General features: G+C 35.7%; 2 long non-coding RNA genes across 2 annotated transcripts in view; both read right to left on the reverse strand.

Moving 5' to 3' along the window:
* Positions 1–4935, reverse strand: part of LOC116511843 — a 6003-nt gene extending 1068 nt beyond the window's left edge. The window contains exons 1-2 of the long non-coding RNA XR_004255778.1: positions 4722–4935; positions 4423–4612 (exon numbers count right to left, since the gene is read on the reverse strand). This is a non-coding gene — a long non-coding RNA (uncharacterized LOC116511843). The remainder of the gene's footprint in view (positions 1–4422; positions 4613–4721) is intronic.
* Positions 4936–34768: 29833 nt separating this feature from the next.
* On the reverse strand, positions 34769–94219 carry LOC116511058. The gene is made up of 5 exons (XR_004255713.1): positions 94131–94219; positions 86903–87002; positions 57968–58105; positions 56831–56981; positions 34769–34875 (listed from the first exon to the last, which is right to left on the reverse strand). It is a non-coding gene; the product is annotated as an uncharacterized LOC116511058 (long non-coding RNA).
* Between the last annotated feature and the right edge of the window lie 49960 nt (positions 94220–144179).

Raw genomic sequence — 144179 nt, forward strand, 5'->3', positions numbered from 1 at the left:
TAATATAATCAGTATATAATCCTGATTACTATCATCATCAACAACAACAACAACACACACACAAACACACACACCAAGATCCTGCAATACAGTGGCACATTGGGTCAACTCTATGCTGTTATATATAAAGAATGCAAATGTAAATATATACATATATTCAGACTCCCATTTTGAATGTCCTAACTAAGGAGTAGGTCTCATTGAAATCAAGCTGACATGTATCTCTCAGAAAATATTATGTTAATAATTACAAAATTTGATTCTAAATTGTTTTGTGTTATGCAATACAAAATATATTTTAATTCAAGATATTCAAGTCATCTAAATAATCGACTGTGGAAAGACATGTGGAAATAAATTGGTGAGTTTTTTAATTGTGGGTAGCAATAGGAGACAGAGATGCTTTTCAAATTCAGTCCTATAGCGTCGGTAGATGTGACAAAAAGTAGATGTCAAAAAGGTGGAGAGATGGATTCTATACTTGTAAAAAGACAGATTACTGTATATAACTGTATCCTAGTCAGTACATAGAAACAGAATCCCATATATCACACATATGAAGATATCATTTGCACTAAGCATATGATAAAGAACATGTAAGATATCCTCTTTTAATAATCTGTCCAAGCATGATTTCAGCAATGTTGGAGAAATTGTGGAAATGGTTATTTCAAATGTCATTCAAATCATGTATTCAAAGAAGTGAATGAAGTAGCTACACTTGACTTCCTATGCAATTGTTCTACTGTTCCCAAACCACTACCTCCCAGAATAAATATAATGTCAGAAAGAGTAGAATATGAATTTTGGGGGAAATCATGTCAATACACCATGCTGGAATTGTTGCTTCACTTCAGGATCATTTCCGGAGTTTGGGAGTAAAGAAACCTGGACCTGATAAATACCATTAATGGCTTATTTGATCAACAGAATACATAATTCAGTGTTTCATGCACAGTGTTCATTTTAATAACCAAAATTAAATATGTATTAAAATATGAAACGTTGATGCTGACTTAAAAATGAATTATTTTATTACAAACTATTTCCCTATCTTTCCAACTCTAGGAATGAAGCAATGGAGAAATAGTGCAAACATAAAAGGCAACAAAACAAATACTCAATTTTCCAATAATTGTTAGCAGTTCTAGTCCTATAATGATTCTATTCTGATGGCTCATCTTAGTTGATGATTTTTCACAATGTATTTCATGGCTTCCATCCCTACATGAGACTTTATTACTATCACATAGGAATAAAAAGCCATAAAACACTAGAGTGAATTTATCTTGATCAGATGCCATACTGATTTTCTTCACATGATTTCACAATCATTTCCAAACTAACTGAGAATTTCATGCTACATTATTCAACATTTGAAAACTATATTGCAGTTGTTTAAAAAGCGCTCTGTCACAAATTAACAGCAATTTAGGCTTCAGAGAGATTGCTAACTGAACAGATAGGGGACAGTCACCACACACAACAACTGAATTCACTGAATAGACAGGACACCACAAAAAATAGCACTAGAACAGACATACAAAAGACAAAACAACTACAAACATATCCTTGGGAACTTGTAAGCATCCTCAACTCTTTCTTGTTTAGTTTCCTTAAATGGACACTGCAAACAACTCAAACATTTGAGTCAGAGGGTGCTACTCAGACAACAGTCCTATAGATACACTAAAGAGGCTTTACTAAATGTGGAACTCTACAAATGTCTTTTGTCTATGATTTCCAAATTGTCAAGTCAGTATAACCAATGGTCTTGCTGGCTCAAATTTCACACACTTGGAATCAAAAAAGCTAAATTAAAGCACTTCTGATTTACAGAGAGGTGAAAATGCTGAGATGAAAATATATTACTTTCAAACATACCACATGGCACCTTCATCTATATCCAAATCCATGAAAATTCTACCAATTCTACCTACCTATCCTGCTGGACAATAAAGAAATAAAGCATTGTTTTCAAAATCAAGCTATGACTTCATAAATTCTGAAATAAAGTACTTCAAAGAATCAATTACTATGTGTTTTTCCTGCTAATAGTCCAATGACATAGGTATGTATGTTCATTGAAAAGGTCTTACGTTCAATATCTTTGGAAATAATTTTCTTTCTACCTTTCTATACAGCATGTGCTAAAGAATATCAAAAATGCTTCAAAGAGTCTGTAATACTTTAAGTAAAATAACTGATACTAACCTTAGCAAAGAAATTATCTTGTTACTTGTTGTTAATAATCACAATGGAAAATCTACTCCATTTATTGTTTTCTTACTCTTCTCTGGCTGCCTATCAAATCTATTTCTTGTCTAGCCCAATATGGTTAATACAAGTGAGAACAGGAAATTTATAAATGAAAGGTAGTGCATAAATAAATTAAATTATCATGCATAAAACATGCAAATGATTTAAAGACTGCATATGAAACCTTATTTCGTTTTCATTCAATTGCATTTTGGCAGGACAAATAGTCACTGATTAGGTCCAGATTAATGCACTCCCAAATATGTTCAATATGTTTTAAAGATGGACAAATACTTCATCTTTCTGCATATGTTTTAATTTTGTTTGGGATTCTAAACTACAAACTTACTGCACAAACTTACTGCACTAACTGCTAGATGCTCTCCAAGGTTCCTGCCATTTTGCTCTCCAAAATCCTACTGTTTTACAATTCTATGATGTTTTAAAAGCAGAAGTTCTTTAGCAACTGCTGAATTACCTAATTCAGTAGAGCAATGGCATTAGATACAAGGAACTACTGTACACAAGGGAAGGTCCATAATTTTTTCATCCTTGTTTTATAGGATAAAGGTTAAAAAAGATAAAGGTTTCACCTGTCTAGTTATGTCTTACTCTAGGAGACAGTATTCATCTCCGTTTCTTAGGTGAGGGAGCCAGTGTTGTCTGAGGATGCTTCTGTGGTCATATGGCCAACATGACTATACCCTAAGGCACATGGAAGGCTGTTACCTTCCCACCAAAATGGTACTTATTCATCTAGTTGCATTTGCATGCTTTCCAAACTGCTAGATGGACAGAAGCTGAATGAGGAACATGTATTCCTGATAAGCCAATTATTTATAATATTGGATTATATTATGGTTGTTCTTGTAATGTTCTAAAATATTGTTTTTATTTCATTTTAGCACTTTATGCAGTTTATGAAAGTTAACCCACTGTTAGATCTATGTTAGTGGTACTATTTTTAAAAATTATCAATCAGATTATACAATATAATGACATAAGATTCATAAAAAATCTCAGGAAGCAAATCTAATTCAAGTATTTCTAAATTCATGAACTTCAATAAAGAGACTTAGCTCATTTTAAAACATTTTCATGGAAATCAGCAGGAAAAGAACTCAGTGTTCTCATTCCAGCTTGGGCTTCCTTCTTCTAAAGATTAATCCTAGGTTGCATGGTGATATTACATGGCTTAGATAGATTCAAGAAACTTTTTTTTTTTTAACTTCAGCAAGAGAAGGAAAAGAGGTAACTTTTGTGGGTTTTTGTACTTCAGTTCAGCCAAACAAAATCCGATTCCAAAATTGGATTTTAGCCAATTCAATTGTTTTATTCTTGGGGTCAACTTGAGAAATATAGTCCCTGGGTTAAAGTTTTATTTCAATACTTTTACGTTGCAATATCAGGCTTTTATAAGGGTAGGAAGGAAATTAATTACCTCAACTGCAGCCTGAAATGAAAAGGACACAAAGACTTATAGGACACTAAACATAAAAAGTAGCTTTATTTATTTATTAAGGAGGAATAGGCTGCATATTTTACACACACACAAAAATCTTCCAAATAGGATGTCAAAAAGCTTGCTCTGGTTATCTGGACAAAAATAAATCATTTGTTTGTGTGTTTGGGGGGTGGGGGAGAGAATCAGTGAAATTTTCTGGCTTCACTGAAAACTGATTTAATATATTGCCAGGTATGTCATTTACATGTCCTTACTACACATGTATTGAAAATTAAAATTCAGTCTCAAAACTCAACTTTTATGCACTTGTGTATTTCACTTGTTTTAGGGAAACTTGAAACTGGAATATATCTCTAAGCCTCCTTTTGAAAAATGTAGTCTGTAAATGACACAAACATTACCACAAAGAAGCAAAGACATGTACAAAGAGACATACATACATTCACATAGGCACAGACATTTATTAAGTCTCTCACTCTTTGAGCCTTCTGAGGGCTACTTGTGCACATTTGCATATATTAAATTAGTTGCCATAAAACAGCATAAGGATGATATCTCCCTGTCAACACAGTGACAAATGTTCTGACAGCCTTTTAGACTAGAAATATGCTGGTGTAAATATGCTTAAATTCGTAGCTCCTAAAAGAGAAAGCTATTGTCAGATTTCAATTCCACAAGTAACCTCTAAGAATATTCACCTTGTGAGATCATTTCTGAAACAGATCTTTGGTACTTTACAGAAGTATCCACAGTATCTATGTGCCTTTTCTCATTTTCTCCTTTGTGAGTAATTCTCTCATACATGAGCCTGGCAATTTCCTTAAAACTTCTTTTTAGGTGTGGCAGAGTCTGGAGTGGATCTTTTGTTTCAGGAAAATATCGCTGAAGCTGTGAGAGAGAGAGAGAAAAAAATCTGTGATAAAGTGAACTTTCTAAGTCTGTATGTAAACATATTTTAGACCGCTATATATTGCTGATGGATGGAAACACTGTTTACCTTGGAAATAATAGTCTTTTCTTCTTCAAATCATCATTCAGACCTGAATGTCATCCAGAAGTGATTTCTGCCTTCTTCAACTTATCCAGCATCTGGGGCCATGAGATAACTTTCATGGCACTGGCTCTTTTACTCACTCCTTCATTATTAGCCTCCTAGTGAGCAAGACAGAATACAATGAATGTAATAACCAATATTTCACACAACAGGCCCTCTCTCGCTTTTAAATTGAAAATCTCCTTATTACAAAACAAGGGGTGTTCTTTTTCTTCTATCTTCAGATAGGTCTGCCACATTCAAAGGATTTTACAAAACGCAGCTGCTTTTTAAACTAGAGAGAAATTGCATCCACTAGACAGTAATTCTTCTTAGTCTGAATTGTATTGTTTTCTAAGTAGTTGGTCAGGGATTTTCTCTGCTAATGTATGTGTACCGGTGTGTGGAAAAAAACAGAAATATACACATATGCAGCATATCAATGGATTTGGCTATCCTTGTGCTTTACATAGTAAATGGCTGGAAATTGAAACGATATCAGAAACTGCAAATAATTAATAATTCTTCAAAATTTTTGAGGGTTTTAAAAATCTTTCTCTCTCTCTCTGTATATTCAGATTATAAATACTACAAGGACACTTCAAATGATGAATGCATTTCTTACCTGGAACGTGTATTATTTAATTATCATAATGAATACAAGAACTGGAGCAAAACTAGTCTCCTTGCTATAGCAGCAACGTAAAATATTTTATTAACTGAAATTCAGACTATTGTTTGTCTTTATGCTTGTTCTAATGAGAGCAAGCTGTATGTTACAATGGGTTTCTTGCCTGCATGCTTTTCAGTGCATTATTGTAAAGAGATACAAAGCAAAATACAATAAGATGCAATACTGATGTAACTATAGATATTACTTAGAAAAAGCTTGATTTTTTAAAAGAAAATTCTCAGAATATTATTTGTAAACAGTATGCCTCTTTAGGTTCTATGTGCTAATATTAGGTCTCTAATATCCCTTTCTAGCTGAAAGTATGTATTCACTGTAATAACAGTGCTAATAGGATGCTGCAGTAGGATGGTTTATTTTTCTGACTGCAAGATGTTGTAGAGGAGTATATCATAAATACTAATTCCATACGGAGCTTCTTCATCACATCATACTTGGAGGAATGGCAAAATGTTTGACTTTACATATTTGCAAATTGTACGTACACAAAACCTTATGCCACTGTCTGAAGGAATGACATTGTTTTCTACTGAGGTGGCAAAAAATAGAATTCATTTTTTACAATCCTGGTTTATAAGATTATAATGTGAATCTAGTTAAATGTAGCTTATTTAATAAAGCATGGTTTAAGTTATTTTGTACTGTAGAACAATGGCTCAGAAGTTTAAAACATTAAGCTTATCATCTGGAAAGCTGACAGCTCAGGATTCAAGACTTGAGCCCCAGCTCACCTAGCAGCTTGAAAGCATGCAAATGCGAATAGAAAATAGGTACCATTTTGGTGGGAAGGAAACAGGATTCAATGCGTATCAGCATATAGTTATGCTGGCCACATGACCACAGAAGTGTTTTCAGACAATACTGGCTCCCTTGGCTAAGAAATGGAGATAAGCATTGCCCCTTAGAGTCAGACAAGGGAAACCTTTACCTAAGATGTATCACATATTTTATCTCTAAAATATTTCTTCTTTTTTCGTTAGGGTTGCTGTGGACTGTATAGCACTTTTTAAAAATTTAGTGTAACACTCAAAATGACACCATTGTTATAAATAAACTCTGATAACTTGTACAGATGTCTCTGTAGTCCTGAAATTTTTAAATAGAATTGCAAAGGACTGAACCCTGGAATCTGTATGAACTATGTTTTCTACAATTGAACAATAGATGTTCTCCAAATATGATGGTACAAAACTATGATTATCATTCTAACTCATGATAAAACAGAAATCACTAGGTTTAAGGAAGAAGTTTTTCTCATACTATTTCTTAAGATATTATTTAACATACGGGAGATGACTGGTTACTTCTGAAGGCAAAATCTGGGTTTGAAGTCCTCAAAAAGAGCCCATGAGTTTCAATGAACCCAGCAGCCCCATCTTGGTTCTCTGTGGGACCCCAACACTGTCTTGCTTTTGTTTTTCAAAAATACTTTTAATTAAAATAAATAGGAAGCTAGAATAATGTAAAGAAAAGTCATATCTCAAGTATAATATTTATTTCCAAGTATGCCCCTGGGCCAAAAATTGTGAATGTTGTAGCCTGGTCTTTCAGCATTAAGTCCATTTTAGTCTAAATGAGTCTATTTTAAGTCTAAATTCCAAGATCTGTACAGACTCCAGACACTGGGCTACGACTTCAACAGTGTCTGTCACTTGGCAGCCCAAGGTCAAGATGTTTACTGATGATGCCTGACTCCAAATTGAGGAATGATCTCATCCAGAATTTTCATGTAGACGTTAAGAAGGAGAAAGAGTATGGAATCTTGCAGCATCCCACAAGCAAGGAGCCACAGCTGCAATTTCTCCCCACTGTCAACACTATTGAAACTGGCCACAGATTAAGACCACCACCACAAAGTGGGACCTCCTATTTCCAACCTCTGAAACTGGTCTAAAGTTACTGTGGCTGTCAGTATTGAAATCAACTGAAAAATGAATGCCCAGGATGAATGTATCATTACAGTACCATCTAATTCCAGCTTATTACAGATCATGAACAAGCATGGTCAATGCTGTCCTCCATACTAAATCCTGGTCTGAAATCCAGATAAATCTTTTAACTAAGATATCTGCCTCATAAAGGGATTTTTGGAGCTAAAGCCTGACTATCTTCTTTATAATTCCCTAATAAGGGAAATCTGGAGTTTTGGACAATAATGTCAGGCCATTGGGTACATGAATGGTTTCTTGAGGAAACTAAATATCACAGCCTCTCTGAAAACCAAAAGGATCACTTTATCACTTAAGGAAACCAACCCCCACCACACAGACCCAATCATAGGTCATCCCCCAGGTGGCTTTAATCACCAGGATAAGGCTGATCTAACAGGCTCCTGGGCCAACAGGCTGGAGAGGCCTAGCCACTTCGTTAGGAGTCAAAATTAAAGTTCTCAGATAATCTCCAAATCTTACTTCAGGTCTCTTATTAGACTTGAAAAGTCATAATTCAATTGCAGACAAATATGAGTAACCGTCATCTCACAAATAGTAAGAATATTCCTCACAGAAAATCCTGCTACCTGTCTGTTTCCAACAGAATTTGGGTTACTTTTAATATTGCCAGAATCTGTTGGCAGGTGTAATACAGCCATAACATTAAACACAGTAACATTGTTACTGTGATGTAATACCTAATATTGGTTCTTATTTGTACTCAGTTGGATTAATTTTTCATCTTTCTTCAACAGTACTCCAGGTGTCTCTTCCTACACCTAAACCTCCCAGAGGTTTCAGAAATTCAAGATGTTTGCTGGGATTGATGGAGAAGGATCAATCTGCATGGGGCAATCCAATTAAAGGTCATTTCTGTCTATTACAGGTTGTATCTAAGGCCTCAGCTGAAATGTCCACTGGACCCTTTGGATAACTCCATGTTTCTTCTGGAATGCAGGCAGGTTCACGTTTATCTGGGTTGGCCCAGATAAATGCTAAACCAAAAACAATTGGAAAGCGATATGTCCATAGCAAAGGATTGATACAAATGCTCTCCAAAACCAGATCGTTTCGCAATTGTCTTAGAAATAAAACAGGACTAATTTTGAACTCCCCAATATGCATTGGGCCAACAATGACTTGGGACAGGCCCATAATTGCCATGGAGGCCACAAATCATAGTACTTTTATGATACCGATTTGTTATTATCATTTGCAAATTGTCACAGATTGGCTTGCTAGAAGGGGGAAGGTATAAACTTGACAATTCTAAAAAGAAAAAAGTATCACCATGTATTTTATCTATAGATATCTGTATTGTAATTGAATAAAACACTTCCTGTTTATTTTTGAAAACTATTAATATTCAGTAGGAAGTCTTAAAGGTTATTTATACAAGGAAAGTTTGCTTTTTTGCAGGGCAAGAGAATAATAACCTCAATTAAAATGGTGACATTTGCACCCTCAGTACTCAAAATGTGAACGGCATTGCCTATTGGAAAAGTCATGAAAAATGCTATTATCTTACCTGATACGATCATACTTATCTTATTAATATAACAAACAAAGTTGTACAATGAATTTACACTATGAGCCCATCATTGGGAACATGATGTCTGTCTTTCTGAATTCCTAAATTTGGATCAAGTTTTCTATCAATGCAGTAACTATATGTAAAAACTATACAGCTGAAGGAAGATCCCGTTTGCATTAAACAATGCAAATATGTTGTTATCCCAGCACAAAATCTGCAAGCACACAGACATTATGCTCTGAATATCAACAATCTCACAAGATGCCCTCATCAGCAAGAATTTCAGACCACATGCCTGGGAAGACAACTTCTTTTTCTGAATCCTTTAGCTGGACTAGTTAATATCAAGCTATCTTATCAATAGGTTCACTGGTAACTGCATATGAACATAATAAGTGGCAGAGGTCATGCCAGAACAGAAATGATGGCTTATTATTTTAATAGGCTACAACTGTTGGACAAATCCTGTATCACACTTGCATACAGATTTCAGCAACTAAGCAATCTTGGTATTAGTGAGGCTAGACTTATTTTGCGTTTATCTCTGCATAATCTATATATAGCAGAGTTTCAGCCTATCAATAATCCATTTTCCTCCAAAATTACAAATGTCACAAATGCAGTTATACTGATACTGTTTCTTTGTTATGCATTTTTCATGATTTACAGTTTAATGAAACACTGAATGAAATTTACATTTTAAGAGAATCCTGGATTTCTCATTCCAATCCTTTGAGAACAGGTGTTCTACTGGACAACAGTATATGAAATGATGTCTGGCTTGGGTTATGATTTCATAGCTAGTACTGCAATAGCACAATGAAGTTGGAATTGCAAACGTTATGAATGAAGAGATACACTGAATTCAAATCTTTGAAATGCTGACAGGATTGTAACCATATTTATGGCCAATATATTATTGGTGCTTCAATTTCAAAGATAAGGATGGAAAGTTCATTGTTCTGCTTTGTCTGACTTATTTTGCCAACTACAAAATCCGCCGCATTGTGTCCTGCGTCTGTTTGAAATATTCTGCAAGATCACAGAAATATCTACATTTATTTTCTGCACTTTTTCCATAATAAAATGCATTTACCTATATAATGTGCACATTATTATCTGCATTCGTATAACGTGCATTTTCATGTTTATTATGTTCTGTGTTTAAAAATTCAAAAAGTGAATATTTGGCAATGAATTTGTACTTTAGTTTCTCATGCAAAGCCCAAAATAATTCCTTCAAAGCGATTCATATCTTATCCATTCCCAGACAGAATTAAACTGATGTGATTGAAAATAAAACAGTGCTAATGAGAGGTGTCCTATTAACTATGAGAAATAGGTTGAATTCTAGTTTCATAAAATATAAATTAATACAAAACAATTCTAAAGTCGTATGAGTCATTTCATTTATACTGTATGTTTGATACATATTGAAATTGCCTTTAGTTTCCTAGAATGTACCTTTTTCTCATTAAAAAAACAGTGCTTCTGAAAGTTTGAGAAATGAAGATTCTGGCATTTCTTTCATATTAGATGAAGCACATATGCAGATACATGATTTCCAAAAATATAAACATGGATTCCAAGAGTCCAGATTAAGTTATAGTTGTGGACAACTGAAAGCCACATATTACATGTACAATAAGTATCATCTAATTCAGAAGATTCAAGAAAATTTGTGCCAGCCAGCACTGAATTGGATAAGCACCCAAACAGGCATTGGTTATATACATGGATGAATATCTAAAGAGTTCTTTTTTTCATTGATCTCTTTTCCTAAACTGAGATTCAAAAATATTTACTATGTAAAATACAAAGAACGGCATTGTCTTTTAAGTCTACGCTGAATTACTGTAGTTCTATTTAGATGAGCCGTCTCCCCATCGTGGCCCCATAGCAGTTGGTGTAGAAATATAGGGTTATCCTCCTTGGCATCAAACGATATCAGGAGCCTGGCATTTCTGTGGGGTCACTATCAGAGGAACAATGCCCATCTGAAATGTATCTTGCCCCCAGGAAAATCCATGTAGACGTAAAATTGACTCGCAGCATGTCTCCCTCTGCTCACAAGATCTTCAACAGAAAGTCACTTTCTCACTCCCACCTCCACTTGTTTTTAACCGATGGGAGGGGAATCTGACCACTGGAAGCTTCCCAAGGCCATTCCACCCACCTCGACTTCCCGTTTGGCTTTCAAAACAATCCAATATGGGAATTTGTGTTTACTTTTGCAATATCTCTTTGAAGGACCAGACCTCAGGAATAAATTACTGGATCCTAATCAAGAAGTTCCATTACAGCCCCTGACTGGTATGTTCCTAGTATGTTCCTATAAGTCTGGACTAATGGAAGGAACCTCTGAGCCCATGCCTTCTCCATGAACATCAGTGTATGTGTAGGAGAAAATGGAGGTTTCTTTCTATGTGGGAGAAATGCATATCTATGTTTACCCACCAATTGGACTGGTACATGGACTCTAATACACCTCCTCCCTAAATGGGCGGTAAGTAGGGAACAGTCCTTCCCTGTACCCCTAATGGGACATGTCCATAAAGGAGGTTCTGCTCCTAATTCCACTATTAGCAATCTTGAGAATAGGGACTGCAGTTGGAACGGGTGTAGGTGCAATGACCCACTCATTATACAGTTCAGGCAGCTGTCGGAAGAATTCCAAGAAAGCCTGAATCAAATTGTTGAACTCTGCGTGCCATAGATCTTCTTAACTGCTGAAAAAGGTGGGCTATGTGTATTCCTGGGAGAAGATTGCTGTTTCTATATGAATAGTCAGAAGCAGTCCGGGGGTGGTGGTTCAAGAACTACGAGGATTGAGCTTCCTCTATTGGTCAAAAAATACAAGGAACAGATGTGTGGTTCTCTTGGGTACCGGGAAAGGTTGGATTAAGCAAATGCTATTTCTTTGATTATGTGGAATCGCAAGTTTAGCATTCCTCCCTTGCATAATACCCTTGCTTAACAGCTTGTTATGAGGTCTGTAAAAGAGATACTGGCTAAAAGGATGTTAATGATAATGGAAAGCCTAATCCCACATACCCTCAAGGAAGATGAAGCTTCAGATACTAGCTCCCCTATTCAAATTGCACTCTTAGAAATATGAGAAAGTGATTTCTGGAAGCATAAGCCCTGAGATGTGTATTGCTGGTATCTGTGCTTTTTCGCTATTCTGTATTCTGCATGCTTATATATTTAATCTAACAGGCTAGACTCAATTGTGGGTCTTATAGAGTCTAGAAGGGGGGATAAAGTAGGACGTAAAGTGAGATTTGGATATTAAGTGTGAAACCTACTGGGTCAGGTTGGACAGCCTCTCGGGGCCCCTTTACTTCTATATTAAAAAGCCACATAGACAGAGTTGCAGCTTGCAAAGAACAGAAAGCAATGTGCCTAACCACAAGATGTTCTAGCCAACATCCCTAGGTCAAAACCTATGTCAAAAGTCCAAACCACAAGTTCAATTAAAATTCACTTAATGACACGTCATCCATACCTGAAACAAAAGGAGAAGTAAGACCCTATCTCCTTATAAGGCCTTCTCCTCAAGGTAACCACTAAGAAATGAGTTAAGTGTTTCCGTGTTATGCTGCCTTTGAGAATGTATAAGAAGTGTGCTTCGATAATGAAGGTTGTTCAGAACTTGCAATGCTAGCCATGGGCTAGCTTTCTGAACATGGCTGCCAAATAAACTTTTCCTGTATCCTGAGAAGTCTAAGCCTGTCATTTTCTGCAAACAGTATAAAATAAAAGAAAGCAAGTGAAGAATAATTCATGCAGGCTAGTGAAAGCTGTGATATAAGGTGAAGATGAAATCTAAAAGCATTTAGATTCAACAAACGTCTCTGCACCCCCCCAAACAAAAGCATACCAGCATAATTTTCCATGCTAAAATCACTTTTAGGGGAGTGGAATAAAAAGTGGAAGTTTCGTAATTGCAGCTTTTAGGCCAGCAAAATTTGAAAGGCTTAAAGAAACAAAAACAGAAGACACACACCAAAATTAGATTGCATGGATTGCAATATAAAAAGGGCACCAAGGTTATGATAAGGAAAAGAAAAAAAAAGATTTCCAATGAGCTAAAAATTGAGGCCTACCCAGCAGGAGAAAAAGATTAAACTGTATTACCTCTAGTCACTGAGAAGTTCCCCAGACAGTTTGGATGTAATTTTAAAAGATTGGGTGGGGGGGGGGACCCTTTTTCTGCATTATGGCTATATGGTATAAGGGTGTGCATTCTGAGGTGGCAGCTCCTAATCACTTTTATTCACTTGCTATTGAAAGATAGAGATGAGTCATGGCAGAAAGATAAATACCTCATGCCATATTTTTTCAGATGTTTCCTAATTTCCTTGAAAATACTGTGAATATTAAACATTGTTTTAAAATACAAATGACATATACCCAATGATATAAGTTTAAGATTAAGATATAGTAAAATTCACGTGCATAACTGTTTCTCTGTATGAAATTTTAAAATAAATGGGCTGGATCTTTGAATTTTAAAATAAAACCTGGCATTTTCTGATTCATTTACATATGTCACTGTTTTTTAACATAGCCACTTTCATTAATATATTCTATGTAATAAATATACTTGACCTTTTTAAAGGAAAAGTATTTTAATTTATACACGATTCTAGTTCAATAAATCTAGTGATATATAATCAATACAGAAGTATTATGTTTACATATAATTTAAATGAAGTAAGATTTAGTACACATAAATTGCATTACCCACATAAGCCTTGATGAAGATTAATTAATATAAGGTTTTCTTTCATTAAGAAGGACATTTGTCTTGCCATTGTAACACAAATCAGTATTCACTGTTTAATTGTTCCAAGATATTTTAAGACTTATAAAGTGTGTTCTGATTTCATCGACTGTATTGTTATGAAATGTGACTAAAAGATCAGTAATCATATTTCATCTGAATATGGAAAATATTCATGTTTTTCAGATTTCATGTCTTAAATTTTAAATAAAACATAACAATAATGAAAAAGAATTAGAGACTTGCTTTCAAAACAATACACTGTACGTACGCATACATGTATTTATATTCATTTTATAATACTGAAAATTTAAACAAGCGTCCCATCCAGCTTGTCCAACAAAATATCACATTATGTATATGTTATATCCATAGTAAATTTTTATGCAGATTTCATCATCCACGTTATTGCCTCTAGCTATTGTTTTCAGATAACATACTCAATGAAGTTTATTGGGAATGTGTTTTATAGCATATTATGGATCCATCACATGATTTACCAGGAACCACTGTTTATTTAAAATTTATTTTGTTGTTGTCAAATCACCTGTCAAGAGCATTAATTTGATGCTGTCCTAGTCTTGAGAGGACATGAGAACCATACAATAAACCTTACCTAAGCCAGTGGTTTCTCTTGATAAGCTCTACAGAGCTACAGGGAGGAGTAACAACAGGCAAATATGGACATGACTGTTGAGTCATCCTTTAATTTAAAACTCACATTTAATTTGAGTATGCAATGCAGTTTACATAAGGGTGCCCCACAGGGGTGGTTTCACTTACCTTTCTACTGGTTCGTAAATGTGAGCATGTGTGCGCACCCTCACCTTGCTCCTACGTGCCACCTCCATGCATACGTTCAGCCTGTCCGAACATGTTACAAAAGGTCCTAAAGGGAATGCCATAGATTTCCACTACCAGTTCGGACAAACCGGTCTGAACCGGTTAGACTATCACCTTTTGGTGTCCCCACTTAATCACCATAACAGCAAATCCTGTGTGGGACAGACTGGAGGTAGGAAATTGGAATAACCTAGATCAGGGGTGTCAACACTCAAGGCCCAGGGGCCGGATCCGGCCATGGGGTGCTTAGATCTGACCTGCAAGGCCAATCTGGAAACAGCCAATTTTCGCAAATCGAGTTTGGACATTCCTGGCCTAGATCATCCAGGAGTTCTGTAGTTCAACATGAATCTACCTCATCAGAATTTAGCACTTTAATTACTGTGTCCAAATGCTCAATTGCTTTAATATATTCTTTACTACTGCATCCACATGGTCAGGAAAAATAGCAAATCATCAGGTCTCTAAATCTTCTAGAAACTACCAAGAGAATACTATCCTAATTAATGCCTGAATCAATACTTATGTTATACTCCTAACATACTTGCTATTTAAGATCCAGAGATGAATGCCAGATTCTTTTCCTTGTCCCTCCTCACCCTCCCCCAAAAGTAATTCAATAAAAATGAGATTTTTCAGGCTTGCAGAACCTAGGTAGGAAAGCTTCCTGTGACAAGTCAGTGTCAGTCAGCTATTCCTCCAGGCCATTAGCCCAAGTTTTAGCATTTCCAGAGGAAGTGCAGTGGGATAATGCTGAGAAGTATTGTAAATATGGACAAACGACGAGCTTTTAGTATAGGAGAGCTGTTGGTTAGAAAGGGGACTGCTTTTAATGAGAGCTTACAGTGAAGTGAAGGAGCGCTGGAAAATTGGGAAACGGAAAGAATGGAAAAGACGAGAGAAATTAGAAATTTAAAGAACAGTCCATTAAGCGCTAGGGTGGTTGTGGAGGAACCAGGACCTGGAAAACAACTGAGTGAAATCAATAAGGGAATGGGATAAGTCTGGCAAAAAGAAAAAAAAAGTTGCTGCATTCTCCCAGAGGAAAATGTCCTCCCAGAGGCGATTGGGAGAAGGAAGAAGGCTGAAACAGCAAAATGGTGTCCTGTCAACAGAAGATGAGGGACTGCTGGGCCTACTGAGACACACTGACCTCAAGTTCAGACTCTTGTTGAGAAAGTAAAGCAAGTGGCTTTGGGGAAAGAAATAGGAGAGAGAAGGAGGGGATATAATAAATGTCTTTAGATTGAAGCTATAGGGCAATAAATGAAACAAGAAGGTGTTAACAGACATAAATAATGCAGGAGAGCAACACTAAGCACTACAGCTTAGTGTTCAGGCAGATAACCCTGTATAGTTTGTACATAAATATGTAATAAAGCCCTTCCTGTAATAAAAGTCTGATCTCCCCTGAGTTGCCATTATCCCTTATAAAACAACCTAAGACACTTAACCAAGAGGCTTCTGTTACTCCCTTAATATCTCTCAGGCACCAAGGGAAAGCTTCTTTATTCAGCCAAACATTTTGATATTTCCATGATGCATGTTTGCTATTTTTATTTCTGTTTTATATAGCTGGAAAATTGGAAGTTGCTTTCTACCAAGATGATTCGTACCTTAAATTACAATATCCTAAACTGATAGCTCTTCCCTCCCCCCGCCCCTCTTCCACTCTTTTGTGAAGTTAGAGGGAGAGAGAATAAAAGTGGGCAAGAAAAAAAGGATAAAATTCACAGAGACAGAGAAACATAGGTCTGGCTATTTTTTCTTTTCTTTTCTCCATTTAAATTATAAGGGGCCTGTTTCCTTCTTTAACAAAAGAAACGAAACAGAGAAGGATAGAAATTGAGATGGTCACTTTGAAAATGAAATATGACTGCAAGAATCTGGTTAACCACTAGATGACATGACAAGGCTTCCTCTTCTTTGGTATATATAATGGGCCTCCAGTTTTCTGTGCCTTATTTTTAATAACTAAAAAAAAAAGAATACAGCAATGTTTGTTTTAAATAGAAAAAAAGGTACATAGAAAAAAAGTAGGAAAAGTGACCGTGTTTGTAGGGAAATAATTAATCCATAACTTTCAGGAGCATTATTTATACTACCTTTGAAATAAACACTAATCCAGGCCTGTTTGATGATTTAATGTTATGCATATTATTTTTATATTAATTATATTATATTAAATTATAAGGATGCTGTGGCTCAGTGTTTAAGATGCTGAGCTTGTCGATCAGGAGGTCGGCAGTTCAGTGGTTCAAATCCATAGTGCTGCATAATGGAGTTAACTCCCATTACTTGTCCCAGCTTCTGCCAATCTAGCAGTTCGAAAGCATGTAAAAATGCAAGTAGCAAAATAGGGACCACGTTTGGTGGGAAGGTAACAATGTTCCGTGCACCTTTGGTGTTTAGTCAGGCTGGCCACATGACCACGGAGACGTCTCCAGACAGCACTGGCTCTTTGGCTTTGAAATGGAGAGGATACCACTCCCAAGAGTCAGGAACGACTAGCACATATGTGCGAAGGGACCCTTTACATTACCTTTATATTATTTTTGTTTACTCTTTTCACTGTATACTTTGGTAAACCACTGAGTATCATCAAAGGAGTGAGTATCACATTAATGTAATAAATATGTACTTTTAAATAATTACCTTGAAACAGATAGTAAAAATAAAGATGTACAAAAAAGTGACAAGAATATTTTTTTAAAAATACAAACTGCATCATCCTTGAGAGAGGGCTAATAATGGATCAAGTTAGAAAATAATTTAACACTTTGCCCTTTGCCTGTAATATTGAAGAAAAAATAGCTTCTAAAAGTAGCACTTATATTTCATATACTTTTGGGATAAATTGCTGTTTTATAGCACTTAAGATTTCGGCTGTACTTAATCCTTTAAGGGTGTCTTTAAATATCACTTCATATATAGGTTAGTTTCCACCTTTTCTTCTTCTATTATAATAAAGGGACAGTTGCAAATGAGAATAAGAATAGATATTGTATTAACAAAAGTGAAAGTATTTGTATTGGATCTGCTTGTCAATGCAGTATATTATATAAACTCATGAAGAACCGGCTCTTCTGAAGTAAAGGAACACAGCAGGAATAGAAAAGTTTTAACAATGTGTAATAGTGTGCTTTGAGGAAAGAAAAAGGTCAGGCATTAATGGTTAGTACCTGAATAAAGTGGACTGCAAACAATGTTGGAGGACATGTTGACATTTCCTATAGAAATCTTCCTAACAGGTGACTTGACTATCTTCTTTGCCAGATTGGGTTATGCTTGTTCCAGAAGCACTTGAAATATTCCATGGCAATGGGAGGATCTTTGGTTTCTGATTGGAAGTTATCCTAAAACTGTATTACAGCTGAATAATGCTTTGATATGCCAAGCTAGCTTTTCTAGTCTTAGCATATGAATAGCTGATCAACTGAATAATAAATTGTTGATCTGTAATTAAAATGATAATTGAATATATTTTGCGGGAGATTCCTGCAGCGATATACATTACCATCAATATTTCCAGATTTAATTATTTAGCAAAAATCTTCATTAAATAATTCAGAAACTATTGGGAGCTTGAAGAAAATGTATGATTTCCTAACAGATTGCATGTTATATATTTTAGCATCAATTTTCCAACTAAAAAAACCCAGATATTTGAAACCAGTTAATACAAAGTCTTGCAAAACAGTTGCGTAAATCTTTTCATTTCATCAAAAAATTTCATTTTCATACACAAATCTTTTGTGATTTAGATGCAGACCATTTGTATCAGGTAAATAGGTTTTTAGAAACCATATTTTGGTGACATTTTCTGTGCCACAAAATTTATTAATATTTAATTTATCTTGAAAGAGAAAATATAATTATTTTGCCACTCACCAATTAGTTGGTATATTAACATTTCATTCAAAATATCAATGCTTGCCATCTATGCCACAATTATAAATCTTTCAAGTAAACTATTCCAGTTTTGAGAAGAATGAATACAGTACATTTAATATTATTTCTTGACATTTTTCTAAATATTCAATGGCAATTGAATATAATTCAAACAACAAACACTAGAAGACTGAAACTGCCAGAATGTATTATTTTCATAGCGAAACATAAAGATTTAGCATAGATCACAGTTATTTGTAGCTATCTATTGATCGACTGATTGAGAACTCACCAACCTATCTATTTTTAAGCAATTAAAAAAACGTCAGAGACAAGACTGACACAGCTATACAAACTTATACCAGAAAAGGAGTGATAAAAGATAAGAATATTGACAGTATTTCTCAATTCACACAACCTGATTACCCCGAATTGACTTTCTTCATTTCACTTAAAATATAATCAACTGCTTGGAAACAAATCCAAGTATCTGTTAAGACTAAGTAAAAAAAAAACCTCAGGTTACTATGGTTTTGATGCTTATGGGTGATTTTATACAACAATATAATACTTTTGAAATTGATATATTTATCTATTAAATTACACCTTTTAATATTTTTCAGTGACATCACTAATGTAACATGAGTTGATTATGTATACACAAAAAGTACAGAAATTTCTTCAGTTTATAAAAAGGGAAAGGGAAATGGCAATACATAAATAAATAAATTGCACAGGCTTTCTTTTTAGACCAATCTTATATCTTACCACATGATTGGCCAATTGAGGCCAATCTTGTGGTAAGATATAAAATAAAAACAAGTCAGACTATGAAATTATTGGATTTAAATAATGCAAGGTGTATTTATATTTATATAAGATACATCTAGATGCCAATTTTTCCAGTTATCACATTTCTTTTGTCACATATCTCCAAATCTATTGGACTATAAAAAAGCTGCATTCTGAATTATCACATACTATTAATATTAGAAGTTTATTTTTTTAAGTGCTACTTAGGTTTTACATTTAATTCAGATCAGAGATGATTGTTTTTGCATTATTTTACATTATGTAAACAAATGAGATTGTGAACCTATAGAGCAAACTATCGTTCCTGAACATTCAAAGAAAGTATCCAAATATAATACACAGAGAATTAAATTTGCATGCATGCATGCTCAATTAAGGATTCATAGTTATTGCTATTTATTTTAAAAATAAAGTAGATAATACGAGATCCAACTAGGCTCTTCTTCAATTAAAAAAATCAAAATATTTTATTGATAAACTTTCTGTATCCATTCAAGATTCCAAATATGTTGATGAAAGTCAATCAAGCACATACTTGTTCCTTAAATTTCTATTTCTCCTTTTCACAAATGATATTAAAGTACTAAAAATAAAATTCAAGAACCTAATATTATTTGATTATACTTTACAGAATCATAAAAGACAACATCCGTTTTTTTTTTCTTTTTATGACCCTGTAGTCCCTTAATTTTGGGTAGAGTACTACTATAAAATAACTATTGTGATATTTCAGCAACATCATAAAAGATGTACCGTAAGACCTCCAAATTCAGAGAGAAACCTACAGAAAATATAAGAAAAGCAATTATATTGGAGTTGTCACTCTGACTATGATCAGGTTAAAACCAATTAGTGGCAGAATTTGTAGTTATGTAATGGTATACTTCACTATTACGTTAACTAGCTACAAGCAAGCTTGTATACATTTATGTTCATTTTTTAAAAACTTTTAGTTTGTTTTCTAAATACACAACTTAAACACTAACCAAAGACTTCAGTGTACTTGATCAAAGCCAATTGCACAAGTCCAATCTTCTCCAACTATAGATAGTCTTTGCTTTACGCTGGAAATTGGGATCAGAATTTCTGTCGCTAAGCAATGTGGTCATAAAGTGCGATGACACATAACCACATCACTTAGCGACGGCAATCCTGACAGTCCCTGTTGCTGTCATTTAGCAAGGAATGTGAGTCATTAAGCAAGGACCTCATGTGACTGCAACTTGCTGCCAGACTCCAACAAGCAGTCAATGGGAAGTTGGCAGGAAGTCACAAATCCTTGAGCTTGAGTATAGCTGGAAGAGGGATGTTGTGATGTTCCACAAGCATGACCAAGGGTGGGCAGGTGGCTGCTGTGGTGTGGTGCAATGCAGTCAAGTAGGGGATGCCTGCCTGCAGATGTGGAAGAGCTGCAGTTGGCAGATGCAGCATGAGCGATAGCCAGATGGGGTGCCTTGTTGCAGTAAACAGGAAGGCATGCACTAGGGATTGTAGGCAGGGCAGAAGAGCACATCTTTGAAGAAGGAGACCCCAGGAATTCATACTCCATAGCTGAGCTCCTTGGGAGAAAAAGCATCAGGAAATGACTGTCAAGAGTAACTTCTCTGCTGGCTTCCTCTGACTTTGCTTATGGAGAGTTGCAAATGCACCATTTGACTACAGGATACTGCAACCATTGTAAATACAAGCTGGTTGCAAAGCATCTAGATCACAGCAGATTGTGCTGGGCAGCAGGAACATCAAGGACTGGTTTTTGGCACCATTTGTTCAACACCAGCGTAACTTTGAACATTTACTGAATGAGTGTCATTAATAAATAAACTGCCAGTACCTTTAGATGTGCTGTACTTTTTATTATACAGGTTGTGGTTAACTGGGAGTGATATCAATATATCTGAGAAAATCTGAGGACAATTAAATATTATTTACTTGCAGAGGCATAATTCCACCATTATAGTGTTAATGCCAGTACGTTACACTCCAATCCTTTGGACTTGGTTAATTCAGTCAGCTCAAACGAAAGTACTAAATATAATCGTAATGATTTATATTCTAACATTTTGTATTGGTTTGGGGAGGGGGGGCTCCTCTAGTTAAATACAGCACTTTCTTTTTTTAAGGCAGATTTTTTTTAAAGGGCAAACACAAAGTCTTAATTTCTTATTCCTAGTTGTTGTGACCTACTTGTTAATATGCCATTAAAGGGCTATGAATGACCACATAATCAGACATTCTCCAGAATGATCTGTTCCCATCCTGGCTGTCCAATGTTGCCACTGTATTGTCACTGTAATTGAGTTCATCCCTATTTCTGCCAGTTGTCCCCTTTTTTGCCCTTTCATTCCAGTTTTCCTAGCAAAGTCTTTTCAAGGGAGCTGGCATCTTTGCAATATGTATCCAAAATATAACAATTTCTCCCTGATTATTTGTGCTTCAAATCTCTGGATTGCTTTGTTCTATGATAAATTTATTTGATGATTTGGCTATTCATAGTATTTTCAGAATGTCTAGCAAGAGACTTTAAAAACATGAGAACTCTTTCTAACCAGCTTCTTCAAGTTTGCTTCCCTAGAGTATCATAGGAAAAACTTCATAATTCTGATCCATGTAGATATAGACACATCCTAGCATCTGAATATCTCTTCCATTGCATTCACTGCTATTCTACTAAGTGTTATAGATAGTCCTTGAGGTACAACAAGCTGTTTAATGACTGTTATGAAAGGGGTTCAAAATATGACCAACAAAAGATTTCTGCATTCATGTGTCCTGGATTCAGTAACTCCTGAAGCGGCAGCCATTTTTAATCTTTTGACCTTCCTTTGGTACATCATAGTCACCTGTGGTTATGACAGGCAATTTCTGAGATCCATATTTTTTTTTCTCCTGGGAACTTTGAGGTCTGTGCATTTTTCTTTTCTCCTCATTGCTGCCATATGGAGAACTAGAGGAATGAATCTTATTGCTATCCTTGATGCTTCTTTCATTACTGTTGCCTTGAGGACTGGAGTATTGTAGTTGCCTTACAGTACTAAGTACTTTACCATTTTATTTTCATTATATTGGATTTGTAAGTATTTTACGAACTACTGTACTTGTTTGTAAATACTTTACAAATTACTATGCTTGTTTGTAAAGGGTTTTTTTTTCCCATTACAATTGCTCGCAGACAGGAGTGAGATTCAGCTGGTTTGGACCAGTTTGGGCGAACCGGTAGTTCTGGTGAGCATTTGGCCCTGCCCACCTGTCCCTGAATTTTCCTGTCCTATATTTCCCCGTTTTTTAGCTCAAACAATTCGCACGGCACAGCGGATTTAAGTTTTGAAGCTTAAAAAGGTCATTTTTTAAATATTGCTTGCGCATGCGAAGCGTGCACTCACCAAACCAGTGTTAAACAAGTTGCATCTTACCACTGGTTACAGAAATATTAGCTAGCATCTATAGAAAGCAGATTCAGTACTGTAGAGTTCCTTTGCATTCTGTGTACTGTGTATGTCGCTTTTGCTTTGAAGATTAGTGTGTGCTACTGTAAACTGCTTGTAGAACAGCTGATTGGTGGACAGAGTGGTTCCCTCTGAAGGCTCAGCAGTGGGACTCTGCAAATTCACCCCTGCATACCCCAATTTAAATGGGCACCTGCCTGGAGGCACTGTGGTTCAGAGGCAGAGGGCTGCCTCCACTTGCCAGAACAGCTGATGGCTGCATGGACAGCACACTCCAAAGGCTCACAGACAGTCCTGAAAATTCACAGCCTTTCAGTTCATTTAGCAATCATGGAGGTCATTTAATGAACTGAAGCAAACAGCAAGCCTAATCTTTGTTCACTTAAACAACCGGTTGATTCGCTTAATAAGCAAGCTAAAAAATACTGTAAAGATGAGTTCAACTCATTTAATGAAAGTTTTGAATTATGACTCTACTGGACAAGGTCCATTTGTGTGTATCTTGACAACGATCTATAGTGTATAGCATAATTCTTGACTGCTGGTTCCTTGACTTTTGATTGTCAATACTAAAAGGGAGAATTCATCACTGCTATTATACCTTGGCTTTGAAGAAAATAAGCTGACTAAACATTTTTCAAAATTTAAACACATGACAGTAATCCATATTGGATTTAACAAAAATGTGTGAAGAAGATTGACTCAGCAGTGCCACTCCAGATGCTAATGATATCTAAGTACTTTATGAGAAAATTGACTCCAGAAGCATTTCCCAATGGAAAACCTGATTTTTGAGGCACACACAGATCAGGCCAAAAATCTAATTCTAAAACCAGTTTCCTATAAATAATAATCCATCTATGTTGCCTGGGATAAAAGCTTAGTTTTTTCATCCAGTCCTAATAGAAAAATAGAGCATTATTTCTAGCTTTTTGGTTTTAACTTTTTCATAATTTATTACCAGTTTGATTTATTTCTTCTCTGAAAATGTCAAACATTCAATTAGATATATGAAATATTTAAGAAAGTATTATTAATTTTAATATTAGGAAACTTGATTTTGTCCTAATTTAAATAAAATTTTACATCAAAAAGGATTCTTTATAAATTGATTGTTTCCCATTCAGTAACTTTTGCATGACTTCAATGAGTTTCCTTCAATGTGAAATAAACAGGAAAGGTATTTCTCAAATAGAAAACCAGTTTTATTGTAGTGATTAAGGCCCCAAACCAGAGAAACCAGAGACTGGAATTCTAATTCCAGTTTTAGGGTAGGAAGCCAGCTGGATGCGTTGGGCCAGCCTCTCTCTTGTCTGCCTAGGAAGGAGGCAATAGCAAAGCACTTCTAAAATCTTGGGGGGGAGGGCGGCGACTGGAGGGACTTGTCCAAGCAGTCAGTAGGAGGTTGACACTGATTATCTATTTATGCATAGACATGCACAGTGGCAAACATACACAGCATCCACATTATCAATATAAGAATAGTCACATTAATACTAAAAATAAGATGAGAAGCCCAGCCAACATCCCATCTGCTCTCATGAATTATGTTTAAGAAATCATATGTAATATAGACATTTTTGTCTGCATATCATAAAGCCCTGACATATCCAAGCTTTCATTAAAAAGGGCCTTGGGATGTGACTTGAATAACAATGTGTCTCATCTAATTAGTATTTTCAGTTCAGCATATTCAGTTGAGACGTATTGCTGTTTGCACATAGTAATTTAGGTAAACAGATCCCTTCCACAGCTGCATCAATTAACATGCTAATCAAAACTGAATTCAGGTAATTAGGCACATTTATGCAAAAAGTCTGCAATTTGGGGAGAAAAGCTAGATTCTATAGTAATAATTCACTAAGCAGGAATCTCTTTTTTTCAAATAAGATGTAAACAAAGTAATTTAGTCAAAATGTAAACGAACTGCAGATTCAGAAAAAGTATATAAATTATATATTAACATTACCTGGCCTCTATTTTCAGAAACTTTATGAATTTTTAATATAATTATTTGCCAGTATTATGAGATTCACATAAGAAAAAAATATGTTCTTATGAGCAAGAAGAAAATTTAAGGTTTATGTACCTATATCAGGGGTGTCAAAGGCTCACGGGCCGAATCCAGTTCGCGGGATGCTTAAATCTGGCCCACGGAACTGCCCTGAAAACCAGTGACTCTGCCACCTGCGGACCTCACTGGCAGAGTGCTAGCAAAACAAGCTACTAGCAAAAGCGGATCTCCACAGCCCCACCCAGGCCCCCCACAGGTGTCCCTGTATATGAGTGATGTCGAGCTTGGCCACATCTACTTAGCCACGCCCATCCTGAGGTCAAACACAGCCCTGATGCGGCCCTCAATAAAATCGAGTTGACAACCTGACCTACATTAAGTAAATGTATCCATTTTTTTTCAATTCAAACAGGAAGAGTGTGTTGTGAATTTTGACTGGTGTGTCTAGGAAGAGAGACTTCTTTGTCACTGTCCTGACACTCCTAAGGTAAGCTGGACCCTCTATTTCCTCTGGCTTTCTGAAAGAGTGTGCTCTGCTAATTGGCAGAGGGATCTCAGAATGGCAAGATATATTGTGGCAAGATTTTTAGTACCAAGAAAAACATTCAAGATTAATGTAATTACAATAAATAAATATTGATCTGCACTTTGTTGATAAACTTTGGTCCACTCCATTCAATTGTTCTGAACACATCTTCAGAAGAATATTTAATATTCATGTATTTATTAAGTTTATATCCTCATTCATAAGTTCAAGGTGGTAACCTGATGTTCTTTTCTCCATTTCTCGCCACAACCCTGAGGGATGGTTAGATTAATAGTGAATCAGGGCTTAGGATATGTTTGCCCTCATACACCAAAACTATTTCTCCCGCAATCACCAGCCAATACCTTAACAACTACACCACGATGTATTTGTTATTTATATTGTTCCTTTAATCAAAATTTATGTGTTTCCCATGCATTAAAAAAGAGAGCAATTATTCAAAATCTGGAGGAAATAAAATCACCAGGTTTGAAGGACTCTCAGAAGAAAATTGGGTAATACACAAAGAGCGACAGAGTAGTCAGAGACAAAGCAGTCGTGAAATAAAATAATCACTGTGCTTATGATCTCACTTCATTTTCCTTTGCTTTTATAGACTTGCAAAGGTAAGGATTGCTTTGTCATCGTCATAATGCAAATTGTTGCTAAATGAGGCAGTCGCTAAATAAGGACTACCTGCCAATAAAAAGGAAAGTACTGTAGAAGTATACGTGATAGCTTCCCTCTTAGCTCAACTACATGGAAGCTTATTATAAGTCCTTTTAGGCAAACCAGATCAGAAATCAACTCTTGAGAAAGGTTTAAAACCATTTTTATCTATTTATCGTCTACTTTTTGGCAATAATAACCGAGGCTCCATTGTGATTTACTTCCACTCCCTTTCTTATACGCCAGTGAATCAAAGGGATATTTACCTGAGCTGCTTCCAAATATTATTTGTCATGATTTAAAAAAATGTTTTGTCCTCTTTAATCTAAGAAACAAATTCTTGCTTCAATCAACCAAATTGATCTTTCTTAGGCTCTACACTTGTATTGAGTGTATGTATATACACTCCAAAATGCTACTGAGCCTAAATAGCATTTCAGTCATGATACCTCAGATAAAGTCACTTCAGAAACAGAGGTTTGGACAAATTGTAAAAATTGAAGACAAGAAAAAGATTAGATACCTTAATAATACTATGATTGAAGCAGTGGTGGGATTCAATATTTTTACTACCAGTTCTGTGCGCGTGGCTTAGTGGGTGGGGTTGCCTTGGTGGGCATCGACTGGGAGGGATGCTGTAAAATCTCCATTTCTCTCCCGATTATCTGGGACTCGGGAGGCAGAGAATAGATGGGGGTGGGGAAAGTTGTAAGTGGTATTTACCAGTTCTCCGAACTTTCAAAATTCCTTCCGCTATCGTTCTCCAGAACTACTCCGAACCTGCTGGAATACCACCTCGGGATTGACGCCATCCACATAAATTTAGAAACGTTCAAGAAAGCCTGATTTAAACTGTTGTCTCGTGAATCCAAGGTTTGGAAGCTGTTGAACATCGTACCTCGTCTCTATTACAAATACCATTTACAGCACAATACTGACCTCATCTTTCAAACAGTAGTTTCAGCAACCATTGTCAACTAGCCAATTTGTCACCTGGCCTTCGTTAAATATATTCATTAACACTATAAGGCAGGGGTGTCAAACTCACAGCCTCAAGGGGCGTCACGTGATGTATCGGGACTTTTTTCCATTTGCTAAACCAGGTGTTAGCGTGGCCAGTACGTAACACATCCGGCCCACGGACTGGGAGTTCAACAGCCCTGCCATAAGGTATAGTTAATGACCCTTATGCTTCATCTTATTATAAAAATGCTAAGTAGTTCATAATTCCTGCTGATAAGATCTATTTTATTTATTCCTTTATTATCATCAAACCTCCCTCCAGGAAGCTCGGAGTAAGGTGCATTAGTTTCTGCTTTGCCACAAATAACCAAAATAGATTTTCTCACCCCAGACAAAATAAACAGTTTTGCTGAGACTCCAGAAAAATCACTAAGCAAAATAACCCACTTGAAGAGTATTTGAACATTGCCTCTATGTTTTTTCTTCATTCTGTCATATTTTTCTACGTGTTAGAGATGGCATACTTATTACGTTACTTTGTTTTATTATTGTCATGATATAAACCAATGAGGCTACAAAATAAAGCAAATAAGCATCTTTAATTTATTCCAATGCTTTATAGAGATCATCCGCACAGCAGTGATTTTGGTCAGCATACATAGGTTACCATCAGAGCAACAGTATATAACCCATTCTGCCATGATTAAAACCATGCCAAAAACAAAAAAATCATCATCGCAGATTTCCAAACCCAAATGTCCAGGAGAACAGGGAGAAATGCTAACAAGATTGGAACCATCCACATGTCTGGGAAGGATGCTGTTCACAGGGTGAGTGCAGCCATGGAGAAGGCATGGTTTGAAGGCATAGTCTGATACGCATCTTTAATTATTCCACTTTTATTGGTATAAGTATAAACTAGACTAACTGTTGGGTAGTTCAGTGACAGTTTACATAGGATGACATATTGCAATTGTAAGTCTTTCTAGTTCTGCTATATCTTTGTGACAAGCTTGTAGTAATTCACTTATCTTTTCATCTCACAGAAAAGTTATGTCTGCAATGATGGAAAAAGATTTTCATTCAGAAACATTTTGTATAGTATGTTGTGGAAAAAACAACACTCCCATCTATTATGGACATACAGTAGCTTGACTGCTTGGTATTAATGCCTCATAATGTAGGATTAACTCTGTTTAACCCAAATGGTAACTCAGGCATGGAATGCTGCTATTAAAAGTTTCACATTTCTAGCCCCATCATAATAAGGGGTTAGTATAGGTGAAAATACTAAAAGGACAGAATTATCTTCACCTTTTGTGCACAAGATTTTACAGTATTTACATATGGTATTATAATATTTATCTAACAAAGCAGTGAACTTTTTCCTGAAGATACCTAAACTTAAGTAGAGTGATTCGATGTCAAAGCAGCTCACCAAAGTCATCTACTTATATAAAAATAAAAGGCAACAAAACAGTACCAAAATATAAATATTTATGTAAATTATATTATAATAAAGAAAACCACTCTACTTAAGTGTAGCTTATTGGCTTATAATGATCAGCAGGCAAGGTAGAGTATAAGAGAGGAAGATACAGAGTGTCATCAGGGGAGTTAAAAAAAACCCATGGCACCCACAATTTTCAATCATAGCGCCATAATTTTTTGTGTGTTGGCAGAAAGTGGGAGAACTTCAACTGCATGACTCTAGTGGTCATTTTGACTTTTTACACATATTTACGCCTACACCTTAGAAAGATAGAAAATAAGTTTAGCAAAGAAGGATATCTACTCAAACTTCTGGCTAGTATATTTAGAAATAAAAACACTATTCAAACAACCTCTGATTTCAACTTTCTATTTTTATTTCATTACAATAAAACTGTATGATTGCAATAAATAGAATTTTTAGCACATTGAATTATGTTCATGTATAATTAATCCAAAATTAAGGGAAAAAATGGGAGTAGGAACCTCTCAGTGACAAATACCTTTGTCAGACTGTAGGTCAGAATTCCACAGGGAAAATTCATGAAAAGTATATTGATTTTTAAAGAACAAATGTTTAAAATCACTGCAGTAGTGTAACTATCCCGGGCAAATTCCTGTTCTTATAATAAATCAATATAAGCTTGAAATGATTTCTTTGTAAACAGCATGTCATTTTTTTTCATTAGCTGCACATAATCTGTATTTATTATTCTCCTTTTACTTTTCAAATTCTATTTATTTTCTTAAACTGTTCCTCTGAAAATTATCAAGGAAATGTTTTGAGCACATTATCATTTATGCATTTAGTAATGATATATATGTGCTCAATATTCCTTACAAATTGAATGGGCTGTTTTCTTTTCTGAATAAACAGCCATGATTTACATGCTAGAGAAACCTTAGATGTTTCATCCTCCCCTTAGATCTAGCATTGGTCCTTTTCATCCTCTTTTTGTAAGTATAAAATTTGGCTGTTAGCAGTAACAGAATTATAGCTTTTTCAGAACAGCAATATCTAAATAAATAAATTATATGTTATTTAAATAAATGAAGCAATCTGACCAATCACATGAACCTTTATCAACCATCATGAATGTTCCAGAGCTGCATGAATTGCACAAAATATATAGCTCCCTCAAAATGTGGGGCAGCTTCTATATCTATAAAGTAGTAGAGTAAACATTCCTGCTTCAGCTGAACTTGCTTGTATGAAGGTAGAACTGAGTCGTGCACAAAATAAACAATTATTTAGACTCCATCTAAAAGTAGCAATTGGTTTGTTTGTTTACAAGGCTTTTCAGCCATGCCAGCAGTATTTATTTAAATTTAAATTAAATTAATTTTACTTATTTAATTAATTTACTTTATTATTTTATTTTATTTATTATTTTATTTTATTATTTGGAAAGCCTACGTCTATCCAAAATTAGACACTTAAAAAAGTCAACACATTTTTAAGCACTTTTGGAATAGATTTGAATGTCAGGCTAAATGATAATTCAAATATGGGATTACATATAAATATAGTCCTATGATATCATCAACACATTATCGAATTTATGAAACAGCTACTAAACCTTTAGCATACTCTACTAGGGAATTATTCTTTTCAGGAAATAGCAAGTTTATGTTCATTTGGTTCTTTTCTGTTCATTCCTTTTGAAATTGGCCAGGTCAGGGAACAGATTCCACAAAGCTATGGAATTCTGTTTTATTACTGTAGAGTAAAATAATAGAATTTTGAAAGCCTGACGGTTCTCTCACATCTCTTATATAAAAAAGAATAAAGTAGGGAAATCTTGAGTTTCTTTCTCACCCTTCCTTCTCTTCCAGAGCTAGAAGATATTACATAATGTTTCTCTGAATTACTCTATTCCTTTACAACATACAATTCTGTCAATATAGAGATACACATTTCAGTGGTTCCAGTTGCATCTACAGGGGATATAATGATTTGAACCCTTATTTGCTGTAATGTGGGGTGTCTACTACTCAATCATCTTTTCTACATTATACAATATCTGTATATTTATTTACTTATATTCAATTTTTATGGCTGTCCATCTCAATTCTGATTCTGAATAGTTAACAGCAGCGAAAAGCACACCATAACATTAATACCATAATTTGCCATACATATTTACATAACACATACATAATAAATAGGCAAGATGAAAACCAAAAAAAAACAGCAAATAAATCAGTACACGTGTTGCACTGGCTCTCTCACACATCTGGATCTCCAAGCTTGGTGATACAACCCTGTTTAAAAGCCTTGTGGAAAGTCAGCAGGATTGGGGCTAATGGAATCTACAGGGGATTATGCTCCAAAAGATGGCCATAAGAGAAAGACTTTTCCTAGATCTTGCCAATGACACTGATAGATGGGACCTGTAGCATGGCTGTCCTTTAAGGGACCTAACGGAACAGATAGACACAATCGGCCCTATGTCAGGAATTACCATTCCATACCGCAATTACCAGCATGATTGAACTAAACTCAGAAGTATACTGGCAACCAGTATATACCATCTCTGACTGGGCCCTGCCCTCATCTATTCTCTGCCTCCCGAGTCCCAGCTGATCGGGAGGGAATGGGGATTGTGCAGTAATCTTCCCCTGGAGTGGGGTGGGAATGGGAGATTTACAATATCCTTCCCCTGCCACATCCACAAAGCCATGCCCACCAAACCACACCATGCCCACCAAGTCACGCCCACAGAATTGGTAGTAAAAAAATTTGAATCCCAGCACTGACTGGTATATTATGTGCTGATTGAAGAAAGCACATAACTAACTGCCTACTGTATTTTGTAACTGCTGCAGCTTTTAAAAGCACTTCAAGTGCAGCCCCAGGTAAAGCAGTCTGCAGTTTAGGAGATAATTAACACATGAGTAACTGTAAGCCCAGCCTCCCACTCCAGGGACAGATGCAATTGGAGAATAATATGAAGCTGTGCAAAGGCCCTTCTGGCCATGATTGCTCCTCAAACAGGAGCCATGAGTCCAGACAACCTGAAACTGCACTGTGTCAGCTTGATACTACAACTCCAGCTAGAAATAAAGATGGAAAATTCCTGGTGGCTCCCAATATGCAGAGCTACTCAGTCTTGCTCAAGCTAAATTGAAACCTGTTCTTCCTATTCAAACTACCCCAGCCTCTATATACTAAACCTGCATACAATTATTTGAGTGATCAGGAACAGAAATTTAAAGTTAGATTCCATAAATATACTGAAATTGCTGTGAAACTCTGGCTTCCCAGCAATTTCAGTTTGGGTTAGATTCCATTTACATGATTAAATGACGATTAAATGACAGATGTGTCCCTCAGGTAAGTTAATGGTAATATATTGGCCCTCAATTCAAATTATTTTATTCTCTTTTTATATTTTTATATAAGCTATAATAGTACTTATATATCTCATTAGCATTTCCTTATTAACTTAATATTCATTTTTTTTTCTTTCAGAAAGTCAAGGCAGATCTATACTGCTCCTCTCCTTCTAATTTTCTCCTTAGCAGCAACTCTATAAAGCAGGTTGGGTTTGATAGAGTAATTGGCTGAAAGTTACCCAGTGAGTTCCATGGCTGATATTAGATTAGAATTTGGGTCTCCCCTGATGCAAACCTTCAAAACCCTTCAATGTTATGTCACATTGGCCTTCGGTCATAATATTTTAATCAAAATGTGATACTTTTAAGGAAAAAAGTTATTAAAATGGAAAGTAAATAAACAATGTTGTAACTTTTATAAGTCAAATTATATAGTACAAATCCATATTCTGAAGACAGTATGCATGAGAGGATAAGAGAGGATAATCATGCTAGGATATATAGGAAATTATCAATGTGCAATAATACTTTCATACTAAATTAACAACAGTTTTGAGTAGAATGGTATACATGGTTAAAACTGTTAGAGCATATACCCAAAGAAATATATAATTTTCTAACATAGATGTAATTTCTCAAGATTTTTAAAATAAAAGTGAACATTTGGGGAAAAACAACCAAAATTGAAAGACGGTTATAAATTAATAATGGGTAAAAAAGAATATCAATGGTTTTACTCACGTTCACTCAGAAATAAGCTTGCAGAATTCAGTGAATTTTTATTCAAGAAAATAAGCACAAGCAATAGTGTTTAATTAACCAGGAACCTGATTATTTGGATTAATTGTAGAACCTATGCAATCTGCACTTCCACAAGTCATTGGATTCAATTATGCCTACTTATCCAGAGCAATTGTTTTCATCTCATATTAAATATGATGCTAATATAAACTTCAAAGTATGCATTTTTCTTACTTCAGTATCCTGAAATCTCTCCCCTCCCCCCCCCCAATGCAATTTAATGGCTCTTACAGCAAGATAGTTTCCTTCCTCTGTCATATTTCATGGAATCTGTAAGAATATTTTTTTTCTCCTGAGAGGGTATTTTAAGAGTGAGTGGAAGGGCTAGGTAGAAGATAGCTGCCACCTAAGGCTGTTTAACATTACACAACAATACCAAGTATTTCTCTACCTTGGCAGTAGTTGGGAATTCAACTTTGATGAAAAAGAGAAATAAATTGGAAAGGGCAGAAGACTGCATATTTATTACCATTTTAATCGCATTCATATATTTAAAAGGATAGAAAGTATTCAGTATTCAGTCAACTAAGTAAGTATTCAGTGAAGTTAACACAGATATTAAAGTTGGCTCACAACTGCTCTGCTTAACCTTTAAAATAGGGGATCTTTGTTTTGTAATATACATAAAGAGAAGAATTTTCTGTGTTTCATTAATGAGAAAATTAGTTGTACAGTTAAAACTGGACAGGCCTATTTCATGGATCTATAAATTTCTCCCTTCGATATTTAGGATTTATTTTACAGACTGAACGTTAATTTTCAGCTGAGATAGAAAGGTCAGTTTATACACTTAAAGTTATTGTGATTTTATTATTTTCTTGTTTTTTTTAAAAAAATAACAATCCTGCACATGGAAAAATGAAGTTTCAATTAGCAGGGTTTTTTTTAATCTAGCTGTCTTCTGGTTTGTTTCTTGTTTTCCATTCTAGGAGCTCTTACACTGCTTTTCTATCAATCCAAAAAAGGAACTTAGACTGTGGCTTCTTATAGTACTTAATATTTCACTCTATTACTGTATATAAAATGCTGTTTTGCTGTGAGCAAGAAAGGTTTGTTCTGAAGTGATCCAATTCAACAAACTTTTCTATAATTTTATTTAAAAACTTCCTCTTTGTGTACTTAATGCTGAATTTGTTATTCCAAATGACATACAGTAATTAGTCAATAGAACTTTTCATTTCTTAGTTGTATACCAGATTGTTGTTTCAAAAAATAATAAAGAAGTAATCAAAGCACTTCTGAATTTAAAACTACAAGGAATAAAGTTAACTAATTCAGGAGTGATTCATCAGTAACCACTGCAGGCTTGTTGCACAGGTCGTAATTAGAGGTTTAGAGATTGTAAGAATGTATATACAAAGAGTATAAAGTAGTCTTGATTTTTTAAAAAAACTTGTTTTAGTTGAACTTGAAATAATTTTCAAGCATTTTACTATTTTGAAAAAGCATTAGATTTAGAAAAATGTGAAATAATGATTCAAAAAATACTGGGTTTTTTAAAAAGTGAAGTACAACCAAAACTGATCAGTGAATTTACACACAACATGATCACCTCATTATATCTTTAACATCCATTTTACTTTAAATTGAAAACTAGGAAAGTGGGCATGAATTCATGTTTCAAGATGTTATAAAATCCATCTAAGAATCATTCCCAAAGTTAATAAATAATGATAGTTTGACTAATTGATTAAACATCTGATAGGTAAATAGGTAACAAATCCAATATAATGTAGATTGAATGCAATGAAAATATTACAGATATTTCTGCAAAACAAATAAAGTTCATATAACTATTTTTATTAAAAATGTAAAGTGCTAAAATATATTGTCAATGTCTCAAAACCTCAAAAATGTACCTCATACTCAGAATTGTATAAATATAATTAATATACAATTATTGGACCTCTTCCTAGTCTTTATATATAAATAACAAAAATCAATGTACACTATGCGTATCAGAGAAATCTACACACATACACACACCACACACACACACACACACAGACAGACACACAAACACGCTTTTTTAAAGTCCCTCTAAATTCAACAGTATTTCTTCATGTAAATATAAAACTACATTTTAAATTTGGACATAGTTCTTTTTATGCTACATTCTGGTGTCATGTAATAGCTTCACAGACTTATATTAAAACAGAATAAATTAAATATTTTAATTTTTAGGCTATCAATAACCAATAATACAAGAACACAGTCTAATAAGTAATACTCTTTATCTTACCTATTTTTTAATCATTCTGCCACAGTTCTGAAATTCCTTTGCACGTAAATTTTCCCACTGAATTCTAGAAAGTAATTTGGTGTTCAAAGTAACACAGCTCAGACTATGTCATAGTCCTTTGTATTATACTATCTCTTACTGAAATAAATAATAAAAATGGAAAACTAAATATCTTTAAAAATTTGATCATACACATTTGTTTCTTGTGTTTGAAAATTATATTGAGCTCATTTCTTTAGAATTGGGTTTTAATTACAAAAGCTTAATGAAGATTCATCCAACTTTAATCACCAATAAAAATTGCAGATTATGTCACCTGAGGAACATTTATTTCAATGCTGAATAGTACATTGCTAATCTGCTAATCTGTATATTAGCACATTCTGTATTAACATATTCCTAGATGTTATTACTTCCTCTGAAACTATTACAAGGGGTTCACTGCCATACACCCCCCCAAACAGTCCTCTTTAAAGTCAGGAACATTTGCTGTGACACTATTATTTATTATTTAAAACATTTCTATAGCCTCCCATCTTATATCGAACTCTGTACAGCTCCCTATCAGCAATTAAAATAGAATCAATAATAAAACAACATAGTACATAAGCATATTAAAATTATAAACACTAAAAAACTGACACCAAAGTTAAACTTCCAACATACAGTCCTTCATAAAATACTACCCACCGACATCCCTTTTAATATTCCCTTTATAATCCATACAGTTATTTGGTTTTCCAGCTGAGTTTTAACAACACACTAAATTTCAATTACATAAAATATTATGGGAGTGCTGATTAAAGTAACAATTTACTTATTGTAGATATTTACGTTTTTCCTTCTATTTGAAATTTGCATCACTAATCTGTTTTCCCTATTCTATTTATACAATTCTTTGTTCCAGGCAGAGCAAACTATTGATTTGTTTAAATCAAAGCCAAACAATAAAAATGTCAAGGGAGGTTAAAATTATTGTCTAATGATGATATGAAAGAATATTTCTGATGAGCAATTTTTTAAAAAGGCTGAGAAAAGGAAAACTGCTAGGCATCACTTTTAATTATTTTATTTATAAATTTGATTAAACAATGTAAAATATCTAACTGTAAGATACATTTATAATTCAATGCTTTTAAAATATTGAATGGGCTATTATAATAGTAAATAGCCCTATTTTTTGTTGTGAATACGTAAACACAATATAAAAAGGAATAATTTTCAGATGTATATTTGTTATGAGAAACTATCTTCTATCACAGATTATTACATATTTAGTTAAAACTGTATCCTCATAGAAACATGTTCATTAAACATATAATTTAATTCTAATAATAATAATTCCAATTATCAGCCAGCCAAATCAATATTTCTTTTCCATGAGCTTCATTAAATCTAATCTGCAGGAAATGTATAGGGATTTAAATGTTTTCCTATTATTATTTTCCATGTGCTGTTCATAAGCCAGCTATTGTTTTCTTTGTCTTTTTTCTATAATTCCACATTCTTTATCTTTTTCTTTGTTATATGTGGCATAGACATACACATCACTGTAAATTTTTCCTGTCATATATTGGAATGGCAATATCACAGGTACTCCAGGGACAACCGTGTTAGCAAATAAGCTTACAAAAAAAAAAAGCACACACACAAAGCACACAGAGCAACAAGAAGGAAAACAGTGGAATATTTTCTTCTCTAGTAAAACATATAAAGATTTCAGATCAAGTAATGAGATGGCTGGATATTCCCTAAATGATCTGGGGAATTTAGAGTCAGGACTGTAAATCAGATATTGTTAGAAACTTCCATAACCATAGTCAAGTATCTAAATATATATATCAGAGGACATCCCTTATACTACAAATAGACACTGACTATATTTTCATGTTTATTTTATATTACTGTTTTTGCATGACACTTTCTAGAAAACGTGGCGGAAACCCTAGAGATTATGCTTGTAATTGGAGGGGGGTAGGAATAACCATGGCAACAATTACTACATTTGCAACTGTTTTTAAAAAATAATTTCACAACATAATTAACAATGGTAATTGTGCAGACAGTAAACATTAAGAAAGCATCAAATGGAGTTATATCAAATGACATTTTGAAAATGAAAACTAAAATCTGTCTCTATATGGACAATGCAGTTCAGAAACAAAGCACGTACCATTATCCATTCAGGTGCTCTACTTCTTATTCTGCCCACATAGTTCTGCAGCTCCATTAGTCCAAAAGTCGACTTTGCCCTGCTTCTGATCTTTATGGGTAACAACAGCATTATACTGTTGGCAATTTTTTCGATTAAACTTCTCAGACACAGTAGCAACTTTGTTAATTATGATATTAGGCAGCTGGCGGGCACGATCAATCATCCACTATAGAAAGCCAGACAACGAGACATCTAATCATTGCAACCAGAGCAGATAAATTTTGTTCCTTTCTTATACGTGTCAGAGATTCTATCCCTCCTGACCCCTGAACACTGCCATCGACTGTCAAATTTAGATTCAGCAAGCTCCAGCTTTTCTTTATCCTTGCCTTAGATCTGAAAGTCCTGGTTATCAGGAAGACAAGCGTCACCAGCTGTCTCAGAGCAGGAAGGCAATCAGGTGAATAGTACTTATTATCTTTCATTGCTTGCTAAGGAATGACAAGATTGATTTGGGACCAAGAGCAACATCCATATCTCAAAAACAGGCTTCAAGTTCAAACTATGATGCATATGTAAACCTCTACTGAGGGATTTCAAGGCTAACCTTATTAATAAAACACACTTAAAAATTAGAAATGAGACAGAACCTCTTGAACATCTAGAGAATTCCCCTTTAAATTATGACACAAGCTGTTCCCATGTACAAAGTAGGTGTTCCAACTTCTATGGGGTGGTTGCATTTCACATATAATTAATTGGACCCACAGAAGCAATAGGCTTCCATTAACATCTTCTCTGTAGGTACCCTTCTGTCTTAACTAGACTGATCGTCTGTGAATTCTTACGAATGCAAACAGGCACTAAAATTCTTTCTGTAACATTCCTAAAATGGATGTGATGTGTTAGGTAATATTTTATTTTTACTCCTGAAACTACAAAATATATTGCTTACTTCAAATAGAAAGGAAGGTAAATATTGTAAGTTTCTGAAGGAAAATTATCAAAGAAATTAAATATACATTCAGTAAACTAGAAGATAATTTTAAAATGTAGTTAAAATATAAAGAACCAGCCATAAAATGATTATACTAGGTTATGTTAAAATAACTAAAAACAAAACACCTTGAATAAGCAGGATAATTCTACAATATAGTACAAATTTTTCTTTTTGCTAATTAATATTAGCAGTTGTTAGAGGTGTTATGAACAAAGCGACAATGTGAAGCTCCACTTTAACATGTCATTATTGCAACAATAATTCACATTTTCGAATCAAAATATTCCTCAGCACTATATTTTCTCTTAAATAATTGTAGGGTTATGAGACAACCCATTTGCTTCCAAGTTGTCATAAAACTATTAAATTTATTGTACTATTCTTGAGAATAATTAGAAAATGGAACATGACTTAAAAAAGGAAGATAAAAGAAAGGAATTATTCAAGGAAGTTCTTATATTACAAAGTTGACTAATGATGACATAGCATACAAGTACAAAATAGCTTGTTTCATCCCTAATTACTAAACATAGGAATATTTATCTAATTTTTAAAAGTATATTAAATAAATTCAGAAAAACAACAGGCCATGTAAACAGCAGTATTAATTTCAATTGATTAGCATTATGGATAAAACTGCACCCTAACTATGCCAAATAACAATGTTTATTCATGTAAGCCCACTGAGTTTGCTGTCTGGTAAATATGCTGTATTTATTTTTAAGATTATACAAAACAACACACTGCATTCAAGAAAATATTATTCCATGTTATGCTATTGTAATATTTTTTAAAAATGTATTTCACTCATTGATGTTTGTTCCCAATGTTTTAACACATTCAGTTTATATCACTGTTGGCCACAAGATAGCAGAACATATTTTACAAAAATCATTGCCACATACACCCTATATAGAATGAAGAAGAAACTCAATGAAAACCTTCACTGCTGAAATATATACATAATCAAATACATATGGGGGGAAAGAAATAATATCTTCAAGGAAGGGAAATGTTTTAACAATAGAAGCCTTGAAAAGAATTACACATAAAATAGAAAGGATGGTATTAGATTTCCAATGTTATGTCTCTATTTTCCATAGGTGAAAAGCTAGTGCTCAGATTAAGTGTACAGGAAATTAAATAATGGCTTACTTAATATTACCTAAATGTAAATAATCTGTAATCATATATTACGTCCTTTTCCAATGTGTAGCCTTCCCTACAGATTTCAATATAGCTTCTATAATACCCAGCCAGATATTTTTATTAATAGTAAACATTTTACATGAAAAGTTATTGAGATTTTTTTTTGCACAAAAAGAGACCACCATACATGGGTGTCTAAGGAAAGGCCCAGGAAGGACAAATGATATCTGGGCAAAGATGTATAAGGACAAGAGCTGTGTCACGTACATGTCATCATCTTGATTAAATTTCCTTTGCTGTGGACAATTGTTCGTCCATGATACACTGCTGTCAATATTGACTGCAACTTCTCTGGGTTTATAATATGAAATATTCCTAAAATTCTTATCAGGATAACCTGACACAATTGAGTCCTCTGTCACAATATCAGGTTGTAGTGCACTGAGAACATTGCTGTATCCCTACATAATACATGCTACTAATAGAATGGAACTAGTAGCTTCTCTTTGGCATTTTTGCTATAAACCCTAATCTAACCGTTTGTTTCAGAAATCTAAAAATTTCAAGTGCAATTTGTGCACTGATTGTTTGATTTTTGTGAATTCCAAATGCCACAATTCTGTGATAACACAGTGAAACAATGCACTGATCTCTATTAAATGTAGGGTGCACAGCCTGATAATTAAGTGAAAATCTAACTTTCATTCATGATTCATGATAATTATTGTCAAATATTGAGCTGAGTACCATAAGGTTCAGTCCAATACTATTCTACATTTTTAATGTCATTGTCATTGCAAAAATTAGATGAATCGGTTAAAAACAACAGAATAACATTTGACATAAATAGTATAGTTCTGCACTTAGGAAACAAAGTAAAATATTCAGGTATAGTTTGAGAGATGCTTGACTAGTAAATAAGCTCTTAAAACAGCAGTTGATTTCATATAGAGAAGGAGTTAAATATGTGATATGACTGAAATAGGTTGCATCAACATAAATATTATTTCCAAATTATTGGAAACAAGAGTTGTATCTTGTAATGAATGCTAGAAAACAAATGCTCTGAAGAGCGATAAAAGGAATTAGGAATGTTTAGCTTTGGACAAGAAAAGCATGCAAAGGTGTATGATGATGACACTTTCCAAATATCTGAAAGGATGTCACAGTTGAAATTCAAGAAGTGTCGCTATTGTTGAAGAGTGAAAGACACAATAATGGATTTAAATTATAGTTTTTTTTTTATTCAGTTCTATTTCAGCGATAGAAAAATTCCCAAACAGTAAAACAGTTGAAAAACAACAATTACTCTGAGAAGTGATTGGTTCCTTCACTTGATTTATTCAAGCAGAACCTTGACAGTATTGATGGCAATGCTTTAGTTTCAACTCTAGCACTAAGAAAATTGGATTCAATGATATAAAAAGCCCATTCTCACTATGTGATTCTGTAATTCTTCTAATCTGTATTTACAACTGACATTCAGTATGCAATACTACAGTATTTTTAAATATAACACAAATTGCTTACTACCAGGAGAAGGCAGAGCCCCCAAACTCCATTATAGTCTTATAAGAGAAGAAACAATTTTACAGAGGAGCTGAGAGAGGGATTCCATCTTTCTGGAATTCTCAGTTGCATTTATTCTATGGAAATATTGGTTTCCGAAATGCGCATTCAGTGGGATTGAATGGAATCACACATTATTCAGCATTATAGTCATGTTAGAAATGCTCGCTAGCTTAATTCATCCATAGCAAGTAGAATGATCCCATATTCATTATTCTTGTTACTGAAACAATATATTTAATTTTATGCAACCATATTGCCAAACGCAGAGTTCAAACAACAGCCTACCAACCTGAGTTACTAATATTCAAAGACATTTCAATATATTTAATTATACTGAATTTAGGCTTTTAATCTGAAAATACTATTATTATTATTTTTAAAGTCCCATAATCAATTAATTATATTTGCAATGTAGAGATTGATGCTTCAAAATATCTCACAAGTTATCCAAGGAGCCGTGTCAATTCACGATTTATTATAATGAATATTACTAGAAAATATTCCAAGACAAATTCCAGAACAACCAAATAATTAATATGTTGTATACAATTATACTAGGATCTAAAATATTTTATTTATCAGCATAATTGACATTTAAATCTCATATAGAAGGTAATGGCGAATCACTTTGGCAAGAAAACTGGTAAAATCTAGAAGAAGGAAGTTTGAACTTCTTAAGAAAAGACAGGATAAAAATCTATGAAACTAATTAAAACTCATTTTTGAGAGAGATTTTAAATATGCTTAAAAGTGTTGCCATAGGATTTAACTCTAACTTCTTATTATAAGTCTTACTTTCACATAGCTATTTATAAGATTGCAACAAGAAGGAAGAAAAGTATAGTCGATCATATTTCATAATTTATTCTACTACATGGACCATTCTGCTGCAACTACATGTATATTTTATTCAAAAGCAGAATGACGCGTTCTTGAGATGAAGTTCTAATGCAAATTTAAAGAGAGACATCTGGAAAATTTGCTATAAAGTTCTGCCCCCAGCCTTTCAAGAAACCTTCAAAGCTGGAATCTTTCTAATAGATTATAAAACTGTACTACTGCCAATTTATTTTTTAAAAAAGAAATGTTGGGTTCAGTGCAAAAAAGTACACTAGTCCAATCTTCATATTTATTTGAAGCTGATGCCTATCTCATCTCTGTAGAAATTACATGGAATAATAGTAGCAGTAACTGCAGTAGATTCAAATTATAGAAGAAGAAGAAATAAAGTGAATACAAATACTCAGTTAACCCATTTGTTATTCTAAGCTTTATAATTTTAATAAACTGAATACACCCTACTCTACTAGGCTACAATCCTAAAACCATTAAGAACTTTCTTATATATAAGGCTAATTGGTTTAAACATTCCAACGGTGCCCAAAACAAATGAGCGTGTATAGTATGTCTATATGTACATACATGTACTGAAAAAAAAGACACCAATGAAAACAATACATATTTTGATGATAGTATATAAAATGTATGCAATTAGTTCCTATTCTCTATTCTCATGTAAATGTTTGGCTCCTGTAAAATGTTTATTCTCAACAAACTTACATTTTTAGTCATCTTGTATATTTTTAAACTGCATACATATCAAATGATTAGTTGTGAGATAAAGCAGAACAAATAAAATTGATGAATTCATATGGAAAAATAAGCTAAAATAAAGAGTGGGGAAAAAGAATGCATTAAGATGAAAGATGAAACAGATGCAATACACTGGAAAGATCAAAGAGCTCCATCAATTCATTCTGAGTGTCAAAATCCAGCTGAGCGTCAGAGCCCTGCACACATAATAAGGAAGGTTGACTAAAATATAAGGATTAAACAGATGAGCAGTCTCCTGTGGATGTACGGCAGAGATCCTGCTGTGCCACTTGTAAAGACACTTTGGAATGGTACACCTGCTATTCTGCAGCCAAATCCATCTGGAAGGAAAAATAGCTACTCATGCAGTAAAGACTTGCTTGCACAAAAGGTGTCTCAAAAGTATATATTTTCTTTTAAAAAACAAAATGGTAAATTAGAGCAAACCTCTTTAATCATGCAATATTTTTGTCCCTTAAATCAAATTTTACAAATTGTTTAGTAAAAAATTAAAATACAAAAGTCTTTGTATCATTGTCCCTTAGGAACTATATTCATGTGTTAACATTTTCCATCATAGCATACCTGTCAGTATTTCAGTAATAATATCATTGGGTAACTCTATAAATTTGACCCATCTCAATTTTGTTGCAATATCCAAGTCAGTCTTTCAGGGTATTATCGCTCTGAACGATTTTTTAAATGCTATAATCAATAGTGTTGATATGGTATTAGTAATGATGGGAAAATGGCGTTTTCTACAAACACACACACACAAACACCATTCTGCCAGTGTGCCCCTACTGATAGATGTTTATAGGAAGAAGATTCCACTACGTTCAGTAGGATTTATCCTTCTAAAACAATGAAAATCATAAACTAATTATAAGCTGTGGGTAGTTTCTCTGGGTTAGATCTCAATATAAAAGACCACTGAAACTTACTAAACTTTAATCAGGGTAATTAAGATGATGGTTTTAATTAGACTTTTGTAAATCTGGATCAGAATTCAGGGTGCAATTTAGCAGATTGTTTTTCCCAAAATACCAACAATATGTGTTATGTTTTTAAAGTTTTAAAGGTCAGTTTTTAACAATCCCTGTACAGCCACAATCTGTCAGAAAACTGTAAATATTTATGCACAGATCAAAATGTCTATTGTTTGCCTTTAAAAAAAATAAGAATACAACAGGCAATAATTCCAAAACCTTTTCACTTATTTCTATTCTTTTTCTCAGGACATCTCTGAATGTTACCCCTTTCCAGTTTTAAAAGAAATAAAATTACACTATTTGTATTTTCAAGTGAAACTCAGGACCTAAGCTGAATTTGGTAGCATTTATTCAGTCCAAATCTGAACTTTTTTTTTAAAACCATGAATTAAGATGTAACCAATCTTGTGGTTTCTAATTTGCTATCCGTCTGTCCCTAATACTATGTTGTTTAATAAAATGTACCACTAGTTAGGTGGTACACTGTATTGCAAGCCACTGTATAGTATAGTGTAGCATAATATAATATAATAAATATAATACAATAAATATTATAATAATGAAATGTAATGTAATACAATAAAAACATAACATAACACAACACAATAAAATGGGAAGGTGAAGGTTCTAATCCCACTCATCCCCACCTGACTTTAGTATTTCACAATCCACTGTAGAAGATATTTGTTATTGGATTTAAACTTGTGCAATCAGGGAAAACATAGGACATAAATACATTAATAAATAAACCATGTACAAACTGACTTGACTTCTTATCCATAATGCTAAAGAAACTAAACTGTCTAACCAGTTTATGGAACTTGAAACTGGTTAGACACAAATCAAATTGTAGTATGTATTTCTTCATTTCATCACATATTTTCTTTTACACTAATATGGCAACAGCAGCTGCTTTTGTTACCCTATTGGAAAAAAGGAGTGATATCTGCAATCAAATATGTTATTCTTTTAAGTTGACAGAACAATCTCTTTATAGATCTGTATTCAGCTGATACGTTTGATTTCCCTGTTATCTACTGTCTGCAAATACAAGTCCTTGAACAATTTATCTTCAACTAGTAATTGGTTCAAGTTAAATAAGTCTAAAGAGGCTGTTGTAAGAGCCCTTCCCCTATTACTGGATTCAGGTATTTAAATATTCAGTAACCACATGGCCAACCTTTCAATGCATCATATAAATCATAAATAAATGAGGTGGGGAATGGATTATTTTAACATGTAATCACAACATTAATTGCCCAAAATTACATTCACACAAACTTGATTTATAGTTACAAAGCATAAATACAACAAATAGTTAGCAATTTGTAGAATCAAATCATATAAAAGAGAGTTGCAGAAGTTCCCATTGTTAGAGAAATTCAGTTTGAAAATGTGATCTTAAATAATTTCAGTAAAAGCCCTTAAAACCCCCAAATCTATAATAAAATGTATAAAACTAACTTTATTACTGCATTTATCACAGATGGGAGAGATTTGAAAATTGGGCAGAATGCTTACTGTATATACTCGAGTATAAGCCTAGTTTTTCAGCCCACTTTTTGGGCTGAAAAAAGCCGCCTCGGCTTATACTCGAGTCAGTGAAAAATTTGCCCGAAATGGAGGAGAAAAAGGGGCGGGGCCATGCCGCTGGGTGACACTCGTGAATGGCCCAGTGCCCCTGTGAGTTTCCCCTCCCTCTGTGTCAGTTTGCCGCGCAGCGCGCACCGCACCATCCCCCCTCCTCACGTTCTAATGTAATGCAGGGCTGTCTTACGATTCCCCTTCCTCCCCCTCCTGCTGCTCTGCAACGATGTCCCACCTCCTCCTTGTTATGGCAAGCAGCCACATAGCGATGTCCCACCTCCTCTGGTACAGTGATCCAATGATAGGAATCACTGTGCCGTGTGTCATAGGAGGCGGGACATCGCTCCCGCGGCTGCACGGGACATCATCATCACAGCGGGACATCAGCATCATGAGGTGAGTGAAGTATTTCATTGAATACACCGCTAGTTTACTGTTTTTCTTTGAAATAAATATTCAAAAACATTATTGGTATCTATTTTATTTTTGAAATTTACCGGTAGCTGCTGCATTTCCCACCCTAGGCTTATACTCGAGTCAATAACTTTTCCAGTTTTTTGTGGTAAAATTAGGTGCCTCGGCTTATATTCGGGTCGGCCTATACTCGAGTATATACGGTAATATAATTACATCCATAGTTTTGAAAAATAATTAAGGAATGCATTGCTATTTTATATTTAAAACTATATTTAAATTTTAACCAGGAACCAACCTATCTGGTTCAAGGCACAAAATGCCAAATTAAACATGGGAATTTAATGTGCATCATTTAATATTTAGTTTTTATAAACAAATATGTCTGTTCTGAAAATAGTAAGCATTTAAATAAAGAATTGGGGGACAGAGAGAAAACTACTACTAAAACTAAGACTAAGAAAGACCTGATGTGGTGTCAATCTACAAAAAGGGAAAGGAATTAATACAGGAAATTATAGACCAATCAGCTTGACATCAATATCTGGGGAAATCCTGGAAAAGATAATCAAGCAACGGATTTATGAGGACCTAGAAATGAACAAGGTGATTACTAGAAGCCAGTTTGTTAAAACAGATTGTATCAGTCAATTCTTATTGCCTTCTTTGATAAAGTGATTAAATTAGTGGATCAAGGAAATTATGTGGACATAGTATATGTCAACATCAAATGCCTTATTTTAGTAAGGCATTTGACAGAATAGACCACGCCCTATTATTTGGTAAGTAAGAGCAATGTTGGTTAGACAGCATCATCAACAGATGGATTCACACACCCAGCTTGTAGCCCTCAATAGAATGGCATCTACATGGAGGAACTCATCAAATTAGCAGATGACATCAAGCTGGGGAGAATTTGTACCACTTTGGAAGATAGACTCAAGATTCAGAAGGATCTTGACAGACTTGACTATTGGGTCCTATCCAACAAACTGCAGTTCAGTGGTGAGAAAAATAAGAACCTGCACTCAAGCATGTAGAAATATAGAGTAGGCAGTACCTGGTTCAATAGTACTACCTGTGATAGGAATCTAGGTGTCATAGGGGACCAGTATGAGCCAACAGTGTACTGCAGCTGCCAAAAAAGCCAATACAGTCCTAGGTAGTATCAGCATAGGGATAGCATCAAGATCACAAGAAGTAATAGTATTGCTTTCTACCGCATTAGTAAAGCCACACTTGGAATACTGCATCCAGTTATGATTCCCCTGATACAAAAAAAGATCCTAGAAAGTGTGCGAAGAAGAGAAACAATGATGATGAGGTGTCTGGAGGCTAAATCATATGAGTAATGGTTCAGGAAACTCGATATGTTTAGTCTAAAAATTAGGGGTGATAGCTGTCTTCCATAGCTGTCTTCCATAGCTGTCTTCCAGTACTTGGGGGGGGGGGAGCTTGCCAGAGAAGAGGGGACTGACTTATTCTCCAAAGCACCAAAAGGCAGGACAAGAACTAATAAGAATGGAACCCAACCCAACCTAGAACTAAGGAAAAGGTTCCTGAAGAACAATTTATCAATGGAATAACTTGTCTCCTGAAGTTGTATGTGTTCTACTACTAGAGGTTTTCAAAAATAGACTGGACAACCATTTGACCCAGATAATTTAAGGTCTCCTACCTTAAGAACTAAGACCTCTGAGGTGCCTTCCAGGCTTTGATTCTATGTTCTAAAAACTAAATTCTTCTTAACCAGATTTTAAAACAGCTTGTAGGTCTTTTAAATTCATTGTGTATCACACTTCATATATATTTAGCAACTACCTAGGTTAGTAGCCATTCACAATTATAATAGTAATGAATGATAATAAAAATAATTTCCCATTCAATGTTCCTATTTACAACCAAATTTTGTGACTGACAATAAAAGCCTTCAGTGCAAAACCGATTACTGTCTTGTCAGTTTCAGGCAGCATTGTCTGCTGCTGGAAGGTTCTCACTAATTAATTCACAGTGCTGAACTTGTTAACTTGCATTTTTAGGGATCTACTAAGCTATGGAGAAAAGCAACACAGGAAGTAACAGCTTATTTAAGCAATCTCTGTGCTCTGTGAGGTGAGGAGAGATTTAAAAAAAAAACATGTCAGGCACTATACCAGAGAAATTTATCTCTATCAGATGGCAACAACCAGTGATCTTTCTTTTCTCTCTGTCATGTGTTCAGTTATGGATATTTTGGTTAACAGCCAAGTTGTTGGAAGTGATTGTGGTCACTAAATAAGAAGAGGGCGTATTCTGATTCTAAAAAAGTATTTTTGCTTACAGAAGAGAAAACGTATCAGCTGCTTTTATTAATAAATAACAATAAAATTGAATTTATCAATGAATACTTTTCATTCACTGAAACATTACTTGATTCTAAAACAAATGTGAAATTATTGTTATCTAGTTGTCTTGATGTTTTGTAGACATTATTCTGCTAATGTCATTATAAAACTACCCAGTGAAATTTGATTACCTGTATTTTTTTCCCCACTGAATTTGAATTTTGAAAAGGATAACCAAACATATGATTATACTACAAAGAGAGCTAGCCTTATTTCAGTAGATCTCTGGTTTACTGCAGTGACAGTAAGTTTCTTCAGTATTTCCTTTACCCTCAATCTCCTGTAACCATGTATGCTTAACCTGTATGTTCCGTACGTCACATTTGTAGTTTTTCATCAAGCCACATGCACAGACACTATGATTACCCAATTAATATGGTCTGTTAACAAGATCCCTTCTTCAAAGGTTGAGAAATGATGCTCAGCTTACACTGTTCCTTTTATTCAACAAGAAGTTTCTGTTGGATTCCCTCTAATAAGGAAAAAGGTTATTTTGTTCACAGATAGGCAAATCTAAAAACTGTCATTTAGACAGTTTCAATTAACTGATAAGGCTTGGAGGAGAGGGGGAAGCAACATTATTTTGGATGAACTTGTGTGAAAATGTGGACATGTATCAACATTCTAAATTTCTGTTTTTGGTGCACTTGGATCAGTTCACACTTTGCATTCAATAAGAATGAGCCCAACCTCGGAACAATCTCCTCCCTCTTCTTGTAGCCTGTTTATCCACAGTTTTGCTTCCATTTTAGAGTAACTGCAATTTCCATTCTTCAACCTATAGAATAACTCTGGCTGATTTTAATTTGGAATCGGATTTAGCAACTCCAAAAATGTTATTAATTTTTACTAAGTATGTTTAAGATTAATCATCTGGGATCTGGAAAAACATGATCAACTATATTGCTACTTTGAACTGTGTGGTGCTGTAATTCTGTGAAGTGGGGTTGGAAAAATGCTTGAACTCACAGGAGTTATAAATTGTAATGCTAAATCACTTGTCCATGTAATGCAGAAAATTTGTAAATTTGTAATACAGTTTGATATAGTAGCAAAAGTGCTAGTCTAAAAACCAGGATTGTGAGTTCTAGTACTCTATAGCAGAGGTGCCAAACTCATGTCGTCACGGTGTCACATGACATATCAGGACTTTTCCCCCCCTTCATTAAACTGGATGTGGGGTGGCCAGCGTGTGACACATCTGGCCCATGGGCCTGGAGTTTGACAGCCTTGCTCTATAGACATGAAAGCCACAGAGTGATTTTAAGCCAGTCACTCTCACTAGCCCAACCTGACAGATGATAGAGATGATGGATAGATAGACAGAGAGGCTAAAAGACAGATAGATACATGATAAAATAAAAATAATGAGAATAAACACTGAGAACAACAGATATAATTCAACTGAGAAGCTAATGAATGAATGTTGTGTTTTTATGGATAATTTTCTTTTATTCACGATTTTTTTTTTTTTCCTTTAAGTCTTGTCTTGCACCCCCTTCCCCTCACTATTGTAAGCCGCCCTGAGTCCCTCCAGGGAAAAGGGCGGCATATAAATTCTTAATAAAATCTATAAAATCTATAAAAATCTACCCATAGATATATGGGGATAAAGGGCTGAGAAAATGTTCTGGATGCAGTTCAAAGTCATGATATATAGTTTATGTGCAATAATATCTATGTTTGTGTCTGTATGTCCTCTTGATTCATCTGCATTATTGCCTTGGAAAGTTCATGCCACATTAAAACAAGCAAATATTTCAGGATATAGCATTTTTAAATTAGAAAAATAAATAGGGTTAAGCAATATTATCTTTAAAATTGTCCTAAATGTTTAGTCACATCAGTATTCATGAATGACTATGCTGTAGTTTCCATTGTCTCTACAATGCTTCAGCTTTATCAGCAGCCCATGAATTAATTAATTTCTTTATTAATCCAAATGATTTTCTTCAATTTTGATATGCCCTCAAGCTGTCTCACCAAGATCAACTCCCCCTGTGTTCTATAAAATTGTAATCAATCTCTATTATGGTCATGAAAATGGTATTTGTCACTTTGCTGAGAAAAAAAAATCAATATTTCTTCTAGGGCAGAACCGGCATTTAATACATCGAATTGATGCCTGTTAGAGAAATTTAGCTTGCCTGCAGTTTGAGACAAGCTAATAGAAATCCCCCAAAATGGTTGATGTTTGGCAAATGAATACACATGCATGCCTGACAAATTAATATTGGGACATCAAGAATGCACTGTCATTTCATATACTGAAAAGAAAATGAATTTGGACCAGCAAATCCCAACAGAAATCTTTTCTTTTTTTAAATATTAATCCACAAAAACTGCACAAATGGAATTGGCCCATGTTCCGATTCTTCTCTAACTCATATCTAATGCTTTATTTCTGGAATTATTAAAATAAAAAATAAATAGGTACAAAAATAGCATAGAAAAATAGTGACTATATGTCAATATGATCACAATACATAAAACATTATATCATTTATTAAATAATTATTCATCCGAACATTGATTCTTTTATGCATTCAATTTCTTTGGGCTGGTTGTACCCCATATTATCGTTTACATTTTAAATGTTCATTTAAAAGTATACTGTAAAGGTGGAGATTTAAAAATCTAAATAAAAATATAGCAATATGAAATAATATGGTTATCATTTTTAACTCGTTAAAAATACTATGGAAATTAACATAAACATTAATTTCTCATTTCTTTCCATAAGAACAACAGATATTTCTAATATATTGCTAAAATAGTGAAACTAGCATAATTTTTCTAAAAAACATAGTAAAATGTTAAACAAAACACTGGTAAGAATGGCATATAAGGTCTCCTTTTCTAAGGAACTATAATTTTTGCTGTATAAATGAGACTTACTTGTTTTTACATTAAATATCAAACTGTTTACCAGAATTACATATTATAAAGCGTTACATTGTCAACATTCATGTAATTCCCAGCTTCAAATGAAATATATGTAATTAAACCAAGCATTCGTGTTATTAGAGGGTTTCTCCACATATTTAGAAAATATCATCTGTTTTCATCAATATTATTAGGCTTATATGCGTGGAAAAGGCCACATCTATGATATGCCTCACAAGTCCTGCCAAGAAATCAACAGTGGGAAAACTTATTTTCTTTAAAAAATATATTCCCCAGGGCAAATATTCAGGATATAAGACCTAATGGAGACATTAAATATGAGTCATTCTACTCTAATATACTAATATAAAGATAAAGGTTCCCCTTGCACATACAGTATGTGCTAGTTGTTCCCGACTCTAGGAGGCGGTGGTCATCTCTGTTTCAAAGCTGAAGAGCCAGCGCTGTCAAAAGATGTTCTCTGTGGTCATGTGGCCAGCATGACTAAACGTTGAAGGTGCACAGAACACTGTTACCTTCCCATCAAAGGTGATTCCTATTTTGCTACTTGCATTTTTTACATGCTTTTGAACTGCTAGGTTGGCAGAAGCTGGGACAAGTTGCGGGACGTCACTTCATTATTCAGAGCTAGGGCTTCGAACTGCTGAACTGCCAGTCTTTGTGATTGACTACTAATACTAATATACTGAACCCTAAGAGAAGCATTCCCAGTGACTTTCCTTTAGTTTTCAGGAGTATAATTTGTAAATTCCTCATAAACACATTTCGCATAAAAAACATGAATTCCACAGAGAAAGAGAAAAATCAGGCTATTCTTTCAGACAAGCTACCATGAAAGAATTTGTTAACATTATTTGAGATAAATGCAAATGTTTCAGCTAAATAAGACACAGTTTTATTAAATTCTTGTTAAATGGCTTTTTCTTTATTTTTTTAAATGTTATGAGATTATTAACTATAATTTTAAATGACAATGTGGGGCTATAAATATAACAAGGGAACTGCTGAATTGTTTCAAAACATATGAAAGAAATTTGAACTCATTATTATTATGTTGTAAAATACATGTGTGTGTGTATGTATACACACACACACACATATATATAAAGTCACAACCCCTGGTATGCCCAAATATGGGAGGAAGTTCACTACTTCCATTCTCTGTCCATCGGCTCGTCACAAGAGACCATCCAGACAGAAACCCAATATTTTTACTGTTGCCTTTTGTTACATTGCACAAACACAACATAACACAACACAACACACACATACACACACATACATATATATATATATTTGAATAGACAACATAAAAATAAATCACTATTGAAAACGTAATCTTGATTTAATTCCAATTTTTTTAACTGACCCAGATGATCAGTTGATATTACAGATTTCCTCTTAGAGCAGTGGCTCTCAACCTTCCTAATGCCACGACCCTTTAATACAGTTCCTCATGTTGGGGTGACCGCCAACCGTAAGATTATTTTATGTTTTCCATATTTTTTCAAAAATATGAAAGAGTCATTCAACCCCCAAAGGCGTCCCAACCCTCAGGTTGAGAACCACTGTCTTATGTAAATGGTTACATAAACTAATGAAGAATTCCAATCATATAGCTTCTTTTGGATCATATTTTTGTTGTAAAACTTATGAACTATTTTTCTCCCATATGCAGACAAAACATTTGCCAAAATACACTTACACTACCAAACACTAAATACCATCAAACTGTTAACGTTTAGGATTTGCAAGTTTGAGATGGGTTACATTTACATCTGGTATGTGAGTTGACCAGTCCAAGTCAGCATAAATCTAATTTTAATTAATTAATTTTGACCTCATTCTAATTATGTTTAAATTTCATACCTAAATTAATGTCTCACTAAAATTTTTCCCACCCAGCATTTTAGAGGGTGCTTAATTTAACTTTTGGAAGAACTTATGGTTTCAAACTGCACCATTGTATTTACATGCCTATATCATCACTATTATTTTGCAAAAATTAAGTTTAGTTTCTTTGATGCTGAATACCACTGTACAATTTTACCATAATTCACTGATCTTACTCCTGAGGTCTCCCATGATATTTCAAAATTCTCAGCTACAGATTTTTCAGATTTTCTATTTTTACGCCACATAACAATAGCACTTAGACATATATACAATTTCATAGTGCTTTACAGCCCTCTCTAAGCAGTTTACAGAGTCACCATATTGCCTCCAACAATCTGGGTCCTCATTTTACCAACCTCGGGAGGATGGAAGACTGAGTCAACCTTGAGCCTCGTGATATTCAAACTGCCAAAATGCTGGCAATTAACAGGATTAGCCTGCAATACTGCATTCTAACCACTGTGCCACTCAGCACAATAGAGATAGAGATAGATGATGGTATAGATTATATATATTCTCTTTGTACTGCTATTTAGAATCATGTGGTCTGTTCTATACCTAATTTCTATGTTAAATAAAAACACAACATTCTAATCAACTTTTTAAGATTAAGAATCACATTTTGGCAACAAATCTCTTGGACATTATAATGGAATGGTTGGAAAGTCAGAGATCTTGTTGGCTGAGTTCAGAGTATAGCTTCAACAACAGCACATCAGCTTTGTTTCTCTGCAAAAGGATTGACATTTATAATGCAATCAATATGCCAATCAGTATGGCAAAATGACTAGATCATGACAGAAGCCAGCCGATCAGCCAAGCTTAAAATAGCTGTGGCGTAGAAAATTTCACACAAGTTCATCTCCAACTAGATGCTTTTTAACAGAAACTGTGCCATTATCTTTTTTTTTAAGAAATAGTTTCAGAAAATTATCAATGAGGCAATGGCCAAATCTTTAAGCAATATACTTTTTTTTTTTTTTTTGGTAAATAAGACTAGCCTATTTTTTTCCTGAATATGGGACTTTTACTGAGTGTCAAAGGTTTATTTCTTTGAAGCTATTGAATGTATTTCATATAACTAATCAAGGAAAAATAAAAGACAAAATAAAATAAGGAAAGTTATTTTCAAAATTTAGAGGCCAATCAGCAGCTATATTATGGTGATTTTTTAATTGACAAAGGCAAATGTAGACTGACAAAGAATAAATGATAGGAAAATATTGGACTGAGCTCAAAGAGAGTTTGCAGATAAGTTAGTTTGATAATTAATGAACTGACTGATTATCATATTTGGGGCTGAAATATATTATCATCTATTGAATCAAGGTGGCTAGTAATCATGAACTCTTCACTGAAACAAGGAGGTAGAAGATATTTCATCTTTCATTCAGTCTGGTTTCAAATTCTCATCTAAAAGTGTTCCAAGAATATGTTTAATTTTGTGTGATTTCATATTGCTACTGGGTGAGATCATTCTGGGATTAAATACCATCAGTACGCGGACGACACTCAGTTGTATCTGTCCGCCCTGTGCCAACTCAGCGTAGCGGTGGAAGTGATGTTCCAGTGCCTGGAAGCTGTTAGGGTCTGGATGGGAGTGAACAAACTCGCACTCAATCCTGACAAGACCGAGTGGCTGTGGATGTTCCCCCCTAAGGACAGTCCAGCTAGTCTCTCCCTAAATCTGGAGGAGAAAATTTACTCCCCTCAGAAAGGGTCCGCAACTTGGGGGTCCTCCTGGATCCGCAGCTGACATTAGAGCATCACCTGTCATCTGTGACCAGGGGGGCCTTTGCCCAGGTTCACCTGGTGCACCAGTTGCGGCCCTATTTGGACTGGGGGGCACTGCAAACAGTCACTCACGCCCTCGTCACCTCAAGACTGGATTACTGTAATGCGCTCTACATGGGGCTGCCCCTGAAAAGTGTTCGGAGACTACAATTAGTCCAGAATGCAGCCGCGTGAGCAATATTGGGTGTACCAAGGTACACCCACACTACACCTATCCTCCGCGAGCTGCACTGGCTCCCCATTGGTCTCCAAGCACAATTCAAGGTGCTGGTTATTACCTTTAAAGCCCTACATGGCTCAGGACCCAGATATCTACGAGACCGTCTTCTGCCGCAAACCTCCCTAAGACCGATAAGATTGCACAGGGTGGGCCTTCTCCAGGTGCTATCAGCTAGACAATGTCGGCTGGTAGCGCCTCGGAGGAGGGCCTTCTCTGTCGCCGCTCTGGCTCTATGGAACGAACTACCCCCAGAGATCCGGACCCTACACACTCTCATGGCCTTCCGAAAAGCGATTAAAACCTGGCTATTCTGGCAGGCCCGGGGCTGTTGACCTCTTGACCGAGGTCCAGCCCCGCTTAGACTGGTGCATGGTGTGTTTCTTTTAATTTGTTCTCCTTTGTTTGTCTTTTTACCTTTTTTGTGAAATTTTATTTCTGTAAGCCGCCCAGAGTCCTTCGGGATTGGGCGGCCTATAAATTTAATAAATAGAAATAGAAATAGAAATTATTGCAAGAGCACTTTCTTAAATTCACCTTATTTATTCTCCATTACTCATTGCTTACTAAGAAAACATACATCTTTAAAGCACAAAAATCCTGCAACTCTGACCCATCCCTAAGAACATGCAGCTCCTCTACCTCTCTCTCCATGGGTTATGGAAAATCTGAGGTATAGAAGCCTAAATATATAAGGCTAGATTTTTACAAACTTAGATCATTGTGTGTGTGTGTGTGTGTCTGTGTGTGTGTGTGTGTGTGTGTGTGTGTGTGTGTATAATATTTTCTGCCACACACCTCCCCATATATAATATCATGGTTGTAGTAGAAGTAGAGCTTTATAGCTCATTTAGTCAAACAATGTTCTTTCATGACATATAATTATATGTGGCTATATGTAACACAAAGGAATAATTCTTTTTATAACATTACTAAATGTTATTAAATGAGCAGATAAATAATTTGACAACATCTAGCCTATATCACAAAATTTTAGTTGAAAATTATTCAGAACAGACTACCATACCAATTGCTAATAAAATATACTTTGCTAATATGACAGTAACACTGATTTCTATGATAATTTTGTTCATCATGGGGAACTTCACTAGATGCTGAATAGCAGTACATCTAATCTGCATATCATACATAAAGAACTGAGAAAAACAAATCAAAGGTGATTCAATCTTATTATAGTATGGTCATCTTATGGTGTTCTCATCTGACCATTGTAATTACCTAAATTGACTCTAATTCATATGCCACGTGCATTCCAAACCAGAAAGTACTTTTAGATCCCTCTATTAATCACTGAATCAAGATGCGACAGAAGCTTCAAACATCCTTTTGACAGCAAATTCAGTATTATAATATACGATATTGTTGCTCATATATTCATTCATATGTGGTATCAAACCTAGCAATTATGGAGGAAGAAACGATACCTTCTTATAGTTAATGAAAAGTTTGTATTAGAAATATTGTAAATAGATTGAATCATAGAAGGATAAACAAAACACGTAAACTCAAGTTAGGGACAACTTCGTTCAAGGTTCGAAATTATCTACAGCAATTAGATTTAAAGGGTACATGTTACAGCATTTTAAAAGTGAAGGAACATGCTTAAAAATTGGAAGTGGTATTCAATATAAACAGTATAAAATTATATGTTATTAAAAATATTGATAATGACCCTGGTAAACAGGTCAGTTAGAATATGTGTATGGTGTGATTTACCTCCATAAAGCATTTAAGACAAAGCTCCTTTCAGCCTTTTTCTCAAGGTACAAAACTGTGTTTTATTTTAAAATCCATATTTTTTCTAGCAATATTGGAGCACAGCTAAACTGAGGACAAAAAAGTTTATGACTCTACATTGAAATAAATGTTCATTTTATTTTAAAATGAAAACTGAAAACACCATACTATATCAACATTATGAAAGGTATTAATGCAGGGTGGGGGAAAAAAGAATAGATGTGCAAAGTGTATATTATAAACTGTAGAGGTGGAAACTGTATCAAATAATCTTTCAAATACCTGAAGTTTTGCTTTTGTTGCAAAAAAATTAAAGATGGCTGGCCTTTAGAGACATCCTACAGATCGTATCTGCAGTGGTGGGTTCCAGATCTCGTTGCAACTGGTACAGTGCAACAGGGCCGGGTGTCCACCATGTGCATGCGTGTAGCATGCGCACATTGGGAGCATTGCGCAGTTGTTGTACACTGTGTGTGTGCGCGAAAGCCCCGATTGGCTCAAATACGGGCGGAGGGCAAGCAGGCCTCCAGAGCACCGTACCAGAACAGTACCTGGTGCTCCCAGCAGGCACGGTAGGCCTATACCGGGACTTACCAGTCATATCCCACCACTGGCATCTTGGCAAGTGACAAATTTGATGGGAAAAGATGGATGCTCTGGAATTATGTCACTTACCTTCTTTACAAAGTCACTGCAGAATATATGTGAGTTTCCTAACTTTTCTCCTGAACTGACTGAAGCCTCTTTTTAATGGAGCCTCAAATTCCAAGTGAAGTGAGAAAACATTCCTTTTGAAAACAGTCAGGCTGCAGAGTCATGGAGAACCCTGTAACAAATGCAAAAGCATCCTTTGCTATCAGTAATAGATCTCAAAGTCATTCTAAAAATACATTCTGAAAATGAGAAAGGGAATACTTTTTCATAATAAAATTAAAGTTTGGAATATTGAAGGGTAACTTTTGGCACAAAGTTGGTTCAATTGTTGAGCCAATTCTTACAATAAACACTGAACAGAACATTCAATATAGTATTTGTTTCGGTTTCCATGTGATGTACTGTAACTCTCATTCAGAAACAATCCGTAGCTCATAGTTACTTTATACTGAGAATCTCATCACAAAATTGCTTGTTTCTGCTATCTCTCTCTCTCTCTCTCCCTCCCTCTCTCTCTCTCCCTCCCTCTCTCCCCCCATCTCTCTCTCTGTGTGTGTGTGTGTGTGTGTGTGTGTGTGCGTGTGTGTGTGTGTGTGCATGTGTGTATTTATAAGCAGGTTCACATTCAAAATAATTTACATAGTGGATACAGTTGTTTTCTATAAGGGGAGTATTGGAAGCTGTTATTACTGTTATCAGAAACTATTCTTTTTCTCCTCAAACCTGTACTACAAAATAAAACTTGGTTAAGATTGATAACAAGTAGTCATGTTGATTTAATGCACGATAGAAGCAGATAGTCTCTTATTTTACTTTTACCATCAGAGTACAGCAACTGAATTTGGAATGTCAGCTCTAATATGAAGGGACATTTGGTTTCCTTTTAACTTGCTAAGAGTTTATTCCAAATTAATTCAACACCCATGAACTCTACAATTTTGTTCACTGATACTTCCTTCATCCACTGCATGTTTCCTCAAAAAACATTGAATGGAAAGACTAAAAGCACTGATTGATTGATTGATTTCTACACTAATCTATCCCTTTAGCAATTTTTTTTTTTCAATAATACAAATATAAATGTTTATTGAAACAATATAATTAAAATCTGAAAAAGCAAGAATTACATTAAAATAAATTAATAATTAAAAGTCTGACCTCTTTGTGGTGGGGACAAGCATAATCCTTAGAGAATGTGTGCTACTAATGGAGGACATCAGTGAAAGCCATTTCCTATGGACTGGATAGACAAACCTCCAGATCCTTCTTGTCTTCAAAAGAGTTTCTCAAGTTGATCTGAGGAGACAGGCAGGTTATTGTGGGAAAGGTACACTAGCAGTTAGGCTCTATCTTGACTAGGATTTTAGAGATCAGTATCAAACCTTTCCACTTTTTTGATTGGATCATGATTCCTGTAATTTGCAACTATTAGTTAGCTATCCACAAATTTCTTTATATATATTCAACACATCCTTAATATGAACCCTGAAATATCCCAAACAGAGTCCAGGGAATGCTATAGCAGAGACCACCTCAGGTAGCTCAGGAAAAGACACTGTTATACAGTCAGCAGGTGTATCCTCTTCACTATTCCAGGCACTAAAATGGAGCACTTACAAGCATTTTCAATTTTTCCAAAGATCAGATGGAACTTCAAACTAGAGATTGAATCCATATCACCTTCCTATCCTCCAACTTGGAGCCTAGCTGCAACGCGGAATATTCTAAAGAGTAGGGAAAGACTAGCCATCTCTTCTCCTCAGTCAGGTCTTTGTAATGCACGCCAGTTCAGCAGATGAGGCATGTTGTAGGCCATGTCAGTCTGATTATTCTGGCTGATGGGTTCCTTCTCTGCCATAGCACTTGCCACTGGACTATTTGCTTCCTGAAGTGAGGCTGGCTCTAACCCTTCTGACCTTCCATGAGGACCTAAAGACCTGGCTCCAGTCTAGTTAGCTTGGGGTTCCAATGAGGGTGCATCACAGTGGAAGTGGTTGATCTATTAACAACAGATCCCATGACCCCTCCTTTCTGCTCCTGGCCTTCCCATATTTTAATTACACTGCAGTGTTTGACTTTTTGTACTAACTTATTTATGGTTTAATGTCATTTTATCTTTTATGATTGTAAGCCACTCAGAATTACCTTGAGGTAATTTTATAAATAAATATAATGAATAATGAATAATCATCCAGATTATGATCCAGATTAAAACATATAACATCATGTACATATTATATGTTTTCCTAAATAACTGATGTAGCATTAAAAAGCAGCCCTTTAAACTGAAGTCTAAATGACTGTGATCAGTTAGATCAGTGCTGACGAACCTTTTGTGGCTGGCGTGCCAAAAACGGGGAGAGCGCAGGGGGGGTCGTGCACGGGTGTGCCACACCCATAATGCTATGTGCACGACCCTAGCATGCATATGCATACGACCAGAGCTCCACCCATTTTTGTTGTGCTTTTTTGCCTTCCCCAGGCCCCAGAGGCTTATATGAGCCTGGAGAGGGTGAAAACAGCCTCCCCACACAGGCGCCCTCCAGAGGCTTCAGGAGCTTCCCTGAAGCCTCTGGACCGTGAAAAACCAGCCCTATGGGCAAACCGGAAGTTCAGGAATGGACTTCCAGTTTGCTTGTAGGGACGGTTTTAGCCCTCTGCAGCCTTCAGGGACCTTCTAAAACCGGTCCTACAAGCAACCGGAAGTACGTTCCCAAACTTCTGGTTTGCCCGGAGGGCCGGTTTTTCGCACTCCTGAAGCCTCGGAGGGCGAAAAATGGCCTCAAAAAGAAGGCCAAAGTTAGCTGGCCAGTGTGCGCATGCATGCTGGCCCGCTAAAAGGGCAACACTTTGCATGGGCCGGACAAATGGCTCTGCATGCCACCTGTGGCACACGTGCCATAGGTTCGCCATCATGGACTTAGATATTCTTGATTACTTTGCACCTGAAATTATAGAAAATCAAGCAAAAAAGCAGTCCCTCATTCATTGATTTCAATGTTCTTTGGCAAGATGGGACTTCCCAACTAGGGCAATATCATTTGGTCACCCCACCAATGGCATATCCTCCACCACTGGCAGAGCTGTCATTCTTTTACCCAGAGTAAGGAAATATATAACAACTGGTACTCTCACAAGGGAGCTGGAACATTTTTAAGCTCTGAGAAACAACATAATATTCAGAATCAGATCAGGCAGACACCTCCTTAAATCACTGAGTATAAGAAGGAAGAGGAAGTACAGTGCAATAGGAAGATTCTATTATTATAGTCAATCTGAATGAAAATAGTTTTAATCTTCCTGCAGGGTTTTTCCTGATCTACTGTAGTCTAACTAGTAAGACTGCCCTTAGAAAGTAGAAGCTGATCCTATCAACATAGCAGCTGACACAACTCTGCCTTTTTTATCTGCTTTCTTGTACTTCTAAACTATAGCAGTATTTTCAACTGGTAATTCTAAAAGTAGTAGACTGGGACTTAATTGGGGGAAATGGAGACTGCTAAAGGTCTTTGGAAGACATTAGCTTTTTTAATTGTTAGCCATTACATAGTATATTTCTGGTTTTGAACAGACATTATTTGCCCACTAAATCATTATGGCTTATTCATGGTTTTTAAAAAATCTGAATTTCTGCAATTTGTGTGCACTACAAATATTTTTTCATATTAGTTCAAATGCACTTTTATCTTCTGGCAAAACTAGAAATCAGAGCTAGACAACTTGCACTTATTGGAATACTGTATTTGCTTTAAATTAAACAGCATGCTCTTCTCCAAAGAGCAATTTTTCCTTAAAGATAATTGTTAAAGAACACATCTTTGGGATTTCTAATTTATTCAGGAGAAAATATACAAATATATCAATTATCCGTGAAATCCAAAGCTTTAAAGAAGGATCTTATTTTTGTAACTTGAAACATAAATATTTCACATTGTAATAAAATTAATAAGATTGAAAGCGGATAGGGGTATGTGTGTTTTTACATGTCTGTATATCAATCTAGACCAGGGATGTCCATCCTTGGCAGTTTTAAGACTTGTGGTGTTCATTTCCCAGAATTCTCCAGCTAGCATGGGGAATTCTTGTATTTTAAATGATTGGTAGTTGTGTTTGTTAGTCTGAGATCATAATAATAATATACAGGTGTGGTGATAAAACATATAGTAAGAGATACTGTAATACAGGATGATAAGAAGCAGTCCAGAACAATAGTAAAAGCTAATAATTATTCTAAAGAATTTGGATGATTGTGAGGAATCCCAAAACTACAAGCTGTAAGATACTATAGCTAGCTGTAAGTTCAGTTACTGGGCCATCTTAACCCTGTTTCCACATCTGCTTTGTTATTTCTTATAGACTCAGATTTTTTAAAGGTTTATTTTAGTTGTCTTATGCTTCACTAATGTATTGCTTGGTGACGGAAATTCCATTCCCAATTGTCATAACTTCAGGGATTACCTATATACAGGTCCATGATTCTTGGAAGGATATAATTTCTGCAAAATGATTTCCAACTAAGGGAAACCTGCAGTCTGTTTCTCAACAGTACTGACCCTACTTGGCCACATGTTGCCTTTCCTATTTTTCATTATTATTAGCATTAAGGTCATAGGGAAAGCAGACAGGACAGCTAAATAGAGTGTTGTAAACAAATGTGAAACCCTAAGAATTCTCATTTTGCCAAATGCAATTAAACTCATACTGAAAAGTTTAGTATTCCCTTGATAGATTTAACATATGGTTGATGAGTTTTAATCAAGTACACATTTGTTTCTCATTCCAAACTTATTTTAAGCTACTATTTGAATTGTTGGTTGTTGGTTAGGTTAGCGAAGTCCGTGTCCAACCCGCATCGCGACCCCATGCACAACGTTCCTCCAGGTCTTCCTGTCCTCTACCATCCTCTGGAGTCCATTTAAGATCACGCCTACTGCTTCGGTGACTCCATCCAGCCACGAGGTGGCGCAGTGTTAGGGTGCAGTACTGCAGGCCACTTCAGCTGACTGTTATCTGCAGTTCAGCGGTTCTAATCTCACCGGCTCAAGGTTGACTCAGCCTTCCATCCTTCCGAGGTGGGTGAAATGAGGACCCAGACTGCGGGGGCGATATGCTGACTCTGTAAACTGCTTAGAGAGGGCTGAAAGCCCTATGAAGCGGTATATAAGTCTAACTGCTATTGCTATTGCTACCCTCATTCCCTGTAGTCCCCCTTCTTCTTTTGAATTATCTTTACCTATATCACTGTCAAGTTAGACTAAATGTTATCCAACGAAAAGCTGAGCAAATCTGAAAATTTAAAACAAAGGTTTAACTATCAAAACTAATAGTTGAATTCTATAACATTTTCTTCTAAGGTCTTCTAATCCTAACCCAAAGACCATAAAGTTAAATAGGGTCTTTGCATTTAGAACTATATCCCTTATTGATTTGGGTGTTGTTTTAGCACAATGTAGAAGTAGAGGCACTGTTTTAAAATTCTTTTATAAAAATATTTTTAATTAATATTGAAGAATTGAAGTCTAAATTTGAAGATTATGATGTCTACATGGCAAATTAAACCTTAAGAGTACAAAACACTGGATAAAAACAAAAACACTTACTTATCACTGCTCTTAATCTGCACTATAGATTAAATCAGGGACAGACAACAACAACCTATTTTGGGTTGCCTCCAAACCCACTTTTTGTACCTTCAAGGACTTTAATTGACAACCAAAATACTGAATACATTTCTTTAAATACATTAAACCGGTAATTATACCAGTAATTCCCTGCTTTATTTGTAAACAAATGTGTGCATCAAGACTGTCTAAATGTTACCAACAGCTTTCTTTTTAAAAGATTTCTGAAAAATTCCATCTGACCTAAAATGAACTGAACTCTTCTCAAAACCCTTCCTAAATAACAAAAACAAAATCTGGAAAATAAAAACAATGAAAGTTAAAAAAAATGTGCAGCACTGAATTCAAAGCTGGTACCCAATGCAATATAACTGCAAGTCTTCCTGATCAAAAATATTTCTAAGAAATCTTGTCTGATTTGATTTACACACACACACACACACACACACACACGTTTGTATCAATCAAATAAAAATAATTATCTACTGAATAAACAGCTTCATCTAGAGGAAAGGGAAGAATCCATATAATGTACAAGATCTAGATTCTGCTTTGGACCTCTCCTGGGTTATGTAAATATATTTTATTTTAGGTTGTAGTTTGTTAATTATACTACTGAGAAGTGTAACTGCTCATGCAACTAGGATTGTGAAACAGCAGTAATATGTTTAGATATCATGTTCATAGTTCCTAATCAAACATAGTCCTTTCTGGGACAAATTTTCTCAGCACACATACAGACAGAATTAATAAAAAAGAAAAATTCAAGACATTTTGTGACATTTGATGACAACCCAAAAGATAAACAACATAAATAGTTCAGTAAAAATATAGCAATTATTAGCTGCTGTTGTCTATAGAGCGAGCTTCTGTTGAGCTTCTGTTGATACCAATGGAGCAAACTCCATTGAAATCAATGGGATTGGGATTTTCTCGCCTCTAAAAGAGGAAGCATAGAAAATGAGTAAGTAAGTAAGTAAATAAATGATCAGTAACAGATTAGCACAAAACCTCTTCTATTCCTTTACTTGAAAATCATAAATCATTGGTCCTTTCTGTGGCATAGTAGCAATCAGGTCCAATACATTTGGCTTTTATGACAAAAATGTATTACATAAATATATGGAAAATATAATTAACACTTACTGACTAAAAGAATATGACTTTTTTATTTGTATCACTTTTAAACCTTATTATGTTTGTTTCTAACACTTTGTTCTCTATTTTATTCAAAGCTGTGGTTTAAATGCAGCACTGCAGGCTACCTCAGCTGACTGCAGTTCTGCAGTTCGGCTGTTCAAATCTCACCGGCTCAGGGTTGACTCAGCCGTCCAGCCTTCCGAGGTAGGTAAAATGAGGAACCCGGAGTGTTGTTGGGGGCAATATGCTGACTCTGTAAACCGCTTAGAGAGGGCTGAAAGCCCTATGAAGCGGTATATAAGTCTAACTGCTATTGCTATTAATTTCTATTGTTACATTTCAACTTTTAATTTAAATATATTTTTTCTTGGTGTCATTATCAACATCTTCTCCATCTGAATTGGAAGTTTCTCATCATCTCTTCTGTTTCATTCATCTATAATTCAGTGTTTCATATATATTTTTACTCCAGTTTCCAGGTTTCCTACAAGCTCTGGCTCATATGATCCCTGGTAAAGTTGGCAATCATCATTCAACATCTGGCAGAACAGAACATTTTGGAATTGGCAAATCAATATGCCTTTAATTCTACGTATCTGAAGTTTAGTCAACTCTATAACTAAAAATCAACCAGTGATTTAAGGACAAATGCATTTAGAACTTGTGTTTATTGTAAGAATTGAAAACAATTATTTAAGAGGAATCCATCAATTGCCAAAAGTAAAATACAAGCTATATTAATGAAAGAATTGTTCAGTTATTGAAACTGTTTTCCTATCTGAGATACTAAGAAGCTGAGACCTCTTATTTTTGAACAGAAAGAGCAGGTGATGCCCGTCTGTTACTGTAGTGAACCATTTTGGTTTCAAGGCTGCTTGTTTCTGATCATACTAAATCAGAAGTGGGTTGCTCCAAGTTTGGACCGGTTCAGGAGAACCAGGTGTGGTAATTGGGAGTGAATCACCAAACCGGTAGTGATGGCTAGTTGACCATGCTCCTGAACTGGCCTACCTCAGACGAGCGCCTTGCGTCGCCTTCCACCCGTGGATCCACAGAACTGCCTCCTCCTGCCTACACACAGGTAAGCATTGGCAGTAGCCTAGCCCCACCCCTTCCCTTCCCCAGGCAGAAGCAGGGGGCAGCAGCAAGCTCTAAGCATCAGGCAGCGGTGGTGAGGTCTCAGCACTTGTTTCTCTGGCGGGGAAAAAAGCTGAAGGGGATCCTCATTAACCCTTTTGCCAGCCGCCTGGAGCTCCAATCAGCGGCGGGGGCAGGGATGGTGACTTCCAAGTGGCGGGTGAAAGGTTGAGCAAGAAATCCCACTCAGCATTTTTTCCCACCAGTGGAAAAACAGCTGAGAGCTCACCTCCCACCGCCCCCTGGAGCTGCAAAGCAGAAGATGTCCTTGCTATTGCGAAGAAGTGGTGGCTCTGGGTGCATCATGCCTGCTCTGTTCTCTTTAAGAGCCACTTTGCAAAACAAGGTGCAAAGAGAATGAAATGGGTGTGGCGCACCCAGAGCCGCCACTTCTTCGCAAAAGCCGAGGACAGAAGAGTTCACTCAGGAGTGACACTGACAAGGAAGGTGGCTGGGCGGAGGGAGGCATAACCCAAACTCTCTGGATGAGTAACAAGTGTGAGAGGTGAAGGGGAGAGAGAAGAGAGAGCGCTGGGCAGGAGCCACAGGAGGAGGATGAGGGTGGCTGCTCTTCTTCTCTTCACCCTTGTCCAGAGAGGATACTCCCGGCTCAAGGACACCGAGGAAGGGAGGCTCAAGGCAGCCTCTACCCTAACGCAGAGGCACCCTAGCCCAGAGGCAGCTGATAAAAGGAGCAGAGACCGCAATACTCCCCGGTGTGAACTAGAAAATAAAGCTCTTTTTCAGGCCGTGGGGGTGGGAGTTATAAGGCTAACCCATAAGGGATGGTGGCCTGGTACTTCTGCTGCTTCTGGCTCAGGGAGAGGCAGCTTGGCTGAGCCCGGCTCTCTCCCCCTCCTTCCTTGCATGGATCTGATAGGAGGGCAGGTGGAACAGCTTCCTTGCCAGGCTTGAGGAGAGGGGAAGGTGGAGCTGTTACCTGAGGGCAAGAGCAACACCCTGGCCACCTCTGGGTTAGGGTGGAGAGCCCCCTTGAGCTCCCTCTCGGTCTCCTTGTGCTGGAACCATCCTCCTTTGGGTAAGGGCGAAGAAGAAGAGCTGCCACCTTCCTCCTCCTGTGACTCTGCCCAGTGCTCTCTCTTCTCTCCCCTTTTCGCCTCCCCACACTTGTTATCCAGAGATCTCAGGCTATGCCTCCCTCTGCCCCCGCTGCCTTCCTTGCAAGATACACTCCTGAGTGAACTCTTCCGTCCTCGGCTGTTGCAAACGGCGGCTCTGGTTATGCCACACCCGCTCATTCTCTGGTCTAGCTTGGGAGACATAACTCCGGTGGGAAGGGGGGGCAGCATTCCAGCTTTCATGGTGGGCGGTAGGGTTTGCCTGTAACTCTGCTTTATAAATTTTATAAAATAAAGTTACTTCCCTACTTTATAAATCACCATTACTGTGGAACTGGTGGGCGGTTAGAAAATTTTACTACTAAAAGAGATACAAAAGTGGTGGTAGGTATAAAAAGGTTGACTTCCCCTGATCTAAACAATTAGGTGGATATTCATGAACAGAACCTAGAAGCAGATAAGGACAAGCTATTGTTGCTTATTTGCATCATTGTATTTGGGAACAAGATGTTGAGTTCCGCTTGAATCTTCTTTTCTATTGATTATAGATCTGATACTGCTCAACTGCAACAAGGACACTACAGTATCTGTAATGTGATGCTACAATACCTCTTATCAGTTAGCAACCTGGGATCTTGTCAGGAGGGCATTCTACACTGCAGCCACCTGCTCTATCAATTGTCTGGCTGAAGTTCATTTTAATCAGCATAAACAGGATGTGATCATTTCTAGCATCCCTGTGGCACAATTGAAGGCTAATATTTTGTGGAAAGCTGATTGTGCTGGCTTTCTCATCTAGAGCATAATCAAACTATACTTAAGGATGCTATGAAGAGTCATTAAATAGGAAAGGGGTTAAAATAGAATACTATGCTATAATTAAATGCCAGAAATGCATTTACTTTTTATTTGTTTCACAATAATATACAAACTGGTACTTTGTAATTATGATTACCATTCTTTGAATTTCACAATTTAGTTTACTTCAGTTTAGTTATTGCAAGCAATAACAAAATATATATTAGGTAAATATATCCAAACTGTTTAGAAAAATATTACAGGAAATACATTTTGTTATGGAAATTATTTGCAAAATTAGATGAAGTTGAAAATAAAAATTCACACATGAGTACATACATACTTAGCTGTGGGGTTTAAAAAATACAGCAAACCTTAACACAGCAAAACTGACATATAAACATAAGAACTAAGAACATGAAATCTAACTTACTAGTGTTTATTTATTTCATTTCAAATATTTACAAAAACATTTTACATTAAAAAGCCCAAAGGTTAGATCCTGGCTACCAAAATCTCTCCAGAGAAAAAGGATGTGCGAAGTGCAATAGCCCACATGCACTTCAGATGGCTGAAGGAACAAGGTTTTGGCGGTCAGCTGGTTAGTTAAGCAGTTGGGAGAATAGATTCCATCTAATCTCACAGTTGTAATGTATCCCATATGGACATAAAGTTCTGATAGAGGAGAATATTTGTAGCTCAGGGATGAAAGGCAGGGTCTTTGATGCCTCTGAGCTTGGCAATTTCATTAGGTAAACTAGGTGACATCGTCAGTGCTAGTAGGGAATGGGGTTTGCTGTCATTTCATATTCTAATGCAAAGGTCCCCAAACTTGGCAATTTTAAGACTTGTGGACTTCAACTCCGAGAATTCTCCACCCAGCCCGGAGAATTCTGGGAGTTGAAGTCCACATGTCTTAAAGTTGCCAAGTTTGGGGATCCCTGTTCTAATGGTTTGCCCTATCAGTATTGGTGAGAGTGGTCTTGCTGGTATATTGTTTGTTGCTTGATTCTTGGTCTAATATTAATCTTCATGTTAATCTCTGGATGCTGATTGCTGGTGAGAAGGAGTTCTGGTCTCTGTTTCCCTTTTTGATTTGTTGTTCAGCTAAGTATAACTCATTGGATAATGAACTAAAAAGTTAATTTCAAAAACATCTGTCATCATAGAGAAATTGTGTGTAAATGATGTTATGTTAGAGGAACAGGTTCTTCTGACAGGACTGGAATTGCTTTCAATGTGGAATTTGAAATAATAGGCTACAAAATGATCTGGAAAAAGACAATATATTGGAGATACAAATGAACCTGGCTGATGACTTAATAATTAAAAGGGACATACAATAATAAACCAGAAAAGTAACTTGAATAACTTTTATATATTGGATTTACAAAAGAGGCCTGGTAAAGTTTTAAAAGATTTGCTGAGATAGAAAAAAGAAGCAGGGAAAACAATCCAAGTTCTCAGATATTATTTGATGAGATTAAAGACCAAGATTGCTAAAATGAATATAGAATTAGTTTATTTGTTCAAATTTAAAATAGATTGTTTCTGGTAATACTTAATGGAGTTTACTAAACGACAAGATTTTAGAGATTTGTTTATAGATAGAGTAGTATAGAAGATAAGGAATGGAGAGAAATCATATATTGTAGTTTAAGAAAGTGTACTAAGTTGAAGGGGCAACCTATATATACATAGTCATACACACAGATACATGTGTATATGTGTGTGTGTGCATACAGATAGTCTCAATTTATGACAATTGAGCCCAAAAATTTCATTGCTAAACAACACTCTTATTTAATGAGCTTTGCCCCATTTTATGGCATTTCTTGCCACAATTGTTAAGTTAATCACTGCAGTTGTTAATTTAGTAATACAGTTGGTAAGGGAATTTGGCTTCCGCAATGACTTTGCTTTTCAGAAGGGTGACATGATCCCTGCCTCTGGACACTGTAACCATCATAAATACATGCCAGTTGTCAAGTATTTGCAGTTTGATCACATGACCATAAGGATGTTGCACTGGTTATAAGTGTGAAAAGCAATCATAAGTCACATTTTTCAGTTCTGTTGTAACTTCGAATTGCTCATTAAACAAATTGTTATAAGTTGAGGACTACCTGTATATTTGCTATTTTCCACTTTTTCTTTCTTTTCTAATTCTTTTCCATTTTTTTCTACACTATTTTTAATTCCTTCATTTTTATATTAGTTTTTTTATGTGTAATGCCTTAATAATTTGTTTAAAAAGAGAATGCGATGGTATAAGTCATTAAAATATTACTGACAGTTTTTTATTATTTTGTTTTAAATTTATTTTTTAAACCATACAAAGGTATTGGAAGCAGAAATAGATGAAATGCCGGTATATTTCAAGTCGTTATTTCAAAATTAAATCAAAATTCAATCCATCATCATCAGTATCAACAGTAGAGTTTCTAGGTTCTATAATATCTCAAGACTTAAAATGGACACCTAACATCAAAAAAGCACAACAAAGAATGTCCTTCCTGCATCAACTCACAAAGCTCAGACTGCCCAAAGAGCTGCTGATACAGTTCTACAAAAGAATTATTGAGTCTGTCATTTGCATCTCTATAACTGTCTGGTCTGGTACCACTACCAAACAACAGACACAGACTTCAACAGAAAGTTAGAACTGCAGAAAAAACCATTACTACCAGCCTAACTTCCACGGTGGACCTGTATACTGTACAAGCCAGAAAGGGCTGTGGAACCCATTGCATCCTGGACATAAACTGTTTCAACTTCTTCACTCAAGACAATGCTATAGGGCTTTGGATACCAAAACAACTAGAACACAAGGACAGTTTCTCCCCCGCCCCCATGCCATCACTCTGCTAAACAACTAATTCCCACAACTCTATCAAACTACCTACTAGGGCTGTATTACTATTATTCATCTTTCGTATTACCTATTACCTTATCTTCTTATGACTGTAACTTTGTTGCTTATGTCTTACGATTTATGTTTTATTTAGTATGCTAGTATGATTTATATTGATAGCTTGTTTAGCATCCTATGACTATCACTAAGTGGTATATTTATGATAATTATGATCATGTTTTATCACTCGTTGCTTGTATGTACCAGAGACAAATTCCTTATGTGTTCAATCACACTTGGCCAATAAAGAATTATATCAACTGAAAAAAAAACTTTTATATGCAGTTCAATTTCTAATACTTAATTATAATAAATATTTTGGTCACAATATTAAAAACCAATTAGATTAACAGAATATTAAAAGTATTCAGTGTTATACTTTTACAGTTAATCAACCCTCCAAAGGTTAAACTTATATTATATTACAATTTACTATGGTTTAGAATTCTAAGACAATGTTCCAAGATTAAGATGTTATTCTTCCTATGTTAAATAATATTACTTCAGTATTAACATCTATACATTGATATGCTTTGGTTTCAAACTGGATATTACCAATCCTTTTAACAGGGAGCCTAGTAAATAGGAAGACAGAAAGAAAATAACTAAATGATTAGTACAATTTATTCATATTTCTTTTGGTAAAAGTGATATTTCTTAGGAATCTTTTGATTAATGAAATTAGCATAAAATTTAAAAAGAACTACCTTATGATATCTTCTCTGAGGATTTAACTCACACAGGGAAAGCCAGCCCACTGGAAAAATGTATAACAAAAGGAAGCATACCGTGTTTCTCTCAAAAGAAGACCCAACTGGAAAATAAGGCCTCGCGTGATTTTTAGGATGCTTGTAATATAAGCCCTACCCCAAAAATAAGCCCAGTTAAGATTGTCAGCCACACGGATGCATTTAGCATCATATTTCTCTGAAAATAAGACCTAATGCTTCTTTCGGAGAAAAATTAATATAAGACTCAGTCTTATTTTTGAGGAAACTTGGTATTTATACATAGCAATTTGTTAACTGCAAGACCAACCTGCACTCATGAATATTTTGTCTAAATGTTCTTCTCTTTCAAAAGCAAAGATAGTGAATGAGATATTCTCTGCCTAGCATTAATTTTAAGATAGAAATAAATCCATGAGGAGAAAATGTGAACTCCAAAACTAGGAGCTGTAGTAGAAAAAGAAAACAGACTAACTTGTGCTATGCTTATGATACTATTTTGATAGCTAAAAATGTAAATAATCTGGAAGCTCCAATAATGAAAAATTAATTAACATATCCCTAGGATTAAATGTAAATAAGAACACACTAATGACAACAGTACAACAATGAGCATTAGAATTGATTATGAAGTGGTGAAGTTTTGCCTTTTAGGATTGTCTATCAATCGAACAAGCAAGGAAAATATGCCACAGACTAGCATTTGTCAGAGTAACAATGAATGTTAAGACCTTTCAGAATCATGCAGACAACAATTTTCTTTGTGACCACTATAAAAAAAGTTAATTTTTGAAGAAGCGAGAAGTTGAACATTAAACTTGAACTTTGTACTCTGGTGTGGGAAAGACTTCTAGAACATTATGGGTAATCTGGAAAACAAGACATGGATCAAAGAAAAAATAATTCTAGAATTCTCACTTGAGCCACAAATGGTTTTTGCCACTGTATACAGAACACAGTTTTTGAAGAAAGAAAGAAAGAAAGAAAGAAAAGAAAGAAAGAAAGAAAGAAGAAAAGAAAAAAGAAAAGAAAGAAAGAAAGAAAGAAGAAAGAGAGAGAGAGAGAGAGAGAGAGAGAGAGAGAGAGAGAGAGAAGAGAAGAGGGAAGAGAAGAGAAGAGAAGAGAAGACGGGGACAACCAGTAGTAGTGTGAATAGACTTAATTATAGCAGCATTGGTGTACTATTGGAAGACCTGAAGGATCAAGTTGAACATACTTTGAAGAAAATTTAACTAAGAGTAGATACATCAAAGTATCTAAGGATAAACCCCAATTAAATGACACAAAGCCATCATCAAAAACAGTCTAGTGAAATATCATTTCAAATAAAGCTAAAATTCAGAAAGGAGAAAGGTAAGTTAGCTCTAAAATGAAATCTAAAATGAAATCTATTCACAGATGCTGAAATATAGTTCTTTTCCATTTTATTTTTCTTTCATTAAATTGTGTTACCCTTACAAATAAAACTCACAGCCTGTGCATACGCATACACTTCCAGCCCCTCTGCCTCTTCTCTTCCTGGATTCACTCAGACGTTTTGAAAACTCACAGCCTGTGCGCACACAAGACGTTTTTAAAACTCACAGCTTATGCACATGCACACTCTTCCACTCTTTTAAAAACGTCTGAGTGAATCCGGGAAGAGGGAAGAGGCAGAATGGCTGGAAGTGTCTGTGTGCACAGGCTGTTTTTAAAAACGTCTGAGTGAATCCAGGGAGAGGGAAGTGGCAGAGGAGCTGGAAGAGAGTGTTCCTATAGTATCTTCCAGCCTCTCTGCCTCTTCCCTCTTCCTGACGTTTTTTAAAACCCACAGCCTGTGCATACACACTCTCTTCTAGCAGCCCCTCTGCCTCTTCCCCAACATCCCCCCCCCAGCCACTCACCAGTTTTTTCTTCTTTTGGTTCTTTTTCTGAGAACTTTTTAGTAGCATGGTGCAGATGGGAGGGGAGAGTGAAAGAGCGAACGAGAGGAGGGAGCGTTCTGGTACGGGGCCTCCTGACCAACAGATACGAGAAGGCACACTAAATTTCACCATCCGGTACAGCCATACCAGTCCGTACCAGTTGAAACCCACCCCGGTGTACATAATGGAATACACAAGAGATTTTAGCCAAATAGTTATAGCAAACAATCTCTTCCCAAGATACAATCATCTGTCAGAAAAGCTATTTAATGTTGAATCCATTGCCAGGTATTAAATATATTGAACATAAAACAGTTTGTGTTAAATAATTTGTGACATTCCATGCTGCAAAAGTCATTCACAGAGAGAAACTTCATTTTCAACACATAATCAATATGATGAAACTTTACAGCCCAGTTCTATAACTTGTTGTATTATCAAAAGCTCACTCTATAGTCATGATGGGGAACCTATGGCAAGTGTGCCAGAGGTGGCATGCAGAGCCCTTTCTGGGCACACATACCATCACCCTGCTGTTCCAGGTTCCATCATGCATGCGCAAGGACAGCTTGCTTCTGGGTTCCGTCATGCACATGGCTGGTATACATGCGCACGACGGAACCCAGAAGAGCAGCTTGCCGCCACACGCATGCATACCAGCTGCTCTTTTCTGGGTTCTGGTGCTTCGGCACATGTGTGCTCCAGTTTCAGCACTCAGTGCCAAAAAGGTTAGCCACCACATCTCTATAGTATGTGAAGGACCAGAGTTCTGATAGAATGATATACTGTACTTCAGTGAAATAGCAGTGATATGGGGCACAAATCAAATTTCGCTTTCCCAATTAGCCCTATTAAGTTATTGAAAACTATCGGCATTTAGAAGTAATAACATTGGAAGGCAATGGAAGTCACTAAAACTTTTCCATACAAAAGTCACTACTTTCATATCTGAGTAAAATTATTTGAAATAATTATTAATTGTCCTGCCGGAGTGATTTACATGCATTATAATTTGCTCATTAAAACAATTCATAAATTAGCTACCATATCAAAGATATAATGGTGGAGTTATAGTCTACAACACAAAACAAAATAAAGTGGTAAAATTAAATTAAATTTTTAATAATTTAAAAATCACAAAAACAACACTGACAAAAATAAGATCCATTTAAGTAACAAAGTCATCATCTGTCTACAAACGTGATTTAAAAGTGCACAGAAAAGATCAAGTGTTTCCTCATTGGTATCAAAGGCAGCCAATGTCAATTCCAATCTAGCCTCTGAAAAAGGATAATTCCAGGCAAGGGTACCACAATGGAGAAAGATCTTTTAGTTGTGAGACACCGATGAGTGCAGCCCTAAAGATCTGAACAGGTATATGCTGTGAATGAATATATTATTTCAGGTTGTATTCTGTATTTCAGGCTGCATCATATTTCAGAGAGCAATATGCAACAAAGCTTTGCTTTGTCCCAAGAATCCATATTAAACTTGAACCTTTGTTTTGTTTAAGAATAATTTCTAGAGATCAAAAGAACTGTTTTTCCATCCTTCTGCTCCCACCTTTAAACCTCCCTTTTCTTTTCAATTTTTACAGGATGTTGAAAGTAGAAAGATGATAGCTGACTGCAAACTCTCAGCAGAAAAAGGAGGAAGTCAGTAGAAACATATGCTCATAGAAAGTGAAGAATTCAACAAGGCATTAGAGCCTCCAAACTTCCCATTTCGATACATATGATGAAGAACCAGTCACAAGGATGAGCCAAGATGTAAGGGATGGTATTGTATTCTAAGTTTTTATAGAAGACAGAAATGAAATGAATATTAGTCTCCTTGGGTACTCAAACATTCCAGCCTCTGAATAATTAACAATTTGCAACTTCAATAGATCAGGAAGAACTTAAAAGTTATTTTCACTTGCCTGCTCCTTCTTTCTCATCCTTTTCCCTTTTGTCCACCCTCACATTTGGACAGTGATAACGAACCGGTGGCACAGAGAGCCATATCTACTGGCAGTGAGCAGTCAGCTCCAGTGCTCATGCACGCATCGGGCAGCTGATTTTCAGCCTTCAGGAGGGCCGGGGGAGGCCGCTTTTCCCCTCCCCAGGCTTCAGGAAAGCATCCAGAGCCCCAACGGCCAACTGGAAGTTCAGAAATGATCCATTTCCAGCCTCCGGGGGGCCAGGGGAGGCTGTTTTCGCTCTCCCCATGCTTCAGGAAAGCATCCAGGGAGGGCAAAAAACAGGCCCAATAGGCCTATTGGAACTTCCAGTTGGCCAGTTGGGCCTGTTTTTCGCCCTCCCCAGGCTCCGGAAGCTTTCTTGGAACCTGGGGAGGGCAAAAATGGCTTCTCCCAGCCCCATGGATGAAATATCAAGCTCAGCATGGAGGCGAGCAGTGTGGGGCACGTGGGTGGGTTGTGCACACATGCACATGTAGGATGCGCTTTGCATGAGTGCTGGCACACATACACATACTATTGCGTGCGCGCCCTCACATTTTTGGCACCAAACAACAAAAAGGTTCACCATCACTGAATTAAGGATATTATGTAACCACTTCCTAAGTTTCAAATAAAAGGAACATGATCAAGTGTTTTTTTCTGGTGAGACCAGTCTATTGGAGCAACCTGGTCTACCCAAATATAGGATGGAGCATACTGCTTCCGCTTTCGCCTTTCAGCCTCAATCCAAGAGCCTTTGCAGGCAGTCGCTTTTATGACAAACTGGCATGTTCATAAAAATGATGAAATGAGCTGGTATGTCTATAAACAAAAGGAGTAACAGAGGGACAAGGAGAGACATACAATGGGCAAGAGTGTACCATTCCTTCTAAGGCAATGATAAATCCAGAGGGTGGGAAACCAATGGTTCCAGTTAATGGACAAAAAATCTTCAGCCCTTCTGTAATCAGGTTTCCTAGAGAGAGAAAACTGATAGATCCTCATAAGACAGAAAACTGGTTATTTATGGAGAGGCATCAATGGAGACAGAAGAAAATGAAACCCTCACAATTTATCTAATCCATGTTGTGGATATGAAAGGAAAAGTACCTTAGTTAGTATCAGGATTAGAGATATCAGAAATAAGCTTGCATGGAGTAAAACCGAGTTTCTCACTCACAAGGATTACTGCCTATATGATTATTTTACTATTTTACTAAGAAAAAACCTTATGTGACAATTCTGATTGTCCAATGCCATAATGGGCAGTCTAGACTAATACCATAGGCCTGTATGATAATTAGCAAGATATACATAAAATTATGACCTGATATATTAGGAGACCAAAAAATAAAGTGTATGAATTAACAAATGAAATAAATAAAAATACAGACATATTGTCTGGCTGTAAAACCATGCAAAATAATATACCTGAATAAAAGATTATATGGCATCTGTTAGGATGTTGTAAGTCAAGGACTTCCTACTTAGTGAATTATGTTGGTATAAATTTATATTTCCTCTTCTTCTAATCTAATGTCTCAACCTCATATTTTTAATTTATTCCCTTTCTATGGTTTGCAAAAATAGCTTTACACCATGTTAACAACGAAATGGATATGTATACAGTTGTTCTAAAAGATTGGAACTGCATACTATAAGAAATAAATCTTTGGTATGGTCAATCTCTTGGTCACACAATATACTTAGTTCTAGTTTTCTATATGTCATTTGTAAAATAAATCACCATTATCTGAGTTGAGACACATTAAAATACATTAGTTGTTTTCAAATCAAACTGCTAGTTTCACATGGCTTTCTATGCCAAAACCAAACAATGGTTTAATTTATTGTGTGAATTTAGCCACTAAAAATCATCAGATATGTATTCATAATTATCTTAAGGGCTATCAATAGCATAACATGTTTCCAATAGATTAATATTACTTTAATAAAAATGTTGAGTCAGTAAAACATTTGGTTAGAGGAGACAAATTCAAATTTATAAAGCTAGAAACTGAATTTGAAGTAAATTCAATTTCTCAGTCTAATTTCTGAAACAGGCACAAGAAAAAAAATTAAAAACCACATACACGTTACTATGGGCTTTTATGGTTTATACAATAAGAAAACAAAAATTAAATCTCTCTCTCTCTCTCTCTCTCTCTCTCTCTCTCTCTCTCTCTCTCTCTCCCCCCCCCCTTCCCTCTCTCCTCTCTCTCTCTCTATATATTTGCTTCAGGTTTCTACTGCAATGCTCTATTTGATCAATTTTACACTTCTAGTAGACAGTAAGAACAATGAGAAACAATTTTCTGTGTAGAAAATACTATATGCCTGAAAGTGCTTCAGCTTTATAACTTCAGAGATTTCCCATTTCCTCAAGGGACGACCGCTGAGTCAAAGATTTTGCATTTTGATCTTAGATTCTCCTAGCAGATGTTTAAAAATGCATGTAACTAGACAGCTCCCTTTTGGCTACACATCAGAGAAGGCTTGAAAAACCTAATTTATTCTTTCAAAGGTCAGCTGTAACAGACACCCAAAACTGGTTTCATATCCTTTGGGAAATACTGTATTGTAGAATAAAAAGTCGGTCTGCATTTCAGTAATTTTACCCATTTTCTTGTATCCAGCAGGCAGATAATCATCTTGACAAGCAAATATTGTATATACTTCTGAACCATTTATGTTACAATACACAAATAATATACAAATACAGAATGACCAATTATATTTTCTTATATATTGAAATCATAAATCCCAAACAAACGTTAAACAAGATTACTCAATGCGCCCAATATCTAATGTAAAGTAGCCATCCTAAGACGTTGGATATGAAAGGAATGGCAAATAAATAAAATAAATAAATAATGTAATATACTATAATGTGATACAAGCTTCAAGTTCTATCTTGTGCTATCTTTAGAAATATGTTCTTAAGAATTGTAACTAATAATTACTGTGACTCATAATTTTTAAGGTTTTCTGAATAATTTTGTGACTGAAGAATGAAAATACTTTAAATAATTAGCAATAATGACTACATTTTTTCATAGGGAAAAATAAAAAAAAATCATCATAAATTATTCTATTTTTTCAAATTTAGCATGAGAATGATTACATGCAAATTCAGAATGTAAAAATACGGGCACGATCCTTTGTTTCTATTCCAAATATATGAATAGTAATAAAACTGTACACTAATCTATTCATTATTCTACTAAAGCAACAGCACTCAAGAACAATACATTATGAATATAACTTAATATGTCACTGTAGAATTACTATTTTAGTTTGTTCTTTCCTTAGTATATTGGAATATTTGTTTGGGGAACTGGAAGCCTATTGTATCACAAACACCTCCAAATCCAAATAGGACTTTGATTTCTTTCTTGCACAGTTAGCTATGATATTCAGTAATCTCAGTTTGAAAATCCTTACATCCTTCTCACAACTCTTTTTAAATACATGTATGAATGCATTCTCTAATTCAAACATAGTTTTTTCAGAATTCAATCTTGTAAAATGAGTGGCTTATAAATTTGATAGAAAAATTAAAATAATTTTTGCATCAGGACATACAGTACATTTCACCCATTTCCCCTTTGCCTCCTCCCAAACATTCACAATGATACCTCAAACTTTTGAGTATCTTATAGTTTTGCTAAATAAGGCATCATGGAAGCTACTTTTATTCAGTTAAACTAGACACCTGTCTAATCCAATACTATCCGTGCTGATTGGCACTGGCAGTTTCAAGGCTTCTAAAAGGAATTATTTCTCGAGTCCTACCCAGAGAGTTTGATTCTAGTGCCTTCTGTAGACAAATATGCAATATTACGAAATATTGATTGAACCCCGAATATCCGGATGTTGGTAAGTTAGACAGGTGGACATTAATAGTAATGCCATTCAGAGTAGCAAAAAAACATGATGCCCCTTATTTACCATTGTATTAGCAACTGAATATTATTTCAGCATTTGTGACAGGAAAACATTTTCTCTACATCTTCGGCTGGTTTTGAGAAATCAGGATAAGTATAAGGGAAAAACTGTTCAAACTGTTCATTTCCCGAATAAAGGAGAATATTATTGTCCAGGATGTACAATAGAGAGCCCTAGCATAATTAGAAGACACCTTGAAAATAGATGATTCAGTTTCATTTACTGTTAATATATATTTTTAAACTAACATTAAGATTGTTATTATACCTTTTTGTAAAAAACACTTGTTTTTTTTCTCATCTAGCCAAGATATCACCAGTATTTCCATGTATAATCTTAATGTGTAACTGGATTATACTAAATAATGATTGGGTGAAAATAGCTACATTTCTGTGTAGCATTGTCCACAACAAGAAAAGATACTTTGCTTTTTCACTATTTCACACGTAAATATATTTCAAACAAAAGTATTTTTTAGTATTATTTTCACATACAACTTACAAATATTGGCCACTATGCATTTATTCATATCTTTTTCTTTCTTTAAAAACTTTTTCATTGATTATTTGTATATTTTTTCCAAAACAAGCACATCCTGCAATGATTTTCCATAAAGTTTCCCCGAAAATAAGACATGTCCTGATAATAAGGCCATGCCACATTTTTCTGGTGGGCCAAAATATAAGCCCTCCCCTGCAAATAAGCCCCTGGACAACCCCCCCCTCCAGCCAGGCAGAGCCGCTCACCAACCTAGCGGTATCCCAAAGGTGCCAAGCCGCGGGAAACGGGAGGGAGGCAAAGGTGATCGCATTGCTTGGCACCTTCGGGATACCGCTAGTTTGGTGAGCAGCGCTGCGCCCAGCTGAAGAGAGGGGTTGCTGGGCAGCTGCTCTCTTGCGAGTGGGCTCCCAAAGAGCCAGGCACAGCCTCATGGGTGAATAGCAGCGCAACACGACAGCCATTAAGCGACCATGCTCACGAGTGTCCCTGGCAAACCCCCTTTCCAGCTGGGCACAGCACCATTCACTGACCTAGGGGTATCGCCAAGCTGAATGAGCGCCTGCTCATTGCCACCAGGTCCCATGGCTTGGCACCTTCGAAATGCCAGTGAATGGTGCTCTGCATGGCGAGGGGGTTACGTGAGCAGCTGTTCTGTTCGCGCCTCCCAGCCTCACGATGCCCTGGCCCAGCTCTCCCTGCAGAGCCAGTACCTCCCAGCATGGCTTTTTCAGCGGCTTCCAAACTGAGTCTTACAGCAGTGGCCGCTCTGGGCGTATGCTCTATGGTTGTACGCTCTGCCAGCAGCTGGCCCACAACCATAGAGCGTAACCCACAGCATCCACTGATGGAAGACTCATTTTGGAAGACGCCAAAAAAGCCATGCTGGGATGGCGGTGGCAGCGGAGGTACCCTGGCTCTGCAGGGAGAGCTGAGCCAGGGCATCGTGATGCTGGGAGGCATGCAAGTGAGAGCAGAACAGCCGTGGTCACTTCATGGCTGTTGTGTTGCATTGCTGCGACAGTGTAACCCAGTCATTCGCCCATGAGGCTGTGCCCGCTTGGAAAAGAGCAGCCACCCGGCAATCCTAAAACAATAACACTCCCCTCATAATAAGGCCCAAGCCATATTTTGTGAGTAAAAAGAAAATGTCTTATTTTCAGGGAAACACAGTATGTATATAAATTAATTTGAGTCAAATCATAAAATCCATGTGCTAATAGAGATATTTTTTACAATATGAATTCTCAATGTGACCAAAGTAAGCAACATCCATACATCTAAATATATCAGTATATATAGTTTCTGAACTTATCCCAACATGATTTATTTCCAGTTATTCTCCTCAAGCCTGGATTGGATAAGCAAGTGTTGAAGCATGCTGGGTTATTAGACTGTACAAGTATACCACTAATACCATCTCATCCCTGATACTACCATATATTCATACATACAATTACCCTCCATAACTGTACAAGAGAAAGAGCCATTTAAAAAAAAACCTTGGAATACCAGGCACACTGATCAGCTGTTTGGCAGCTAGCAGAGCAGGGGCAACACTGATGCTGGCAGCCATGGTGAGGCTTGAGGATATTTGGCAAAGCTTTTTGGGCCGCAGCAGCAAATTGGTTACTTTTTAAGAAACAGTGGCAAGCCTCACAAGGCTCTTTGGTGGGATATATGCTGCCTGCAGGCATATTTGTGCAGACCCGGTCTAATCATTATATTAGGATATAAAAGAAAAGTACAAGTCAGCTCCTGCTTTCAAAATAATGGACTGCTATTACTGCTTTTTAAACTTTCATATCTCTTTTTAAAACTATAAATAAGTCTGACAACACTAACGTTGGAAAGGACATATGGCTCATTGAAAATAGACATCTCTTGTTCAATGAAATTCTTAAATTAAATTCTTACTATTTTTCCTATTGAACATTGCCAATAATGATTTAGATGAGCCCACTGATTATAAGTTATCTGTCTTTATTCCTAAAGGCCTTGCTAAATCAAAAGTTTATTTAGGCCAGTGTCCTATGTCATATAATGCCCAGGATGAAATGCTGTTCATATTCCTTTGCTTACTACTACATACTCCAAAGAACTGGAGTGGCCAGCTTAAGTTCAGTAATTCCTTTAAAATACTACTAAACCTATTTTGTCTCTTCAAATTCTTCTGAACAGCAAAAAAGTAGTAATGTGGCAATTTTCAATGTGCTGGATCTTTCAAGAATTTAGTTTAGTGGTAGGTGAAGGAACTGGGCTAGACAATGCTAATATTAGATGAAAACAGAACTGACTGTATCCAAAAATATAGATTAATGCAAGAACAATTAAGTGATATATTTGAGGGATCTATTCTAGGCCCCGAAATGCTTAACACATTTACACATTATTGGATTCAGGAAGTGACAAAGCTACCACTAGGAAAACGCTGGGTTACCACTATGAATACATACATGGGGAATCTGCCTGGATGTTTAGAAGGAAGAGGAAATGTCATAGCTACTGGTAACACAAGATTTCTCATCAGGACATCTACCAAACCAGAAGGAAATAGCGATCCTTCCCACTTACAGAAGGTTAGTGAGAAGATGATGACTGAGCTCATCAATTTCAATCTACCAGAACTCTTAGACAGCCTGCTGTTTTAGGTCTTTTCAGACTTTAAACAAAGGAAACACAATTTTCGTTACTTTTGTATAGAAAGGAAGTGAGCTGTTTGTTGGAGCTGTAATAATATTTCATTCAAATATGTTATTTGGGGGGTGGAGGGAAATCCCAGAATATTTTACTGTAATTTATATTTCATTTATTAATTTGAATTTGAATATTGTAATACTTTAATATGTTATGTTCTTTTTAATTATATGTCTACATGGAAATTAAGCAAGTTATTTACAAATATAGACTATATATCATCAGGTATAATCAAATATGGCCATGCTTTATTGAAACTCTGTAAAACTATACATGCATTCACTATCTTATACAGACATGTACATGTATATACCACAATATTTTTTCTTTTTTTTTCTGTCTTCACTTTAATTAAATTATTAAAAACAAATTCTAAATGAACAGAAAAACCTAAGGGAATAAGGGACACATCCACCACTTGCACAACTCAAAAGTCTGAATAATTTGAGCACTTCAGACATACAGTAGAAGAATGTTTCCTATTTGTCACAATTAGGAGGGAAGGATAGAGGGAGGAACCCTCTTCCTAAAGACGGAGGGAGGAAGTCCTTATCTTCTGCATCAACAAGGAATAGAAGCACTTATTTGCAATGTTAACAGTACCAGGATATTTGATTATTTCCATATCTTGTTGCTGCAAGGGCAACCTACTACTTTTCTCATAACTTTTCAAAAAAACAACAACTGAATGGGTAAAAAATAAGACCAAAATATTTTCAAGATAAATTTAGCATCCAGTAGTTAAGTAGGTGAGTTTCTCAGTTATTCTTTCTGACATCTTCAGTTTCTGTTGCTATAGAAACCACAGCACCCAGCATTCAGGACAGTCTTGGGGTTTGTCATTGACTCCTATTTCGAGTCTCTGACCAGGGATTCTAGGAATTATGCTGGATTATCGAAACAGCCACTTTTCAAACGTAATACTGTGGGTCCTTACCTCTCATGTCAAGCAAGGTAGCCGTTGCTTCATCTCATTTGGTGGCCCATATTCAGCTCATATGTAAATTGTCATATGACTATCAGAAATTGCATAGCATAAATACCACTTCACTCAAGAGCTCAGTTGTTAATAATGTGATGGTTCATTCCCCATAGGTACCAACTGAGTAAAGACCATTGAGATTGATTTCACAGGCCATATACTCCAACTGGTACCAGCCTGACCAATTAGATCAAGGAAGGGGAACCTGCTATTGATCCCATAGTTTTGAGCAGTTCAGGAGTCTAATTCAAGATGGGTAAGAATGGTCAAAAAGAAATACAAATAACCAAGGATTTTGAGGGCGGCGGGAACTGGGAAGAAACAAAAAGTTAAGAAAATTAACCATATCAGAATATGTTATTCCTAACGTCGACATCAAGTCTGCTGCTTATAACATATTTTTACATACTGGAGACTTTAATTTATTATCCTCACTTATCACAACTTTAAGAGTCTTTGAAGTCAGAATATTGTGTTAAAAAACAATTTGCTACGAAATACAAACATGTTTTGTAGAAATTACTGAGTAATTCTTAATTAAAGTGGAAATAATGTAAATTCTTTCAGAAGATGAAGAAAGGTTGATATTAAGTAGTGTTTGTACAAAATCAAACACAGATTTCTATTTAAAAATAAATAAATGTCCTAAAAACTAAATATATGACAATATGACACACCTTTTTAGGAACTTAAAAATAATTTTAATAAAAATAGAAAATAAAGAAAAGGTTCACCTAAAATATGCAACAATGACAATAAATCCAATATCTGGTGCAATCAAAACATGAAATGACATAAAATAGCTGGGTATGTTTATTTACACATCACCATATATACTATATATTCTAGTGTAACTCCCAACAGTTTACAAATTAAAATTTAAAATAATGAGGTAGTAAAATATATTCCCTTGATAAAAAGGTTAACAAAAGCTGACACTCAACCTAAATCTAATGATGACACACACCCTAGAGTCTTATGTTGGTTTACACCTTCCCAAAAGCCACAGAGTGGATGCTACCCAAGCCACTTACCAAGTGGGACACAAGTATGTTGATCATTATAACAGAGATTGCCAAACTTTCCCAGTTTCCCTTGGCATCTCAGTGACTTTTTCATGCTACCCCAGCATCCAAATTGAATCACAGTCAACTCTAACATTTCCCTTTATTAAATACTAAAGTATTAGGTGGTACTCCTGAGAGTTTAGTGTAGGGTACCAGAACACCAAAGCACAGTTTGGGAGTCATAGTTTTGTAAATTAAAACCAACTCTTGGAATTGCATTCAGAAACTTATCCAAAATCTAAATGCTGCAATTTCATTCAGAGTCAGAATAGGAGCTGACTGACAACAAGGCATTTTGGATAGCATTCCAGCTTTGCAAGAGTTCAATTTCAGCTTCTTTCATTCCATTCGGCACCCCTTTTAAATCTTTAAACATGAAGTCAAATTCTCCAATGCATGTCAGGTTTATCTGTATAATTACCATATTTTTCGGAGTATAAGACCCACCGGAGTATAAGATGCAGCAAGGTTTTGAAGAGGAAAAAAAAGGTTTTTGCACTCTGCAAACCTCCCAAACCGGGAAATGCCCCCCCCCAATGCATGAATAGCCTTTAGGGAGCTTGCAGAGTGCTAGGGGGGAGGGGGAAACAAGCAAAAAATGGGCCATTTTTCGCAAAAATGGGCCCGTTTTTCATTTTAAAAAAGGGCATGGATAGCCTTTACGAAGCTTATAGAGTGCTCCTGGGGGCAGGGGGGGGGTAAAATTGGGCAAACATGGGCCATTTTTTGCTAATTTCTGCCCTCCCCAGCCACCAGGAGCTCTCTAAAAGCTTCCTAGAGGCTCTGCATGGCCATTTTGGTGAAGGGGCAGGGTTTTGGGAGGCATAAAATGCTGTATTCAGTGCATAAGCCGCACCCAAATTTTCAGCCTCTTTTTTGAGGGAAAAAGGTGCATCTTATACTCCGAAAAATATGGCATATCAACAGCATTTTGTTAATATTTCATCCTAAATTAATGGATGATTTCTGCTAATAGTTTCATATAAATATTGAACAGCCAAGGACACAAAATCCCACAGTGTCCCATCACTCACTAAATCTGCCACAGGAAAAATGGAATCACTGCAAAATAGTCTGTAAGTCTAGATCCATAATAAAGAATGTAATTTGAACATATGCCACAATTCTGACTTTTGCATGTGGAAACATAATTTTTAATCTTTCTCTGTTTTTCCAGACATCAATATGATCAACTTGTACAAAGATTGGTAATGTTTGCAGTGATAGGAAATATACCCCACTTCTTCCTGCTATCCTTTTATGTTGTCCTTAAGGGCTACTAATTTTGTTATTTTCTAAGGCACTATCTTACGGTTATCAAATTTGAGATTCAGCTTTACACCTCTTCTAGAAAACAATTACATTAAGAACTGAATTAAGAACAGAACAGGTTAAAATTGTGACATGGAAGTCAGATATGGCATAAGGTACAGTAATGCAATTTAGTTTTTACTAATACTTTATACTGCTAACAAAATACTAATGGTAGTTATGGAGCAACAAGGACTTGAGTTATTCCCCTATAACTTTTCATATTTTGCTAAAAGACGTTGAGTTCTTCTCTCTTCTGTCATCACTTAACTGCTGATCCCCCAGTGTTTAAGGAATATGATTGTCTGCATAATTAGCTTCCCTAAAGCTAATGTCTAACTTATGTTTGGGTTAAATGGTACCATCACCACCATTATCAACTTCCACACAAATATTCAATCCTAATCAGCTGTCAAAATGCCTATAATTGAATTTTCAACATTCATATAAATACTAATTGTATGAATACTACATCAAGTTTGCCTCTAAACAATCAAATAATATAAGGTGTAGATGTTACCTGAGAGATCATCTATATCAGGGGTGTCAAACTCACACCGTATGCATCACACGCTGACCACCCCCACTCCCATTTTAGCAAAGGGGGAAAAGTTGTGATACGTCACAGGCTGTGTCACAAATTTGACACCCCCGATCCCTGTGATGCCAGTGCAAAAATCCACTATTGCGGCATCCCTAAAAGTTGGCCACGCATACTCTGTTTAAATACTTCAAATAAATGAGAGTCCACAACTTCACAGAGCAATTTGTTCCATTGTTAAATAAGTATTGCTGTTAGGAATTTGGCCAATCAAAATGTCTTCATCGTTTAAACCCACTGTTACTTATCCTACTCTCTGGAGCAACTTTGAATTTCTCCATGACAACTTTGCAGACCTAGCATATATACTGCAGACTTTTTTCCTGCTAAGCCTATTCGACATCTTAAATAGTCCGTTATGCTTTTTCTTTTGAGGTCCCTTATCATCTTGTTTATTTTTTTCTCCATATGTTGTCAGTATCTTTCCTAAAACACGGCCAGAATTGATCACAGTATTATAGGTGTGCTACAACAGCACAAAACAGAGAGTAATTAATTTGTTTTGATTTTGACACTGCATTTTTATATATTTAACATGATTCTTGCTCAAAAAAGTATCAAATTCTCTATTTTCAAACAAAATGAAATACATTGTTTTCTGAGAAACAACATTTTAGTATTATTGGTCTTATAGGTAATACATTCAGACTAAGAAACAAACTAAGTCATTCATCCCTATTTACCCTGTGATGTTCATTTACATATAATACTTTCAGTTTACATCTTTGAGTGCATGATATGAAACTCTGGATTACAGAATGGAACAGGTATGTGTCTTCCTCCTCTTCTCTGGAACAGCCACTACAGTTATATAGCAATAGCAGTTAGACTTATATACCGCTTCATAGGGCTTTCAGCCCTCTCTAAGCGGTTTACAGAGTCAGCATATCGCCCCCAACAACAATCCGGGTCCTCATTTTACCCACCTCGGAAGGATGGAAGGCTGAGTCAACCTGAGCCGGTGTGAGATTAGAACCGCTGAACTGCAGATAACAGTCAGCTGAAGTGGCCTGCAGTACTGCCACCCCTAACCACTGCGCCACCTCGGCTCTCTATGACGATAGATTATGACGATGCTCTCAAAAACTACGGATCTATGACAACTCGCTAAAGGCCAACTCAATGTGGCCAACTTGCTGCGGCCAACTCGCCATGTGGTGAGTTGGTCGCAGTGAGTTGAATGTGGCGAGTTGGTTACAGTGAATTGTCCCATTCCGCAAACTACTGGGAACCAAGAGCCTGGTATCCTATTAGGAATCTTCTTGCAAAAGAAGCATTAACCCTGAGGAGAGAATTTACGTTGATTTGACCCAAATATATTATTAGAACAGATCTGAACTCACTTGCTCATACAATTAATGTTTATTAGAACAATTACAGAAGTAATCAAATGACATAAGGGTATATAGAAAACAAGCTAGAATAAGAGCTAGTTTGGAATAATAGTTAAGATATTGGCCTAGAAACCAGGAGATTGTGAGTTTCTAGTTCTGCCTTAGGCGTGAAAGTCGGCTGGTTGATCTTGGATCTGTTATTCTCTCAGCCTAACCCACCTCACAGAGTTGTTGTTGTAGGGAAAATAGGAGGGGGAAAATAGGTATGTAGACTGCCTTGACTAATTTATAAAAATAAAAAAGTAGGATAAAAATAAATAAACATTGACAGACCTAATAAAAACTTACATAAAACTTTCACAACTGTGAAGAAGATTATAGAGAAAACATACCAGAATATTCAATCTTGTTCTTTATAGTCTCATCTCAGTCCAGGATTCTCATTCATATAATATTTTTACTGTATATTGATTTGGAAGAAGTCCTTTCAAACTGCAAAAAAAAAAAAAAAAGATTCTGAACTGATTAAAATAAGGATAGGTTTTTATAGTTATGATATTAGGGATCGAAGCCTAATAATTTGAAAGAAGGACTTTGTCTATTCTGTTCATGACTTTCTCCTATTAATAAGTATATTTTAAAGACAAAATGGGATTGTATTCTGTTGAACATACTTGCAATATTCTGTGTAACCAAGGATCCAGAGGTGGGTTGCTAATTTCTTTACTACTGGTTCGGGCACACTGCTTGCGTGCCTCGTGATGCTTCTGCGCATGCACAGAAACATCCGGGCAGGTGGGTGGAGCCTCCCACCACCGCTACTATCAGTCGGCCGATTTGGGCTGAACCGGCAGCAACCCACCACTGCAAGGACCTGATTATAATATATAGTTTCTTATTGTGTAGATTGAATACTCAACTGTAAGTATATTCAAATCAGTATATTTATAATTCCTCTTCATAATGTTATTTTATTTCAAAGATTTTTACAGTTGCCCACCTTGTGACACAAAAGTCTAGTAGAACAATACACATAGTCCTCATCTTACAACAATTGAGTCCAAAGTTTCTGTTGATAAGCAAGACATTTGTTAAGTGAGTTTTGTCCCATTCTTGCACAATTGTTAAGTGAATCACTGCAGTTATTAAGTTAGTTAAGTGAATCTGGCTTCCCCACTGACTTTGCTTGTCAGGAGGTAACGAAAAGTAATCACATGACTCTGGGACACAACAACCATCATAAATATAAGTCACTTGCCAAGTGTGTAAATTTTGATCATGTGTTCATGGTGATGCTGTGATGGTCATAAGTGTGTAAAATGGTCATATGTCACTTTACCCCCTCAAAAGAAACCCCAGATGCCCAATCTATAATTATACCAACTGATCTTTATAATTCAACCTGGCTCAATCTTATTCTTCTAGTGAATGGAAAGAAATCCATCCTATCAATACAGATGACAGGGTGAAAGGCTGGAGACAACACATGGATTGGTTGGTTGATTCTTCAATTATGCTCAACACCAAAACATCAGCTTGCAAACAAAGATTTGCTACTCTTCCTGACTCGATCACTATGTTTACACAATACATTTAATCTTGGTTATTATCATTTTCTGCCTTTACACTTGACTGAAACATAAATTAACAAATGGCTTAGGCTCACATGAGGCTAGGCAACAAAAACAACAAAAATAACAAAGATCTGAAAAGAACTTTAATCAATTTTAAATCAAATCAAATCTTCATTACGCCCAGCATAACCTAATTTATGTATATTTCGATAAAATCGGAGAAGAAAAAACACAAAAATTACTAGAAGAAAAATAAATCATCTTGCTAAAACCTTAATTGTACAATGTATAAAAAGGTAATATAACATGGTAGATTCAAAATTGTAACTACTAACAGTGGATAATGAATATTAAATGGAATTTTAAAATGTGCATTGTGTATAAAGAAGAAATATTATTAGTAATATTTGATTTGGAACAAATCATTAATTTGGGGGACTAGGGAAAAATATAAATTCATAAAAACTTCAAAAAGCACAACTTCAGTTCAAATCATTCTTCAAAATAAGAAAATATTATCTACTGTCAGCTAAACAATATTCTGTATTTCAATTTAACAGGCTTCAAAGGATATTGTGCAGAAGTTCAGTGCTTTGATCTTCATGAAGAATTGGTAATATTTCCCAGGGATTTCCCTTCTATATCTTGTTTTAATGAAACTCATTGGGTATCTGGTAGTCAGAGGAATAGTCTAAATTGAAAACATTAATAACAATGTGCCAAAGGGGCACTACAAGATCACTACATTCTATGAGTTGCTCATCACTGCAATATTTCTGTACAGTGCAATTTAAATATACAGTAAAGTATGCAAAAGGAATTCATAGGCTGGGGATTTTTGTGGCCAGGAGGAAGAAAGTAAGAATTGCAAACTGAAAACAACTTGCAGGAATGATTTTAGAAAAGCACAAATGAGACACCCAGTTAAGGCCTAGGCTTTTATGTATGGATGGGGAGCAGAGGGGAACAAATCAATAGAGGATTTAGAGGAAATCTGTCTTTGGTAGTTATGAAGCAATAATTCTCTTTATTCTCTAAATAACTTGCAATAACACTGCATAGACATAACACAACACTCATTTGCATTAATGGATGATAATTCCAAACCACTAAGATCTGTAATGCGATGATACAGCAAGATAAATTACTTTTATATAAAATGATGAAAAAAACTATCTGATTTTCCTTTATCTTTTTTATATAAAAGTAATTATCTTACTTTTACTTAAACTGTTTACTTACTTAAGCATTCTGTCTTTTCTTGCCGGTGTTCTAGCCTGTATCTTTTTTTTATGGAGCTACTCATTCCCGAAGAAATGGGCAAAAATATAGTAAAAACTAGGAACAGGAACAGGCAGAAATGTCGTACTTCTCAGGCTTCTCAAGTCAGAATAATTTAATATTTAATGGGCATTACCATGCTCCATATTTTAACTTGGTAGCCAATTGCAAAAAATTGTTTTTGCACAATCAGAATACAAAGTCAGAACATATAAGCAGGGGAAATACAGAACTGGAAGTTAAAAATAAATAAATAAATTGAATGCCTCAATAAAATCATATAATTTGTGCCAATACAAAAGGAGCCAGAATGGCTTCACTGAGGATAAAAGAGATTATTATTAACATGCTTGGGAGAACCTGAAATTTAATAATGCTCTATGAAAACAAACTGAAAGTAATAGCTGGAGAAGAAAAGAAGAATGGGGGGAAAAACAGAAAAATCAAAACAATGGGAAAGAGGACTGGCCCTGCTTAAAATGAATGTCTGATTGGAAATGTGAACAAAAACACTTCTGTTAAGAAAGCGAATAAATACAGCATTTCTGTTGTATCTTCTTTGGCTGTGTATAAGAGAAAGAATGAGGGAGGTAGCATTTTGAACATCATTGAGTTACAAAGATGTTTACATATAAATCTGACTAGAAATTTGAGATGTAGTATTTATAACATTTCTAAAGCACAGACGTGGAATGCTGGCAGTGTTGTATTAAACAAATTAACAAGATACAATGTTTAATATGGGTTTCATTTAATGAAGGAGCTTTAACACACTCCTACTCAATTGACACTCCACATGTTTCACAAATACACATATGCCTAACAATATTATACTTCAGAAGCAGAAGGCAGTACAAGCCTACAAAGATGAAAAGATAATGGAAAATGTAAGACTAAGTTCACAAATTACAGGAAGTCAAAACATAAGAATACTTAATTGTAAAAACATTTGTATTGCAATTGATGAAGCCCAATATAAAGGTGACAGCTGAAATGCTTCAACAGTACCTTCTGTTAGTTAATCAATAATGCTGTATCTGGCACCAGTTAATAGAGACAGTGTAATTCTATCACTTAATATTTTTAAGTAAACATACAAAAGATGAAAATGTACATACATCATCAAGAAGAGTGACAATAAATATTTCAAAACAGCATTCTGTGCTTCAATTAATTATGAAGTATTTCCTTTTGGTTTCTGATACCAGGAAATAATTGCCTATTATCTGGCCACTGATTTACGCAAGTAAATGATCCAGTTGGAATTTGTTTAGTTATCTTTTTTTCAAGTTGTTTCTCTTTCTTCATCATCCCTTTCTGAGTTTTTGATAATGTTGTGGAAATCTATATAACATCTTACACATTTTTCTTCTAAAATACATACATTTATCAATGCAGCTTTGTAAGCAATTTAATGCAGGATATGTGTGCATGTGCTTTTATGCATAACTGTCGTTAGTACATACATTTTGTACATTCATTTTCATTTGCAAGTTCACACATTTATACATTTATAAAGTTGTTTAACCTCATGCATTGGTTTCACAAGAGCAAATCAAATTTGTGCTACTTTATATATTGAGAAATGATTGTGATGTGGAATTTCTTGGATATCCCGCAATGCTTCATTATGACAATCTTTCAACCAAAAATACTATTAAACTCTTAATTTAAATCTATTTCACTGTAAATATATTTGAAGATAACCCTTTGCCAAATAAGTGTCATTAATACATGACAGAACCGTGTGTTTTCTTCAGTAAGTTTATAGTTTAGTTGTAATCAGACTTTGAACAAAGTGCAATTTTGCACTTCTCTTGAGCCTTTCTTTTGCTGGAGGGACTTTTTCTTTGTTTTGATTAGGCTAAATTCCTTGACTTCAAGCTTCATATATCATAATTCTACCTATATAATCCTTAACAATCCCCTTACATACTCCAATTCATCTAAAACTGAATAATGTTCCAAAAGACCCAACCAAAGTCTGTTAATCTGAAGACTAATGCATGCCATTTATTAACTAAATTTTAACTAAATTTGTCTCTTTCTATATTGAACATTTTGAAGACTTCATCTACTGACTTTCTTAAAGAAGAAGCATCACCTTTATTATCTCAAATCTCAGGCACCTTCAATTATATTTTCAATATTACATAATATACAACAGAATTAAGGATCACATCACAGTTACAAATGCTTTAAGCAAAACTTTCTTTAAATTTTAAAACATTATTCAACGGGGGCACCGCTTATTACAATATTAAAAGACTATTTTGGGTCTCCCAATTGATGCCTAATTGGGAGACAGCAATCATTTTTGAAAGCCATTAGCTAACGCCTTGTTGCTAGACATAGAGTGGACCCCTAAAATCAATGGGATTAATCATGCACTTCTTCCTGCATGTTAAAGAAATACATTCTTTAAAAATATTAGTTTGTGTACGTGCGAATTAAATCAAAAATGTCACTGGTAACGCATTCAGTATCACGCTGCATCTACAGTTGCAATTTTAGGAATTGCTTTAAGGAAAAAAAGTTAACCGTTAATGTGTTTTTCAGGCATCTGAAACTCCCAAATAATTTTCTCTGCTAGCCTGAGATCATTATTACATTAGCCTGGCATACAAAACCCAAACAACAAGTCAAACCAGCAATTTTCATCCAACAGAGGGGGGAAAGAAACCCTGCTGTATTTCTTCAATAAGCAGTTAGTACTGGGGGTGAAAAACATCTAAAAAACCTAAATCTTTCTGAAAGATTTTCTAATATGCAAAGGACATTAAATAAAGATGAACATACTTTGTAACAACAAAATCTGATGCTATTCAATGAAATAGTATAAAACTAGGGAGCCTCTATCAGAAGAATACTTCTATTTACATATCTTTGTGCAGTCAGTGATAATAAAATAGCAGTGGGAGACAGTATGGAATACATATACAAAATTGACCCAATATACATCTGGCTGGAGAATGGAATACTAGGCATTCATTTCAGTTTACATGCTGTCTCATCATCAGATATCAGAAATGAAACACCGATGAAAGAGAAAGTGAATGCCAATTTCCTCCTTCTGGAGCCAAGTTTCAGTGGCTCTTTAAAATAATAGATAGTTGTTTGCTGAGAGTGGCTTGTTCCATACCATTAACTCAGAACAAAACGTATTTTGAGTAGGACAGCAATGTTTACTTCTAATAAATGATTAATACATGCCACATTTATCACTTGGAAACAAAGACATTTAGTCACAATTTTAAAGATAAATCATGGTACATGGAATTAATGTAAAAAGGATTGCCTTAGTCCCTAAAATGGCAAAGAGAGAGGTCAGACTGGCCATAGCAACCAAGAATAGTCTTTTAAACATTTAGAAAGACTTAAGCAATCACTAGAAAGAGCTGAAATCTCTTTTTAATCTTCTGGAGTGTGAAAATCAAAATTAAAAAGATTAGATTATCCTATGCCCATCACAATAGGTCCAAAAGGGAAAAACTATTTTCTTGTCCTTGTATCACATTGAATAAATAACATGCATTCCAGCTGAAATGAATGTTTCAAAGCAAACAAAATCTCAATGTTATTTTTCCATGAAGAAGCATAATTACATAATTATAAAATGAAACTTAGAAATGGGTGATTTAATATAATGCAGCTCTCTCACAGATCATAATACACACTGCTTTCAAATTGCCTGCTTTGCTCTATTTTACAACCAATAAAAGATAATAATTAATTCTATATCAGAGATAGTCTTTTGCTGAACCAGTTAGGTCTTTTAAAAGGATTATTTGCTGTAGCTAGTCCTAGCTGTTTTTTTAACTAACAAATACCAGTAATAATTTGTGGCTTTTTTTTCATCAATATAAATAACAAAAAGTACATATTAGACTTTTTAAGCTGTTTCCCTGCTGTTGTTTTTCATTGTATAATTCAATTTATTTTGCTAACACTCTTGGTCATCTTTTTAAGATATAACTTTAAATTTATGGTTCAAACTGCATTTTCCTCAATTGTTATGAATTTCTCTGAATTACATATTTAGGAAGTCGCTTAACAATAAACTACTACACACCTATGATGTAGGGAGGATCACCGTATTATTTATTTATGCAGTTCACAAAAAACCCTGCCTACTTCTGTTATGCTCTGCAATGTGTTTTGTTAACATTGCTTTGTGCTAATAATTTAGATACTTGACATTTTTCTAATGGAAAAACATACTTCCAATTAATATAAAGTACTCGGAAAACAACATATTAAAGTTTGAACTTTACACCTGCACGAAAAAATATCCCTGAGATCATGAGGTCTTCTGCTTCAGCCGTTCGTGTATATTATGTTACTTGAACTCGGCAGGGAAAGTTCATTAATTTTTTAAAAGTCTGACCTCAAGACAGGCAAGGGTGTAAAAAAAAGTAAAATAAATGGGACGGATCGCCAGGGCGAAGGGACATTTTGCACTCCCAACTGTAATGAACAAGTAAGCACTCTATTCTAAGGACCATACTCTCCCTTCTGCAAAAAAAGAAAAGGAGGGAAAAAGAAAAGAAAAGAACCCATTCTGGCGTCCGAATGTTAACAGCCACTCGAATTCGAAGAGTTCCATCTCCGAAAAAGCGGGGCAAGTCCGTTTCTGCACAGGCAATGTATGCCTACGATCCGGGCTTTGCAAAGAGCTTTCACCCTGAAAATAAGGTAAGCCTAGGATAAAACCCTACTCTTCAAGGACTCGAAAAGTGTGGAGGAAATAAAGACTCTCCCTTACCCCAACTTGAAAGCCGAACGAAGCTCCTTCGTTGTTGTCATCTCCCGGGGCCCCCTCTTCACACCATGGCGACGGGTGCTGCACTGGGCTCGGTTGTAGCTGTGACACTTAAGCTGCCTGCTCAGACCAGCGGGGGGGGGGGCGGAGGCGTGAGCGCGCGCGCGCCCGCCTGGAAGGGGCGAGGAGCGGCATGTGCTTCTTCTGCAGCGACAGTGTCTGACTGAAGTAGTGAAAGAGAAAGGCAGCCCGCCGAGTTCTACATCGGGAACCTCGCTTTCAGGCCAAGTCAAGGCTGGCAAGAAATGATTAAAGCTCAGTCGGCCCCCTCCTCATGCAAGAGCCGGGATTCCTTCTCGCCTTCATCGCTTCCCCTCCGCGGGAAAGCGGGGCTCTCATTATGCATTCTCCCGGAGGAAGCCTCCTCGTAGTAGGCAAAGCTTTCCCCAGATTGCTTGGTCCCTGCCCAGCGGTCCATGCAGAATACAGGTACCTATTGTTCCCCGGACTAAGCTGCAGCCAGCCGCCCAATCTCTGGCAGATCTCAACAACCACTGAGCCTGAGTTTATTTATTTTAACCCTCCATAATCCTCCGCAGCTCCCTATGGGTTAAATGCAATATATGGTATATGGTAGGCTTTTTTTCCTCCTTCACATGAAAACCAAGAAATCGTATTTGTCAGTGTGCGCATAGGCACGTGTACTCTTAAATACCACACACAATTGCAGAATGAAAAATACTATGTTTAGGAAACTAGGCGGTACTTAGAGAGGAACTGAGTTATACCTTCCGTAAAAAATGTCTAAATAGTTTATGCTACTTGTAGCCCGGTGTATATTGGCTGACCTTAAGCCTGCAAACTTATTTCCTATTGCTGATTTCAGTCTTGTTATATTTGGAATGATATATGTATGCAAGTAAGAATTTTTCACCAAAATTACTGTCTAACTTTCACTATTCATTACAGTATGAGCTGTATCCATTGTAATTCTAAATGGATATTTCATGGAGAAAATAATATTTATTCCTCAACAGATTGAACCCACTATGATTTATTTAGAAATGGTGCCGCACAACTTTGGATTTCATAAGCTACAAGTAGTTCTCCTTTCAAATAAAAGTAAAAGAATCAATAGCAAAGAGAATATGAGAGGAAACTAAGGAAATGTACACTTTTTAAAACTCACAGGATTTAAAGTCCTAGCACTGCACATTCAAAATCTGCAAAGAAACTTTAAGATCAAATTGGTGTTCTGGTGCATATATTCACTTTTGTTTTAACATATCCTTTAAAAAGGCAATGGAATTTGAGTATGACTTTGAGAGTATGACTTTAGCAGTGCTTTTTTCTTACATGGAAAAGATCACAATGGATTGTTGTTATTAAAAGGAAGTCATATGTGCTCTTTCCTAAGAGAACTGCTATTACATGAGATGTTCTATAATATATCTTCAGCTTTAAAAGATAAAATGTTCCACAGTAAGGATGAACAATGTAATTCAAAACAATGAATCTGGGCCAAGCCATTTTAATGCAGATTTTTACAGAAACAATAGATATTTTAAGAAAATGATGCCGAAGTCTATAAATGTCCATGCTATGTAATATTTTATGATAAAATTAAAAAGTATAAAAGATATTCTAAAATAAACATACTCAAACATTATAGCTGAAAAAATCAATTACATAGATATCCTGTTGCTTCTTCAAGCAGCTCAAACTAGCAGGGTCAGCCTGTTAAAAAAATATTTCATAATTTCTCAAATCAGTTTTTCTCAAATGTATCCATTTGTCACACATTAACCCAAACTTGTTTTAGTAGTGTTATCCAATAGCACTCTGCAAATGCTGTTTTGCAAAGAATAAAATAGCACTGAGATGAATGATGAGTGAAAATATAGCTTTATAGCATCACAATGTCTCAAGTCTACCCGTTCCAAGTAGTGTGCAGTAACATCTCTTAGTATTCCTAAAATACTAAAATTCCAATCCAGACTACTAGAAGAGAGTAGAATATTTCTCAACTTTCTTGCCTAGACAAGTTATCACTTTTCCTTAATGTAAGTAGTTCTACAGCTTAAACATATTTCACCGTCTCATAAAGATTTCATATAGTGCATCCAGTGATGTAAACAAAATCACTTCGCCTATTTGCCATACCATAAATCAGAAGCTAATCCCAGATTAGTCATTTAAACACATTCTGAACACAAGTACTGTAGCAATATGAACTTTAAAGAGAACTGAAAACATGTCAAGAAGACAAGCATTATTTTCATATTGATGAATACTTATATCTCACTGTATTTTTTTAAATATTGGACAAGACTTAGTGCTTTGGCTATGATACCCCAAATTCTTACCTGGCAGCTTAAATGTCGCTTACATAAGTGGACCATACCAAGATTAGAACCACAGCACAAGCAATATAGCTGCTTAATTTTTCCAATTGTGGGTGGGTGGAATTGCTTCTAAAATCTTCAGAGAAATTACACCACCCTAATATATTATTTGAGAATCATATGAAACCACTCTTTAAGTCAAAATGAAACTAGATTTGCTTCCTGCAAAATTTTCCCTTTTGGTAAAAATAGAATAAAAAAGTTTGCCACAAAAGTTAGTGTATCATTCTATATTCTGAAAAAATGGGACTAAAAACTTTTTAAAAGCTGAGAGTGTTTAATTAGCTGCACTCATGTTGGAATATCCTATCCTTAAAGTGCCTGTGATAAATGAGTTTTCATTCTTTATCTTTTTGACAATCCCTTCTGGTCCCTCATGATGGCCTAATCAAGACATTCCTAGACACTGTAAACTAGTGCATCATTACAATATCATAAAGAATATTATTCAGAAGTTTTTCACCAGTTTCAACCTATTTAGATCTGTTAACATTTCTCCAAATAAAGCCATGTGTTTTAATTTATTAGCATGTCCTCATATGTCATTAAACAAAAATTATGATGTAACTATACTTTTAGTACATGCTTTAACTTTGAATGTTTTTCAGAAAAAATATTATCAATTTAAGTTAGAAGAAGGAGAAACAGGCATAAATTCCCATAGCAAGAGTTCTTACAATTCTTTAGGATTCATTTTGCTTTCTGGCTTGCTTGAATGATTTGGTTTACACAAAAACTAAGGAACATGGTTTCTTTCATGTATAATCAGTTGATATATGCAGATGATATTTAAGGTTGCAGTTGTAGCATTCCCTTCAACTAACTCATTAGTGTTATCTATGATGATATTTGTTTATAGTTATATAGTTTTAATGTATTAGCAAGAAATCATTTAGATGTAGAAATCTGTATGTGTGTGTGTGTTTGTATGTAAAATATACCAAGAAAATACTCAGTTTGTATCAGCTTCATTTAATAGTTGCTATATAAATCTTGGAGCATATTTATTACCACACATTTCATTTCTATGTATTTAAAATAGTAGTTTTCCTACTATAATATTTAAAGAAATTAACATTGAGTGGAGGGTTGTTAGACAAGAACTATGATAATTCAGTTAGTTCTTAGATATAAATTATTTTAAATACCAACTTAAATTCTACATTATTGGTACAGTTCTGAAATCAGTATATATTTCATTAGGACCTAAGCAAGTTTGCTGTTCATTGGTTTGCAGCCTATATAAATCAGTTAGATGGGAGGCAAAACTACTGACAAAAATATCCATCGTAAAGAAATATGAAAAAAAATCAAAATTCAGTTATAAAGTTAATTGTAACAGTATATGACAATTGCTAATCTGAAATTCCCCCAAACACTGGGTGTTATAATCATGCAGATGCTAGTGAGGTTGCTCTAATATTACAGATTCTGAAAAAGATAGCAAAAGCCAGTTTGGCCAAAATCTGACATTATATAATTTATTAAATTTATAAGCCTCAAATTACTGCAACAAATTACTTTTTAAGTATTGTTTTCATAGAAATAGAGTTAGGCAGTGTACAAATTACAACAGTAATAGTTGTATTTATTAGCGTCATTTGAAAATAATTTGGAAAAAAATTACTGACAGCTTTTGTTTATCAAATATTCCTGCAATATTGACCTTTAACATGATAAAGATATGTTGAAAAAACCTTCCAGTTGGTAGTTTATTAGCTCCAGTGAGATTTCTGTCTATCTGAAAACTCATTAGAAATCTCACAGGTGGAGGTAGAGTTTTCAGCCGCCCACCTTGGGTAGGTAAAATTTTCAGTCACCACCATGGGTGGGTAGACTTTTCAGCCACCCACCTTGCTCTAGGCACAAATGTACATGTCAAAGATATTTAGATAAAGTATATAATGCTGTAGATAAAGAGATGTTTTTATAATATTGTTTTGTCTGCAATTTTAATACTGACAATTGTTTTGTTTCCCCGGTTTTTGTTCTTTCTCTATTCTTCTTATCTAGAAGCAAAAGCTGAAAACCTCAGATATCAGAAAAATAACAAAATAAAATGTAACATACTTAAACAAAATCAAATAAAAAGATATTATTTCACAAAAATGTGTGGTTTATACTCTTTGATTGCCCAAAGTTATCAAGTTGTCTGTTAGTTCATTCACACTTACCTTGTAATTTGTTCCGTTGAGGTTACTGATTGGAAAGGCCATGTGTAGAATATCTTCACTGTAGACAAATTCAGACATCCAAGATCTTGCTCTTCTACCATCAGTCTGCCCTTTATAGTTAGTGCTGTCATCATCTTTTGATATGGTCTGAACACAACATGAATTATAAATGTAGCAAGATCTTTACCATTTAAAACACATTTTATTGGCTTTTTCCCAGCATATTACACCCCTTTAGGAAGCTCTTAAAAGCCATTTAATTTTCATTCAAAAAGTCAATTTTCTTCATAATTAATAGATTACAATGGGGTTCATGAAAGAGCAAAACCAATATAACAAACCAATTCATTTTAGATTTGTATTTATGGCTCAGAGATTTGCTTCTATATTTTCAAAAGGATGCATTGCCAATTTCATATCACTAGGCTTGAAAAACATCCCCATTTCATAGTAATACTGGTCCAGTTAAAAATCATAACCAACTTTAGTAACTAGATGATTTTAGCAAGCCACCCTTTCTTCTAACTTTATTATCCAATTTCATGTTGTGATCTTCAAAAAATGTAGATCAAAACCCAGTAATCTTCACTTTTAGTTATACTTCTACAATGATACATCTAAAGTTAAGGTGCATAATAACACTTTATTTAAAATAATAGTAAGTTGCTTATCACATGCCTATATTTGACACAATCCCTCCACGTGGACATAAAATCTACTTCAACAACCTGTAAGTCCACCTTTACATATGTCCTCCCAATTTCCTATATTTCTAATAATCATAAAACCTGATTTTTCCATTGCACAATATTTAATAATGCATATTTATAATTTTAAAAGTTCAGAGTTGGATTGAAAAGACAAAAAGTATATTTAAATGGCAATAATAGTAACCAGCTTACCATGGTTTTCTTTCAGCCTGAGTTTGTAGTTGCAGAGAACAGGAAACTGATCAGATATACTACTGCCTCCTGGCTTTACTAAGTGCTTCATCAGGGACTGAAAAAAACAAAAACTAAATGCCAGCACTGCTTAGCCTTTCCCAGGCCAGGGATGCTGCATTACCTCAAACCACAGCAATCTTCTGAAACTCATCCAGGGAATCTAGCTGACTGACATCCAAGCAAGTCCAGGAGAGATGTTGCTGCAGCAGTTACCTTTATTTGTTGATCCCTAACACTTTCTTTGTGCCATGAAGGTTTTATCCCTTCCGCATTTATCTTTTGGATTGAAGTCAGAAGGTTACAGATTTTCAATATGAGATCAAAGGCAGACATGTAATAGAGAAAATGTTTTCTCAGTTGTATTCAATCTCTCTTGAGTTAGTACTTTTCTGGAAATCATACTGGTGTTCCAAATGTATAAACCCTAAAGTTTCAGTGATTAACACACACAAACATACACATACATACATTATGCTGTGTATATATGCTGTGTAGTTTAAATAAGTAAGACAACACTGCCATCTCCTACATGCTTTTTTGCTTATTCTGCCTTCTCTCTCTGGAGGACCAGTAATTCTCTTTGAAAAAGAAAGCGCTTAATAAAACTATGGCCAGACTGCTAACACTTGGTATTTGCTATGATAACAAATCAAAAATGATAGCATCATACAGATTTATGAATATTTTGCTTCCACAGTCACAAACATCAGACACTGACTTTATAAAAAAGCCTTTTAGAATCTCCCTGCTGTTTCCATAGTGATCTCTTTTTTTCTCTTTTATCACAGATTGGCTAAAGTACTGCTACACTTTGTGCATTAAAATGCTTATGCTCACAACTACTAATGGGATAGCCCTGGAACTACCATCAAAAACAGAACAATACCTTTGCAAAAAGCATCCATAACATTTTCTCATTTTAAACAGAATGGTAATGCAAAATCAGATCATGTCAAATAAAAACATGCACTCAAGTGTATCTTCTACCAAAAGCTAGGCCTTTGTGGCCAAACAGCTATCACCAATGCGTATCATATTGAAGTTTAAAGTCCTTTTCTTATACACACAAATTCTTTTAATCTTAGCCACATTTACAATGTTTATTTTAGTTTGGTTTTTGTTTGCTTTGATAAGTTTTTTTTAAAAAAAACTCTATTTAAGAAATGAATAATAGAACAATTTGGGGATATGACCATTGGGTCTTGGAATGCAAACCTTTATAAAAGTAAAATATAAACAAGAGCTCTTTTAAAAACTTTGAATAACTAATATCTGTTACAGAGATCTTCCTTCATATTTCCACCCCAAAATATAATATATAAAGCTTTAAAAGAGCTTTAAGTTAGTATAATGAATATTCTGAATGTATTGTAAATATATTAGACTTCCTGAGTAATGTGATATAGTAATATATAAATTCCAGGCATATTTTGTAACGTCCTTAAGGACATTTTGTTTTAGATTATCTTATTAGAAATAATTTAAAATATGATCAATTGATTGCAAATAACGCTCCTATAGCTGACCATTGATTTACCACAACATTTAAAAATAAAATTGCTTATTTACTGTAAAAATTAGCTAATATATTATTCATCTTAATTGTTTTCAGATGGCTAAGTGAGCAATTGAATTCTTATGTTTTCAAAAGAAGGAAATATGCAGGTTGATATCAGTTGGCCAGAAATCAAATTAAATATTAAGTTTAGATATACAATAAATGCTTCAACTGCTAATAAGAATAAATAGTATATTTTTCATTTTTCTTCTGGAATATCTTTTAGAAATTTCTTAAGATGATTCAACCATCACAGTAAAAAAGGGTTAAACATAATTTTGCAGAAAATAAAAGCGATGAGACGTAATAGCTGTTTAAAGTTTCCATCAGAGCCACTTTGAAGTAGTGACTAAAGAATGTTTCATATGGAAACCTTGAATACACAGTTCGAATTTTCAATCAAAAAGCTCCAAAAAGATTCTCTCCCTTTATCTTCAGATTTATTGTGAAGTAACTATTTGCACCAAAAGTAAAACTGTTGAACAATAGAAGATACTACTGTCTATATATTCATGGCTCCCTGGTTTTTAAGCCATAATTCTCTTGTCCCACAGCATGGAGAATTTATTGATGTATAGACCAGAACATAATACAGGAGTCATAATTTACTCCATATTTTTGGTTCAAGATGCGTAAGTAAACCTAGCAGATCTCTGTTGCAAATATCAGTTTATTCAAAATGATGATAAGTTATTATTATTATTATTAATAATAATAATAATGATGATGATGATGATGGCAACGGCCATCTACATTTATTGAAGGATAGATTTGGTAGCCCTATAACCATCTAGTCTAGTGATAGTCAACCTGGACCCTACCGTCCACTAGTGGGCATTTCAGCTTTCATGGTCGGTGGTAGGGGTTTGCTGTAACTGCTTTATAAATTTATAAAGTTACTTCCCTGCTTTATAAATCACCATTAATGTGGAACTGGTGGGCAGTTAGAAAATTTTACTACTAACAGGGATACAAAAGTGGGTGATAGGTATAAAAAGGTTGATTACCCCGATCTAGTCTCTAATATAAAGACTATATAACCAACAGGTATTATTTTGTCTAAATATCAGCATTTTGCAACAATGGTATTCTACTGTGACACTATGGAAGCAAAAATTGGAAGTAGGATAGGAAGAATATTGAGGCTTTTGAACTTTGATTTTGAGAAGATTTCTGAGCATACTATGGATGCCCAAGCAAAGTAACAAATGGATTATCAAGCAAATCAACCCAAAATTCTTATTAAAGACAAATGATGAGCTTCAAATAATCCTACTATAGACATATTATGCAGAGAATTAGCTCTCTGGAGAAGACCCAAATGCTGAGAAAGGTGGATATAAAGTGAAGAGGACAACCAGCAGCAAGGTAGAAAGGCTAAATTACAGATTATTGGAAGAATTGAAATATCAAGTTAGGGAAAAACTTATGTAGTCGCTACCATCAACACCAGAATTGGTATTCAGCAGGTTCTGACCAGTTCTGGATAATCGGTAGTGGAAATTTTGAATAGTTTGGAGAACCGGTAAATACCACCTCTGACAGACCTGCCCGCATCCCAGCTGATTGTGAGGAAATGGGGATTTTGCAGTATCCCTCCCCTGGAGTAGGGTGGAAATAGAGATTTTACTATACCCACCAAGCCCAGTAAAAAATGTTGAATCCCACCACTGATCAACAATCTTATTTTTCTCCTAATGTAGACCTTTAGTTTTGGTGGTAATTGTGAAGGTGAGCCCTTTCTCTTGGTATGACTGAACTATCTCAGAAAACGTTTGGGTTTTAGATCCAGAGCTTTAAATTAGCTCCAGTTGCATAGCCATTCATTTAGTTTGCCTTCTCTTGTTAGCATGTATTCAAGTATCCAGTATTCCAATTGGCTTAAACATTGGAAGAAGTGCCTTCCTCCTCCTTGAGTTCTCTTCCTGCCTTCTTTGTTCTTGTGCAACTATTTCTACTATTTTCTTTCTTCCACAAACATCTCCTTTTGTTGCCTTCATGAAGTCCTCTATTTGGATATATCTATTTGTTCTTTATTGGTCTCCATCATTATTCTCCTTCAAAAGTAGGAAAGTTCGGTGCTGACATAGTCAAGCATGGTCGAAAACCTAATTCTGCAAGTAAGTTATTTTCCACAGGGGGAAACCCTAATGTACAGCACATTTTTTCCTATCTCACCATCCACTTGGAACATGTACTGATTTTGTTTTCAATCTCTCCTTAGTCGTCCTTCCTTGAGATTTAATCTCTGCAAGCAACATATTTCCCATAAACACGTAAAATAAAGATGCTTGAGTCATAATACCAAGACATGATGCATAGATTATAGACAACATGGGCACTTTTTATGATCGTCGTATTCTGGCTCCTTCATAATCTTCTATTACAAAATCTTTCAAAAGTCATGTATAAGCCAATGTATTTCATCTTTGCAAAATGGGAAGTTTCCCAATAGCACATATTATGCCAGACAAAAATAATAACAATGATTTCTCTTTCTCCCCTGGCTCCATTTTTGTTGTTATTCAGTCTTATCAAAATACAAAAGTTGTTAAAAAAACACAGTGCTTTATTTGTCAGGCATGTTCAATCATGATTGGCATTCAATGAGTAACTATAGTTTACTGTTTCTACTGCCATCTGTATGTTTGGCCTTTGCGTAGCATACATATTTATTTGTGGGGGGGAAAAACAAGAAATGTTGAAATGTATGCCAGATTATCATTGCCAAAGCATGCCTAGTCTGGAAACTGTACAATAGATCCATTCCTGGCTCTACATATAAATGAAATAAAAAGCAGCTCTATTTATATTCAAATAAAGGGGAAAGGCACATAGAAAATTGCATAAAAAGAATTCCACCCCTCAATAGGAAGATAGCCACGATAGCACTATAGCACTTGGTACAAAATGCAACTGCACAGATAATAAATGGTGTCAGCTAAATTGCACCTGTAACACTAGTCCATGAGCTGCACTCTATGGTTGCCTGTGCATTTCTAGGTACAATTCAAGATGCTGGTTGTCACTTTTAAAGCCCTATATGAGTATGGCTTACACCACAGAGAACTTTACCTCTACTTGCCTGGCTAGTAGAAAAGATATTTGTTTCCAGAATTTTTTTCATTTTTTATTCTCTTACTTAGCATTTTAAGTATACATTCACATAGTTGTTATTCTTCTATACATTTATCATTCTTCTATATATTTATTATTTCATTTAATAGGTTATAATATAAAATTTGGGTTGCTTTATTTACCATCCCTTCTTCCTGTTGTAACACCACCTCATTTTCCTTTTCTTTTCTCCCTCCCTTCTCTACTTTCTTCCTTCTTCCTCTCCTTCCCCTTCCTTCTTCCCTTGCCTTTCTCCCACTCCTCTTTTTCCACTTCCCCTTCCTACCCTCTCTCCTTCTCTTCCTCTCCCTTCCATCCTCCTCTCCTTGCCTCTTTCTTCTTTCCCTCATCTTCCTTTCATGTTCTCCTCCTTTCTCTCTTTCTTTTTTATTTATTGTAGGTGTCTCTTTCTGGCCTCAGTTTATATTTCCTTGGGATGGTATTTCTGCAGACCCAAATATAATTTGATATAATTTCTTATTCCCTTACCTTTGCTAATCTATCCTAGCTATATTTTCCTCCCCTTTATATCTCACTTTTGACTGACTACTTATACATTTAATATTTTCTTTTCTGTTTTCCCCTTCTCTCCCCCCCTCTTTTTTCCATTTAACAGTGCCTCATCTGGGTTCTATATCTTCTCCTTATTTTCTTATAAAATATATTTATAGTTGACATTGGGGAAGCATTGTTAAGGAGAAACGAAAGAATATACCATTAAGGTGGGGGGGACGGACGAGAGATTATATAGTCGACAAACAGATGGAAGTGTGAGGCAGAAATACAAAGTAGTCGGCCATCTTTATTTTTTTAGTATATGGTAGAAGAGAGAAAAACCTGGACAGGCTTCCTATTATATCTTACAATAATAATTCCAGTAGAGTTCCTAGAATTCCATTGGTGTCTGTTTTGTTAACTTTGCTTGTCTTCCAGAGCTATCACCAGCATGACAAGCATGAAGATGTAAAAACTATATATGTCTTCAATTCAGTGCAATGACTTTCTGCATATCAATAAATTCCTTTAGGTACACAACAGCCCTATGATGCCTCAGCGTGTCCAGGAGGAGGAGAGGCACTGGATTGTTAAACATAGGCTATACTTCTACAATGTAAGCTGCTTTTGAAAATCCCAAGTTTCAGCTGTAGCTTGCTACATAGCATGCATGGCTACTGCTTGACAAAAAGCAGCTCTTTGAAGCTTTCAGGGTTTGTTATAACAGGGAAGCTGTAGACAGTGGAGTATGATTTTAAGAACTAACATCCACAATAGGAACATCATCCAGAAACATCTATCTCAATCTAAAACAAAGGACTATGGCTTAATAGGGCCAAACAAAATTCCAGGGAGTTTATTTTGCTATAAAATGAAGGAAAATCTTATTGGTGGCAATAAAGTCTTAAGCAGAACTTTAGCTCTTCCCTCTATCTCATAATCAACAAATGAACCAACCATGGAATTGCAAAAGAAGATCAATCCACTTACAAAAGGCTTACTTCAGCCTGCATCCTCTAGTTTAATATGCTATGATAATGCTTCATAATAAAAGTTGAACTCTTTTCTTGCAGCAGCATCTTCACCATCATTGTCCCCATCACCTTCCTTCCTCCTTTTCATCTTCCTCATCTTCTTCTGCCTTATCTGAAATACTCTGAAAACTGAAACTTTGGAGACTGGTCACTGTTCATAAGATGTACACTGATTCCAGATATATTACTAGGAACAGTCATTGATTCTTAACCCTTCTTGTTAAATGTCAAAATATTTGTTTACTTATTAGTCTTTTCATGGCTAACTTTTTCCTTTATTATCATGCAATAACTTTATATATCTAAGAAAATGGCCTGCAACCTTTTACAATTTTTGACACCATTTTAATAATATTGATGGCATGTTGTCAAGGAAAACATATGTTTCACATATTGACCTTGTATTTCACATGCCATTTTAGGGTGATAAAAATATTTTCTATACTTTTTAACAATAGTTATATAAACATTTACCCACTTATTGAATGTTAGTAGTACATTCTGCCAATAACAATTTTCCTTTTCATTACCTTTTGTTATACAAATTACCAACAAGAACGTAGTTCATTTTAATACTTGTCTGATAAAATGCCAAAGATGTGGCCTCTGATAAATGTAAGACTTGTTCTTAGCAAAAAAAGCCAGGCAATGCCACCAAAATGGAATATATTATACATATATAATAAGTGATTCCATTGTCCATCAATAGCTATTCTTTTGTTATAAGTATTGAACAAAAGCTTTCATTTCTGCAATCTCTCCTATAGTCCACAAGGTAAAAGGGGAGCATGTGATAAGAAGTTGAATACTTCGTCATATCTTGAAGGCATCTATAACTTGCAGATAGAAAAAATGTTCTCCCTCCCCACCCTCTCTCTCTCTCTCTCTCTCTCTCACACACACACACACACACACACACACACACACACACTCATACACAGAGTATACACTTACTGTAATCATAAATAGCAATTCCATTCAATTTGTTATATAAATTATCTACTTATGTCATTCTAAGATAAAAGTAGATCAATGTACTTACTGCAATTCTGTTCTTATTCTAAATGAGATAGCTACTTTAACTGTAAATTATATTTGCATTTTACATGCTTCTTCCATTCAAATAATAGACTAAATGGTTAGCATATAATACGGGTGCAAATCAGTAAAATGTTTATCATACCACAAACATTGGCTTTCCTATATTAACAATGCTGTAATAATTTGAAAATATTAACTACACAAGCAAAATATACTCATTATCTCCAATATGATCACAAACAGACAAATGCCCTGGCTTTAAATTGCTTTTCAAAGCTGATTTTCTATTTTTATAATCAATTTTCTAAGTAAAGTGCATCCATCATTATGAAAAGGCATTATGAAAGTCATGCACATATTTCTGTCTCCTTATGACAGTGATGGAGAAAGGAACAACTCGTTTCAGCCGACAGTAAGCAGCTGGTATTCTTAGATAAGAAAATCATTGCACATGGACAAGCTTCCAATATTATGCAAAAATAAAGCAGGCAGAAAAGATGTCTCAGCAGTTGGTCCTTTTGTTCAGGCAGCATAATTTATAATCCATATCCATAATATAACTTAATTATCAACTTACACTTACAATAGCTGGCAATATAACATCCCATGCTGTCAACATATATTGGTGCCACTGTATTCAACTTTAAGATTACTAGTTGAATTGTAAATATGTGGAGTAATTCAAGCACATGTATGGCCATTGGAAGTGTTAGAAAATTTTCACTTGTATCCTGTAGATCTGGATGTATGTCTATATGCATCCATCCTTGTGTAAAGTGAGATGAAATTTACAGCAACCGGTATACACAACTTACCTAGGAAGGAAAGGTATACAAACTGCCCATGTGTTTAGTTTTTCTTTTTTGTCACTATAGAAGTAAATCCAGGTAGATGATCAATAAGAAGAATGAGTCCAAATAGAATATAGAATGGTCTATAATGAATCTGTGAATCTAGGTCCTCACACATTTCTTTTAATTATAAAGACACATCCAGTTTCATTTATAAACCCAATGTTACATCTTTTTCCATATCGTTTTTGTAACCTGTCCTTTTCAATTCCACATTCAAAACAGCCTCTGTCTCTTCCTCTTCTATTACCACTTTTAAATACACTTTTATAATAGAAGATAGTCTTAAAGTACCAAGAACCATCACATCTCGTCAATCCTAAATCCAGTTGAGCTACTTCTGCCGAGTTCTCTGGCTACATGAAACAAAACAGAAAACCTAGAACTAACTCAATCATAGACCTTAGAGAGATTACAAAATTCAAATCCGCCTCCAAACAAAAATTTTGTTTGTTTTGTATTATTTATCTTTTTGTTTATACAATTTTTATCTTTTATATTTGCAAGCCACCCAGAGCTCTCCTGAAGTCAGATGAGCAGCCAATAAATTTTATAAATAAATAAAATCTTCTGTCTTAAAAAGTAAACCAGAATTTAATAGGCTTTCACTCTTACCTGCAGTTTTCTTCATTTTTTCTTTATCCATCCAGAACCTTCTATTGTGCATACCAATTTCCTCAATTTATATTGAAGACAGTTTCAAAATTGTTACACCTGGGTGTGGTTTTCTCCACTATTAGACACTGAATTGAAACAGATAATCTCTGAATTATTCTGGGCCATTTCAATTTTTTGATGTGCCAAATTGATCTCAATCCAAATCTTGTGGTCAGTGAACATTCCTAGTTTTTTTCAAAGTGAATTAATTTTGTAAATACATACATACACTCTCTCTCTCACACACACACACACATACATACATATCCATATTTTAGACAGTCCGTGCCCCTTTCAGTCATCATTTCAGAGATATTTCCTACCTAAACAAACAGAATGACCAAAGGCAAGTAAAGCAACAGGAACAGGAACAATTTCTGACTTTCTGACAGCTCCCCCATTGAGTTTCCTGTGGGGATTTGGCAGGGACCAACAGAAATCTCCCTTCCCTTCCCAATAGGCAAGCAAATGACTGCTGCTGGGTGTGGGAGGGAGCAAGGGATTGCAAAACTGGCTGGAAAACTGTCACAGAATGTTGAAAATGAAGTTCACATGACCACAACAGCAGGCCTGCAGGCAGCAGCCGGCAATATCTATGAACTTCCCCAAAGTTGATTCCTTTGGGAATCATGAGTCCCAAATTTTGGACATATCATGTAAGTTAGGTCATTTGAGGTTAAAAAATTGTTGTCCTATGATGCACCATTTTTCCCAGTTAAAGGTCATGACAATGAAAGTTTGAGCATATAGATACTCTTGTAGAATTAGAATTAGGAATCACCGTAGTAAGATAGGAAGCAGTGGTATGTTGGAAGAATTTGTCATAATGTTTGGATCTATACAGAATAAAGCAATCACTGATTTAAATTTAAGACTAAATAATTCAAATGCAGTATCATGGTCTTCTTTCTGCTCGGTATGCAGTTCCATGTTTAAATAAAGATTCTTGAACTTAGTTTTCTAAACATTTTACTATTTCTAAATAAGGCATTAAGTTTTATGTAGAAAATTAGAGCACAATAGTCTGTGTGTTTATATCTTGTAATTAACGACTGTGTTAACATAGCTCAGGAGGATGCTAAGCATACGTGGGCTGTGGGAAGCAAAAGAGGGCAGAGAACTAGATCAGAAAGCAAAACTGATTAGTGAAGCATAGATATAATGTTACGATTTAACTACTTATTTCCATTTTTTCATTGAGGAATAGGCAGCCTAGCTCATTGAACTCATTTCCATTTCCATTTCAAAAATATCACACTAATTTAACTTCAGCTTTACTACTGTGTCTAGAACATTCACATATACAGCAAATGCAGATAATGTTCACACTGTTTTAAATTATCCATCATGTAATATGATACCATATTAATTGACACTTTGTTTTAAAATGTTATTTCTAAACATACTTGGGGGGGAGGGACACCCAATAAAACATAACCATCCTTTGGCATTGTAAACCTCCAAATCTATGCTGGTTAATAATTATTTTATTTTTTAAAAATACAAGGAAGGGAAGAAAATATCCTGAAAAACAGCTAAAATAGATAACCAAATACTTGGTGCATGGATATCAGTAAGTAGCAACATCAGAAAACTGTGTAAGAAGACTCTATTGCCCCATCCAAGGGCAGAGTCCTTTTTCATGTTCAGGGGACAAAAAACCCTTAATAAAATGAATGCACGAGAAATTGATGCTGAAGAGAAATAGGGAAAATGACTACAATGCTTATAGTCAGGTTAGGAAATTTAAGAGAATTAGGCAGTCTTTTGCAAACAATGGGCCCATCATCCTGCAGTTTTATTTCATAATTAAAAGAGTTTTCTAAAAATTAGAAACCAAAAATAGGACAACAGCCCAATGGTATTGACAAAAGTTACACTACTTTCTTATACACTCCTTTAAGCATAGATTGAACAAGTAACCATGTACTCTGAGATCCATGGGAAGCTAGCAGTAAAAGTCAAATGATTCCATCACAATGGGGATCAAAGTCTGTCTAAGAGATAGATAGATACCTACCTCCTCACTATAAATCTTACATTGTACTTCAAAAACATACCACAATGGAGAATTTATGTCATTGCATAGATCCATATACATCCTTTCACAGATATGTGAAAATGTAAATAGACTACTGGTTGCCAACTTGTGGTCTATGAGTGTATCACAGATATTGCATAGAATGTCAGTGCCTTTTTTAAAAAGCCCAAATAGTTATAAGATCACCTAATCCCACAAGATTAAAACTTTGGCAGTTTATTAGACTATTTTTAAGGGTTTTATGAATGTTATCTAGGAGTATTATAAACACAGTGCTGCTGCTTCAATTTACATGATGGACTGCAAATGCTTTGAATCATGGTGTAAAGGAAAAGATTGGAAACCATATTATTGCAAGGTAAATATTCAAAATGTATTTCAATTAGAAAATGAGCAGCACAACACTTCTGTTTGGAACACAAATTATCATGGATGCAAAAAATGCAGAGCTATACCCAGATTTAAGAAGAGGATGCTTGGATAAGATGGACTCAGTGCTTTTCCCCAAGTGTTGCTACTGTTCCTACGATCCATTATTTATTTGAGCTCTTGAACACTCAGAATAAAAAAAAAAGTAAGGACTGTTGTCCATGCTCTTCATCCCTACTTTTGTCTATCCACTCAAACGGGGTAATGAAGAAAGGCAAGGCAGGGTGCAGAAGTTGGTCATGGAGCTCTGTTATTTATAAAATCCCAAGAATAGCATCAAATATCAGTCATAAAAGCAACCTCAGGATTGTTTCAGAAATCATCTGGGGATTGCATTATCACTTATGATCCATTGAGGAGAAATAGGTGAAAATGTTCTTCACAAGGTTTATTGTTAGCTAAACAAATCTATACGGGTAAGAAAGGATTATCCTCTCTTGGTCTCTCATTTCCTTGTCCGAAGATGTAGTTTAGATAGAAACTTCTCTATCTAATTCAGAATAAATCTCATTTTTTTCTTCCAATAATTCTTCTGATTAGTTTTCTTCTGTATTCTTATTAGTTGTTAGCATTTACAGGTTGTTAGGGCTAAGCCATACTCTGCCTCCAGGACAACTAAATTATGAACATTTAAAAAAGTGGGGAGGGAGACTGATTTTAACTATCTAGATTGCTAGTTAGCTACTTAGCAATTCATTATTCTTTCTGCATATGTTTAGGAACATATCCTGTAATGAGGGTTCCTGATGAATTCAAATCTCCCAACAATATTTTTTTGATGTTCCTAATGAAAAAATATTTAAATAAGACTCATAATAACCAATAATAAAACTGAAAAATTATATATTTTAAGAAGCAAAAAATAGCACTTAAAAACATTAAAACAATTGTGTTTAGGTTACAGAAGAGAAAGTTGTTACAGATGATAACACCAAGCTGACCATGACCGATCTTGAAAAACTAAGGTGGGTAATTACACCGAGTAAATCCTGAGTAGAGCTGCAGACTGGACAGGGAAGTCCAAAGAATATCCTGAAAGAAGGCAACGGAAGTCAGCTTCCATATTGTTGCTAAGCAAACAATGGAATGTGACCATATAATTACTAGGATTTGGGTTTGATGTAAGTGAAGCTATTACTAAGTGCAATTAAGTGGAATTTACTTAAGTAATTATATTTAATCTTCAAGTTACAAGTATTCCCTCCTTACATATAACAGGATAATTTAAGGCACAGCTAATTAAAAGCACCAAACTTTAAGTAACAATCTGTTGTATATAACGAATGTTTTTGTATTTAAAAATAACAAAAGATGTGAGAAGGAACAACTGTCATGGGATATTCTAACAATTGTGATTCATTTCAAATGGAATCCCTTATTAAATGCTTTTGAATAAATTGAGTAATAATGGGAAGACCTGTCCCTTTATAAATTGCTAACTGATTAGAAAACAGAATCCAAAGACTAGGAGTAAATGAGTGGTTTTTTCTCAATGGAGAGAAGAAAGAACTGGAGTTCTTACAGAAACTGTGTTTTTAAGACTACTGATTTTTTAGTTATTCATATATTATCTTGACTGAAGGGTAGGCGGCAAGCTGGTCAAGTGAAGATGATATCAAACTATTCACAGTGGTTGAAATAAATCATAAAGAGCCAGATGGCAAATGCAATTCAATTTATGTTAGTGAAAAATGATACACAGTGGAAACTAAAAAATATATATCTAACTTTACATATGCATTGATGTAGTCTGAGCTATGTGTAAGTAAGTACATGGGAGAAAATAATTCAAAACTATAGCAGGTAGCTCAGTGAACATGTCACCTCATTGTGTGGCTGCTTGTGAAAAAGGCAAATTCTATACTAAGGTTATGAACCTTAAAGGGACTGAAAGTAAAGTTGGCATCGTTATAATGCCTTTAAACAAATCTGGATTTACAACTGGCAACTGAAGGTGGAAAGGAATCAGATTATAAAATTATACATGAAGAAATGAACAGTAAAAGATGTGAAGTTTCCCTTTAAATCTGCAAATGTAAAAACATGTTCCCCAACAACATATCAACTGTACCCTTTGGGGTGATGAACTTAATTTAGTTTCCAAACTGACAGAATTCAACTTCCTTAAATTTCTAATACAACTGTTGGTTTTGAAATAGCTTTTTCTGGTTCCATTCCCACTGTACCTTCAGGGTGAAGTATGCTTATTCTTAGGAGTTTGGGATGTGTTTTATGTTTTATATCCCATTTGTACATGCTTTTTATCTAATAATGACACCAGTGGAAGCAGTTATTCTTATTAATAGTTTAGTTCAGTTTTCCATGAATATAAGTGTGTGTTTGTGTGTGTGTAAACCTCTGCATAAACCTTTACATTTGTTTCTGTGCAGAAAAAGATGCATCAGTTTCAATTATTAACAAGCATGCAAGCAGATCCACTCTTAGAAAATTCAGGATTAAAGTGCTTTATTTTCTTAATAGAAAACTTTATTTGCAATCTTTCCTGTTTATTTCAGTGAGGCCCCATTGAAGTGGGACTAGCTTTTGAGAAGATGGCCTTAGGGTCTTGTCTTTGATGGAGTCAGAATTTCATCCATCATTGAGTTCAGTATTGAAAATTATATTTTTCTCTGTTTCCATTTGATTGCCCTTTCACTTCATTTGCATTTAGACAAGCATGGATGGAAGCACCCATACTGTGAATATGAATAACATCTCCAGCAACAGACAGGAATTAAAATATGTCATTAGCTTTGATAGTTGTCCTAGTTGTAAAGATGTACACTGTATCTATTCATTAATGAGCTTATGTACCTTTTAGGGAAGAGTCTAATTAAAATCCTTAGGTTATGTTCATCAAAACAGTCTTACTGTGTTTTTCAGAGTAAGAAAACCTACACCATTTAATGAATAGAGCACTTAATTTCAATGGAATGAGCTGATTCAAATGTAATTTCAATATCCTATACATTTAAATATCCTGGATTACATAGTAATGGAATGAATGTAAGATTATCAGGTGGGAAAAAAGAAATATTGTTTTTGAATGTTATAATTATTATATTTGCAGCTTCAACTTCTTATGATTTGTCACTACCAGGTTCATAAACATTATGAATAAACATTTCAGTTTTAAAGTATAAATAAAAGTGTGAATAAACATTTCAGGTTTTTTTTTCTCTTCTAGCCAGTCACTATATAGCACTGTATTAAATTCTATGTAAACAGCTAGTTCTTAAAATCTGAGTCCATCCTATTATTTTTTTCAGTGCAGAAACAAAGTAGGTATGTTTGAGAATCATTTCAGAGATTTAATTTTTAAATGTGTTTCACTTGTTCTTCCCAGTCTTATAAAACAGTCTTTGCACTGATTTAAAACTAACAAAAATTTATTGTACTATATATGGACTCATTGTGAATGTCATAAAGGATTTTATAAAGGCAACAATGCTCTCATTCCTTGACTGAGCAAGGATTTTTCTTTCATTTTAGAGTAACCAAACCTGGGTTTATGCCCGTACTTTCCTGAATTCACCCAAATTTATTTGTTCTAAAATCAAACAAAGGTTTGAGACTTGTTAGTAGTTTAATAAAAGGTTTTTTAGAAATACTATAAAGTAGTTATAGTTTCTCATTAAGCTCCAAAATAATTTCACAAGTAGTCTTTGACATGACCATTTGTTTAAGTTACAACAGCCCTAAAAAGTGTTTGGTCTTTGCAATTGTAACCATCACAACATCTTCATGGCCACTTAAGGCTCTTGGCACCCAGTAGTTTACTGGGTAATTTACAATGTTGCAGCATCCCGGGGTTATGTGATCACCATTTGTTACTTTCCAATAAGCAAAATCAATGAGGGATGATTGAGTGATCTGCTTGACTGCAGCAGAAAAGATAGTAAAATATGGCATGACCACTTAACAATCACATCACTTAGCGATGAAAATTCTGGTTCCAATTGTGGCTGTAAGTCAAGGATCATCTATAATTCTTAATTACTCACCCTCTAAAACTTGCAGCAGTTTTTTCAGATGTAAGATTTTGTTTTCAATATCTGATACCTTTTAGCTACACTAATGAAATTGTAAATGAACTTGGGATGTGTAACAGTATAGATTATTTACTCATTACAAATATAAATAGTCTACCTACGAAGTACCTACAAAACTATTCAGCTGAATTTCATTGCGTTTTTATTATTTTTCTCATTTTAAATTCCAATGTGATTTTGGTTCTTGGTAGCAAAAAATACTATTGATCAGGTAGAGCCAATCTTTAATTTGCTTTGACTTTTGTAGAGAAACCCTCATTTGGTGGCGGAAGAGAAAATCTACCATATAACAACATCCCTTGTATCACAAACCCAGATACTATCTGCTAACTGCCTAAGTTTAGTGCCCTTGTTGTCTTTGTCATTCGGGGCAGGCAGTTCAAGCTAAACCTTTTGCTGAATCATTTGAAAGCCAATCATACTTGATGCGGGGACTGAAGAAAGCATATGGTATGAAAGAGATATATGGTTGTCTATATTAATCCAATTCCTACTTTTCATTTACTATCTATGGTTCTGACAATTCTTCACAAGGAAGGGCCTCAACGCAATTTACAATTCTACTAAATAATCTTTATTCCCTACCAAACAAGTGTCCATTATATAAACAAATTGGCATTTGCTAACAAATTGCTATGTGTGGCTGTTGAAATCTTATACTTATTTCTTCTTTGAAGTTATGACACAGTTTGATGTACAATTACTTTTGAAAAGAAAGCAAAATATTAATTTGATGTTGCTTGCATTCCAGATTTTGTTTTATTGCTTCAAGTAACAGGAAAATTCTATCACTATTTAGCTTGCATCATAAACAGAAATCCAATGCCCTCCTATTGTTCACCATGGGAACTGAAAATCAATCCATAATAAGGTATATTTGAAAGGCGCTATCTCATTATACTAAAATTAATAACTTTTTTATTTATTCTATATACGAGGCAATCTAAAACGTGGCATCCAACAATACTGCAAAAAGATATGAGCAAGGAATTTTGCAGCCAGCTTAATCTATGATTGATCCCACATTCACAGATGGGGAAAAGAAGGATAGACAGAAAAGAAAATCCATAAAACATCAACTTTTTAATCCTAGTATCAGTAAATTTGGAAAAGAACTTGGTAAGATATGTGTGTGTCTGCATGCACACACACATATACATTCTATATATGTGCATATATTATGTATATATACACACACACATTGATTTGTGTGTGTGTGTGTGTGTATGTAGATCCAGTAAGAAAGCATTGCCAGATCATCCCCTTGATCACTAATATGTCCCTTTTAATTTCTAAAATATCAGCCAGTTTCTTTTTTATATCCAAGAAAACAGCCTTTTCAAAGGGTCTGTCACAACTGTAAGCAAAACGGCTGATCCCATTATCTTCCAGTGTTCAAACCCATAGAAAACCATTGTCCTGTGATGTCCTCATAAGGAGGAGCTGTCCAGATGACGTATTGATGATGTTGGTTTCTGGCCCTCTCAGTCAACTTCCAACAGAATTGTCCATAGGAATAAATTGACTTATTTTATGACTGCCATATTTGCTTTACCACCACAGCATTCGCTTAAAAACTGCTGCAAAAAAGTCTGTAAAATGAGGTCAGCTATGTGGCTGCCTCAACTTGTGACCATCATGACTTATGCTGGAAATTACAGGTTCCATTATGGTCATAAGTCAAGGACTGCATGTAATAAAGAAATGATTTGTTATTCTCTGTTGTAAATGTTTTATTCATTTTTTCATTTTCAATTTTGTACATTCACTTATATACTGGATATTGGCAATAATAATATTATAATCGTAAGAAGAACAAAAAACAAACAAACAAACAAACAAAAAACAAAAAAAAAAAACACCCCCAACCGAAACGCAACTCATAAACCCCACCTATCACTTTCACACATCCCTTCTTCTCCCCCTCCAACTTTCCTTTCTCCCTCCAACAATCACCCCTCCTACTTCCCTTTCCCCTCCTATCTTCCTTTCTCGCCTTTCTCACCCTCCTTCCCCTCTCATCCTCCTTACATTCCCCTCTTCCTCCCTCCTTACTTCTCCCTCTTCTTTTCCTCTACTTCTCACTATGGTGCATTTCTCTATTCCTTACACCCAGAGAGAAAAAAAAAAAAAGGGGGGGGAAAAAAAAAAGCAATAAGAAAAAAAAAGAGAAAAATAAAAAGAAAAGATAAGGAACAGCAGTATACAAGTGTATTCTTCTATATATTGAAGCTATATCTCCACCCACCCACCCACCCCCAATGAACCCCCCTCCCTAACCCCCTCCGACTTCCCAGGTCACACACCCGGCACAGTTCAGTACCATTCACCTTCAAAGTATCTTATTAACAATAATAATGAAAATAAAATAAAAAGAACACTCCGAAAAAGAAAACAAAAACAAAAAAGTAAATAAAGTAAAATTAAAAACTCTTTTGCATTATGCTCAGCCTCCCATCATTCTTCAAATTTTAAACAGTATAAATCATTCCATTTATATTTTGTCCTCGTCCCTTAGTTCTTTGATATTTACCCCCATCTTCCTGTAGAATCTCCAGATAGTCTTTCTTAAGCTTATATTCAAATATTAGTTTATACAAAGATCAATTTGTCTTCATATTTTCGCTGCTCATCTTCCTATCCTTCGTTTCACGTCTCCATTCCTCCCAAGCCCAGATTGCATAAGATTAGGATCTCACTCTTCACTTTAAAATCCTGAGCTTTTTATATTATACTTCAGACTTGTAAATTCATAAAACATATGCCCAAAATTCATACCAGTTCGTTCAATCCCAAGATTCCTTCATCAATATCCCATTCCACCTTCCTTTCTGTTCCACACTCCATTCACCCCAAACCGCAATTCAAATGAATCTTAGTCCCCGCTTTCCTCACAGAAAACACTTCGTGCGCAGTTTGGATTTAAACTCAAATAAGTCTTGTAAAAGTCCCGTATCAATACACAACTTTACCATTTCATACCAAACAGAAATCCTAAAGTTTTAATCAGTCCAAAAGCTTAGAAAGTATTTTAAAAACGTCGCTGGGTCTGTATTCTTTACTCTTCTGTCCTTCCGGAAAGAAAAGGCAACCCTCTGCCTTATAACCACGTGTCCCGCTGCTTTGTAGATATAACTGAATCCTCAGTTTCCGCTTTTCTGCCTCTCCAGTAGGGGGAGAGCAACTCCCTCCTTCTTGTAGTCAAATGAGTTGCTGCTTGTCTTTCCTTCACCTTGTCCTTCCGCGTTTCCGGGTGAGTCAGGAAGCCCCGCCTTCAGAATTTTATAATAAAAGTCCCGAGCTTCCGAAACAGAATTAATACGAAATCTTTGATTTTCAAATGTAACTGTAATTCCAACTGGAGCCTCCCATTTATACTTTATTTGACGATTTCTGAGTTCTTGGGTTAAGAAAGTATAACTTCTCCTTGCGTGGAGCATCTGAAGCGGAATATCTTTAAAGACGAACAAATCGTGGTTCTCAATTCGGAGCCTGCTTTTATAAAACTTTTGTAAAATCGCATTTCTGGATTCTCTTGTGAAAAAATGTATAATTATGTCTCTTGGAAGCTGTCGTTGCTCCGCCACATGCGAATTCTGGCGATAGATTTTTCGAATATTCCAATCAAAATTAAGTCCTGGGCCTCCCACCAGTTGGCTGAAAGCTTCTACAAAAGTCTGTTTCAAACTCTCTCCTTTCCTTTCAGGCAATCCTCTAACTCGTAATGCAAACGCCTTTGTATTATAATTTATCATTGTAAGTTGTGTTTGATTATTAATAATCTCTTGTTGTAAAGCTTGAATATTAGAAGACAAATCAAGATTAGCCCTCTCCAAAGATTCCAATTTCGTCTCCATTTCTTCAACATAATCTGTTAAAGTAGACGTGACTTCAAACACATTCGCATTCATCTGGGCAATTTTGGCATGTATTTTATCGCATAAATCCAACACAAATTCTTGAATTTCTTTTCTAAAGTCATTAATTATTTGAAAGAGAAGCTCCTGTGTCACGAAATCTCCAGTAGATGGCGTAGGAGACAAAGGCAGCGATTTGGTAGCAAGTTCTTTAGGCACAAGGGGGGAGGGTTTTTTTGCCTGTTTAGACTTGGGAGGCATTATAGATAAAATCTGAGAATAGACAGATAAACAGTGTCTTCAGCTGGCCAGTTCTCAATAAATTATTTGTGGACTTTGCTCATTAATGAGTAGCGGTCTCCGGGGAAATAAAGCCAGTTAATTACGTCATCAATCACCAACACAGTAAAAACGCCATTTTGTGTCCCAATTGCGCAGAAAAGTTCAAAGGAAAAACAAGGCTGGTGTTTAGATAGTTAAAAAAAAACACACACACATCACAGAGGTGTGACCCGCTCGTATTATCTTAAAAGCAATTTGTCATTGTCCTGAGTGCGGGGGAGGCTGTCTAGGGCTGCAAAAAGGCAGCTGTAAAGAAATGGCTGGAGATGAAAGCTCGGCTACGTTGGATCATTCTCTGTTCGCAGCCCAAAAAAAAAAGAAGAGGGCTGTGAACTACGAATAAATCCTAACACCTGAGCTTCTGCCTGTCCCTTTCTGCCAGAAAGGGATGATATCTATTGATCTTAATTAGATATACAGACCAGATCTTTAAGAGGGGCTTCGTTGAGCTCCTCGGCGACAGGCTCCTCCCACAGGAAGTCCCCCATTTGTTATTCTGAATTATTTTTATTGCAGGAAATTCTACACCAGGAAAAAAAATAATTATATACCAACACATATTTTGTTTCCACACCATAGTATATAGTGTTAAGCATAACTGAATAGGAAAGATGAATATTTTTGACTAAGCAATAAGAATAAACAATGCAAAAGCTATTACAAGTTGCTCATGAATATCTATTTCTTTTCTCTTGTCCAGTAATCTTCAACCTCAACATGGCTACCTTTTAAAGAAATTTTCCAACTTGATCTGTTTGTATCTTTTGATCACATTCCTTCTAACCAAAAAGAAAGTAAAAGCAATAGACCTAAAACAACAATAGAAAAAATAGAGATCCTGGAAGAACCAGCAGCAATTAAAGTAACCTAGTTACCCATTTGTCATCACAAATTTAATATTTGTTAAAATATATTACTAATCCAATATGGAGGAGCATTTTTAACCTTTGTGGTCAATCAAGCATGAAATAGGTTGTCAAAAATACAGTCTGAAATATGAATCACACTGAAAAAGAACTACAACATGCTTGAAAATACTGATGATAAATTTGTAAGCCTTAAAATTAACTGGATCCCATCATATAAAAATTTCTATCCCATTTTCAGAAGTTGCTGCAATAATATGAAAGACCCCCTCCATTTGAGCTTTAAAAACAAAATTTGCATATATACTGCTTCTCTGAAATAATATATTTGTACAGTAATCCAATGTTAGTTGAAAAGTGAAATATAGAACCAATTATGAATTGGCAGGTTTTGGGCAAAAAGTATAGAGAAAAAGAGCACTAAGAGCCATCCATTTCTCATCTGTAAGAAAAAACTCTAAATACACAGTTACAAAGGACAGAGGCTTCCCTGTGGTAGCACCTGATTTTTAAATGCTCTCCTAGGGAAATGAAATAGGTTAATTATTTCTGGCTTTTTACATGAAATCAAATAATTCCTTTCAGTTTTAATGCTGGTTGAATATTGTTTATGTCTCTTGTAGTTTATTATTGTTACATGTGTCTTTTTATAATATGGTTCACATTCTAAAAAGAGAATGAACTATAGTTTATCAATTTTAAAAAGATATAATCAATGAAAACTCTATTTGTATGATACAAGCCTACAAGCCAATAATACATTATAGCTAAAATAATAATCCGAGGTTTGCTCATTCATGCTTGAAAGCTTTTCTGGTCTTTGTCCTGTTCTTCATTATAGAGGCCTAAAATGATGTAGAGGCTGAATGTTGATTGGTTAAATCTTGTTTATCTATAATAACAGGTGATTATAGATAGTCCTCAACTTACCATCATTTGATTAGTGATTGTTCAAGGTTACACTGGCACTGAAAAAAGTAACTTATGATGGTTTTCACATTTATGACCATTGCAGCATCCGAATGCTCACATGATCAAAATTCAGATGCTTGGCTGCTGGCTGGAATTTATGACAGCTGAAGAATCCCAGTCATGTGATCACCCTTTGCGACCTTCTGAGAAGAAAAGTCAATGGGGATGCCAGATTCATTTAACAACCATGTTACTAACTAGCAACTGCAGTGATTCATTTAACAACCATGGCAAGAAAGGTCATAAAATGAGGCAAAACTTACTTAATTATCTTGCTTAGCAATGGACCTTTTGGACTAAATTGTAGTCATAAGTTGAGGACTACCTAATTTCCCCCTTTTCATTAAGTCACATCTCTCACCCAGACTAGTTAAAAGTCTTTTTTCCTCCTACCATTTATAAAATATCTAATTTGAGATAAAGGTGTGTATACAAGACCTAGACATGTATTGTTGATTATTGCATAGTGTTCTTAATTTCCAGATCATTTTAACTAGGTCTTATATAGATAAGTCATCATGTTTCTTATTACTTAAGATTATCATACAAGATGACATACTCATTTTGTGTCATCATATTCTTTATTTATTTAAGAAATATTTGTATGGCTGCCCACTCACTATCAGTGATTCTGGCCAGTTTACAAAAATACACCTTATACCAATGGTGGGTTCCTACTGGTTTGGACTGGTTCACCTGAACCAGTAGTGGTTTGGTGGCCTGGATCACTAGAACCGGCAGCGATTCAGGCCTGCCAAGTCCCCAAACCAGTTCCCCAGGTGGCACCAATGGTGGCGCCATCTTGTTTTTCAATTCCACAACAAAGCGCACACACGAGCGAACCGGCAGTAGTGCTGGCCGGAACCCACAGCTGCCTTATACATATTGTATACTTTATAATGGTGTGTACATGTGTGTGTGTGTGTGTGTGTGTGTGTGTATGTACATACATACACATTATATGCCTCTACGAATTGTTCTTGAGTAAATCTGCATTTTTATCTTATATTATGCAATCCAATACATCATTTTGTATTCACAATGCCTATAAATGAACCAGATAATACAGAATGTGTTAAGAGATTTGAGCTATCAGTGACATCAGAGTTTTGGTGATGTAGTTATTAAAAAATATTTTCTCACCCAGCCGCAAAGACAAAAATCAATCATCTGATAACTAGGCATGGCATGAGCTGTCCGTACTGTCATTCCAATCTGATTAATCACACATACACAGACCTTTACCTTAAGGAGCAATTGTTCACATTTAATCACAAAGAAACATTCAAGCATACCGCTGTACGTTTCTGCATTTAACTGCAATTTATGTCTTCTGTTTTAGCAAATTCATTTATGATAATGTGACTGTAGCACAGAGATACATCATTTCACTCATTTTAAAAACATTAAAATCTAACCTAAGTAAACTAACACATGGCGTTTGGCATCATTTATCATGCTAGATTTGCAGCTTTTGAAGTTTCCATTATCCACATGTTTTTGCTAACAATTTATCCTAATAGTTGTGGCATTGATGAGTTATTCAATATCATGTCTTCTTCAGGAGAATATCAAACATGCCAAATAGTAGATACTTCCTTGATCAGAGTTTTTAACTACCGTATATTTCACCAAGGCTTCTCTTATATATGTTTGACTAATTGATCCTGTTATTTTCGGGGGGTGGGGGGACCCACACAACTGATTGATGTCTCAATTTGTCCCAGGTTTCTCAACTGTGGGTAGATGGAGGTTTTGTATATAGTATGTAAAAGAAAGAAAGAACTGAAGCCTGATTTAATTACTTGGTGAAGCTTCCCAACTACTGTTATATTTTCTCTTTAGGTAAAAACTACTTTAAACTGTTTGGTCCATTAGTAGAATACCATTTCCACTTGATTTTCAAGATTTAGTTCTTTGTTCTAGAGCAGTGGTTCTCAACCTGTGGGTCAGGACCCCTTTGGAGGCCGAACGACCCTTTCACAGGGGTCACCTAAGACCATTGGAAAACACATATTTTCAAAAAAATATGGATACATAAAATAATCTTATGGTTGGCGGTCACCTCAACATGGGGAACTGAATTAAAGGGTCACGGCATTAGGAAGGTTGAGAAGGTTCTAGAGGCAGACGACAGACATCACAAAATTTGTGCAGTTCTCTACCTATTTTTATAATAAAAATTAGGTGTCAACTCTGCTCTTCTTAGCATTTCCTAAAAGTCAATTTGATGTTAATATTCATTAATCTGGAGTATTTACCAATTATTGGTTTCCACTGTGCACATTTCTTATTACATTTATGACTGAAATTATGGGATTTAAATGGGCTTATGAAATCTTATCAAGGAGGTTTATTGGTTTAGTTCACTACTTATTGAAGTTCATCAAAGCTGAATAGACATTTGTCAGATATTTTTCATTGAAATCCTGCACAGAGCGGAGTGTTGGACTCTGCAACCTAAATACTTCCTTTCAGCTTCTGATTTTATTGCTTACTTCTATTTTTATGAGTGTTTGATTATGACTGGATTGAATCAAATAACTAACTGCATCCTACTAAAATTGTACTTATATGTGACACATTTTGATTGATTTTATTTAATTCAAGGGAGAGATTTTTATTTTTATATTTTTAACTTGAGGAAAAAAATAATATTAGAATCCCAGTTTGCTTTGATTATAGAATAGATATTCCCATAAGATTGTTGATCTATTTCAAACACTAGTGATAAGGAATCATAAATCTGTAGTTAAGTATTAATTTAAACAACATTTTTTGAAAAAAAATGAAAGTCAAGTCAAAATGTACTGTTCAAGTCATTATAATATCAAGTAAATAAGCTAGTAAATGAGCAAATAGGCATTTTTTTTAATCACAATTTTACAGAATACAATAAGGGCATTATGAAATAGTTTAATTTGTGCTCCATTTAATTACTGAAAATGAATTGGGAAACAATCCTATAGTATTCCATAATATATGGACAACAATACATGCAAGCTGTGTTACACAAACTGATTTAAAACCTGATTGAAATTTAATGGGTAACATTGCAAATATTCAACTAAGAACCATTTCATAGTGGAATCACTTGCCAGAAAACTGCTGGGTTCTCTGTCACTGAATATGTTGGAGCCAATCCTAGATAGTCATATATCAGGGATCCTTAAATCTGAGCTCCCTATAAAATAAGGATTTGGACTCAGTAGCTTAAATAGTCTTTTTCAACATTACCAAAGTTCTTAGTCTTATGCCTATGCTAAACAGCTGTTTTCTTGTATACTTTTTCAAAGGTGGTTAAGGGCTGGTCACCTGAAAAGCCGGTAGCCCAGGTTTGAGACCAAAGTGACTGGGTGAGCTCCCATTCTCGCCCCAGCTCCTGCTAACATGGCAGTTCGAAAGCATGCAAGTCAGAATAAATAAATAGGTACCACCGGTGGGAAGGTAACAGCGTTGCCTGATGTCATGCTGGCCACATGACTATGGAAATATCTTCGGACAACGCTGGCTCAATGGCCTTGAAACAGAGATGAGTACTACCTCCTGTAGTCCACAACAACTAATGGAGTAAAATCTTGTTTTATCTTTTGCTTTTTTCAAAGTACTATGCCATTAGATTACTTTTTATCAACTTTTACTTGAATTAACCATTTCTCTTCTTGGCTACTATATATCTTATTCCTTCTTCATAATCAATGTGACAACCACAATTCAGTCCTCTTTATCAGGAACAATGGTGGAATGATATATGCATTCATCCACTTAATATGGCACTATTAGATTGCCTGGTGCCTTTATGCTTCATATTCCTGTCCTACCAAATTTACAATCTAAAATTTAATGTACTAGAAATAACAAAGGTAATAATAGCAGGTTATTGAGAGAAACAATATATCATTGTTTCTGCTATTAATGTTTGGGTTTAATTATAATCTAATTATAGTAGGCTGTGGGAATTAGGACATTTTGCAAAAACTTCTTATGATATAGACATGTTTTAAGGACATATTTGAGGTTAAAGATGACTGAACATACAATCAGATCTACCATTAGCAACCCAAAATTGCCCATTAGCAACCCAGCATTGCCCATTTTACTGTTGCAAATTGCTTCTCAGGAAGACATGGTAGATTTTTATGTTTAAAAAAGTTCACGGAAGAGTACAAAAGAATATTACACTGAAAAATAAAGTTTCAAAATATTCCAACTCATGTCTCCACATCCTCAGCTTTTCTGATTCTACAGCAAGTAGTAAAAAAGTTTCCTGTCTTGATAAAGTTTATTTCTTTGCTTAGTTCTGTTAACAAGACCAGATTCGTGTGACTGAAACAAACTGCAAAGTAGTGCTTGGAATATGCTTTCCACATTTGAGTGAAAGAGAGAATGTTGAGAGCTATAATTTATCATATAAGAGGTATAGCACAAAGTTTCCATCAAACATCTATGTGGCCATTAATAAATATACAAGAGAGAGATCTTAACCTCCTTTGTATTAGAAAAACCCATTCACAAATTAACTATGTGCAAAACAGTTCTCATCCTTCTACTTTGCTCAGGTAGGTAGTGAGAGAGAAGGAATGCTCTTACTGCCATGTAACCCATAGAAAATTGCTCTCTTTAGGATCTAGCTTTGACTTGATGCTCTCAGCCAAGCTTTTTGCCAAGGACTGCCTCACTTTCCTAGGCCTGAGGTTCAAAATTATTGCTATGCTGGACAGTCAAAGTTCTGTCCAGCCAAATGGATGATTCCAATAGCATTTTCCCTTTGAAAAATCTGCAAGCTGAGGAGATCTGTGTTTATATTTAACATTTATATTCTTGGGAAGGCAGGATGATGAATCAGATGTTTAATCATGATGTGCTGTAAAGGGAAGGGATGTATAAAGAAAATTGGGGAGAATATATTATAGGGATATCAAAACATAGCTACAAAGAAACTGGATAGGTACTAAAGGTAAAGGTTCCCCTCGCACATATGTGCTAGTCGTTCCTAGTCTAGAGGGCAGTGCTCATCTCCATTTCAAAGCCGAAGAGCCAGCGCTGCCTCCGTGGTCATGTGGCCAGCACGACTAAATGCCGAAGGCACACGGAATGCTGTTTTCTTCCCACCCAAGGTGGTCCCAATTTTTTACTTTCATTTTTACATGCTTTTGAACTGCTAGGTTGGCAGAAGCTGGAACAAGTAACGGGAGCTCACTCCGTTATGTTTGTTGTTTGTTTGTTTGTTTATTGGATTTATATGCCGCCCTTCTCCCAAAGAACTCGGGGCAGCGTACAACATTAAAAAAACACATGTTACAAAAGTTTAAAAGGAAATTAGATAGAGTATCCAAAAACAAACCCAATTAATATTAACAATAACATTTTAAAAATTAGATTAAAATTAACAATTAAATCAATCATTTATTTTATTTTGTTCAGGCCAGGCTGGCTTGCTGGAAAAGCCAACTTTTTAGGGCGGGTCAGAAGGACCGGAGGTGGCACTAGGGATTCAATAGCAATAGCAATAGCAATAGCAGTAGACTTATATACCGCTTCATAGGCCTTTCAGGCCTCTCTAAGCGGTTTACAGAGAGTCAGCATATTGCCCCCAAAAATCTGGGTCCTCATTTTACCCACCTCGGAAGGATGGAAGGCTGAGTCAACCCTGAGCCGGTGAGATTTGAACCGCTGACCTGCTGATCTAGCAGTAGCCTGCAGTGCTGCATTTAACCACTGCGCCACCTTGGCTGAACTGCTGACTTTTCTGATCGACAAGCTCAGCCACCATATCCATATATATATATATATATATATATATATATATATATATGTATGTATGTATGTATGTATGTATGTATGTATGTATGTACGTACGTACGTACGTACGTACGTACGTACGTACTAGGTGGTAATAAAAAGCTAGACTTTATCTCCCTGCTACCCCAAGAAAGTGTGAGAGGGAAAGTAAAGGAATATACTGACAGCCTGAGGTATGATGAAATGCTGTAGGTTGGCCTTTGTGTGTAAGGATAGCAGGCTAGTTGGATGGCTTCCCTTACAGGTTGTATTTTAACTAGGAAAGACAAAAAAACCAGGAAGTGTTGATAAATAATAAACTGTTGTGAAACTATAGGTTATAGTTTATCTTAAAATAGGTTTGCAGTCTTAATAGTACTCCTGATTCTCAGCTGATTCTCAGCTGTTCCTGGATTTGGATGTGTTTATGCCAAGAATAATTTCTGTACAATACAATTTCCTTTAATACACTAGCTGAATCCTTCCTTAAGCCTACTAATTATATCATGGTTATCCATGCCCTCATTGCCAATCCTCTTGACTACTATACTCTATATGGAGCTTCTCTGGAAAGGTCTGCAGAAGCTGCACTTGGCACATAAGGCAGCGGTACTGTATTGAAATATTTCCACCATTTGCCTTTATTATAAGCTACAATTCAGTTGTGGATTTCAGGCTGCCTTTCCTACTGCAAATTCATACAGTTAAGATTTACAGAGCAGATCATTTTAAATATGCTTTTTCTATAAGTGGCTCCAGCATGCAGGAGAGTGCACCACCCAAGCTATGAAAGGATGGTGGCTGTATTGCTATTTTCATCACCATCAAATAACCTGGGTACTAATATTTGTGCTTCTACCACAATTCAATTTTTCTGCTAAAAATAAAAACAAGCTTTTATAGGTTTAAGAATCACTTTGCCCCCTGGTGGACAGTTCTTTATTGCCAACTTGCAGGGGATTTGGAGTAGCACAAAGCCTTTGTTATTGCTATCAGATGCTCTCTTCCTGGAGCTTCATTTACAAGCTATCCAACATAAATTCCAAGGAAGCTGCAACATGTAAGATGAAGATGTTATACTTTACTGTCAAGAATCCATTTCACAAGCCAACCCCAAAATATATTATGATTTGGAACAGTAGCCACAAAGATCTACTACCATTCACCACAGGTACATTTATTATAACAGCAAGAGCATTATATTCAACAGACAGTGTGATAGGTCTTTAAAATGGAGAACCTGGACTGAAATGGCTAGATTTTGAGAGCTGGGTTTTATTTTGCTTTTAATTATTTAGTGTTTTGGTATCTAACTACAAAACCAATCACCTGGTCTGTCAATTTTTTTTCCAAGTCATTGGACCATTCTGAGGCTGTGTTGCTAGATTCCTTCAAGGAGAACAATAGGATTGCTCTGTAAATGTTCTTTGAATATTTGAATTTCATACAGTTATCAGTATCAAATATCTTCCATTTACCATTTTAATGAAAATTGTTTTTTAACTTTATTATTTTATAGTAATCTATTATATCTGTGTAATGCTATGTCAATAAGCCTTTTTAGGCAAATACCTGACTTTACAAACTGTATTTTGCTAGTGCCTCCTGGGCCATTCAAACAGAGTAGAATTTCATTGACTGTGCAAATAAATGAAACCTGTAAACAACAGATTAACTTTTATCTTGTCTAATCCATGATTGTCTAAAGTCTAATCCTCTCATTTACACTCTTGCCTTATTATCCTATTTACCCTATTGACTTTAAGATTTGTAAATATTAATATGTGTGGTTATTTCCCCCCATTTGCCCCAAGGATAGCCTAAGGCTTCACATTTATAATATTTTCCTATTTACCCTAGGGTTTAATTTAATGGGTGTGGTTCATTGCTCAAGATGGGGCAGAGATATGCAACCAATGTTTGTTTGGAACTTAGAAGAAAGATCTAGTTCTCAGGAGAGAGGAATCTGAGAAAGCAGATACTAACATTTCCATTGTAAATATGCAGTCAGAGCCAATATTTCAAGGCAGTTTGAGAGCATTTAACATTGATTCAATTTCAAAGAGTGTGGACTACATCTCCCAGAAATCCCCCCCCCCCCAAGGCATGCTGCCTAGGGGAGTCTGGAAATTGAAGTCCAAACACCTTAAAATTGCCAAGGTGGAGAAACATTATATAGGATTGAAAAATAGGAAAACATTAAATGGAGAGTAAACTCTTGCTGGTTGAAAGTTAAATCTACATTTCATTTCTGGAAGACAAAAGTTTTTCAATTGTAAAGCATGCTTGTTCCGATTCAGCTTGTCATCATCATATTCTCATGTACATAAGTTTGTTTTGTTGCTGTTTTTAGGAATCAGGTATATGATATACTCTTGATAAAATATTGAATTTTACGAATTCTAGTAAAAAATGGAAAAAAGGCCAACAGTGAGACAGATCCCTGAAGTAAAATATATTCAAGCTAACATTTACATAAACAATAGGATAAGCATATTCCAACAAAATCAATCCAAACCAACCATTTCAGTTTGAATTAATAAACCTATTTTTATTTTCAATGACCTTTTGGATTCCTCTAGAATAAGCAAGTGATCAGTTAAAAATGAAGGAGATACCAGTGTAGGAGAATTCATATCAATGAGAAGTTTACACAGAAGATAGGGTTAGAAGATAGCTCTGGGTTAGATTACGGTTCAGTGTATACTGTGTGACCTAAAAATGAGCTAATTCAGTAACTATTTAGTTGTTTCATGGGATCATGGCTAATGAGTTTCATTCTCTTGGTTCTTCCAAGTTTCAGCCTTCTCCCCTCCCCTTCAAGCACCATAACCTGTGTTTCCATTTGAAGGAGCATCCATACTTGTTTTTATTTTCTAATTACTAAACTTGTTTGCAAAATTTAAGAGACTAGGTTTCCCTTGGACATTCTCCTTTGATTTTTCTACCATGGCTTCCAACTTTTCATCCTAAAAAAATCAACTAAATACACAATATCGAGTTGCTGCATTTTTTGAAGGATAATGCCAAGAAATATCTATCTTGAAACTTCCTTGGGGTGAGGTGATCCAGCTTCAGAATTACTACATGTTGGCTGGATTTACAGAATGAGTTATTCTAGAGCTACAAGTTCTACCCTACAAAATTCAATGGTCACTAAGAGGCAGAATAGAATTTACTGCCAGCTTGTGATCATCATAATTTTTGCAACCATGTCTAAAAATCCTAAGTAAGCCTGCATATAGTTTAATAAAACACAAGATAATATACCAAAATGTTCTGACCCCCCCTCGTTCCACACCAAAGCACACTCCGAGTCAGAGATAAATTACGGTATTTAATTAACAGACAAACAGGTCCTTGGCAGGCAGCAACCTGGCACAGACAGGCTTGGGCAGCAATAAACACAGATAAGGCTTGGCAGCAATCTAGCCTGCCAAGCTCATACAAAGTTCTCCGACATTCGATTCTGTGTTGACTTCTGCAAAGAGGGGTGTGTGCACAAGTAGCTTTTTATAGTCTGGAGAGGAGCCTAATGACCACCAGCTGAGTGCAATCACTCCTGTAATTGCGTAATTGTTCCTGACGCCTATTAGCTCTTTGATGGCTTGCATCCAGGAACAACTCACTACTGGCTTCCGGCTCACTCTCCCTTGTCTCCTCCCCACTGGTCCAAGGCTCAGGTGCCTCCTGGTGGCCAACCAGCCTCTCTGCGCCCTGCTTGGAGTCGGAACCCTGTCCAGTGTCCCTTACTGACGGAGTCTGGTGGCAGCTCCAATGGTTCCTGCTGGGCCACAACACCAAAAGAAGATAAAATTATGGCTTAGTACAATACCTCATTTCATGCAATATGCAAAAACACTGGTTGAGTTCCCATAACAATGAAATCACTCAAGCCAACTGTGGTTTAGCTTAACATATATTATAAATTCAGCCATTCTGGTCTAATTTTATCTGGATGCATGATAGAGGTCCTCTTATAATTAAAAAAAGGTTGTGATGTGTAATAGTTATATTTTTTAAACAAAGATGGGGTTATTTATTTTATAGCTTTAAGGAAGTTTAGGCATAATTCAGAGCAAATGTTCACTGCTCGTTGTGCCTGGTATCATGGTGTTAGAAGTGTATTCATTGAACTAGTCAATAGGATTCAAATGAAACATCTCCACTTTTGATTTTAGCAGCAAGTTTTCTCCAGCATAGACTTCTTTAATAAGATTTTTCCCCAGATACTTGTGCCATTTAAATAACATCATGTTGGTTTAGACTACTGTTTCAATAATTAAAAAAATAAGTATTAATTTTAAACTCTATATTATGCCCATATTTATGTTTTTTTAAGATGTGGAGGGAATCATTTTACTTTCTTCCTTTTTCCATAAGCACTGTCTCCCTGCTCCAAACATCCCTCCTGCTGTTTGCATCTGCTGTCTTCATCTCTTCCTGGCTCTTCTCCTGCTGTGTAAATTCCCTACTTCTCTTCCCCCACCTCCACAAGCTTTGGGTGCCATCTCTCTCGCTTTTCACTCCCTGCTGGGTTCATCCCTGGGCTTACTCTTCCTTTGACTGGCTACATCTTCTCATGTCCTGTTGTGGACATGCCCCCTTCTTCTGTTGCTTCCAGATGCTTTCCAATTTCTTCCTCTCTTTGTCCTTTTGCTTTGAGTCCTGCTCACCTTCCATGGCTGGAAGCCTTACTATATACCATCTTCAGTTGGAAAGAGTACTCTGGATATTGTGTTTGGTCATGTCTTTTACTTTTTCATTTAATTTTCACAGCCGTCCTTATGCTCCAATAATGCAATTTGTTCTTTAAAAAGAGGCCCAGTAGCAACCATCACATTTTAGAATTATGGGGGGGGGGGGGTTTCTTTAAACTTTTTTACCCATTCTGGAGCTTTATGGACTAGTTGGGGGATTGATAGGACTTTCTTCGCTTACATAATCTTCATTTAAGGACTTCATACAGAACATTTTTAACTACCACATGGCCTGTTCCATTTAAAGCACTCATGGACAACTATTAGAAGTAGGTGGGTGATTTATTCTACAGTGCTTGAAGTAAATGAAATGGCAGCTAAACATGTCTGATAATCTGTGCCTATCTTGGACCATGCTAAAAGCTATTCTTTGTTCTTTCAGTATGACTTGTGGGAGGAGCAGGGAATGAAGTAAAAGAGAAAGAGAAAATATATTCTCCTTCAGCTGTGGTGTCAATAACCATTATCATCATTACCAATGATTTGTACACTTACTTAGAAGTAAGTAAAAAGGAAGTGACAAACTATGTTGATAATGTTTGATAATGTTTGAATGTTTCCAAAATAAAAGGCTTCTTTTATATGCCTATTAGCCAAACCCAAGATGGACAATGTACCTTTTTTATTTTTTTGGATATTGCACTTGATTGTTGTCTTACCACTTCTGGTGTGCTAAAATCATAAACTGAAAAGACAATTTCTACTGTGTTTTCCACTGGCAGCATGCTGCCCTATTAAAATGAGGTGGCAAGTTCAGAGCATAATACTGTATCAACAAAGATTTAAATTTTCAATGATCAATCCACTCTTAAGGTTTTTGCTTGGACAGGTCAGCAGCATAACTTTTAAATATCACTGACACATGTAAATTACGATTACAAATTTTATTGGTACTATTACCAATAGTAATATAATGTAGTACAAGTGAGATTGAGCATGACAATTCAGGATTCTTAAGATTGATTTCAACATTGGATCAAATTTCTGTAACTCTGCCTATTTATTTTTGATAATACCTGTCTGTATCATTACAAAAAGTGATCATAATTTAAAAAGACAATAAATGAGCCAGTTATTGAAGACGTTTTATACCAAATCCAAAGAAAATAAAAGCTAAATAAATTTTCTTGTCTTTTTCCCTCTTTCTCGTTTAAAGTTTTGGGGGAATTCCATGTTTACATCTGTTCTCTTCAATGTTCCTCTCGGTGTAAAAGTAGCTTTAATTTATAATAGTAGTATTACATACAAATGGTCTTTCAACATTACCACCAAATCAATGAATGGAACTGAGTGAACAATTACACCTAATTTCTATAGAGAAAGAAGAAAGTCTTCAGGCCTGGTTACAGCACAGAAACTGCTTTGGTCGCATTGACTGATGACCTCTGGAGAGCCAGGGATGGAGGCCACGCCTCCATCCTGGTTCTCCTTGACCTCTCAGCGGCTTTCGATACCATTGACCATGGTATCCTTCTGCGACGACTGCGGGAGGTGGGGGTGGGAGGCACTGTCTTGCAGTGGTTCTCCTCTTACCTCTCGGACAGGTCGCAGTCGATGTTAGTTGGAGGGCAGAGATCGACCCCTAGGCCCCTAACATATGGGGTGCCGCAGGGTTCGGTCTTATCCCCCCTACTATTTAACATCTACATGAAACCGCTGGGCGAGATCATTCGGCGGCACGGGATAAGATACCATCAATATGCGGACGATACCCAGTTGTATCTGTCCGCCCCGTGCCAACTCAATGAAGTGGTGGACGTGATGAACCGGGGCCTTGAAGCTGTTAGGGACTGGATGAGGGCTAACAAGCTTGTGCTCAACCCGGATAAGACCGAGTGGCTGTTGTGTTTCCCTCCCACCAATTTGGCAAGTGTTCCATCTCTCAGGCTGGGGGGTCAAACGTTACACCCCTCAGACAGGGTTCGCAACTTGGGAGTCCTCCTGGACCCACAGCTGACCTTTGACCACCATTTGTCAGCTGTGACCAGGGGGGCATTTGCCCAGGTTCGCCTGGTGCGCCAGTTGCGACCCTATCTGAACCGGGAGGCCCTCACAACAGTCACTCATGCCCTTGTGACCTCTAGGCTAGAATACTGCAACGTGCTCTACATGGGGCTGCCCTTGAAGAGCATCCGGCGACTTCAGCTAGTCCAGAATGCGGCCGCGCGAGTGATTGTGGGTGCACCTCGGTTCACCCACATAACACCTATCCTCCGCGAGCTGCACTGGCTACCTGTCGATCTCCGGGTGTGCTTCAAGGTGCTACTTGCCACCCATAAAGCCCTTCATGGTAGTGGATCTGGATACTTGAGAGACCGCCTCCTGCCAATTACCTCCTCGCGACCAATTAGATCACATAGATTAGGCCTCCTCCGGATCCCATCTGCCAGTCAGTGTCGACTGGCAACCACGCGGAGGAGAGCCTTCTCGGTAGTAGCTCCGACCCTTTGGAACGATCTCCCCGTGGAGATTCATACCCTCACCACCCTCCAGACCTTCCGCGCAGCCCTTAAAATCTGGCTAGACCGTCAGGCCTGGGGCTAAAGATTGTAATCCATCCCCACCCGAATGGTATGAATGTTGTGTTCTTTTTAATTATGTATTGTGCTTATGTGTCATTGTTTGTATCCCCTTTCCCTATGAGTTGTAAGCCGCCCTGAGTCCCCCCAGGGAAAAGGGCGGCCTATAAATAAACTTTTCCAATTCCAATTCCAATTCCAATTCAACACATTGTCAGAGACAAACCTTAGTGTGACAGTAGCAACAGTATTGAGAAAGCCCAATTTGAAAGTGTCTTCCTGAGAAACAGAAAACTGCTATAGAAATTATTGTACAATGAAAAGACAAGGGGAAAATATACATCACCCAAATAGTAAGGAAACTGTTTATGAAGTCCATAGCTTATGACTTTTTCTTTCTGTTTTTATTTTTCCATTCCAATGCCAATGAGAAAACAGTTTTATAACATAAGGGTCCCAACCCCCGAGCCACAGACCACTACCAGGCCTTGAGCCTCTCAGAACCAGGCTGTGGAAGTAGCGGGCAAGTGCATGTGCAAGCAATGGGTGAGCATCAGAGGTGGGTTCCTACCAGTTCGAGCCAAGGTGGCGCAGTGGTTAGGGTGCAGTACTGCAGGCCACTTCAGCTGACTGTTATCTGCAGTTCAGTGGTTCTAATCTCACCGGCTCAAGGTTGACTCAGCCTTCCATCCTTCCGAGGTGGGTGAAATGAGGACCCAGACTGTGGGGGCGATATGCTGACTCTGTAAACCGCTTAGAGAGGGCTGAAAGCCCTATGAAGCGGTATATAAGTCTAACTGCTATTGCTATTGCTATAGTTCGCACCTATTCGGTAGAACCGGTTCATCAAATCTACCGAACCGGTTAGAAGAGGTTCCACCAGTGGACCCAGAAAGCAGGCCACACCTCCAGAAGAAGTTCCAAATTTTTTTGAAACCCACCACTGGTCTTTGGATATGATTATTCTACACTATCATGCTCATATTTATAAAACTCAGTGCCTCTGTGAAAGCTAAGGATGACTACTGCATTTGTGGTGCAATCAGAACATTGCGTGTGTTGAAGTTGTTTTAACGCAAACCAAAGATGCCTTTTAAAAAACAAGTTTACATCATATTCTTATGCATGCCAGTGCTGTGTGTGAGGTAATTTAAGGTGGTTCTGACAAGTGTCATTGGCATCTTCATATCCGGTCACATGGGCGGCAAGCCACTCCCACAAAGGAGGCCACACCCACAGAGTAGGTTTGAACAATTTTTGAAACCCACCACTGGTGAGTATGTTGCATCTGTGCTCCATTCGTGTACTCCCATTTGTGTGAGCAAGGGGTTACACGTACTCTTGCCCGCTGCTCACATGGAACAATCCCTTCTCCCACCCCATCAGTTCCCAAACCCCGAAAGATTGGGGAATTCTGTTGTAATGGAATGCAATATGATCGCATGTAGATTTATTTATTTCTGCTCTTTATCCATAATGAAAGTACCAAGAATGCGGAACTTATAGCCAAGAGATGCACAGTTAGCTCTGCCTGCATTATTGTGGATCAATTTATTACCACTCTTGGCATCTGCATTCATGATGAAGAGCCAAACCACTCAGCTTTCAAGAAAGGAACTAATATTCTATGAAACTATAGGTAACATGGTGGATGAAACAATATTGCTAAACCATTCAGGAAATCTTTGTAAATATAAACAAGAATTTCTTATTCAGAATAACATTGTTGAATAAATAAATGTTAAGAATTCTAATTCATATCCTAATGGTATAAATATATTACCTGCATGATTTTTTTTCTTTTTTGCTCCCTAAACTCCAAAACATCCTTTTTTAAAAACAGAACTCCTAAATTATAAATCCACGAAATCATTTTTTACAATTTTTAATAAATAAGCGCTTCTTTAAAAAATGCATTATCTTGGTCATCTAGAATTAGGTCAGAGATAGTTTTAAATTTCCTTCCACCTTTGCTAAATAAGACAGACTTCACAGAAGAATAAATTTCTATGCCCCAGCTGAATTAGCTGTTCACAGGAGAGCATTCTAACAGAAATGACTAAGGCTCAGGATATGAATGTAAAACTGATTGCTTGACCTGTTCTGTAACATAACTCATATCATGAATATGCACCTGAAAAGCTATTATGATTTTCATATCTTCCATCTCAACGACCGCTATTCTATCAGTAATAACTTTTACCAGTCAAATCCCCATCTGTGTCTCAGACTTCCTAATATTTCTAGCTTGTCTCTTAGCCTGTGGAGGGTAAGGGGATGAAATTGTTTTTGCCATTTCCGGTGTGTGTGTGTGTGTGTGTGTGTGTGTGTGTGTGTGTGTGTGTGTGTGTACGCGCGCAGAGAAAATATCTTTGAAATAAAACTTGTCTCTAAATGTCTATCTTGAACAATTGGACAATGCGTTCTGGTATTTGTGAACAAAATGAAATATGCTATACTTCTTGCCATTGCATTGTTTTAAAAGTAAAACCTGATGATGTTGCAAAATATTACATGCCAAAAGATCAGCAACTGGATCTATGGAAATGTATGTTGATTATATTATTTCCTAATATAGAGTGAAATTACACATAGAATTTATAGATATGGTTAAGGATTTTCTTGTAAAGGGTAAAACGTGGGAAAGTATTACAGGAAGAATAGTTCAAATGAACTCTCCCATACTTCCATGCTATATATGGATAACTCAGAAATATTTAGCAATTCTGTCCACTATCCGCGTTAACCGATCATTGGACACAACAGTTGAAAAAAGATGGATCAGTTGAACAACTGCAAACATCCCACTCTGGAAACCTGCCTGCAGAAGGTCTCAAACCAGAAAAAAACTTCATATATAAGAATGTTAAGTATTACAGATGCCCGTGAATGAGGAGAAAACAAGAGTAATTTGAAGACTTGGCCCCACTTTTTTCTACAATAATTGGAGATAGATCTGAAGGGATTTATTTTAACTCAACACAATCAATCATTCAAATATATGAGTGTGAGGCATTCCCAAGCCTCACATAATTATTACTAACTTGTGTTTTTTTTCCTAAAGTACAAGTCAAGGCATTCTTAAAAGATTAGTCATGAAAATACTACAAGGATTCTACTATTCACTGAGCATCTTTTGGGGGTTTTTTATAAGCCACTGCTCTGAATCTCTTCATGCAAAAATGCAAGGCCAGGCTGCAGCTACTCAGTGAAAATAATGTAGTCGCCCTACCTACTACTCAGTCTCTATTTCCCCAGATGGTGGTTGGCAAATAGAAGGCAGGTGACAATGTATGCCAGGAGATTGTAACTCCAATGTTATCCCTGATGTACTGGTGTGGAATATTGCAGTGCAAACACAAAAGGGCAGTACTTAATCAATGATATTGTTCCAACTCCTCCCAACTCCCCCAATATCTCCTTATTCAGCCCTCTTGCTTCCCAGGGAGAACTCTTCCCATGCTCAATATCATCCATTCTGGAGAAGGAAAGAAGACTCCACTGAGCCTTCCAGCATTTCAGCCTTAGCTCTCATCAACATCAGGGGTAATGTATCTAGAACTACCTTCCCGATCTCATAACAGCACAGTCAAACTCAGCCCTATCAACTGCTCTCACTGGACTGGTCAGGGGCCCCTTTCAAATCATACCCATCCGAACCAATCTTCTCCCCATCATCTCTCACAAAGAAAAGGGTGGTCAGTACAGTCCCCACCAAAAGTCGCTTAGCTGCCAGCCAAGAGCACCTATTTGAAAAATGAGGGACTGCATTAAGAATGAATTCAGCCCTGACATGGCCACCACAGTGCCTGTGCCAAAGCCAGCAAAAAGAGAATGTTGGAGGGCCTCTGTAGGGAGCAGATTCACAGCCATTCAGAATACCAATGTTACCACCTCCTCTGTTTTCCATTCCTCCTCTTCTACTTCTTCTAAGGTGACCACATCTTCAATGCTAAATTTACTACAGACTAACCAATAGGACTGTGGTAGTTAGGAGTTGCTTTCTCTTTGCAAAAAAAAAGTATATTTGTACATATACAGCTGGCAGAATCTATAAGGGATGGGTCAAAATCTGCAAGATGGTAGATACAATGCTAACTGAAACCTTGCCCCTTGTCTCTGAACCTCAATGGTGCACCGTGGTGCATAAAAATGGAAAGACTTGAATTGCCACTTTGCATCCATCATCTTGATCTCTTATACAGTGCACCCTGCCTAAGACATCCTATATTCAACACTGCCACTCTGTAGAATGCTTTACAAATTTGTATAAACATGGTCTGTTCCCCAAGAAATTTACAGCTCAATCTGATTATGCTTACCTGTTATTCTGTTCATTACTCTGGTCAAGCAAACCAAATATAAACAAGTTACTATCTGAAGAAGACAATGCACAAGAGACAACAAAAAATGAAAAACATTCATTATTCAGTAACAAATAATTTAGAAGTGTACTTCCATCCATGCTTGTTTGCCCAACCAGGTCTATAAAGATTCTAGTGACTAGAATTCATATGATAAATTAGTAGTATATTAGTTACATAACATAGGCTTTTAATGCCCAAGTGTAAATAAAGCTGTCAGAATGAGTTATAATATCCACTGTACCAATGAATACCTATATAAAGCTTTCTAGAACTAATGCTTGTCCAATGTCATTAGTTGCAAGTACAAAACTAAAAAAGAAGGAAAAAACAGTTGTACACTTACCAAGAGTGCTGATTAATCCCAAACTACTGGGCCACAACAATTCATGTAATAGTGCACATTAAAAACACCAAAAAGAACAACAACAACTCTGGCTTACAAAGAATTGGTGTAGCAGGCAAGAATTTGCATCATATGAAACTTATTTTATGATATGATAAATCTCAAATGTTGATATGCATCTCTATTAGCAATTAAAATGCCTAGAGAGATCCTTCTCTGTTGGTATTTTGGATCAAATTTTCATACAGTGTCTGCTCTGTCTAATTGCTGTGTACTGTTGGCAGCTTGCCTCAAAGCATAGAACATATGGCATTCTCAGAGGAAAAGATATCATTTTTCCCTTACAACATACAAGTCAGTTGGTCATTGTTTCCCTCTATGGAGTTATTTAAACAGCTGCTCCCTCCAACTTAGAAGGAAAAGTATTTTTGTCTCCTTTTAAAAATATAAAACAGTATTCCTTTTATATAGATATGGCATGTAATGAACAGTCCCTTTAAGCAGATAAATCTTGTGTTATAGGTTTGATTCATGGTATATAAATATTTTAGTTTAATCCTGTACACTCTAATTTAGATACTACAGAACAAACTGGGGCTTTGTGATGTGACTCCTATAAGAGAACCGCATTTGAGAAGCAGTGGAAAATATATTTGCTAATAGACCAAGAAGTTGGAGCATCATGGTATTAGGTAAAAATGGAGAGCAATTCTAAATTTCATATTACTACTCTGAATTTCTTTTTTTAAGCATGATTTTTAAAAGCACAATTAAAAATAGCAACGAAGCCAGCAGCTACAAAATACTATGAAAACATTAAACCAAGCTAGTAAGAATAAAATGATAAAAAAGTCAATAATATGACATCAATCACTTAAGAGTTCAGGCAGATCTGATCTGTATTTCTAATGATTGATATGCTATGGAGAGAATTGTAATAAGAAGATACACCCTCCCTCACGAAGTTTATATTTAAGCATTTTCCTTAACTACTTAGAGTGACGTACATATAAGTGCTCAATTCTCAGCAATTTTAAAATCAGAGTTGAAGGGAAATGACTCTGAACTTCTCTGAGGAGAGAAAAATTCTCCAACATTTCTCAATAGCAAATTTCCACAGTAATGGAAGAATTCCCATTCTTTCTTTCCTGGAATGCAATTAAGCACAGGAAGTCAAGGATTCTAGATTAATGAAAGAAAGGACATTTGCAACACCTCTTGGCCGTCTTGTCACTGAATATGTGCAAAAATGTCCATACTAAAAATCCTTGATAGAAAACTAATTCTAAAGCAAATGCCCTTTCATCAAATTTAACAAGAATCAGCAAAGGGAAAAATACAGAATTTCTCTGCAGGCAATAATTTCCTTTTGTCTAATGATTGCTGGACAGCTCCCTTGGTTGTTCACTTAGCACCAGGATAGTTCTGCCTTTTGAGTAATATTGATTATCCTGTGCTACTGGACAGCTCCTTTGTGTGTCTAAATGGCATAAGGGCATAAGATCAGAACTAGTGATATGTATACTGTGGTTCCAGGCCCTCAGAACAATAAAATCAATCAATTTCTAACATCAACAATTGGGGAAACACTGTATCTCATATTTCACTACTGATGCTCAAGAAAAAGGAAAATTAGTATAAAATATTTTATAGAGGCATTATTTTCGTTCTTTCATCATACCAAAAGCATTAAAAATCACAATCTGTAGCCTCAGTAAATTCACTTCATCTCAATAAAGGTCAGTAGCCCCCAATCTTTTGGGCAACAGGGACCAGTTCCGTGGAGATAGATTTTCTCCAAATCAAAGGGGGCATGGTTTTACTTGCTGCCTGCATCCCGTGGATGGGACTTCATTTGTTCGCACAATCTGGCTTCTGGCATGTCCTGAACAGAGGCTGATCCCTGGGCCTGGGAGTGGGGACCCCAGAGGTAGGTGTTCTCTAGAGGTTTTAGACTACAATACATGGCTAGAATTTCTCAGACTTACAATCACAGCACATTTGGAGGGCTTATTTGCGGAACCTCTGAAAAATCATAGAAATAAATGCAATAATCCTTTAAACAGTTCCAAGTGAAAAGTTTCTTCTTTTTTAAAATGTTAAAATAATTATTGGCCATCATTTATTTTACATTTATTTTTAGAATATATGCATGTCTGATGAACTATTGTAATCTGTTGTTCTGATTTAGGCTTCCTTAAAAAGCATGAAGCAGAGTCTTGGTCCCGGCAAAACCTCTTTTATTTACACTAAGTCAGCAAGGCTTGGCAAACAGTCTTTCAGAGGAATATTTATCAACATGAACCTTATCTTGCTTGGAAAGCTGCCAGATAACTAGTTACTAAATGCAGGGCAAGCTGACACTTGGCACAGAATCTCTTATAGTCACAAACATAACTTTCCATTCTTGAAACGACTGAAGGAATGAATTGTTTCCTGCAATTGTTTCCTCTTCCCCTTTTGCTCCTCTTTTGTTTCCTATGATAATGGCCATTTACTTCCAAGGTGTGGCTTTACTTCCAAGTCGATCCTGCTTTCTTAGTTGTTCTTTTCTTCTGGCAGCTCTGCGCATTCACCCACTGAAAACAGGCTCCAACTGTTCCTCTGCCTCACTGATGTTTACTCTGTCTCTCTGCCTCCTATGCAGAGTCTTCGTCTGAGCTTTCCTCAGACCCCAGGACTGGCCCATTTCTTCCCCAACCCTCTTACTGTCCAACTCTGCTGCCAGCTCCGCTGGCCACCGGGGGCCACAACATCTGTCTCGCAGATTGTACCACTACCATTCCTTGGAGTATTTAGTTTCCATATGTCACAAATTGTCTATGGACATCCATTGGTGAGAATAGGGACAATAAATATGTGTTGTGACACCACAAACTTCCAATCCAAACTCCACCACTCGCATATTTAAGTGTAATGTTGTGCTGCATATGTGAGTTTGTGGAGCTTGTGTCCTGACATTTGATCACTTGGACATTTATTAGAATAGCATATAGAACACAACAGAACACAATAGTAGCTGGAAGAGACCTTGGAGGTCTTCAAGTCCAACCCCCTGCTCAAGCAGGAGAACCTATACCATTTCAGATACATGACTGTCCAGTCTCTTCCCTAAAAGCCTCCAGTGATGAAGCACCCACAATGTGTGAAGGCAAGCTGTTCCACTAGTTAATTGTCCTCACTGTAAAGAAGTTTCTCCTTGATTCCAGGTTTCTTCTCTCTTTGATTAGTTTCCAACCATTGTTTCTAACCATTTGGCTACCTGCAGGTGCCTATGTGGTGTCCTCTAAAATGCAGTTGGCTTTGTTTCACAAATAAAGTAATTCACATTGACAATTTTTAAAAACAATTCTGCATCATAGCAATAATGAAAATAATGACTAAACTGGAGAATAAACACATGGCTTCTATGATGATAAATAAGCAGGAGTCACTGAATAAAATAAGACAACAAATGGAAATATGGAAGTGAGAAAGTCAGAACATAATTATGCAGCCATAAGCACCATATGTGATCATCAGATGTTTCCAAAATCAGTACATGGCAATAATACTTCTCAATGAAAATGTTTCAGATTTAAAAATTTAGAACAGAAAACTTTTCCAGTTTGTTTAATTTATTTTCACAGTTAATAACTGAACATGTGTTTATTAGTAAGTTTAACAGAATTTTTAGTTTTTGATAGATTCACTGAAATGAGAAAAGGACACATCATTTCAAATGGGAAAAATGTTCAGTTTGTATTTTACTATGTAAACTTACCTAATTTGAATGCAAGCCGTGGGACAGCTGTATCCAATTAAAATGTATTTTAAAAAGTCACAAGCTAATATAGAAATATTACAAAAGTGTAATTCTAGTTCCATATCATCTATTCTATATATTTTTCTTCTAGAAAATACTTTTTTCTTTCTTGCAGATTCCTAGGATAGTCTCCAGTTGAAAGCAATAAACTAAAAAGCATAAATATTTGGTCTTTGAAATGTCTAACTGTTGATCTTGTTACTTTAGAATCAAATGTTTCCTTCATCTAAGATAGTGAAGGATTGTATTTACTACCAATTATTTAACTACACTTTTAATAGAAGTGCTTAGAGAAGGAAGGAAGGAAGGAAGGAAGGAAGGAAGGAAGGAAGGAAGGAAGGAAGGAAGGAAGGAAGGAAATGTGTATACTGGTAAATTGAAAAATTAACTATTGAATTAAATTGTAGAACAGCAGTACAAGCTGCAAATTGATGGCAAAATATGTTGGCAGGCAAGAGAAGACATTATATTTGTTTTTTACTTCCGTGCTATGATATACAAGAAAAGGACAAAGTGAAACCTACTATAAAATACAAAATAAAATATATAAAAGAGAGGATTTGAACAGGAAAAAAAATCCCAAAAGGCAATAAAAAATACAATTAATATATAGAAGCAACTCAGTTTTTAAACAACAAATTAAATTTTGCCCTCATGGGGTTATATTGATCAGTCATTCCAGTTCATCAATAAAGAGCTAATTCAAAGGCTGGGAGTGAACACATTTCCAAGATTTTAAGCTAAGAATAGTAATTTCTCTCCAGCCATGCAGAATTATCTTTTTTGCTGCTCTCCTGTATTTATTTCTTATTGAAAGCAAATGGTGGAATCATTATACCTCAGTAGTAGAGCACAAGGTTTAAATGCAGAAATTCAATTCCCAGCCTCCCCTGCAAAGAATGAAAATACTTTTCTCAAACAATCTCAAGTGCTGCTTTCAATCAGTATGGATAATACTTGATTAGATGTGTCAATGACTTGACTCAGAATAAGCCCTGTGTCGCTTTAGCAATTGCTAAAGTCAGGTTACTGTACTACTATTGCTACCATCTATATCCAAAAGTCATGGTAAACTCAAAGTGCAGTGTAAATCTTTGATTTTATCTGCTATTGTCATCAGGTAGAACAAAAGGGCCAATGACTTGAGTACAATGACCTTTGAATATGGATTTTATCCTTTAAAAAACAGAGAAGAGAAAATACACTTAGCATGAATTAGAGGGCACAACACTGAACTCAGAGGGTGAAAAGAAACCAGATATTTACAACATTGAGTTTGCTTTGAGGTTCACAAAAGCATACAATGCTAGAAACAAGCAATATTTTTGTTCATGCAATATATTTAGATGGCAAAATCTTTAATACACAGAAAAATCACAAAGTAATATACAGGGTACACAGGACAAAATTCTCCTAGAAGGGTTGGGGGTTGTTTTGTTTTGTTTTTAGTGCCTTTTGAGTCCTGACTCCTGATGAGTATCTGGACAAGTTCCTGCAGTTTTCTTGCAAGGTTTTCCAGAAGTGACTTGCCATTGCTTCCTTCCTAGGGTTGAGGAAAAGTGACCGGCTCAAGGTCACCCAGTTGGCTTCATGCCTAAGACAGGATTATAGCTCCTGGCTTCTCAGTTTCTGCCTGATGCCT

Source organism: Thamnophis elegans, chromosome 7 (assembly GCF_009769535.1).
Source record: "Thamnophis elegans isolate rThaEle1 chromosome 7, rThaEle1.pri, whole genome shotgun sequence".
NCBI lineage: Eukaryota > Metazoa > Chordata > Lepidosauria > Squamata > Colubridae > Thamnophis > Thamnophis elegans.